Raw genomic sequence first — 105,489 nt, 5'->3', positions numbered from 1 at the left:
AAACCCTTTTGCAAAAGGGTTTCCTTCTTATTTAAAGGACCAGTAACATCATTTTTTGTACAAAAATAAAATTTGTTGGTACTTAACGGGAAAAAAAAACACCAAGACACTTTTAACTATAAATTCGCAGTCTTTAAGAAATAACTTACTGATTCTCCGCTTGCGCTCCTCTTCAGAAACGGCGACAATCTATCGTGAGGCGCTCGATTTCTCCTCCCTGCCTTCTGTAGCAGATAGCCAGGGAAGAGCAATCGAGCACCGCACGATGGATAGTCACCCTGTCGCCGTTTCTGAAGAGGAGCGCAAGCGGAGAATCGGTAAGTTATTTCTTAATAAAAACTATGCGAGATAAACTGTTCTAAAAAAAAAATTATGTTACTGGTCCTTTAAGACAAGTGAATGCTGCTTACTGATTGGTTGCTATGCGTTACTACGAATTAAGCAGACTTTCAGACTGATACTGTATTACTCTCTTCTTATTTGCTGTGGAAACACACACACCAAGTTGCTCCAGGCTGCACATAAATAGAGATTCTGTATCACACGAATAAATAATACCACAGCGGCCCAATTGTTATGATTCCCTGCTGCTACGCACAGACGCTGCTTCTTTAATTCTCCACCGACCGCATAACTCCGCGGCAGCGACCTGCCCAGAACCAGCAAATCATTATTAGCAGCAGCACACCTGCTCGCGCCCTTCCGCTCTCTCTCTCTCCGCCCAGAGGCGCACCTTGTCATTGGGCATCTCGACGGCTGACGCAGGGCGTGTGACGGCTGCGCGTTCGGAACTGGTTTGTCCTGTGGGGCTTGCTGTAGGGAAATGGTGCACGGGGCATAGAGAGGCTGGCAGCGCTTGGTCTCAGCAGGAAGAGAAGAAAAGGAGGGAGGGACGCGCAGCACTGGAGGTCAGTACCCGGCGGGGATTGTGGCAGGTGTCTGGGGAAGGTGGGCACAGAGCATGAGAAGGGGAGCCTGTAACAGCTGTGTGTCTGAGAAGCGTTTGACAGCCCTCGGCGCCACAGCTGTTCCATAAAGTTCAAAATCCCCCCAGCAACAGCGCCGCGCAGAGCATGCTGGGAGTTGGAGTCTAGTAAGAAGGCTGCAAATCTCTTCTTTATTTCTAGCGAGTCTGTGATGTGTGTCCAGCTGTCAGGCTTGAGCGTTACTACCTAATACCTCATGTGACGCCTCTGAGGCTGCTGATTGTTTATACACACGGCTTATTATTCCTCAAGCTTTGGGCTGACATTCATGTGAGGCCCAGTTGTGCCTGTGACTAATGACTATTTGGCTCTTTATTTGTGGCTGTCCCCAAGTTTAACTGAACTCAATCCATTTTCTATATCAAAACATCATTCCCAAAGGCATTGTGGCACCTGTACGGTCCTGTAGTATTGTTATAGGGCTGAACAGCTGCTTGTCATTGGAGGAAAACTGTAAATAAATATATAAGGGATGTCCCTCCTGCAGTGTGTGTGTGTGTGTGTTAGTGTTAGTCTGGTGTTAGAGCTTTGTACACATGGCTGGATTTAATGGATTTGTTTTGCATTCATGTGAATCTGTCCCAAAAGTGACTCTACAGCCCCATGTAAATCCTTGCTAAGGTGAAGAGGATTAAAGGAGAATTTAAACCTAAAATAAGATTATGGCTACAAATGCTCTATTTGATATAGCAAATTTACAGTACCAGCCCAACAATTCAGCAGCCCTATACATGTCATGATCCAGGGTTCATCTTTGTCCCTATTTTGGAACTTGTTAGGCCATGATTTGTGTGTCAGTGGCACTGCACATGCTCAGTGGGCTATGGATTGCTAAACTTGGGGGGGTCAGACGGAAAAGGGTGTGCTGAAAAGAAGCCGATGCTACCGGACGGATTGTTTAATTCTGAAGCACTGGTTTCTGTGCTGCCATGTAATGTGAATATGAATTGAAGGGGTTGTTCAACGCTGAGATAACTTTTAGTATGATGTACAGAGGGATATTCTGAGATAATTTGCAATGTATTTACATTTTTCATTATTGACGGTTTTTGAGTTATTTAGCCTTTTATTCAGCAGCTCTTCAATTTGCATATTGAGCAATCTGGTAACAAGGGCCCAAATTCCCCTAGCAGCCATGCATTGATCTGAATAAGAGACTGGAATATGAATAGGAGAGGCCTGAAAGATGAGTAATAAAAAGCAATAACACTACATTTGTAGCCTTACAGAGCATTTGATTTTTTTTAGAAGGGGACAGTGACGCCCATTTGAAAACTGCAAAGAATCAGAAGAAAAAGACCACTAACTATAACTAACTATAAAACTATAAAAAATAATGAAAACCAATTGACAAGTTGCTTAGAATTGGTCGTTCTGTAACATACTAAAAGTTACTTTAAAGGTGAACCACCTTTGTGTGTATGTATATGTGTGTGTGTATGTGTGTGTATATATGTATATATGTATATATATATATATATATATATATATATATATATATATATATATATATATATATATATATATAAAACAAACAAAAACAAGGGAAAGTTGTGCTCAGCACTATTTTTTAAAAAAACTTAGGCGGGGGTGCAATGAGGGTGTGACCACAAAATACATATAGTCAACTACAAGAGGTCCTCTGCACTCAACCCATTATCAATATATTTAAGACAGAGACATTTTGTGCATACTGCTACTAAAAAAGGCCTTACCCTTTAAACAACACAGGGATTGTTTGTCCATATATTGCAATATATTTAAGCTGCCAACTACGTCAAAGTCATCCCATATCTGGCCAGTCCTACGCTTAATTTTCATCTGATTCATTAAGAATTATACATTTTACAAAGGGACTAAGTTTTACCTGCAACTTACTAGCTGCTTTCAAAGTAAAAGTTGCAGGTAAAACTTAGTCCCTTTGTAAAATGTATAATTAAGCAATTGAATTCTTAATGAATCAGATGAAAATTAAGCGTAGGACTGGCCAGATATATTCCCATGTAGAAGACGTCTGCACTCACAGTTCTTATTACCGGTCAATATTTCTTTATTGTGGGGAGACTGACGTTTCCCCAGTCTCCCCACAATAAAGAAATATTGACTGGTAATAAGAACTGTGAGTGCAGACGTCTTTTACATGGGATTGAATGCGGATTGATTGTGGTTGGCCTGTTCTGCAGGATCATTTACACCACGTGAGTGCCGACTGTACATGGAGCAATATATATTTATCTATAAATACAGTATATATAAAACACAAGGCTATGAATATCCTGTAAATTGTATCCTTATAAATGGTGCTTAGTGATGTCATTTCTGTCACATGACTCACTGAAACTTGTGTATTATAATAAATAAAGTACCCCCTGCTGCAAAATATGAGGATATGAGAAGTCTCCTCGGAGTTCCATAACCCGTATAAAAACACTCGGCCTTGTGTTTTTTATATGGTCATGGAATGCCTCAGTAACTTATAATGTCCATATATTTTACAATAGGGGGTACTTTATTCACTATAATGTGTGTGTAAATATACTGTATATTGTGAGTGGCTGGCCTTGAGGGCAAGAGATAAGTGCTTTCTACACATTGATGTAACCTGCTACTGTTGGAGAACACAGTCCCACGTGATTGCTCAGTAATGTTTTTCTTCTGAAGGCAACACTCTCACAGTCCCAGGGGAATTAGCAGGATCAGCTGGGTGCTGGGTCATTATTCAATTACTGGGTACTGTATTTATGCCGAATCCTTCGTTTCATGGACTTTATTATACGTGGCTCATTGGTTAACACTGGCAGAACTGGCGTCCTTAGTTTGCATTTGAAAAAGGACATATGATGCCTGAAACGTTGTAAGAATTGCATTAAAATTGTACTTTAAGCAGTACATCTCTGTCTGTCCTCCAGTTCCTTATTGCTTGTTGCAAGAGTGGAACACCAATGGGACTGGACATACTATTCTCTGTGTTACTGTAGAAACTCTTTTAACTTGTGCTCCTGAGTTCAGTTTAGGGCACTGTAAGGAGTTTCTATGTTCTTTCTGTGTCTACGTGAGTTTCCCCTCAAGCCAGAAATATACATGAGCAGGTTAATTGGCTCCTGATGAAACTGCCCCTAGTGTGTGCAAATCTGACAGGGACCTTAAAGGAAAACTATACCCCCCAAACAATGTAGGTCTCTATTAAAAGATACTGAGTAAAACAGCTCATGTGTAAAACCCTGCTTCATGTAAATGAACCATTATCATCATAATATACTTTTCTAGTAGTATGTGCCATTGGGTAATCATAAATAGAAAATTGCCATTTTAAAAAATAAGGGCCGCCCCCTGAGATCGCAGGATTCACTGTGTACACATACAAACCACATGTAAGGTCACATGAGCCAATTAACAGACAGAGTTCTGCCTTTTGCTTCTTCCTGTTACAGTTAGTGTTGTAGTATTTCTGGTCAGGTGATCTCTGAGGCAGCACAGATAGAGTCACGAAATGGTGGTTCAAGGCAAGAGATGTAAAAGGGCAATATTTATGTAAATATATATTCCAGTTTGGTAAGATTCTTTAATATGTCATTCAATTTGATATAAACTATCTGTTGCTTAAGTATATATTTTGGGGGTATAGTTTTCCTTTAAACTATAAGCTCCACTGGGGCAGGGACCGATGGGAATAATATCTGTAAAGCGCTGCAGTATATGTTGGCACTTAAGTCTGACATTAATATTGTCCTTTAAAATAAATGTTATAATGTTATAATTTTGCCCAAGTTTGAATTGAAAACACAATTGTTATGTTATTCAGGCAGTTGCAGTTCACGAAATCTGGTTGGTTTAGTGTGTCTTGTCTTTAGCATGCAAACTGCAGTCTCGTGACTGGTTTTTAATGCTGTATGTGCAGTCAGTCTCAGGTGTGTGAATGCAGTTATTTGCTCCCTGTAGAGTTTCTACTTTAGTAAAACAACAGGGCAGTGATGTGTGCCTATAGATAGATGGATAAAGATATAGATAATGTGTCTAAACCTTATACACAATCTGACCTCTAAATAGAACTTATGTATTGTAAGTGATAATGTACCCCCTACTGTAAATTATAAGGATATTAGAAGTCACTGAGGGGTTGTTCTGTGACCATATAAAGGCACAAGGCTGCAGGCTGAGTTATACAGGGAACTCTGAGTATCACTCATGTATTATAAGGGATAATGTACCCCCTACTGTAAATGATAAGGATATTAGAAGTCAATGAGGGGTTCTGTGACCATATAAAGGCACAAGGCTGCAGGCTGAGTTATACAGGGATCTCTGAGTATCACTCATGTATTATAAGGGATAATGAACCCCCTACTGTAAATGATAAGGATATTAGAAGTCACTGAGGGGTTGTTCTGTGACCATATAAAGGCACAAGGCTGCAGGCTGAGTTATACAGGGATCTCTGAGTATCACTCATGTATTATAAGGGATAATGTACCCCCTACTGTAAATGATAAGGATATTAGAAGTCACTGAGGGGTTTTGTGACCATATAAAGGCACAAGGCTGCAGGCTGAGTTATACAGGGAACTCTGAGTATCACTCATGTATTATAAGGGATAATATACCCCCTACTGTAAATGATAAGGATATTAGAAGTCACTGAGGGGTTGTTCTGTGACCATATAAAGGCACAAGGCTGCAGGCTGAGTTATACAGGGAACTCTGAGTATCACTCATGTATTATAAGAGATAATGTACCCCCTACTGTAAATGATAAGGATATTAGAAGTCACTGAGGGGTTGTTCTGTGACCATATAAAGACACAAGGCTGCAGGCTGAGTTATACAGGGAACTCTGAGTATCACTCATGTATTATAAGGGATAATGTACCCCCTACTGTAAATGATAAGGATATTAGAAGTCACTGAGGGGTTCTGTGACCATATAAAGGCACAAGGCTGCAGGCTGAGTTATACAGGGAACTCTGAGTATCACTCATGTATTATAAGGGATAATGTACCCCCTACTGTAAATGATAAGGATATTAGAAGTCACTGAGGGGTTCTGTGACCATTTAGAGGAACAAGGATATTTGAAGTCACTGAGCAGATCATATAGTACCCTGTTCATTTAAATATATAATTACTGTTTATTATTATTTAAGGCTACAGTGCTATAGGTTCAGTATATTTCCTTGTGTACAGTTGAACATCCCAAAAGGCAGTGCTATTTCAATATAAAATATAAGCTCAGCTGCGTAGTGGATGGAGTATAGCGGAGGGACATGTGCTGATAATCCAGCTTTACTTGTTTCAAAGTAACACACAGATATCCAGGGGCCGGGGCAGAGTCATAACAGGAAGGGGAAGACATGTGTGTTTGGGCAATGCTGTAATGATTGTTCATACACATCACATCCACAGGGATGGGCCCTCTGTCATTAGTACAAGATCACCACTTTCTGCATGTTGGGTAAATAGTGATGAGTTTAAAGGGCAAGTCAACCACAGAAATAAGTGTTCCCACACAATTCTAAGCAACTTTGCAATATACATTCATTGCAATTTATCTATGGTTTTTATGTTATTAAACTAACACTTTTGCGACATAGTTTAAACCATAACAACCAGGAGTTAAGCAAATGCTGCTTTCAATATCAATTGTTTTTACATATAACTTTAAAAGCAGTGAACATTCTTAATAAATGTATGTTGGAGAGTTGCTTAGAATTATGTTTCAATTATTAGGCAAATTTTTATTTTGAGGTTGACTTTCCCTGAATAACCAATAGTTAGTATAGCTACATGCTATGGTTTGTATTAAAGTTTTGACCCAAGAGGGACCCAAAATCCTCTCCATCTCGTTGAAGGTAGAATGTAGGTTATATTCAGGCCACTGATTCTCAGAATGGACTCTCAGATGTAAGTGAAGGATGATGTATGAGGCAATATTAGGGTTACCACTTGGTGGGTGTTTTACTGTTCTGGCCTGTAAAAAATTATACAGGTATGGGACCTAATATACAGATTGACCAGGATCTGGGGTTTTCCAGATAATGGATTTTTCCGTAATTTTGGATCTCCATGCCCAAAGTCTTTCAAAGAATCATTTAAACCTTATTGTTTTGCCTCCAATAGTGATTAATTATATCTTTGTTGTGCTCAAGTACGTTATACTGTATTATTATTACAGAAAAAGAAAATAATTTTTAAAAATCCGTATTATTAGATTAATATGGAGTCGGTGGGATCCCATACCTGCACATGATTAAATGTATTCACATTTGGTAAATATTTGTATTCCATGTCAATTGGCAACTCCGTGGCTGCATGGTCCTCTTCTTGGCACTATAACACTGACAATGGGTGCTGTTGGATCATAACCGTCAATAGAATATAACAGATTAAATAATATGTAACTCTATGTGCAGCATAAATAGTTATACAGTCCGTATCAATACACATAATAGTGTTGGCAGATGATTAGACTTAAAAGGGAACTATTGCGAAAAATTTAATAAATGCTTCATCATACTGAAATAAGAAACTTTCTAAATATAATCAATTAAAAATTCAGCATTGTTTCTGAAATAAGAAAGTTTATATTCACTATTCCTCTCTCAGCATCTTTTTCTCTTCATTGCAGCAGTTGGCTGTCAGATGAATGATCCAATATAGGGGGGCTTCCTTTTCTAGCAGATGTATTAGATCTCATTCAAATAACTGATTCCAGTACAAACAAAATCTAACAAAATAACTGGCTTTTGCACAAATTCTGCATGTAGAGAGACATGTCTGGTGATTTTAATAGAGTGAGCTTGAATACATCTTCTAGGCAAAATGAGCCTCCCTGTATAGATAAGAAATAAGAAAGTTTCTTATTTCAGTATGATGCTTATATTAAATTTTAATTTTTAATATATTAATATTTAATTTTCACGATAATTCCCCTTTAAGGTAGAGATGATTCCCACAAATGGCAGAGACACACGCTCCGTTTCGGGGAGAACAAATCTCCTCTTCTTTGGGGCGACTAATCTCCCCGAACTAGAGTCCTGCGCGGGTCCATTTTTTGGAACCCGTACCTGCAACCTGCAACCCGCATTCTTACCCGCTTGGACCCGCCACCCGACCTGCAAGTACCTTAACCGCAACTCGGACCCGGGACCAGCTGATCATCAAGAATCAGGAAATGCTGCCATGGTTAACCAGAAGTGACATCATCAGAAGTAGGCGTCATCAGAAAAAAGGAGTAAAAATCCCTATTGAGAAGACCCGCGGCATGACCGGGAAATCTGCAGAACCGCCGACCCGCGTCTATACCTACACCCGGAACTTCTACCCGCAGGGTACCGCTGGTTTTTGCGGGTAACCCATGGGTACCCGACCCGCTGCAGGACTCTACCCCGAACTGCCTCCTGCTAGCTAGAATGTAAATTGCCGGGGGGATTGGCAATCGGTGTGCTTCTTTTTCGGAAGTTGCATCACAAGGGATCTTAGGACTTTTGAAAATGAAGCGCTCTGAGTGCCATCCTACCGGCAATTTAGATTCTAGCCGACGGGAGGCAGTTTGGTGAGATTAGTTGCCCCAAAATAGAGGCGACTAAATCTCCCTGAATCTGAGCGTGTGCCTTTACCCTAAAGCTTCCCAAGGGTTTCAACACTTTGCACGTGCCGTGTTGGTGCATCAGGCCCTTGCACTATATACAAGAGCCAGTTCTCCTCTAGTTCCCACATTGCCTTTGCATGCCCCTTCACAGTCCTTCCACTCTGCTGGATTCTAGTGCACAGTTTTCAAGAGTTAGGACCAGCAGTGCAGAGACCAGAATGGTACAAGGTGGAACCGCTTTCAATAGCAATTGCATTTACAGATTCAATTTAATGTAATAACTTCTTCTTTCATTATGCAAAACAAAATACTGGGTGGCTTTGGTTCAGCAGCTGACGATGACTCTCCATGACTCTCCCGATGCAAATAATGCAATATGCCGCAGGCACACAATATACCAGGAAGAGAAACTATTTGCTTTGGCATTGTTACGGAAGTCTACCCGTCACAGCATTGTTTGGCATCTCAGCTAATAGTGCTCCTGGCACTTTCATTCTAGATTGTAAGCAGAGCTTTCTTCAGCTCTTTCTTTATATCAATATTTGTACTGGTATGGGACCTGCTATCCAGAATGCTCAGGACCTGGGGTTTTACAGATAACGGATCTTTCCGTAATTTGGATCTTCATACTTTAATGGGGTTATTTATCATAATCCCAATTTTCTCTTATTTTTTTAAATTAAAAAAAGTCTGACCAAACTAGAATCTATGATTTACTTTTATTTATCAATAAAAAAAAAAACGCGAAAATCGGATCAACATGAAACGCAGCTTTTTTGTATTGTCTCACAAAAACCACAACTTTTTCAGATTGTCACGCAAAGAGTCCAGATATTTTCGGATTTGCCGCCTGAAAAGTCTGTGGAAAAGCCCAAAATGTTCGGATTATCGTATGAAACTTAGCTTCAAATTGCAAATAGGACCTCTGCCATTGACTTGTACATGTCCGCGACAGGTTGAAGATGGAGTATTTTTTGGTTCTGACTTTATGGAGCCTCGAGGTATAATAAATCTCTAAAAATGTGAGGCTTTTTTTCCACAAAAAATTCGGATTTTATAGTAAAAAAAAAAACCCCCCAGAATTTTTGGAGTTTTTTAGGATTTGGACTTTAATAAATAACCCCCTTAGTCTACTAGAAAATCATGTAAGCATTAAAAGAACCAATTAGGCTGCGTTTGCTTCCAATAAGGATTAATTGTTCGTTGCAATCAAGAACAAGGGACTGTTTTATTATTACATAGAAAAAGGAAACCATTTTTAAAAATTTGGATTATTTGGATAAAATAGAATCTATAGGAGATGGCTTTTCCGTATTTCAGAGCTTTCTGGATAACGGGTTTCTGGATAACGGATCCCATACCTGTGTGTGATGTATATGGTTCATGTATACACCTTTCTGTTGTGCAGTACTAGGGATGCACCGAATCCAGGATTCGATTCGGGATTCGGCCTGTATTCGGCCTTTTTCAGCAGGATTCGGATTCGGCCGAATCCTTCTGCCCACCTGAACCGAATCCTAATTTGAATATACAAATTAGGGGTGGGGAGAGAAATTGCGTGACTTTTTGCCAGAAAACAAGGGAGTAAAACATTTTTCCCCTTCCCATACTTAATTTTCATATTAGGCTTCGGTATTCGGCCGAACCTTTCGCGAAGGATTCGGGGGTCCGGCTGAATCCAAAATAGTGGATTCGGTGCATCCCTATGCCGTACTGCAGCAGGAACATGTTGGTGCTTTATAAATTCATCATCATAATAACAGGAGATCACGTGGTCTAGATTCTAAAATAAAAAAATCCTTTGGCATCAACACTAGGAAGTCTGGGATAAGTGGCAGAACCTTATACCTCGTGAATTCCACTTCCAGGGGACCCAAAGCAGTGCCTTGTGAGGGGCACGGAAGGGGTGCATCTAATTCATTTTAAAATGAATTTTAAATGAATTGTAGCAGTAGGGTTGCTTTAAATTAACTTTTAGTATGATGTAGTATGATGTAGAGAGTGATATTTTGAGACAATTTGCAATGGGTTTTAATATTTTATTATTTGTGGTTTTCAAGTAATTTGGCTTTTTATTCAGCAGCTCTCCAGTTTGCAGTTTCAGCCATCTGGTAACTAGGGTCCAAAGTACCCTAACAACCATGCATTGATTTGAATAAGCGACTGGAATATGAATAGGAGAGGATCTGAATAGAAAGATGAGTAATAAAAAGTAGCAATAACAATACATTTGTAGCCTTACAGAGCATTTGTTTTTATTTAGATGGAGTCGTTGACCCCCATATGAAAGCTAGAAGGATGCAAAAGAAAAAGGCACATCGTTTAAAAACTATACAAAATAAAGGCCACTTGAGAAGTTGCTTAGAATTAGCCATCCTATAGCATACTAAAAGTTTACTTTAGGCTGAACAACCCCTTTAATTTTTTATTTTTTATTGTTCTGTTTATTGCATTATTTGCATTCTTGTTCTGTAGCTCTCAGGTTTGGTATTTAATCTGGTTTTTAGGGCGTATTTACCCTTGCAGTCAAGCAGCAGTTTAAAGGTCAGAGTATTCAGTGAAAAGCAGAGGGCCTGAATAAAATAAGAAGCAATAAAAAAAGTAAGAATTGATAAAATGACCAATATCAATCATAGTAATGCCTTTTTGTATGCTGGGTCAATAAACCCAACATTTTTTATTATTGGTGGTTTTCGTGTTATTTAGCTTTTTATTCAGCAGCTCACAAGTTTGCAATTTCATTAATCTGGTTGCTAGGATCCAAATTACCCTAGCAACCAGGCATTGATTTGATTGATCACCCCTTTAAGTTAAGTGCAAACCAACCACCAGCAAGTAGAAATGGGGTCCACAGTCAGACGGCAGCCACAACATTTCACCCTCTTATTTTGAGATGCAGTCAATTGTTTTCTCGGTTCAGTTTTGTGGACATTTAAAAATGCTTTCTTAGTTTTCTGACTTTTGCTGCTGACAATTGGCCACACTGTGCACTGCTTGTACAGACTTTGACCTGAAGAGGCAAAGATACCCATACCCCACTTTCCCTTGGTATTTACTAAAAGTATTTTCCCTTGGTACTTACTTAAAGGAACAATAATCTCAAAAAATAAAAAGTGATTTAAAGTTGCTCCAGAGCTACAGGTTGGAGATCACTGAGCTTTAGATTGTTACCCTAAGGAGGAGACTGACCCTACACTTTATGATCTGATGGCACCCGAAGAGCAGATGACAATAATGGGGCTCTTTTATCAACACTGGGCAAATTTGCCCATGGGCAGTTACCCATAGCAACCAGTCAGTGATTAGCTTTTTAAAGCAAGCTGCAAGTAGAACAATTTGTTTTGTTGCCATGGGTTACTGCCCATGGGCAAATTTGCCCAGTGTTGATAAGTGACCCCCTCCTTGTGTCAATGTCTAAAAAGACATTTTAAGACGCTGGCCCTGAGAGGAATGGCAGTAGTCATAGCGATAAGCCCCCAAACTTCCTAGTAATAAGTCAACCATTCATATAGGCAGAATTGCTATAGCAAGGAGCCTATTCAGTTCAGTTTAGAGTGCCCGAACCTGATGGGACATGCCTAGCTGTTTTGTGTATAAAGGCAGTATGCAAATGTTGAAATGAAGATGAGGAACCTATGATGGGTCTTGTTGAAGCCTAGAAATTATTACCTACAGTCCATAAAAGTGACCGCTGTATATTCCCAGATATTCCTGAAAATGTGTGTAGAATAATATCACTACTTCATTCTCAGAATTCTCCCTTATGTAGATAACATATATTTTATTTTACACGCCAAAGAAGATGTGACATGTTGAGTTGGTTTCAACAGGAGTAAAAGCGGACTTCTGAGTAGTACTTGAAATAGACAATAAATTAAATACATTAGCTTTACTGTATAGATGCGTCAATACAGGCAGAACATCCAGTCACTTCATCTGGCTTTTACGTCTCCTTGGCTCCAAAAAGGTCAACCTAAAATACTTCAAAGAAATTCTTAAAAAACTACAAAGAAATGACTTAATTATAAGAGGAATGGGGCCATGGATATTCTTTGGTAAGGCACTGCAGTTTAAAGATAAAAAATGTGAAAACTTCTAAAGTGGAAAAGCAGTTAAAAGGACCAGTGTTTCCTCTTGTTTAGTACAAGTTCAGTGAGTGGACCTTTGCTCATTATACTATTTGCTTTTTTTAAATTAAGGAGACCACAGAATAAACAAACCCCATCCCTCCCCCAGCTGCAGCCTTTGTTAGGCTTTAAGATAAGGAACAGCTCATTAAACAGAGGGTTTTTCATTGGACTGGTAATCTATTTTAAGTAATTTCTACGAACCAGGAAGTGGGAATGATACTTAGTTTCAATTTAACTTTTTTATGTACTGTTTAATGCAAGAAATAACAAAATACTGGATATTTCTTGATAGATATTTCTTAATTTAATACGTGAGCTAATAATAAAAAGGTTTGTCACTAAACTGGGTAGTTTCAACTTTCCTGTGGTTCTTGTGAGCAATTTCTGGAAGAGGAGAAAGTAGTTTATCAACACAGACTGCAAAGAGAGGGGTTTGTTTATACAGAGCTTGTTATTTATTTACTATTTCCTGAGCCTTGGTTTCAGCCTAGACCATTCCATAGTGGGGGAGGCTTTAGGAAAGGGAAGACAGTCTAACCGTGGTTGGGGGTAAGGTTGTAATATATTAAAATAGTTGTTAAAATAAATCATTGTTGACTCTGATTCAGAAATCAGAACCAGCAGTTCCCCAATATAAAGAGTCAGACAGATGCTGCTTTCAGTAGAGGTTACATTTATAGATAGCTATCAATATACTGTATATCATGGCACTTTTAATGCTTCCCTTGTGTGAGTTCATGTAGTCTATAAACACGCCTGCTCCCTATTTTCTTTGTGTGCATTGAGAAGTAAGAACAGTTCTTTCCACTTAAACTTCTGCTTTATAAGAGGGTGCAGTACCAAAACTGGAACATGGATTGTTTGAGAGATCTGAAAGGTCTAACTACGTTTTGGTTATTAATGCTTGTAGAGGCTTATTTATTCCAAAGAGGGACGGCCTTGGATAGAGGGACGGCCTTGGATAGAGGGACGGCCTTGGATAGAGGGACGGCCTTGGATAGAGGGACGGCCTTGGATAGAGGGACGGCCTTGGATAGAGGGACGGCCTTAGAAAACAGAACAGTTTTAGGGCAGGTGCCCCTTCATTGTCCTAAGTGGTAATTGAGATTAATCACCTGGGCCCCAAGGTGCGACTGTAGAGTCAAGCTGATTACTATTTGTGTCAAACGAGATTTTTCTGAGTCCTTATTTGACATGTTGAGTATGGCATCCATTATACGGAAAACCGTTATACAGAAAGCTCTCATAGTCTCAGTTTTATTCAAATAATCCAGATTTCTAAAAACAATTTCCTTTTTCTGTTTTAATAAACAAGTACCATTTACTTGATCCCAACTAAGATATAATTAGTCCTTATTGGAAGTAGGGATGCACCGAATCCAGGATTCGGTTCGGGATTCGGCATGGGTTCGGCCTTTTTCAGCAGAATTCAAATCCTTCTGCCTGGCCGAACTGAATCCAAAGCCTAATTTTCATATGCAAAATAGGGGCGGCAAGGAAAATCGCATGACTTTTTGTCACAAAACATGGAAGTAAAAAATGTTTTTCCCTTCCCACCCCTAATTTGCATATGTAAATTAGGATTCCGTTCGGTATTCGGCCTAATCTTTCATGAAGGATTCGGGGGTTCGGCCGTATCCAAAATAGTGGATTTGGTGCATCCCTAATTGGAAGCAATGTTATTAATGTTTACGTGATTTTCTAGTAGACTTAAGGTAAGACTAAAAAATACCCTTGAAAACTTGAATTATTCAGGTTTAATACGACTCAAACTTTAATAAATCCACCCCTAAATGTAGATTTTTGTATCATAATTATGACTATAGAGAGGAGCTGAATCTGGGCATACAACCAGTATAACTTGTATTGTCCGTCAGTAGAGTTAATTAGGCTGCTGAATTAACTAGTTGCTTCCAAAATCACTTTCTGCCTCCCTGGGTGTGATGGCAATCATTGCTCAGGCTAACTTTGCTGGCAGAATTTAGCCATTTGTGTTGCATCCCACTAATGGTCTTTAGTGGTGGCAGTTGTAGTTTAATATTAACAGGCCCATGTTTGCCATAAAGGATAGATGGTTGGGTATTGATCCCCTGGGATCGTACGATTCACGGTGCACACAAACATACCAACAAACCATACATGTTAGGTCACATGAGCCAATTAACAGACAGAGTTGTGTATTTTGCTTCCATACTTCTTCCTGTTACAGTTAGAGCTGCAGTATTTCTGGTCAGGTGATCTCTGAGGCAGCACACAGACCATCACAAAATGGGGGTTCATGGCAAGAGATGTAAAAGGGCAATATTTACTTAAATATATATTCCAGTTTGGTAAGATTCTTTAGTATGCCACTTAATTTGATATAAACTGACTGTTGCTTAAATGTTCATTTTGGGGGTATAGTTTTCCTTTAAGGTGACCAGAAGCTGGAATTGTAATGTGCCGGGGGTATTTGCCTCATTGTGTGGCCACAGTATTCACTGGACTAACAAGAACTGGAAATGCTGAGCCACAACACAGGGCTATGAGGGAAGACCTACTGGCACAAGAGGAAATTCAGTGCAAGCTGTCTATCTAAACACCCAGTCTCATTGTAGCTCTTTTTGTGATTAGTCAGATCACTGGGGATACTTCTGCTTAAAGGAATAGTAACATCAAAAGAAGAGTGTTTTAAAGTAATAAAATATCAGGTTGTGTTGCTCTGCATTGGTAAAACTGATGTGTTTGCGTCAAAAACACTACTATAGTTTTTATAAACAAGCTGCTGTGTAGCCATGGGGGCAGCCATTCAAGCACAGGATACACATTAGATAACAGATAAGTACTACTATAGTTTATATAAACAAGCTACTGTGTAGCAATGGTGGAAATTCAAAAAAGTCTATATGGCACAGGATAAATAGTGGATAACCGATAACACCATTATGTTCTTATCTGCTGTGTAACCTGAGCCTTTCCTCATTTGAATGGCTGCCCCCATGGCTACACAGCAGCTTGTTTATATAAACAATAGTAGTGTTTCTGAAGCAAACACAGCAGTTTTACCAGTGCAGGGCAACACTACATTATATTTATTACTTAAAAACACTTTCATATTTTAAGTTTACTGTTCCTTTAATTTAGGAGTGTGTGTGTCTTGTTGCCCGGACTGAAATCTGCATAGGGACTAGTTACCTATACACACTGGGAGATTGTACTATCTAAATAACAAAAAGTCTAGTAACCCATAGCAACCAAATTGCAGATTTTAAACAGGTAGGCGTATTGCATGTCGGACCCAAGAAGGACCTGGCTTTAAAACTCACCACTAGGCATCTTAGCTTAGCAGTTGCTTCCCAATAATGACTGCTAAAAGGTGTGGGATCTGTTATCTGAAAACAGATTCTTTTGTTTGGCTGCTGGGGGGGGGGGAGGGAGTGGGGGTGATATCACTCCATCTTGCAGTAAAGCAGTAAAGAGTGATTGAAGTTTATCAGAGCACAAGTCACATGACTTGGGGCAGCTGGGAAATTGACAAAATGTCTAGCCCCATGTCAGATTTAAAAGTTGAAAATAAAAAAATCCGTTTGCTCTTTTGAGAAATGGATTTCAGTGCAGAATTCTGCTGGAGCAGCACTATTAACTGATTCATTTTGAAAAATTTTTTCCCATGACCGTATCCCTTTAAGGTATGAAGATCCAAATTCTGTAAAGATCCGCTGTCTGAAATCCCAGGTCCCGAGCATTCTGGATAACAGGTCCCATACCTGTACTGATACCTGATTGGATATACTGGGATGGGGGCAGAGGGGCCCGGCTCCCATCCCAGCCGGAATTCGATGGAATGCACTATTACTTTGATTCGTACGATTCGAATTCGATCGAATATGGACTATTCACCTGAAGAGAAAAACTTTGACTTTTTTAATAAATTTCGGTTGGTCTTTTTTTATTCGAATTTTCAAAGTTATGGGAGTTAAAAAAAAACAAAAACTCCCATTACGTCGAAATTCGACCCTTGATAAATCTGCCCCTAAGAGTTAGTTTTGCCCCATGTAACCCAGACATGTACAGTATTTGTTTCTTTTATTCCTGGAGTTGTTCTGTAGGATTAGTCTGTTACACACACAATTTAATGGGATCATTACACTCTCTCCAGTGTATATTTGTGGAACACAACTTTGATTTGTTTGTCGTTCTTAGTATTTATTTTCCATCGGGCAGTTTGTACTGACTGCTTTCGGCAGTTACCCACGGCAACGTGTTTCAGTAGCTGCTTGTTTTTTGTTTGTTTGCTGTCCTGTGATTGGTTGACTGACTCCGTCAAGTAGAAAGTGGGTCAAAGAGGAGCACTTGGCTGTTTAATGGAGTGTTACAGAGTCGTAAGGGCCCGTTGGAATTTATTATGCTCCCATGGCACAATTACAGGCAGCAGTCCTTTTGTGATCTCCACCCCCCACATACAGAAGTTAATGAGCATTTAATCTGATGACGATAACTGCAAACAAGGGTCCTGTCTGGTCTAAACAAGCTGCCATTGTTGGCACTTATCTAGTTAAAGGGGACCCGTCGCCCAAATAAAAAATTCCAAATCCTATTTGATCACATTATTCAAGCAAAAAGTAACTTTAATTACACTATATAAATTATTGGATTTTGTTTCCTTCAGTCTGGGAATCCATAATTATAACAAGCAGGCAGGAGCCATTTTGTGGACACTGTTATTAAGACAAGCCTTGTATCATCTCAGAATCTTGTTTGTGCACCAGAATGGGGGACCTGATGTCCATCCCCATGTCCTGGCTACACAATTAAATGGTGAAGAAAACGGGGGAATGTGGGGAGAGCAGTGACATGTAGGAAGTGCTGAATGGAAAGTGAAAGTAATTACCTAAGGCATAGAGGAGGGGCAGACAATATTTGATTGACAGCTGAGATTTTTAAATGAGTTTACAACAGCTATGAATGCTTAAATTAAAAAAAAAGAATTTGGAATTCATGATTAATTTGAAAAGGACTTTTATTGTACAGATTTTTATGTCTGGGTGACAGGTCAGTTACATTGAGTAGGAGAAACAACAGCCTGCCAGAAAGCAGTTCCATCCTAAAGTGCTGGCTCTTTCTGAAAGCACATGACCAGACAAAATGACCTGATATGCACCTACACACCAATATTATAACTAAAATAAATACACTTGCTGGTTCAGGAATGACATTTTTTATTGTAGTGAATTATTTGCAGTATAAACAGTGTAATTTAGAACTAAAAACAACATCATTAAAATCATGTAAAGTATGGCAGCACAAGAGTGCAGTTCCGTTTGTCTGTCTGTCTGCTGAGAGATCAGCGCGGCACGTGTCTGGGAGCTTGGAGACAAGCCTGGGACGCTCCATTGGAAATAATGATGGGATCTATCCAGCTGCCAGTACACGGGGCGTTGGCAAAGCTTGTTCTGACTCCTGCTTTCATTCTCTCACTTTGATCTTTCCGTACACGCAATAAACATTCCAGCCGCTTACTACGCACACTGCAACTGAATAGCAATGAGGTGCACATTAGAAAGTGGAGGTGGGATTCCAAGTAAATATTCTCTATACCGGTATGGGACCTGTTATCCAGAATGCTGGGGACCGGGGGTTTTCCAGATAATGGATCTTACTGTAATTTAGATCTTCATACCATAAGTCTACTAAGAAATCATTTAAACATTAAGGGGCAGATTTATCAAGGGTCGAATGAAAATTCGAAATTAGAATTTGGTCAAAACTGTCAAATTAGACTAGGGAGTTATTGAAATTCGATTCAAGTGTTTAAAAAAATTCAAATTAGATTTTCCAGATTTATCATACTCTGGCTTTTCAAGAACCCAAATTTAGGGATGCACCGAATCCACTATTTTGGATTCGGCCGAACCCCCGAATCCTTTGCGAATGATTCGGCCTAATCCGAACCGAATCCTAATTTGCATATGCAAATTAGGGGTGGGAAGGGGTAAACATTTTTTACTTCCTTGTTTTCTGTCAAAAAGTCACGCGATTTCCCTCCCTGTCCTTAATTTGTATATGTAAATTATGATTCGGAATGGCCAGGCAGAAGGATCCGGCCGAATCCCGAACCAAATCGGTGCATCCCTACCCAAATTCGACTATTGCCGAATTGCTGTTTAAGTCAATCAGAGAGGTCTAGGGATCAATTTGGAGTTTTCAGCCTTTTTTTCTCTGAAAAAACTGGAATCGAGTTTTTTAAATTTGAATCAAATTAGATTCAAATTCGATTCAGGTTTTCAGGTCAATATAATTCATCTGAGTTGTAAAAATTATTTTTTTTAAAATAAATTTCGATTGTTCGAATTTAGGGGAGTTTTTAAAAAATCACATGAATTCGAAATTCGACCTTTGATAAATGTGCCAACCCATAAACCCAATAGGCTGGTTTTGCTTCCAATAAGGATTAATTATATCTTAGTTGGGATCAAGTACAAACTACTGTTTTATTAATACAGAGAAAAAGGAAATCATTTTAAAAATTTTGGATTATTTGGATAAAATGTAGTCTATGGGAGACGGCCATTCCGTTATTCTGAGCTTTCTGGAGAACGGGTTTACGGTTAACGGATCCCATACCTGTATATGGAGTTATAACCGCATTATGGAATAAATAGCCAGATCAGTGTTTGGCTGGATTAAAGGGGAACTGCACTCAAGAACTGTTTTTTCCCAGACTGACATTTTAAGCAGCATTCCAACATGAATTTGTTAAAGGCAATGTCAACCCTAAAAACGATATTTTGCATAATAAAAAGAAACATAATTCTATGCAACATTGCAATATACATTCGTTACAATTTTCTATGGGTTTGAAGTTATTTGTATATTTGTACAGATTAAGTCGTCAGTTTATTGGGCAGTGTAGGGGGCCCTCTGAATTGCTTCCCTGAACAATATCTGGCCGAAAAGTCGATCGGGCAGGGTTAAAAATCCCATCTGATCGAGGGCCGCGACGGTTCATTGATACGGTCCTCAATTCGACTGCCCGTAATCTCCTCGCTGTGATAGGGCCCGCGATTGGATCAGCTCCATATCATCCACCTCAAAGTGGGCATATCAGGTTAGAGATCTGCTTGTTTGGATCTCTGTATGCATGGCCAGCTTTAACCTTTGATCTACTCAAATACTCTGCCCAGGTAATGACGGAAATATAAAGTATCTTTATCAGTGCAGATCACTCATTTGAATACAGGAAAGACTCCTTTCTTCTTCTTCTTCTTCTTCTTCTTCTTCTTCTTCAAGATTCTTAAAGGGGAACTCCAGCTTCCAAACCAAATGTTGCTAAAGAGACCCACATAAAACAGAAACCCCTAATATACCCATCACAGTTCAAAAAGTATGAATAAATGCCAATTATACAGGAACTACATAACCCACAATGGAATGATGTTCCTTTCCTTATTGAAATCATGTGTGCAGGGAATTGTGGGGTTTGGAGGATGCAGGCTGAGGACAGATGGTTGTTGATACAAAGTAACAGTAGTCAGTCAGCTCAGCAAAGTAGTCAGACAGATCAGCAGGAGAGCAGGGGGCTAGGCTTAGGGAACTGTCAGAAACCATTAAAAATCATGAAAAGTCTGCATACATTTGAATTGATGTATATTGCAAAGTTGCTTGAAATTATGTTTACTTTTCAAAAAAAAAAGTAAATTATGTTTTCTTTTATTAGGCACGTTTTTATTTTGGGGTAGACTTTACCTTTAACTCCTTTGTAAAATATTTAAAAATATATTTGCTATTGAAAGCAGCATTCATTTATCACTTCTCTGGTTCTGGCTTTGGCAACAGTGTAGCAGACGTCTGTTCTTTTCCAGGTCTGTTAACGGGCTTCTTGTGTTGCATTGCTTCAAGAGTCAGAACCAGCAGTGCAGAGGGCATAGGCAAATACAGCTTACATTTACAAAGAACTAAAACACAATCAAAAGTTGGAAAGTTGATTAGAATTAGAATTTTTTTATGGGGTGTTGGAATTCTCCCTTACAGGTGGCAGTTTCATTGAATAGGTGCTTTTCTAGTAGTGGTGTGTTAGTGGTGTGATCGTAGCATGTGCACAACTCCCATCATCCTCTGCTCACCTTGGAGGCATCGGACATAAAGTGGAAAACAAGTCACTTCTGTTTTAATTGTAACTGTTAAATGGGGTTGTGCAGCAGGGTAGCTGGAGGTCTGAGATTTTATTGAGGCAAATGATTTACCCAGGGTCACACGGAGCTGCCAGGTCATTGCACAGAGCTGTGTCCCTTCCATTGTGCAAGATAACAGTTACTTCATTGATAAGCTCTGCTTGTGTAAGCACCCAGGGTGTTAAACATTATCCAGCTATGTATGAGGTGGTTCAGTAAGTACAGTAAGTAGCTAATGAGAACTTACATTATAGTTGTGTTATCTGTCTGTACACAAATGAGAGCAGCACAGCCTATGGGGTATATTTATCAAACAGTGAAGTCAATAGTGAAGTTCCGCCACTAGAGTGAAATGCCGCCACTCTCCATTCATTTCTATGGGATTTTTAAAGGCGTATTCATCAAAGGGTGAACTTTCACTTTCACCAATTGATAAATACGCCTTTTCAAAATCCCATAGAAATGAACTGAGAGCTGCGGAATTTCACTCTAGTGGCGGAACTTCACTCTTTGATAAATTTACCCCCATGTGTCAGTACATTCTTATGTCTGTGTAGTGCTGGCAGCATGTTCAGCAGCAGCACGAGGTTTATGCTGGCCTATAACAGAGTTGAATATAAATGCATGGGCACAGGAGCTTACACTCTAGAGGCAAATGGCAGAATGGTGCCTCGTGCTGTAGTTATGGTAAATCCAGAAGTAGCTTCTAAACCTCTAGGGATGCACCGAATCCACTATTTGAGATTCAGCCGAATCCTTTGTGAAAGATCCAGCTGAATACTCAGTCCTAATTTGCATATGCAAATGCATATGCAAATCAGGGTCAGGAAAGTAAAAAGTGGAAAAAACTATTTTTATTTCCTTGTTTAGTGTGTTGAAAATTCGTGTGATTTCCCTTCCCGCCTATAACTTGCATATGCAATTTCAGAGTCAGTCCGGCCAGGCACAAGGATTCGGCCGAATCCTGGATTTGGTGCAACCCCAAAACCTACTGAACCCTAACTCCTGGCCTCCCTAGCCAGACAGTATGAGAGTACCAGGATTAAGTACTCATCTTGCCAGTGAGCTGCCGCTGTTACTTTCTGCTCTCCTAAACGTAAATGTCCATTATTGATCCACCCTGACCTCGTTCAACCCCTCCACAAAGGGAATTTGGGAGCACAGCAGAAGGGCCTGCATTGTGTTTCCTGCAGGAGGGACAGTGAGTCAATAGGAAGAAACATTCTCTGTCTTGAGCGGGGGGGGGGGCCATGCCTTGGGATGTGTCCGTGTTTTATTTACAGCAACCTGCTTCTCTCTTGCAGATGGGCCTGAGTTAATAAAACATGCTGCGGAACACGATTTTTCACTTTCCCACGGCCATGAATGGTAAGTACTGTTTGTATGCTTCCGACCCGAAGTACACTGTCTGCTATTTGTGTCTTCATTCAGAACGTTTGATTAAAGGAAAACAAACCCCCCAAAATGAATATTTAAGCAACAGATTTATATCATATTAAAGGGGACCCCAGAAAAATTATTCCAAATCCTATTTTAATATGTTAGTCAAGCAAAATAAACTTTAATTACAAGTTATAAATTATTTGAATCTTGTTTCCATCAGTCTTGGAATTCATAATTATAGCAAGCAGTCAGGAGCCATTTTCTGGACACTGTTATTAAGACAAGCCTTGTATCATCTCAGAATCTTGTTTGTGCACCAGAATGGGGGACCTGATGTCCACCTCGATGTCCTGGCTACACAATTACAGTGGTGTGAAAAACTATTTGCCCCCTTCCTGATTTCTTATTCTTTTGCATGTTTGTCACACAAAATGTTTCTGATCATCAAACACATTTAACTATTAGTCAAAGATAACACAAGTAAACACAAAATGCAGTTTTTAAATGAGGGTTTTTATTATTTAGGGAGAAAAGAAATCCAAACCTGTGTGAAAAAGTAATTGCCCCCTGAACCTAATAACTGGTTGGGCCACCCTTAGCAGCAATAACTGCAATCAAGCGTTTGCGATAACTTACAACGAGTCTTTTACAGCGCTCTGGAGGAATTTTGGCCCACTCATCTTTGCAGAATTGTTGTAATTCAGCTTTATTTGAGGGTTTTCTAGCATGAACAGCCTTTTTAAGGTCATGCCACAACATCTCAATAGGATTCAGGTCAGGACTTTGACTAGGCCACTCCAAAGTCTTCATTTTGTTTTTCTTCAGCCATTCAGAGGTGGATTTGCTGGTGTGTTTTGGGTCATTGTCCTGCTGCAGCACCCAAGATCGCTTCAGCTTGAGTTGACGAACAGATGGCCGGACATTCTCCTTCAGGATTTTTTGGTAGACAGTAGAATTCATGGTTCCATCTATCACAGCAAGTCTTCCAGGTCCTGAAGCAGCAAAACAACCCCAGACCATCACACTACCACCACCATATTTTACTGTTGGTATGATGTTCTTTTTCTGAAATGCTGTGTTACTTTTACGCCAGATGTAACGGGACGCGCACCTTCCAAAAAGTTCAACTTTTGTCTCGTCGGTCCACAAGGTATTTTCCCAAAAGTCTTGGCAATCATTGAGATGTTTTTTAGCAAAATTGAGACGAGCCTTAATGTTCTTTTTGCTTAAAAGTTGTTTGCGCCATGGAAATCTGCCATGCAGGCCGTTTTTGCCCAGTCTCTTTCTTATGGTGGAGTCGTGAACACTGACCTTAATTGAGGCAAGTGAGGCCTGCAGTTCTTTAGATGTTGTCCTGGGGTCTTTTGTGGCCTCTCGGATGAGTTGTCTCTGCGCTCTTGGGGTAATTTTGGTCGGTCGGCCACTCCTGGGAAGGTTCACCACTGTTCCATGTTTTTGCCATTTGTGGATAATGGCTCTCACTGTGGTTCGCTGGAGTCCCAAAGCTTTAGAAATGGCTTTATAACCTTTGAAATTGAACTCAGGTGTGATAAACCACAGTTAAGTTATTTTTTAACAAGGGGGGCAATCACTTTTTCACACAGGCCCATGTAGATTTGGAGTTTTTTTTCTCCCTTAATAACGTAAACCTTCATTTAAAAACTGCATTTTGTGTTCAATTATGTTATCTTTGACTAATAGTTAACGGTTTTTGATGAGCAGAAACATTTAAGTGTGACAAACATGCAAAAGAATAAGAAATCGGGAAGGGGGCAAATAGTTTTTCACACCACTGTATATGGTGAAGAGAATGGGGGAATGTGGGGAGAGCAGTGACATCCAGGAACTGCTGAATGGAAAGTGAAAGTAATTGCCTAAGGCATAGATTTGGGACAGACAATATTTGATTGACAGCTGAGATTTTTAAATGAGTTTACAACACTTTAAACTTTAATAAAAAAAAGAATTTGGATTTCATGTTTAATTTTAAAAACTTTTATTATACAGCTTTTTATGCGTGGTTGACAGGTCCACTTTAAGTGACATATAAAAGTATCTTACCAAACTGATATATATATTTAAGTGAATATTCCCCTTTTACATCTCTTGCCTTGAACCCCCATTTTGTGATGGTCTGTGTGCTGCCTCAGAGATCACCTGACCAGAAATACTGCAGCTCTAACTGTAACAGGAAGAAGTGTGGTAAGCAAAAGACACAACTCTGTCTGTTAGTTGTGACCTAACATGTTTGGTTTTTTTGTATGCACCGTGAATCATACGATCCCAGGGGCGGCCCTTATTTTTTTTTAAACCGCAATTTTCTATTTATGATTACCCAATGGCACAAACTACTAAAACGTATATTATTATGAAAATTGTTTATTTATAGGGATGCACCGAATCCACTATTTTGTATTCGGCCAAACCCCCCGAATCCTTCACGAAGGATTCGGCCGAATACCGAACCGAATCCTAATTTGCTTCCTTGTTTTGTGACAAAAAGTTACGCAATTTCCCTCTCCGCACCTAATTTGCATACGCAAATTAGGATTCTGATTCAGTTCGTGAAGGATTCTGGGGTTCGAAGGGTCCTGGATTCGGTGCATCCCTATTTATTAATATAAAGCAGGGTTTTACACATGAGCTGTTTTATGCAATATCTTTTTATAGAGACCTACTTTTGTGGGAGCAGTATAATTTTCCTTTAAAGCAATCTCCAGAGGTCTAGATTTCACTCCTTCTCAGTTCTTCACCTGTTGCAGGATGCTGTTGGCTGTAGTTTGGCATTAGCCGACAGAGCCCCATACTGGCCACTAGTGATGTCAAGTGGATTTTGTCATTTTCAGAGATATACAGTAAATAAAGTACATAGTAGAAACGCAATGACGTTCCTCCAGAACCCCCCGGTGTGGTAAATAGGAGATATATTTGATGACACATCTCTATGCAAACACCAAAGTAAATTATTATGTTGGGTTGAAATCAGGGTGGAGCCAATCAGATTTTATTCAGTGAGCTTACATGTTTTTTCAAGCCAACGTGGTTTGTTCTCAAACTTCAGTTTCTAGCTCCCATTTTGCGCTTTCCTAAGCAATTCCACCCTCCATCTTTTTGGGGGGGGCGGCACATCCAATCCGATTTCACCCATGAACATGCTGCCATTCTCACAGTATTAACGCCAGGTTCCCAAACTCTTCACTGGTGGACTGCAGGTCAAGGTTAGGAAAAGTGGGCGGAGCTACCAACAGCCAATCACATCTTTCATTGATTTTATTGGGGCTATTCTCACACATTAAAGTCAGGGTCCCCAAACTTTGCACAGTTTGTCACTGGGTGACTACGTTTCAAATTTAGAAAAGTGGGCGGAGCCAACAACAGCCAATCAAATTTCATCTATAGACTCATTGCAGAGTTAGTAACCGGTTTACTGCTGTTCAAGTTAGAAAAAGAGGTAGAGACCCAACAGCCAATCCAATTTAAACTATTGCCTTTCAATAATTCAAGGTTTGGGGAAAGTGGGCGGAGCCACTAACAGCCAATCCGATTTATTGCGTTTGTTTTAATGGGGAAATTTATACTGCTGCAACTTTACACAGTTGGTCTCCAGAGGAAAAAGGAAAAGTGGGCGGAGCCACCAACAGCCAATCACATTTTACCCATTGAATTTTATTGTTTTTAATTTAAAATGTTGCCATTCTCACATTACTTAGGCCAGGGGCCCCAAACTTTGCACATTTTGTCACTGTATGACTACAGATTCAAGGTCATAAAAATTGGGAGGAGCCACAAACAGCCAGACAATTTCAAACATTGATTTCAATGGGGAAATATAAACTGGTCTCATTTTCACACATGTAATGCCAGGGTCACCAAACGTTTTAGTTTGTCACCTGGTGACTATGGATTCGGGCAAGAATAACTGGGTGGAGTCTGCAATAGCCAATCAGTTCATTCAGTGAGTTTGCATGTTTTTCAAACCAACATGAAGTTTTTATTATTTTTAGCATAATACAGTTACTTGGTGCTAAATAATTGCATATGTTCTCAGTAAAGCTGTACCCATTTAGTTTAACTGAATCAGAAAGGCTACACCAAGGTATGTTGAAAATGCGACAGTATATAGAGAAGAGATGTATGTACGTGGGAGTTGGATTGCAAAGTTGAAACTATCATTACACACTTGTGGCTCTGCTGCATTTTGCAACCAGCGTTGTGCAAGAGCTTTGACGTGTTTGGGAATGCTGGGAGGTGTAGTTCACAGATAGATACCGTTACCCGCTGTATTTTACCAAGTTGGTTTATTCTACTCCCACGGTGTAAGTATTTCTGAATATGTATTTTTTTCTGTATTTCTGCAAGGCTGATATAGATATCATTTGTGTGAGTGTGTCTTGTGTAATATATGGGCTGGTTTCACTTCATTGTGGCTGTGCTAACATAGAGCAGGTGACCCATTTGCTGTATAACAGCCACGGCCTGTGCTTCCTGTTTGGGAGATAAAGTACAAGTAGGGACGGATGCACTTAGCAGCGCCGCACAGATCCTACGGTGACAGCTAAACTGTGTCTCAATTCTGTGTTTGCATTGCAGGCGGCCCAGGCATGTGGGCCATCACCACAGAGGAGAGGACCAAGCACGATAAGCAGTTTGCCGGTCTGAAGCCTATCAATGGACTAATTAGCGGTGAGTGTCTTTATTGCAATTTAGTTTTATTAACCCAATGTTGTCCTGATAGCACCACCGTGCTGGGTCTAGTGCAGACAGTTTCAAGCAGAGTGAATATGTGGTCAAGTGGATAAATTCGAGGGCATGGTAACTGAGCATACCCTGTGCCAGCTCCCCTGACCTGCAGGGCCGGCTCCCCCTGACCTGCCGGGCCGGCTCCCCCTGACCTGCCGGGCCGGCTCCCCCTGACCTGCCGGGCCGGCTCCCCCTGACCTGCCGGGCCGGCTCCCCCTGACCTGCCGGGCCGGCTCCCGCTGAACGGGGGGCCAACTCCCCCAGGCTCCCCCTGCACTGCCGGGCCAGCTCCCCCTGAAATGGCGGGCCAGCTCCCCCTGCACTGCGGGGCCAGCTCCCCCTGAAATGGCGGGCCAGCTCCCCCTGAAATGGCGGGCCAGCTCCCCCTGGCTCCCCCTGCACTGCCGGGCCAGCTCCCCCTGAAATGGCGGGCCAGCTCCCCCTGAAATGACGGGCCAGCTCCCCCTGAAATGGCTGGCCAGCTCCCCCTGAACTGCAGGACCTGCTGAGGATTATGGTAGTTTGATGTCCCTCTCTGGGTGTCTAGCTGTAACTATTTCTTTTAATTACCTATATAAATCCAGAATTGGTTATGCTGTGCCCTTTTTATTGTCAAACTATTTTAGAATGGTACAGCCCACTAGATCTGGGGGTTAGATGTAGTTCTGCCAGCATACTGAAATACACCTCCCATCATGCTTGGCCATATACCCCACACTTTTCTGAGTATTCGAAAATTAAATAGCAGTTAAGGACATCAGCTGTTTGCACTATTGTTTGCAACATATTCTCAGAATATCTAATCTTCAATTCCACTAGTAAAGGCAGTGGTCACAGGCTTCTGAGAGTTGTGGTTCAGCCTCATAACTTACCCATGAACACTGCTTTCCTTGGAACTTGTAATGTAAGCAGAATTCAGCATACAAACAGCTCCCTACAGTACAAATAGCTCTTGAGCAAAGGGGTTATTTTCACACAATCATTAAACGCCTTCTGCGTGGGGCATTCCCATTGTGTTCCAATGAGTCAGTCAGTGCAATTAAACAATGTATATAAATTTGGAAACCCAAATTATATGCTGCCTTTTTTAGTGACGTGATATGACTATTACTCTGTTTTCAGTCCCTCTCCTATTTATATTCCAGTCTCCCGTTTACACTGCTGCCTGGTTACTTGGGTAAATTGGACCCTAGCGACCAGATAGCTTTTTAGAATAATTTTAAAACCCTACAAATAAAAAATGAAGAGCAGTCAACAAGTGTCGCAGAATTTCACTGTGTGCATTGATTTGAAGGGGAACTACCCCTTTAAATTTCTTCATTGTTATTGGCAGGGCGGGGGGATTAGCTAAGGTATGTACTACAAAGCAAAGTCGCATGTTGAATTTTCCATTTCCATGTTTACTTTTGAAGGTTCACTGCGAGATTCTTATAACAAATTAGGAAGTACACTTGTCCACTTAGAAATATGTAGCGTTAGCATACAGCACCCATGCACCCATTGTGAGTGATACCGGTATTACAGGGTTTGCCGTGTTTGGGAAACAGAGTGCAAACAAGTCATTTTTTTTTTCTTTTTATTAAATTGTAAATAATGTATAATCATTTACCAGATGATATTATTGGTAAACGGAGAGAAAGGGTCTTTCACCTTTATAGAACTTACCATTTTCAAATATTAAAACTCAAATAATAGCATTTTTAAAGGAGAAGTAAACCCTAAAATGAATATGGCTAAAAATGCCATATTTTATATACTGAACTTATTGCACCAGCCTAATGTTTCAGCTTGTCAATAGCAGCAATGATCCAGGACTTCAAACTTGTCACAGGGGGTCACCATCTTGGAAAGTGTCTGTGACACTCACATGCTCAGTGGGCTCTGATTGGCTGTTGAGAAGCTAAGCTTAGGGCTCGTCACTAATTATCCAGCAGAAAATGAGGCGACGAGTGATCCAATATATCTTATAGGGGAGGCTCCTTTTGCCTAGAAGATGTATTAGAGCTCACTCTATTAAAATCACTAGACATCATGTCTCTCTACATGCAGGATTTGTGCAAAAGTCAGTTATTTTGTTTGATTATTTCAGAAACAATGTCGAATTTGTAATTGATTTTATTTATAAAGTTTCTTATTTCAGTTTGATGAAGCTTATATTAAATTGTCATTGTCTCGATAGTGCTCCTTTAAGAAGGGGTTTCACTATTGGGAATAGGAAATTAGAAAATATTATAAAAACACACACACACTATTAAAAGCTTTTAAATAACAGCAGTATAATAAGGTGAGATATCAATCCATGTCATTGATTGTGCATAATTTGGATCCATATGACCTCCCCATGTGTTAAAGTACCCGGGTACTAAAGTAGGAGTCAAAATGATTCCCACTTAAATGTTCAAACAGGAGCAGTGAATGTACTTTCATTTTTCTGTATGTAAAAACCACCTACAATACACCCCTTTACAGTGATATCGCAGTAAATCATGAACATGATCACTTCCTATTTCATTTTACAGGTGACCAAGCACGCAGCTTCTTCTTACAATCTGGTCTCCCATCCTCCATTTTAGCTGAAATATGGTAAGGTGTTTATTTTTATTTAAACTCTGTATTTTAATGTGGTTATGCAGCACTTAGGGATCAGTACAGCAGTGCTTTATTATTTGCTCTTTGTTGAATAGAAGTAATATGGCTGGCAGGTGATGTTCCTCTAGGATGGAAACAAGAAGAGGTCATAGCCTAGTGGAGCAGCCAAGGGGCCATACACTGAAATCACTGGAAATACAGCCATAAATGGAACTATATGAAACCATATTCCTATGCCAGAATAGATATTTCTCTGCCCTTGCAATTCAGGAGGAACAGCCTCCTAAATTTCCTTAAAGGGATTCTGTCATGATTTTTATGATGTAGTTTTTATTTCTAAATTACACTGTTTACACTGCAAATAGTTCACTCTATAATATAAAATTTCATTCCTGAACCAACAAGTGTATTTATTTAGTTGTAATATTGGTGTGTAGGTGCATTTCAGGTCATTTTGCCTGGTCATGTGATTTCAGGAAGCGCAAGCACTTTAGGATGTTTCTCCTATACCTAAGGATGGTTTGTTTGACCTGCACGGAGAGCTCCTTTGACCACATGTCTGTTCACAGCAAAATCTTCCACATACAAGCACCCCCCCCCCCTTCAAATCAACCCCAGGGCTTTTATTTGCTTCATTGATAATGATATAACAAAGGAATTGCCCACACCTGCCCATGAAATAGTCTTTGAGTCAATTGTCCAATTACTTTTGAGCCCCTGAAATGAAGTGATTGTGTTTAAAAAAAAAAAAAAAAAAGGCTTTAGTTCCTCCCATTTTTATGCAATCTTTTTGTTCAACCCATTGAATTAAAGCTGAAAGTCTGCAGTTCAACTGCATCTGAGTTGTTTTATTTAAAATTCATGTACAGAACCAAAATTAGAAAAAAGTTGTTTCTTTCCAAATATTTATAGACCTAACTGTACCTGAAAATTATCCTTCTGAAGAAAGCACCTGTTTAAGCACCAACAGTTGCTAGGTTTTGAAACTTTATGCATTTTTATTTGTAGGGCCCTGTCAGACCTCAACAAAGATGGCAAGATGGACCAGCTGGAGTTCTCCATTGCAATGAAACTCATCAAACTGAAACTGCAGGGACAATCTCTGCCCTTGGTCTTACCTCCTGTAATGAAACAGCCTCCAGTCTTCTCGCCATTATCCGCCTCCCGCTATGGTAGGTTTCTGTTGTTTATTTAGAGGGATATAATAAGGGATGTCCAAAATGAATCCCTCAAGATGTGATTAAACTGCAATTACCAGCATCCCACCAACAAACAAGTTGGATTAACAGTAGGAATTTGGCTGGAGGGATTTTTATGCTTCGGTCACATGTAGCTGTTTCTCACCCTGCTCAGAAACACAAGCCAATAAACAGCTGAACTGCTTTCCTCCTGTGTACGTTGGCCTGTGTGCAGACTCACTGAGCAGACTGAAAATGCATACTCACGCGTTTCCATGCTGAAATCCGCTACATGTGTCTGCACAGAGGCCAACTGTTAAAGGAACGGTTCAGTGTAAAAATGAAAACTGGGTAAAAAGATAAGCTGTGTAAAATAAAAAATGTTTCTAATATAGTTAGTTAGCCAAAAATGTAATGTATAAAGGCTGGAGTGACTGCATGTGTAACATAATAGCCAGAACACTACTTCCTGCTTTTCAGCTCTCTAACTCTGAGTTAGTCAGTGACTTTAAGGGGGGCCACATGGAACATAAATGTTCAGTGAATTTGCAATTGATCCTCAGCATTCAGCTCAGATTCAAAAGCAACAGTTATGACCCACATTGCTCCCCCTGAAGTCACTGATTGGTTACTGCCTGGTAGCCAATCAGTGGAAACCAAGAAAGCTGAAAAGCAGGAAGTAGTGTTCTGGCTATTATGTTGCACATCCAGTCACTCCAGCCTTTATACATTACATTTTTGACTAACTAACTATATTAGATATATTTTTTTATTTTGCACAGCCTATCCATTTACCAAGTTTTTATTTTCATACTGGACAATTATTTTAATGCAAACAGAGGAGCAAACATTTTGCCTGTTTCTGTGATGGAGTAATTTTAAATTTTTTAAGTGACTGTCCAGATTTCCAGCCCCACAGCAGCATTAAATAATATTGATTTGCATATAAGTTAACATTTGTTCTCTACTGTGTTTTTCAGGAATGGGGAGCATGCCAAACTTGTCCATGCCACCACCCATGCCTTCCCTCATACCCATAGCACCCACAACATCCTTAACCTCTATGAGCTCTTTGCCTCCCCTGCATATGTCAACTCCCCTGGTGCCTTCTCTTGGCTCATCATCAACGTTGCCAAATGGAACATCCACTGCTATGCTTTCGTCTTTCTGTGTGCCTTTGTCTTCTTCCAGTAAGTATCCTCCCAAAACAATGTTGGTGCTACAGCAAGGCACAGTATGTGGCGGGAAGTAAACTTAAAGGGGAGCTATCGTAAAAATGAAAATTTAATATAAGCTTCACCATACTCAAATAAAAAACTTCTAAATGCAATCAATTAAAAATTCGGTACCATTTCTGAAATAATCAAGTTTAATTGATTGTATATAGAAAGTTTCAGTATGAGGAAGCTTATATTAAATTTTCATTTTCGTGATAGTTCCCCTTTAACCTGTGTGTTATAGTGCATAGAATTGTGGTTTTTCAGCCTTTTTTTCTTCATATACTTCTTTCAGGTCCAAAATGTTGCCAGGGCCACTCTGCCCTTATATCAAGGTTATGGTTATGTAAAAAAAAAAAACACTGATCATTGCCCCTTATGTATTTTTCTGCTAGCACTGCCTCCTAACAGCTCAATAAATCTCATGGGTGGAGGATTCAGTGGCACCACTATGCAGAAGACTCAGTCTCTGATAGACTTGGCATCCAGCAGGTAAGGGGCACATTAAACAATTAAGAATTAATGGATGTGTTTATCATCTCATGCTTATTGACCTGCGAATATGATGCCAGGATTGTGCAGGATATCATTTCTTTCTGTGTATGTACAGGCATGGGGTTTAGCCTGTAGATGTAAATGATCAGCCTTGCAGGCCGGGATTTACAAACTGGGCCCCCCCCTAGGCCGTCTCTGTCATCTCCTCTTCTCGTCCGTTTCCCCCTCCCCTTCTGCGTCTCCCCTCCCCATCCGTCTCCCCTTCTGCTTCCCCATCAGCTTCTGCTTCCTCCTCAGCGTCTCTTTTCCCCTTCCCTGTCCGCCTCCCATTCTGCTTCCCCCTCCGTGTGTCTCTTCCCCTCTTCCCCATTAGCTTCTGCTTCCCCATCTGCGTCCCTCTCCCCTTCCTGTCCGTGTCTCCCTCCCTTTCCCCTTAAGCGTCTCTCTCCCCTCCCCGTCTGCCTCCTCTTCTGCTTCCCCCTCCGCGTCTCTCTCCCCTTCCCCTCCCTTTCCCCTCCGCCTCCCCTTCTGCTTCCGCATCCGAGTCTCTCTCCCCGTTCACGTCCCCCTGCCCTTGTGCATGCACTTATATACACATATCTTGAATATGCGAAATTGTGCATGCGCAACTAACTTTAATGTGGCTAGGCAGTATGCCGCCCCTGAATTTCTGCCGCCCTAGGCCCGGGCCTTTGTGGCCACAAATCCAGGCCTGCAGCCTTGCCTCATACAGTGCTTATGGTGACCAAGATACACACTTTGGTAACATGTTTAATGTGTTTGCTAAATTTTACAGGCAGCACTATAAGTTCCCTCTGTCTCCTGCCATACACCCCTGATACAAGCATTTTACTGCTTTATTTCTGCCCCACACCTCTGCCACAGTCTGGTGCTGTCTGACTCCAGCGTACGCTAATGGAAAACCCTAGATGCTGCCTTAATCTCACCATTACGCCTCTTGGCTGTCCAAAATGCTTCCTAACTTCCAGCATACACCTTTGTTATGTGTGTTGTGCTAACTCCAAGAGGCACATTTATCAAGGTTTTTTTTTAAACTCCCATAAATGCGAAATTCGACTAGTCGAAATTTATTGATAAAATGTAATTTTTTAAATGCAAACAAATTGAAATGGCCCAGAAAACTCGAATCCAATTTGATTTGAATTATAAAAAAACTGATTTTCTCCAAAAAAAACACGTCAGGAAGGCTACAAACATCACCAAATCGAACCCTGGACCTCTCCCATTGACTTATACAGTAATTCGGCAGGTATTAGGTGGAGAATAGTCAAATTCGAGTTCTTAAAGGGCCAGAGTATGATAAATCTCAAAATTCTAATTAAAACTCAAATCGAGTTTGGATAATTCACAATTAGGATTTGAGAGTTTTTACCAAATCGACCCTTAATAAATCTGTACAGGGAGTACTCGGGTTACATACATACAACTTACACTTACATACAGAGACTATTACAGTAACATACTGTGGTTTGCTTGACTTTTATTAGCATTTAGCTTCAATAAACCACCTGCCCAAATCCCTTCTGGTGGGCGGGTCCGGGTCGAGATCTTCTCCTGCTCTCCCAGCCTACAACCTAGCACTTCTGGCTCCTACATTTATTGACTCAAGCAGGTCGACCACGAGTCTATAAATAGGGGGACACTAGCGGGCCTGGCCGGATGCGGGTTGAGAGTTTCTCGACCCGCACATCACTACTTAACTAGCCGTGTCCAACACACAATAAAGTGTGGCTTACCCGTTGTGGAGAGGGCATCATAGCCCATATGCCAGGTAAACTGCCAGCTCCATAGACTGTATATCTGGCTGAAATAGTTTGAAATGAGCACCCACAAAACAGAAGAGTAATGACTTGCCACCTCATGCCTAATAACGGAACTTGCTAGATTTATTGACTATTCCTTTATGCATGTGTCTGCAGCTCAAATTCCTCATCTACCACCTCTCTCACTGGCAACTCCCCGAAAGCCAGTAACCAGGACTGGGCAGTGCCTCAGACATCCAGACTGAAATACAGGCAGAAGTTCAACAACCTCGATAAAGCCATGAGCGGATACCTTACCGGTAGGTCTCTGGTAAACAAACTGTGTTTAAATTAGCAGTTGTGCATTAAAGGTACAGTCACATCAAAAAATAAGTGTTTTAAAGTAATAAAAATGTAATGCAGTGTTGCCCTGCACTGGTTAAACTGGTGTGTTTGATTCAGAAACACTACTATTGTTTATATAAATAAACTGCTGTGTAGCCATGGGGGCCGCCATTCAAAGGAGAAAAGGCTCAGGTTACACAGCAGATAAGCTCTGTAGAACATAATGGTGTTATCTGTTATCCACTATTTAACCTGTGCCATATAGACTTTTTTCAATTTGTCATAGCTACACAGCAGCTTGTTTATATAAACTATAATAGTACTTACCTGTTATCTACTGTGTATCCTGTGCTTGAATGGCTGTCCCCATGACTACACAACAGCTTGTTTATATAAACTATAGTAGTCTTTCTGAAGCAAACACACCAGTTTTACCAGTGCAGGGCAACAGTATATGATATTTTCATTACTTTAAAACACTTTCATTTTTTGGTGTTACGTTACCTTAACGCCCTTAGAAACAGAAGCATCGGGCCTTCAACAGGTCTCCGTAGGCCTGTAGGGATTTTCAAAACTGCCTGATAAGCCCAATGTATGAGCCCTTCCTTGGCTTTTGTAACAGTGCTCGGATCAGATTTGGCTGAATACTGTTGTACACTTAGCAATGTCTTGTTTGCAGGTTCTCAAGTGAAGAATGCACTGGTGCAGTCAAGCCTTTCTCATACACAGCTTGCCACTATCTGGTAAGTACTGCCAATGTCTAACTTATGGAGCACAATCATTTAATGGCGTGGCTCATACTTTTAGTATGTTATAGAATGGCCAATTCTAAGCAACTTTTCAATTGGTCTTCATTATTTATTTTTTAACGTTTTTCAATGATTTGCCTTCTTCTTCTGACTCTTTCCACCTTTCAAATGGGAGTCACTGACCCCATCTAAAAACAAATACTCTGTAAGGCTACAAATGTATTTTTATTGCTACTTTTTATTAGTCATCTTTCTATTCAGGCCTCTCCTATTCATATTCCAGTCTGTTATTCAAATCAATGCATGATTGCTAGGGTAATTTGGACCCTAGCAACCAGATGGCTGAAATTGCAAACTGGAGAGGTGCTGAATAAAAAGCTAAATAACTCAAAAACTACAAATAATAAAAAAAATCTCAGAATATCACTCTACATTATACTAAAAATTAATTTAAAGGTAAACAACCTCTTTAAGGGCATTTTTGTTGCACTGTTACTTTCTATACCCCGGCCCAGTGATTGCTGCAGGAGCTGGAATCCAGTAAGAGGCTTTTGAAGCCTGTTTGTCCCAGACTAGATTAATTCAACAACAACAGCAAATTTCAGAATTGCTACAGGGAGCATTTTGTAATAATCTGCTTATAAACTTTGCCAGCTATAAGTTTCCCCTTACAGTTTGATTACACTTTGCTAGGCAAGCACAGGAGTTACAATGAGAGTGCTGAAAATACAGTCAGCAGACAGGATATGAGCAGGCAAAGTCATGTAGACTGCAGCCATTGATTAGAGACAAAGGAAGGAAAGCTAGAATGTTTAGGGAAATCCGTGACTGTTTATGCAGAAAATTCCATGTACAGTACCGTTAACTGTTTCTCTGCTGCATCTCGCGAGATTGTTTGTAGTTGTGGAAAAACCACTTTTGCACAGGGCCCTAAAAGGACCCACCTGCACTGCAGGGATCTATCAAAGAGGAACACAGACAAACGTTATAGTTTATAGCTGAACACTGTGATGTCAATTGTTAGCCCTGGGCAAATAGTAGTAGTTGCTGAAGAGATGCATTATTCTGCAGCAACTTCTGCTATTTGCCCAGGGCTAAGAGTTTTCTTTGAGATTTAGGGTCAGAGCACACGCTAAAATTCGGGGAGATTAGTTGCCGTTGACAAATCTCCTCTTCTTCGGGGCGACTAATCTCCCCGAACTGCCTCCCGCCAGCTAGAATGTAAATCGCCAGCAAAAAGCCACTCAGATCACTTTGTTTTCCGAAGTTGCCTCATGAGGAAACTTCGGACGACTTTGGAAAATGAAGAGCTCTGAGTGCCATCCGGCCATCGATTTACATTCTAGCCGACGGGAGGCAGTTCTGGGAGATTAGTCGCCTGAAGAAGAGTTTTGTTGCCGGGCGACTAAACTCCCCGAATCTTGCGTGTGCCCTGACCCTTATTATACCCCGAAGCTGGAATTAGCTCAAATCCCGAAATACACTAGCTAAAACCTGTAGCAGTCAATGGAAGAGGCCCCTTGAACCAATTTGAAGATGTTAGGAGCCTTCATGAGGGTTTTTTTTTTTTTTTTTTTTTTTTTTTTTTTGTTTCAAAGCTTCAAGTATTCGAGTTTTTCACCCCGACTACATAGATGCGAGTTTTTTTACATTCGATTTTCTTCTTAAATCAGAAACAATTCAAGTCGCGAGTTCATATGAGGTCTAAAAAAAACCTCACAAAGTTCTAAAATTCGACTTTCGAATAATAACCCCCTAAATGTGTAGCCTAACAGAGCATCTGTTTTGAGAGGAGGTCAGTGAACCCCATTTGAAAGCTGGAAAGACTAAGGCAAATAATTCAAAAACTATAAAAAAAGAAAAAATGAAGGTCATTTGAAAAGTTGCTTAGAATTAGCCATTCCATCCACCCCTTTAAAGTATATATTCCTGGTTGCAGACACCTTAGTAAATGTAATTTATTAGAGAGCCTGTGTCTCTTCTTCTGAGACTCTGGCTATGATCGGCATAGTACAGTGCAAAATGTACCTTCAAAGACTCATTTCTGTTTCACTTTTCCTTTGCTCTGCCTTCCCTGAATCATTTGATTATTGTCCTGATATACAGTACTTGACATACGGCAGTTCATCCAATCAGGGAGCTGTCAGCAACAGCATTACAGTATAATATATTGAGCACTTAAGATCAAGAGAACTGGGACATTTCCTGTTTTGTTGTAAAAAAATTATTTGTGTGAATATTTATATTATTTCGGTGCGTCCTAATTAGTGTTTTCTTGTACCTTTTTTATTTCTGTAGGAATTTGGCTGATATAGACAAAGATGGAAAGCTAAAACCTGATGAATTTGTCCTAGCCATGTACTTAACGGACATGGCTAAATCCGGGCAACCCCTCCCACTCACTCTTCCCCCAGAACTGGTTCCTCCTAGTTTTCGGTATGTAATGAAAAAAAAATAGCATTTAATTTATTATTACAGGTATGGGATCCCTTATCCGGATACCCAGTTATCCAGAAAGCTCCGAATTACAGAAAGGCCATCTCCCATAGACTCCATTTTATCCAAATAATTCTATTTTTAAAAAATTATTTCCTTTTTCTCTGTAATAATAAAACAGTAGGTTGTACTTGATCCCAACTAAGATATAATTAATCCTTATTGGAGGCAAAACCAACCTATTGGGTTTATTTAATGTTGACATGATTTTCTAGCAGACTTAAGGTATGAAGATCCAAATTATGGAAATATCCGTTACCCGGACAACCCCAGGTCCCCAGCATTCTGGAAAACAGGTCCTATACCTGTACAGAGAAAAAGGGAATTATTTTTAAAAATTTGGAGTATTTGGATAAAATGGAGTCTATGGGAGACAACAACGTAGCAGCTGATGCAGGTATATATGGCCCTGGCCTAGCCACTCGCCAGTAGTAAATCCCAGAAAAGAAAGTATTGCCAATACCTGTGTTTGCTTTCAACGGGGTGCTCCCACTTTTATTCAAGGTGCTTCCAGACACTTTACAATTGATCAAACGTTTCGGGACCGCATGGCCCTTCCTCAGTGATGAGGAAGGGCCATGCGGTCCCGAAACGTTTGATCAATTGTAAAGTGTCTGGAAGCACCTTGAATAAAAGTGGGAGCACCCCGTTGAAAGCAAACACAGGTATTGGCAATACTTTCTTTTCTGGGGTCTATGGGAGACAGCCATCCAGCATTTTGGAGCTTTCTGGATAATGAGGTTCCTGATAACAGATCCCATACCTGTAGTAACCATTTCCATCAGAAAATACATTCTCTATAGAAACCAGCAATGTTTTCCAATGGCAATAGATGGGTGAAGTGAACGGGGTTTTTATACAGTTTATTGTCTCTATTTAAACTAACACTAATTGCAGAAGATGTCGTTGCTGTTAAAGTAAAATAATGCTCCAATATTTCACATATTTAGTGTAAGGCCAGGTATGAACGTACTGTTTGCACACAACGTCCTTTAGTTGCACATGTGCTTATGATTGGGAGCTGCTATAAATCTCTGAATATTATTTGTCCATTCATTAATCTATGAAGATTTAATCAGCAAGTCCAGTTGCTCTAGATTTACTTCTACTAGATCTATTCATTGAGTAGTCTACGAAGATTTAATGAGCAAGTCCAGTTGCTTTAGATCAGGGGTCCCCAACCTTTTTCCACCCGTGAGCAACATTCAGAAGTAAAAAGAGTTGGGGAGCAACACAAGCATAAAAAATGTTGCTGGGTTGTGCCAAATAAGGGCTGTGATTGGCCATTTGGTAGTCCCTACGTGGACTGGCAGCCTACAGGAGCCTCTGTTTTGTAGGACACCTGCTTTTTATGCAACTAAAACTTGCCTCCAAGCCTGGAATTCAAAAATAAGCACCTGCTCTGAGGCCACTGAGAGCAACATCCAAGGGGTGGGGAGCAACATGTTGCTCACAAGCTACTGTTTGGGGATCACTGCTCTAGATCTACTTCTACTAGATCTATCCATTCATTAGTCTATGATGATTTAATGAGCAAGTCCAGTTGCTCTAGATTTACTACTACTAGATATATTCATTGAGTAGTCTATGAAGATATAATGAGCAAGTCCAGTTGCTCTAGATTTACTTCTACTAGATGTATTCATTGGGTAGTCTATGAAGATATAATGAGCAAGACCAGTTGCTCTAGGTTTACTTCTACTAGATCTATCCATTCAGTAGTGTATGAAGATTTAATGAGCAAGTCCAGTTGCTCTACATTTACTTCCACTAGATCTGTCCATTCATTGGTCTATGGATATTTATTCAGCAAGTTCAGTTGCTCTAGATTTACTTCTACTAGATCTATCCATTCAGTAGCCTATGAAGATTTAATGAGCAAGTCCAGTTGCTCTAGAACTAGCTCTACTAGCTCTATACATTAAGTAGTATATGAAGATTTGATGAGCAAGTCCAGTTGCTCTACATTTACTTCCACTAGATCTATCCATTCATTAGTCTATGAATATTTAATCAGCAAGTCCGGTTGCTCTAGAGTTACCGGGCACAGACTCAATTACCTTACACCCATCTACCCGTATGCACTCCCTACCACTCCACGCATCCCTCAACAACAACCCCTCCCACCACTCAATCCGCCCACGTACATACTCATCACATACGCAATTTCTTCCATACTCTGTCGCGTCCACCACTCCTCCACACCGCCTCTCAAGTGGGCTAGGTCAGCACACTACAATCACCGCTTCAAACCACCACCACCCTCCATAATACTAGAAGGTAATGGCCGGGTCGAAGGCACTAACCGGCGCTCTTCCACATAGACCAAAACCCGACCACCCACAACCTACGCAAGGGTGTTCAACAATCAAACCCGCTTACAATTTCACAGTACATACACTGACAATCCCGAACACTCCTCGACCAAGTTAAACGCCCCACCGCCCCAATAAAACTCCACGTCAACGATCAGCATCAGCGGTACACCGCAAACCCATCCCTAACACTTGGAGTGCACAAACTCATTCCACGTCATCACCCTGTCTCATGTCCTACCAAAAGAGTCGCGTCCCTCCCCTGTCCCTCCTGACCAAAATCGCATTAGACCTATCAATTAACTCACTTCCCACCAGCTAGCTCTGCTCTACAACATTCCACATCAGAATTACCGCCATATCTGCGTTCGAGTCATCTCGTCCCATTAGCCTTCTATCGTAGCACAAGCTAAACACCTCATGCGCCAAGCCGCTCACCCTATTTCACGCTAACACCCATTCATGTAACTTGAACCGATGTCTAAATCCGACTTATCCGTTGAAAGTCCACGATACCCCTATGAGCCCATTCTTCCTAGCAGCGTACACTGCACGGCGCAATACGGCCTCACACAGTCTTGTCCTCCCCCGACATACTATCGCCGCAAAGGATCAACATCAGAAGTCCCGAATCCCTAGCTAGTCCGTCCCATTATAACTGAAGTTCTCGCAGTAAATGCCCCATGGCGCCTAGCTATGACCCTCAGCCGCAATACGGCCCCAGCAATCCATCATCGTCTATGCGCATGGACATCTCTATATATTAACTATACTACTACAGCAATTTCAGAACCGATGACGCGCTCATCCCTGCGATGACTGCAGCACACCTCATTAACGACGGTCGTAGCACGACTCCTAGATCGAGCCCGCATAGAATCCCTCTCTGTGCACAAACTTTAACAAACCGTGGCCCAGACACATCGATGCGGACATCTTCTGCTTACTGAAGCGAAGTGTAGCATGCATGCTTCTTGGCGGCTAACTTCCGACACGACAGCAGCGAGACCCAGTTCGGTTATATCAGCTCTACAAGATGGAAGGTTAATCCTTCTTCCGCGCTTGACGCTGCGACACAGTAAATAGCAAGACGATGGAAGTACTCCTCTGCATCTACTAGGCACCTACCGGGCGTGATAAGACTACAGAATGATTATTTCCGGAGTGGCCATTTCGACCAGACCAAGCCGTTCTTACAGTTTCACCGTCTTTGAAAACACACACACTCTAGAAACAAAAGCGTCGGTAACCCCTATATGATTTAATTCAGGTCTACGCTGTACACGCGAAGGCCATACCACCTCGCGGAAAAAAACCTACCACCGCGAGTCCCTACACTATCGGCAACATCACACGCCACCACTTAGTCCTCAGGCCTTTCACAGTGCGACAAATCTCCCAACGTTAGCCATTTCCTCCCCCAACGACGTACACACGTCTATAGCGGTCCCGAGCCCAGGAAGTGCCCGCCAAGATCAACCCTTAAGTCAGATCCCCCACACATGGCGATATCGTCTTCGTTCCTACGTCTAGTCCCTCTAATAGTTCAATATCGCTTACAGAGTACAATCACCGACCAAGGCCGGTCTCTCGCTCATGCTCCGTAAGTTTGGCGCCAGCGGTCATTAGCTACACGTTACATCTAACCCGCGACCACACCTGCCACCACGCATCCTATGACTACACGATTAAATCAAAAACCTAATGTACCACGATACAACAGCGACTGACCGACGTGTCCGTGCCCTCAAGGAAACTTAATTACAATAATTAACGTGTCCTTAAGGGACCACGTAAACGCGAATATCAATCTCCGCGCAGACAAATCCTATCTCCAATATCTCCAACGCTGTCGGGATCTGTTAGAAGATCAATGCATCACGAAGCGTGCGTCCACATTTCAAACTTAAAAGATCCAAAAAACATAAAAAAATCAAGTTTTTTTTCACAACACTCATTCTAATTCAAGTCTTTTCATTCCCGAAACCATTTCATCAATTTTCAAGAATTAACATAAGCTGCCAAATCGTACACTGGCAATACTCTCAGTCTTTCGCGAACAAACACTCCACCTACTCTTACCTCTTCAAGAAACTATTCTTCGACCACAATTCGGACATTTTTGACTAAACAACTAACCCTAAATGGCTCTTACATAATCCAAAGTTTCTAATCAAAAACATCATCTTCCACATCCTCCCATACTTGGGGCCGATTACAACATCTAACCTTAAAGCATCCGACTTCTTCTCCCCAAATTCAAATATTTATTATTCACAAGCTCCCCGTCATAATAAGCCTCGATCTCTCTCATTACCGACAATAGTCACGGGTGCTGAACCACGACCTTAGAATGGTTACCAACTCTAAAACCAACATAGGGATAAAAGAAGGAGTTCGCCATATCACAACATGATATATCTCTGATTAATAGTCAAAAACAATTGGATCAATTGCTTTTGTGGTGTGAAAAAGAGCAACACCAACCAATCCTTGTTCAAATTACCACCAGCTAACTATTGGTACCCCTCACACTCGGCCTGTCATTAAAAATTACCGAACAGTATATCAAAGATATTGAACCAAATGCCGCCAAAATATGGCTTAAAGCAGAAAACATTTCACATTACTTTGCCCAGACACCTATGGTCACTAAGAGTTCCCAGAGAGAAAGCATGGGGGAAAACACATTGGAAAATTGTGTATTCATACAATGGTTGATGTCTGGGAAACAAGCTCGAAATGGTTTAGTTTTACGCATCCTCAGGCAGGCGTTTCCTCCCATAATAATCAGTTTGCAATAAAACAACATCCTATTCCCCAGTTATCCCAATCTAGTTCTTGAGGGATTATTGTAGGCTCCTCCAAGGCTAATAACAATTATGCAAGCTCTCATATAAAATATGAATAAAAACCATTGGAAGAGAAGTTGGAGGAGTTGCTTGGCTCTCCGTGTTTGGCCTCCCTTAATTAAGAGATAGATACTCCAAGTTACTTGTACACATTGAGACCATATTATGCCCCCGCTAAATTACATCACTTTTCAGCAATGCTCATCTGGAATTGGCTAGATGTCACTCTGATAATGCTACCTGCTTCATATGGTTTGGGATTGTTCTCTCTAAACTCAGAGTGGACAAAGCTTCTAGATAACTAGATTCAGTTCGGAAGTCGTGACCAATACCACACAACTTCTCAGCTTGCTTTAAATCTATGTTGGGCTAAAAGAAAGCTTACTGCAATACCAGTGTTACACCAGTTAGTGAGTGTCTATTCCTTTGGAAAAATGATATCCAGAATGGAAAAGACGCCGATCCCCACGTATGGCTCAACATTGCTTTCTGAAATTAATCATCTATGCATAATAGAGAACTAATATATAATCGAGATTCATTAAGAAATTAAAAAAAACATCTGGCGGTCAATGGCTCAGACTTGGCGGACAGGTTCAGATCTAACTCAACCCATCAAAAGAATTGGGAAAACATTGAATAACTTGCCACAAGGGTTTAAATTGTTAATGTATTGTTTAAGTTAAATAAACAATGTATGTTTACTCCCTATTTTATTTTTGTTTCTGAAAGAGATGCTTTTTTTAATTATGGTGAGTTGTATTTATCAGTAAAATAAGGCTTGTATGTACTTTAACCTGAATTTTAAAAAAAAAACAAAACATTTTGAATCATAAACTCCTTGCCAACTACAAAGAATTTGGAAACACTCGCTATTTTAAACTCAATACTATACCAAGCACAAAGAACCATAACTGCATTGAGTTCTACCCATCCTTTAGTTCAAAGTCAGTGAAAATAATACTTCTACACCCCTGATAACACTCAGGTGAGGTCAAACACTGAAAATCTGTTTATAGTGCAACTGGTGCAAGTGAGTAGACCTGACCCAAGCTTAAATAAAGGCTAAAAGTCTGCACACTGATTTGACATTTCGAAACCCATTAGTGATAGAAAGAACATTAAAACACCAGGGAGAGCTCAACTCAACCTGCTGTCTTTTTTGAGGTTTCTTTCTATGCATTCTGTTGTACAGAGTAATGTTTCCATTGGATAGGTCACTAGCATATATCTACACTTCCGCTACATGGAAAAACAGCAAAACACCATTATCCTCAACATAGCATTGCAACACAACGCTAGCTACGCTACTCTCACTTCCACTATTCCTAAGAATGGATAGAACTAGTAGATCTTTTCTAGCAATGGACTTGTCACTAAACATTCTCATACTACTGAACTGATAGACCTAAGTTATCTCCACACAGATATAACTAAATCTTGAACAAACAACTGCTGAATAAATATCCAATAGACCAATTAATGGATCAATCTAGCGGAGTAAATGATAGGGCACTGGATGTTCATTAAATCTTCATACCCTACTGAATGATAGATGTCTAGTTAGTCAGATCAGTAAATTTAGAAGTAGAAGTAACTCTAGTAGAGCAACCGACTTGCTGATTAATATTCCATAAGATAAGAAACTGTTTCTGTTGAAAGTAAATGTAGAGCTACTTTAGCTTCGACAGTTGTAACCTCAGATAGATTACTTCTACTAGATCTATCCATTCAGTAGTGTATGAAGATTTAATGAGCAAGTCCAGTTGCTCTACATTTACTTCCACTAGATCTATCCATTAATTGGTCTATGGATATTTATTCAGCAAGTTCAGTTGCTCTAGATTTACTTATACTAGATCTATCCATTCAGTAGTCTATGAAAATTTAATGAGCAAGTCCATTTGCTCTAGAACTAGATCTACTAGTTCTATCCATTCATTAGGAATAAGTGGAAGTGAGACGTAGCCGTAGCTAGCTGTGTTGCAATGCTATGTGTGTAGGACCTAATGAAGTGTTTTTGCCTGTTTTCCATGTAGCGGAAGTGTAAATATCACTGCTAGTGACCCTATCAATGGAACATTACCTCTGTACAACAGAATGCATGAGGAAGAACCACCTCAAAAAAAGACAGCAGGTGAGTTGAGCTCTCTGGTGTTTAATGTTCCTTTCTATCACTAATGGGTTTCAAAATGTCAAATCAGTGTGCAGACTTTTAGCCTTTTATTTAACTGTGGGTCAGTCTACTCACTTGCACCCAGTGCAACTACAACAGATTTTCAGTGTTGACCTCACCCCTGAGTGTATCAGGGGTGTAGAGATTTTATTTTCACATGACTTAGAACAAAGGCATGGGTAGAACTCATCAAGTTATGTTCTTTGTGCTGTATAGTCATGAGATTTAAAAATAGCGAGTGTTTCCAAATATCTCTTGTAGTTGGCAAGGAGTTTAGATTAAAATGTTTTTGTTTTTTTTTAAATTCAGGTAAGTACATACAAGCTTCATTTACTGATACAAATACAATCACCATATTAAAAAAGCATCTCATTTCTCAGAAAAACCAAAAATAAAATGGAGTAACCATACATTGTTTCAGTTTACTTAAACAATACATTTAACAACTTTAAACCCTTTGTGGCAAGTTATTCAATGTTTCCCATTCTTTGATGGGTTGAGTTAGATCATGACACCTGGTCCGCCAAGTCTGACCATTGACCCCAGATTTTTTTTAATTTCTTAATGGATCCTCTGGATTTATATATTAAGTTCTCTATTATGCATAGATGATAATTTCAGAAAGCAATTGAGCATACGTGGGCGGCAATGCGTCTTTCCACTTGCTGGTTATCAATTTTTTCCCAAAGGAATAGACACTCCCTAACTGGTGTACACTGGTATTGAGTAAAGCTTTCTTTTAGCCCAACATAGAGTAAGCAAGCTTGAGAAGTGTGTGGTATTTCACCTTCCAGAACTGAATCTAGTTCATCTAGAAGCTTTGTCCACTACTGAGTTAGAGCAGAACAATCCCAAACCATATGAAGCAGCGTAGCATTATCAGAGTGACATCTAGCACATTCAGATGAGCATTGCTGGAAAATGTGATGTAATTTAGCGGGGGCATAATATGCCATGTGTACAAAGTAAACTTGGAGTATCCTATCTCTGTAATTAAGGGAGGCCAAACACGGAGAGCCAAGCAACTCATCCCAACTTCTCCAATGGTTTATTACATATTTTATCATGAAGAGCTGCATAAATTTGTTATTAGGCCCTTGGAGGAGCCTAGCATAATCCCATCAAGAACTAGATTTTGGGATAACTGAATAGGATGTGTTTATATTGCAAACTGATTATTAGGGAGGAAAACGTCCTGCCTGAGACTGTCAAAACTAACCATTTCACCTTGTTTCCAGACATCACCAATTGTATGAATACCACAATTTTCCCAAATGTGTTTTCCCCCCATGCTTTCTACTCCTGGGAACCTCTTATTACACCATAGTGGGTCTGGGCAAAGTAAATTGAAAATGTTTTTCTGCTTTAAGCCATATTTGGCGAGCATGTTGGATTACAATATTTTGATATACTGTTTCGGTAGATTTTTTAATGAACAGCCATTGAGTGTGAGGGGTACCAATTATTAGCTGGTGTAATTGAAACAAGGATTGGTGGTGTGCCTCTTTCACCCACAAAAGGCAAAATGACTCAATTGTTTTGCTAAATAATACAAATATACATTTGGAATGGCAACTCCTCCTTTATCCCTATGTCTGGTTAGAGTTGGTAAACCAATTCTAGGTCTGGTTCCAGCCCAGATCTATTGTCTAATGAGAGAATCGAGCTTATTATGAGGGGAGCTTGGAATAATACATATATGAATTTGGGGAGAAGAATCATCTTTAATAATTGAATACGCCCCATTGGGAGATTAAAATGGTTTTTAATAGAAACTTTATGTAAGACATTTAGGGTATTGTTTATCAAAATCCGAATTTTTCAAAATATTTTAAGTAAAAGAGTTGTTCCAAACTAGAATCCACGATTTGACCTTATTTATCATTGGAAAAACTTGATGAAATCGGTTCGGAATAAAACTTGAAAAATGAGTGTTGTGAAAAAAAACTTTTTTTTTTTTTTTTGGATTTTTTCAAGTTTGAAATGGGACCCTTGCCATTGACTTCTACAGGACCCCGACAGCTTGGAGATATTGGAGTATTTTTCGGATTCGCGTTTCGTGTCCCTTAAGGACACTTAATTAGATTAAGTGTCCTTGAGGGACACGAAACGCGTCAGTCTTTATTTTACATTATGTATAAAACTAAAAGCCTTTTTTGTACTATTCGAAATACTTTGGCTCCTGGATTCCATTGATTGGTTGACTTGGTGTTCCGGAGTGGTGCCTGCCCGCTATTCAAGTTTTTGGTGTTTAATAAATAACCCCCTTAATCTGCCATGAACTATTTAGCAGCAAAATTTTTAATGGAGAACTAACCTCCATCTTGTAAGCATAAGGCTCCTTCCCCAAACAAACCAACCAACCAACCAGCTTTTTCTTGCAAAGAGATAAACAAAAAGAACACCAAGAGCCCCAATAGTGTAATATGTATTGGTAAGGGCTAATGAAATAAGAGTAGATAACATATACTCACAAACCAAGGTTAACAATAGGCAACCACTGTAAAGGCAGGTGGGGAGATTGTCCTGACCCCACTCAGGATTAAGAAGTCGCTCTCTGTATATAGAAAAAGGGTATCAACCCTCCACCCAGGGTGGACTTAGTATTGTATAAAAAGAACAGAGGCGCCAAAAGAATAAAAGGATATAAACGAGTTAAAAAACAAAAACTTGGTAATCAGAGGAGGCAGTAGTGGACTTACCTCCTCCAAGCAGACACAAAACGACTGTAATTAAGCAGTCAAAATTTATTAACGAACTCCAATCAGTACAACGTGTTTGACGGGCTCAGACCCGCTTCTTCAGGCAATAAACATAGGAGTTACAGCTGTGAATTTCAGAGACCAAAGTGACAAATAGTATGCTGTATGCTTATTCGTCAAAACAAAAGCTTTTTTAGTATTACAAAATATGTATGGTGGTCATTATTCTGGGATAAAGGTATGGTGCAGGGACTAGTTAGCTATTAATATGATATACCAAAGTAAAGGTTGATAGGTATTAGAGGATACAACAATTATACAGGTGAAGTAAAAAAGGGTAAGAAGGAAGTGCAGTGAGCAAAAACGTAGTGGGGCTCCAAAGTTAATATAAACATATAAGGCATAGAGTGGTGTGTGAAAATATATAACAAGACTCACCATCTGGCAGTAGTATACACACTTAGCGCCTCTGTGCCGGCGGAGGACGCCTGAGTGTCTTTTATAATGAGAGTTAGGAGGGGAACCAGCATCTTACAAACAGGAAGTGCATCATAGGGGGGCGGGGTTAAGGCAAAAGGTTCAATACTATAGTATAGGAAGTAAATAGTCGCCATGTTGGGAGGGGCAGTGTGGGGGTTACTTAGCCGCCATGTTGGATGGGACAGAGTAATGACGGCTAAGTAACCCCCACACTGCCCCTCCCAACATGGCGACTATTTACTTCCTATACTTCCAACCTTTACTTTGGTATATCCAAAAAAACAAAACTATTTTTATTAATAGCTAACTAGTCCCTGCACCATACCTTTATCCCAGAATAATGACCACCATACATATTTTGTAATACTAAAAAAGCTTTTGTTTTGACGAATAAGCATACAGCATACTATTTGTCACTTTGGTCTCTGAAATTCACAGCTGTAACTCCTATGTTTATTGCCTGAAGAAGCGGGTCTGAGCCTGTGAAACGCGTTGTACTGATTGGAGTTCATTAATAAATTTTGAATGCTTAATTACAGTCGTTTTGTGTCTGCTTGGAGGAGGTAAGTCAACTACTGCCTCCTCTGATTACCAAGTTTTTTAACTCGTTTATATCCTATTATTCTTTTGGCGCCTCTGTTCTTTTTATACAACCAGCTTTTTCTGGTCATGTACAGGGGTGCAAGTCCATTTTAGAGAGTCTGGTTGGGAAGGAGGCCCTTTGCTTACAAGATAGGTTCAGTTCCCCTTTAAATATGCAACTAAAGGTGCAATGTGCATCTAATCCAGGATTCAGATGGGGGAGCACCTTTTTTAAGATTTCGTTTAGCTGATGCAAATCCAAACCCTTAATCATGTGACTCTAAAGCACTGAACAAACCAAAGCCACATTTTTTTCTCATTTAATGTGAAAATTAGGTTTTGTATTCAGAAAAATGCATATAGATTTTTACAAATCTATTAATAAAGTAATCTGGATACAGAAAATGAATAGATTTTCTTCTCCTGGCTTTGCATATTGATTCTCACAATTTTATTGTGTCATAAGCGACATTTGAGGAGAGGCGAAAGGAGAACATGGAGAAGGGCAACATGGAGCTGGAGAAGAGGAGGCAGGTGCTTGTGGAGCAGCAGCAGAGGGAGGCCGAGCGGAAGGCACAGAAAGAGCGGGAAGAACTGGAGCGCAGAGAGAGGGAGCGCCAGGAGCAGGAGCGCAAGAAGCAGATGGAGCAAGAAAGGCGCATGGAGCGACAGCGTGAACTAGAGAGGCAGAGGGAGGAAGAGAAGAGGAAGGAAATTGAAAGAAGAGAGGTGAGAAGCTACAGATTGTGCACAATCCTAGGGAACATTTCCTGTGAATCTGGCAGTATTTTTAGAAAGAAAGGTGCAGATATTATACATAGTATTTATTTGTAATGCTTCTGCATGTTGCAGCAAAGATCTGCATATGATTTTGCATATGGAGAGCAGTGCTACAAAAGAAGTGCAGGAGCGACTACCTGAACAACAGAAGTTTAAGCCACATTAAAGTAATGGAAGTTTAGATTTAGTTTAGTGTCTCAGATATTCATCATTCACACCAATCCCTGCTCCAGTAGAGCTTACAATCTAAGTTCCCTATCGCATTCACACACACTATGGTCGATATTTCCAGGAGGCAATTAACCTGCCTGGTTGTTTTTAGCGTATGCAGTGGAAACTGGAGTATGCAGAGGAAACCCACATAGAACGTTGGAACCTTTCATAAACTCAAAAACTGAATTTATAATAGGATTTGACAAGTTCATGTAAAATATATATTTTAATAGAAATCCAGCATTTTACAACCGATTTGATGCAAAAATGCACTCATATCTTACTAGCTTCTGATTTGTCGTCATGCAGCTGAAACTTACAAGATTCAAAGATAACATTTTAACCCTGTTTTTAAAATATATATATATATATATATATATATATATATATATATATATATATATATATATATATATATATATATATATATATATATTAGTTGTTCTATTTCATTTTAAACCTGAGGCAGCCCACAACAATTATCTAGAGTGCTTGAAAATGTTCATGAACTAATCCATAGAAGATCCAGGTGTAAAAAGTGTAGATATGTGATCGCAAAAGGCAAGAAACTGAAGTGTATTTACCATTATTCTATATAAGTAAAAGTTTAATAATAAGACTATTGTCTGTTGTTCTCCAGGCAGCAAAGCAAGAGCTTGAGCGACAGAGGCAGCAGGAGCTGGATAGAATCCGTCGGCAAGAGCTGTTCAACCAAAGGAACAGAGAGCAGGAGGAGATTGTGAAGCTGAAGTCTAAGAAGAAGAGCTTACAGCTGGAACTAGAGGCACTTGTAAGAGAGTAGGGAGGGCAGTCTGGGGATTTAGTCGTCAGTCCAAAAAACAGTAGAAAATAACAGGAAAGAATGCGTAATTGTTACATGTCACAATAGAGCTCATACGCCACACACTATTATAACTTAAATGATATGGTATGAGTGATCATAAGTGATTGTTTTCACTGTCAATAAACTGGTATTACCCTTCCTTCCTTATTCTGGTATCAGGAACCCTTGCTTCCATCCAAAGCAATGTAATCAATCAATCCAATAGGTGGGTAATGATACCATTAGGTGCAGGGATTCTGCTGCAAGGTGCTTTTATTTAACAATACAACATGTTTCAAGCTTAACAGCTCGCTCGATAAAGAGCTGTTAAGCTTGAAACATGTTGTGTTGTTAATTAAAAGCACCTTGCAGCAGAATCCCTGCACCTAATGGTATCATTACCCACCTATTGGATTGATTATTTTCACTAACCCTGTGTATTGTAACCTGCTTTGTAGAGAACAGAGGGAGATACCGGGTACAACATCCCTGTGCATTAAATATCTCTTAAGACGGCACCAAGCAGATTTATTAGCCCAAGTTTCACTTTTAACAGCGGCAATGGCATGCAATCATTTACCTGTTTACCAGTGATCAAAAAGCCATGTATAGCTTCCCATTGACATTAATAAAAAGCCACCCACATTAGTTTTAATCCCTCATTGCAGGGATCAAATCACCTTATGGTTCATAACCTTAAATGGGTATGTTATATAATGGCCAATTCTAAGCAACTTTTCAATTGGATGTCATTATTTATTTTTTTTATAATTTTTTAAATTATTTGTCTTTTTCTTCTGACTCTCTCCAGCTTTCAAATGGGGGTCAGTGACCCCATCTAAAAACAAATGCTCCATAAGGCTACACATTTAGGGGCACATTTACTTAGGGTCGAATATCGAGGGTTAATTCGACCGTCAAAGTAAAATCCTTTGACTTCGAATATCGAAGTCGAAGGATTTACCGCATTTCCTTTGTTCGTACGATCAAAGGAAAAATCGTTCAATCGAACGATTAAATCCTTCAAATCGAACGATTCGAAGGATTTTAATCCATTGATCGAACGATTTTCCTTCGATCAAAAAAAGCTAGGAAAGCCTATGGGGACCTTGGGCCTATGGGCTCACATTGTTGCTCGGTAGGTTTTAGGTGGCGAAATAGGTGGTTGAAATTTTTTTTAAAGAGACAGTACTTTGACTATCGAATGGTCGAATACTCGAACGATTTTGAGTTCGAATTGTTAGATTCGTAGTCGAAGGTCGAATTAGCCAAAAAAATACTTTGAAATTCGAAGTATTTTTTATTCTATTTCTTTACTCAAGTTAAGTAAATGTGCCCCAATATGTTATTGCTAATTTTTATTACTCATATTTCTATTGTGGCCTCTCCTATTCATATTCCAGTCTCTTATGCATATCAGTGCATGGTTGCTAGGGGAATTTCACCGCTACATTGCTGAAATTGGAGATCTGCTGCATAAAAGCTAAAGTAACTCCTAAAACAAAATTGATAAAAAATTAAAACCAGTTGCAAATTGTCTGAGAATATCACTCTCTACAGCATTAATAAAGTTAATGTAAAAGTGAAAAACCCCTTTAAACCCCCAGGAATAAAATATATTTCCATGTAGAGCAGCTCTAGGGTTCCCTCTGTTTTTCACCATGGCCTGTTCACTGCACAGGGCCTTTATTATAGAATCAGGAAAGCCTGATGTGCTGAATATGGTAGGTTTCCACTTTGTCCATGTGCCTATACAGAGACATGAGTCAGTCACAGAGAGCAAATGAGTTGGTGATTTATAACTGTACCTGTTGTTGATGATCCCTCCGTATGGATTTGACTTTGTGCAGGAGGATAAACACCAGCAGATCACTTCAAGAGTCCAAGATATACGGGGGAAAAAACAGCTGAAGAGGACCGAGCTGGAGACCATAGACAGAAAGTGTGATGCAGGAATTATAGAGATCAAGCAACTGCAACAAGAACTGCAGGTGAGTCATATCATCTGTCTGGTCAAAGGATATGGCAGTCTGCAGACTGAGACGATTATTGCCAATAGATGAGTTTCTTGTTCTCTCTCTCTATATATTAGAGCAGGCATTTAAAGGCACACTTATGATTTGTATATACTTTTGCATTTTGAGGCCTAATATAAGTGTTTTTTTGCCCACATCTGTATAGACTTCTTGCATGTGTGCACAGTGCAACTTAAAGGGTAATTATTGCAAAAATGAAAATTGTATATAAACTTCATTTACACTGCAATAAAAAAGCTTTCTAAATACAATCAATTAAAAATTCTACATAGTTTCTGAAATAATCAAGTTTATCTTCACTATTCCTCTCTCAGCATCTGTTTCTCTTCATTCTGTCTTCATGCAGCAGTTGGGTGTCAGATATTCATTGACAGTTAGATCCAATGTATCTTATTGGGGCCTAGAACATATATTAGAGCTCACTCTATTAAAATCACCAGAAATGCAGGATTTGTGCAAATGGCAGTTATTTTGTGTGTACTGGAATCAGTCATTTGAGTGAGCTCTAATACATCTGCTAGGAGCCCCCCTATAAGATATATTGGATCTAACTGTCAATGAACATCTGACACCCAACTGCTGCATGAAGACAGAATGAAGAGGAAACAGATGCTGAGAGAGGGATAGTGAGGATAAACTTGATCATTTCAGAAACAATGCAGAATTTTCAATTGATTGTGTTTAGAAAGTTTCTTATGATGAAGCATATATTACATTTTCATTTCCGCGATAGTTCCCCTTTAAGTTGTACAGAGATATCAGCACTGAGGTTGTTTGCTGTAGACTACAGAGTGTGCCATAGAGATGTATAGGACTTGTGTACAGAGGATATGTTCTGTGCAAGCAGTAGGCCTTTCATGTATACAGAAGAGTAACTGGGAGGCAGTCCCTTTTTCCCAAGTTAATCGTGGTTTGTTTGTTCTAGGAATATCAAAGCAAGCTGAGCATTTTGCTTCCTGAAAAGCAGTTTTTGAATGAGAAGATTAATGAGATACAAGCTGTTAACTCTAATGGTAAGAGCAATGAGAAAGGCCTGTTAACATTCTAATGTTTGCTTCTGAAATTATATTGTAGTTTATATAAACAAGCTGCTGTGTAGCCATGATGGAAGCCATTCAAGCACAGGATATACAGTAGATAGCAGATAAGTACTACTATAGCTTATATAAACAAGTTGCCGTGTAGCCATGGGGGCAGTCATTCAAGCACAGGATACACAGTAGATAACAGATAAGTACTACTATAGTTTATATAAACAAGCTGCTGTGTAGCCATGGGGGCAGTCATTCAAGCACAGGATACACAGTAGATAACAGATAAATACTACTATAGTTTATATAAACAAGCTGCTGTGTAGCCATGGGGGCAGCCATTGAAGCACAGGATACACAGTAGATAACAGATAAGTACTACTATAGTTTATATAAACAAGCTGTTGTGTAGCCATGGGGGCAGCCATTCAAGCACATGATACACAGTAGATAACAGATAAGTACTACTATAGTTTATATAAACAAGCTGATGTGTAGTCATGGGGGCAGCCATTCAAGCACAGGATACACAGTAGATAGATAAGTACTACTATAGTTTATATAAACAAGCTGTTGTGTAGCCATGGGGGCAGCCATTCAAGCACAGGATACACAGTAGATAACAGATAAGTACTACTATAGTTTATATAAACAAGCTGTTGTGTAGCCATGGGGGGCAGCCATTCAAGCACAGGATACACAGTATCTCTCTGGTTATTGATACTTAAAAAACATTAAACCTCAATCTGATTATTTTAGACAAACCAAGCACAGGTTTTCATGGATTTCATAAGAAAGTCTCGGAGAAAGATGATCTCTGCCAAAGACTGCGGGAACAGCTGGAGGCCCTGGAGAAGGAAACCAGTTCAAAGCTGCAGGAAATGGACTTGTTTAATAACCAACTTAAGGTGAGGGAACCGATTCCTACTATCCCCCCCTCCCCCAAGTGAGCAAGCCTGCAAAAGTGCCTTCTTTATTGTGCACTAGATGCTCACTTTGATGTACAAGCTAGCTGAGCATGTGTTATTGCAAGTGCAGTTTTATATGTACACAAGTCATACTAATAAGTGATATACAGTGGTGTGAAAAACTATTTGCCCCCTTCCTGATTTCTTATTCTTTTGCATGTTTGTCACACTTAAATGTTTCTGCTCATCAAAAACCGTTAACTATTAGTCAAAGATAACATAATTGAACACAAAATGCAGTTTTTAAATGAAGGTTTACGTTATTAAGGGAGAAAAAAAACTCCTAATCTAGATGGGCCTGTGCGAAAAAGTGATTGCCCCCTTGTTAAAAAATAACTTAACTGTGGTTTATCACACCTGAGTTCAATTTCAAAGGTTATAAAGCCATTTCTAAAGCTTTGGGACTCCAGCGAACCACAGTGAGAGCCATTATCCACAAATGGCAAAAACATGGAACAGTGGTGAACCTTCCCAGGAGTGGCCGGCCGACCAAAATTACCCCAAGAGTGCAGAGACAACTCATCCGAGAGGCCACAAAAGACCCCAGGACAACATCTAAAGAACTGCAGGCCTCACTTGCCTCAATTAAGGTCAGTGTTCACGACTCCACCATAAGAAAGAGACTGGGCAAAAACGGCCTGCATGGCAGATTTCCAAGGAGCAAACCACTTTTAAGCAAAAAGAACATTAAGGCTCGTCTCAATTTTGCTAAAAACATCTCAATGATTGCCAAGACTTTTGGGAAAATACCTTGTGGACCGACGAGACAAAAGTTGAACTTTTTGGAAGGTGCGCGTCCCGTTACATCTGGCGTAAAAGTAACACAGCATTTCAGAAAAAGAACATCATACCAACAGTAAAATATGGTGGTGGTAGTGTGATGGTCTGGGGTTGTTTTGCTGCTTCAGGACCTGGAAGACTTGCTGTGATAGATGGAACCATGAATTCTACTGTCTACCAAAAAATCCTGAAGGAGAATGTCCGGCCATCTGTTCGTCAACTCAAGCTGAAGCGATCTTGGGTGCTGCAGCAGGACAATGACCCAAAACACACCAGCAAATCCACCTCTGAATGGCTGAAGAAAAACAAAATGAAGACTTTGGCGTGGCCTAGTCAAAGTCCTGACCTGAATCCTATTGAGATGTTGTGGCATGACCTTAAAAGGCGGTTCATGCTAGAAAACCCTCAAATAAAGCTGAATTACAACAAGTCTGCAAAGATGAGTGGGCCAAAATTCCTCCAGAGCGCTGTAAAAGACTCGTTGCAAGTTATCGCAAACGCTTGATTGCAGTTATTGCTGCTAAGGGTGGCCCAACCAGTTATTAGGTTCAGGGGGCAATTACTTTTTCACACAGGTTTGGATTTCTTTTCTCCCTAAATAATAAAAACCCTCATTTAAAAACTGCATTTTGTGTTTACTTGTGTTATCTTTGACTAATCGTTAAATGTGTTTGATGATCAGAAACATTTTGTGTGACAAACATGCAAAAAAATAAGAAATCAGGAAGGGGGCAAATAGTTTTTCACACCACTGTTGATGGTCAGTTTAGGAAAGCTCTGAAGGCACTGAAACTGTTGACCAGGTAGCGCAGCAAAGCCATTCATTCGAGAAAGAATTAATAATGTATGCCCTCTAACTGTCGTTCAATAACAGCAATAGCAACTACAATATTTAAATCATGCAATAGGTTTCTCCGCATTTCTTTTAGTGGGGGGGGTCAGTGCAACAGTTAATGTGGCTCCTTTATCTGCCTTATCTTACAGCATGAGAATATGGATGACTCTATTCTTCAGTGCCTATTGTCTCTTCTCGGCTGCCTCAGCAGTCTCTTCCTCTTGCTTAAGGTTAATTTCATCTCTACACCTCGTTTACCTGTAATCTCTTCCTCACTGCTCTTATTTTTTTCATCTCCTGCTTTCATATCCTCCATGTGCTTGTTTGGGTACGTGACTTTACCCCATTCCACATGCCTGGGCCGGCTCTGCAGGATTAATGCAGAAACAATGGATTTGTACTTTTCATATCCCTGTTTCTCTTGTAGTTTGTCAGTTTAGAACAGAGGTCCCCAACCTTTTTCATCCGTGAGCAACATTCAGATGTAAAAAGAGTTGGGGAGCAACACAAGCATGAAACAAGTTCCTGGGTGATGCCAAATAAGGGCTGTGATTGACTATTGATGGCCCCTATGTGGACTGGCAGCCTACAGGAGACTCTATTTGACAGTACATCTGGTTTTTATACAACCAAAACTTGCCTCCAAGCCTGGAATTTAAAAATAAGCACCTGATTTGAGGCCACTGGGAGCAACATCTAAGGGTTTGGGAAGCAACATGTTGTTCACAAGCTACTGGTTGGTGATCACGGGTTTAGAACATTAGTTCTCATATTGAGGGGCTGGCACCCCAGTAGGGCTCAAAGCAGTCAGAGGGGACCCCTTGATGGTCAAATAAGGTCTATGCCTATTTTGCTACCTTGGTTATCCATAGGAGATTGACTGTTAATTGCCATGTTTTAATATATGTGTAACCTTGTAATGCTTTACGTGGGCCAAATGTTGGACCATAAAAGAGGAGCCTGAAGCCAAAAAGTATGAAGATCTCTGGTTTAGAGGGTTTTTTGTTTTGTTTTTAAATTGGGATTCTTTACCAAGGGAGTCAGAGCAAAGAATATCTAGACCAGTGATATCCAACCAGTAGCTTGTAAGCAACATGTTGCTCTCCAACCCCCTGGATGTTGCTCCCAGTGGCCTCAAAGCAGGATCTTATTTTTGAATTCCAGGCTTGGAGGCAAGTTTTAGTTGTATAAAAACCAGATGTACTGCCAAACAGAGTCTCAATGTAGGTTGACAATCCACATAGGGGCTACCAAATGGCCAATCACAGCCCTTATTTGGCACCCCATGAATAATTTTCATGCCAGTGTTGCTCCCCAACTTCTTTTACTTCTGGATGTTGCTCACGGGTTCTAAAGGTTGGGGATCCCTGACCTAGAGCTTTCATTCAGCTGTGTTTGATCTTGTACAGCTAACTTTTGCAGCAATTTATAGGTGAACTTGCAGACAAGTATGAATGATTACTGGGGAGGTCCTCACATCCGTTGTGTTCTTACATTAGGAGATGATATTAGAACCCGTTGATGTCCAACCAACATTTCTCAGGCTTTAATAGGGCATGTTGGTTTGACATCTCTGATACAAGAGGTAAGGTTACTTTGGAAGAGGCCTGTGTGTCTGGTGTGTTTATATATAACTGGCTATGTTTTAGAAGAGAAAAGATGATGAAAGAATCCTTATGACTGTGTAAAATCTCTGTTACCTACAGTCATATGAAAAAGTTTGGGAAGCCCTCTCAGCCTGCATAATAATTTACTCAACAGTAACAGTGGTATGTCTTTCATTACCCAGGCTACTATACCCTAAAAAAATCGCAAACCCATCCGCTCTTATAGTGGCCATAGACGTAGAGATGCGCTCGTTTGGCGATATCGCCATTTGAGCATATCTCTCCCTGATATGCCCACATTAAAGCGGGCTGATCCGATCATGGGCCCTAGGGCCCAACGATTGGATCAGAATGGATCCAATACGGGCGGTCGGACAGGATTTTTTAACCAGCACGATAGAGATCGGGAAAGCCCGTTGGTTGGCCCCACACACGGGCCATCAAGCTGCTGACTCGGTCTGTCGCCAGCTTTTATCATCTGGTGTATGGGGGCCTTTAGAAATGAAAATAGAATTTAGATAAAAGGCAAGGAAAAAGTTTTGTGCGCTAAAAATGTTTTTGCACTCTCCACTCACTCTCCGGTGAATAAGTATTTAAAACAAAACCATGAGTCAAATCTTGCCCTTTGACTCAAGATTTGAATCATCATTTTTGTGAGATTGTGAACGCATTTTTAGCGCACAAACCTTTTCCTTGACTATTTTCCTTTCTAAGAGTGTTTTTTAGGGTATAGTAGCCACTTTCCAATTAAGGGCAGGGGCACACAAAGCTACTGGGGGAGATCAGTCACCCATCGACAATTCGCTTCTTCTTCGGGTGACTTTCCCCGAACTGCCTCCCCGTCAGCTAGAATCGAAATCGCAGGCGGGATGGCACTCTGAGCACTTTGTTTTCCAAAGTAGCACGTAGCTGTCTCATGAGGAAACTTTGGGCAACTTTGGAAAATGAAGCGCTTCCAGTGCCATCTCGCCGGCGATTTGGATTCTAGCCGGCGGGGCAGCAGTTTGGGGAGATTAGTCGCCCGAAGAAGCTATCTGTCGCTGGGCAACTAATCTCCCGAAATAGCAGCATGTGTCTCTGCCCTAAGGATAAGAAAGGATAAGAAGGTGCAGCCCTTCTGCCTTCTCCCACTTTGTTGTGCTCCCAGGGACAGAGATTTTACACAGTCATAAACAAGGTTTCTTTCCTTATCTTTTCTAATTGCTAATTTTCTAATCTTTTCCTTGGATGTTTGAAGAGTTTGGGAACTAATTTAAGTAAGGAGAATGTGTTTCCTTTTTAATTAGGGATGCACCGAATCCAGGATTCAGTTCGTGATTCGGTCACGATTTGGCCTTTTTCAGCAGCATTCGGATTAGCCCGAATCCTTCTGCCCGGCTGAACCGAATACTAATTTTCATATGCAAATTAGGGGGGAGGGAAATCGCGTGAATTTTTGTCACAATACATGGAAGTAAAAAATGTTTTCCCCTTCCCACCACTAATTTGCATATGCAAATTCGGATTCGGTTCTGTATTCAGTCTTATCTTTATCGAAGGATTCGGGGGTTTGGCCGAATCCAAAATAGTGGATTTGTTGCATCCCTATTTTTAATCAAATGTTTTAGAAGAGAATGCGAAAATTTCCATGTGGAGTAGGATAAAAACGAGCATATGATCAATGCAATTTGCTCTGGAAGACGACTAATGGCCGGCCATATATATTAGTGATGTGCAGGTCGAGAATTTCTCGACCTGCCCGCTCCCTACCCGCATCCGACCCGGGCCCGCTGCTCCCCTTTATTTATAGACAGACGGCACTTCTGGGATTAGGTTTATTGGAGTTACTGCTGTAGAAACCTAACGCGTTTCAGGAGTATATCCCTTAGTTATAGAACTTATGACTAAGGTGTATACTCCCGAAACGCGTTAGGTTTCTACAGCAGTAACTCCAATAAACCTAATCCCAGAAGTGCCGTCTGCCTGTTGAGTTTTGTAGCGTTCACAGTGGGGACACTGTTGACTGAGCACCTGGATTGAGGGAAGAGCGGTGAGCTATAGCGGTCTCTTTTTGTTCTTTATCTACCTTTATTTATAGACCCCCGCCTTGCAGTGATGTCCCAAAAGGGGCAGGGCAGGCGGAAGTCTATAAATTCCGGCGCCGGAATCCAGCAGTACTAGGGATTCCGCTCGAACCCGCGGGTACCGCGGGCCTCGGGTCGGCCCGCACATCACTAATATATATATATATATATATATATATATATATATATATATATATATATATATATATATATATATATATATATATATAAAATAAAAAAATATTTCTTTATGTGTAGGCTGGGTTGATGATCCTGACTGATATCTTCGTGTCATGGGTATAGTCAGTGTGCAGAGTCCATTGTATGACCATCTTTATCATGACTCCTCAGTGTCTGATTGGTTTCATTCATATTCTCACTTCAAAGCTGTGTTTGCTGAGTGTTCCATTTTTAAAGATGATGATACACAGTTTCCGCCGATTGTTACGGTTGAGGTCTGCTAAAAGTAGTCCTGCTGGGAAGGAAGGGGAACATTGGTCATCTTCTATCTACAGTACCTTTAATAGAGTTTTAATTTCAAAATACACATCTTGGGGTTGTGTTGTGTTTTTGCATATGGCTGCTATGTGTGTTCTCAGGTAGGTATATTTCCTAAAGGCTAAAGCAGCATTTTTCCATACCTTTGGCCCTGAAAGGCAGCCAGGGCATCATGCAGTGTATCTGGTACTACACAGGGCTGGTGTTTACATGTAAATGTAAATATATACAAATATACACACACAAATAATTAAGACAAAAACATTTTGCTTCCCCTTTAAACAATACTTGTGACTTAATCAGCAGATTTCAAAGCTTACATTAATACCACAGGTATGAAAAGAAAATCCCAGGATATTCAGCAGTGATTGGGGAATTTACACACAATGCAACACAATAGTCCAATCTGCATTGTCAGATTTTATAGCATTTTGTACTCTTGTCAAGCTTGTCAAACCCATTGTTTTTGTGCTGCATATTTTGTACAATATCAAGAATGCAAACAATTCCCTTATTTCTCCATATTGTGCCTCCATTGTTGGGTTGCAGATTTTCACATGTCCATGCATGAGCCAATGATATCATTGCTCCTCATTGTATTATAGTGTATTGAATCATACCTCCTGTCTCACTCTGTACTGACTTTGTGCTTTCTGCTGTCTCTTGCCCAGGATCTGAGAGAAAGCTACAGTAAGCAACAGGCTGCCTTGCATCAGCTGCAGAAGATCAAGCAGGAAAAACTGAGGGAAGCAGAGCAGAAACGAGCTGAGCAGGAGCAAAAGAAGCACGAGGAAGAAGAGGCTGCAAGGTAATAATTCAGCTTTGTTGCAAAACAGATCATTTATTTTATTAAATTGTTTGTATTAAAGGGCAGAAAAGGCAGAAAAATAAAATCCAATTTGTACTTTCTTTAATGAAAAAGAAACCGATCTCTAATATACTTTAATTAAAAAATGTGTAAAAAAGACACCTGACTGTATGCAGTGAAATTCTCCCTTCATTTACTGCTTTGGATAGGAATTGTCAGACGGTCCCTAAATGCTCTGCAGGGAAACAATCATACTTATGAACAGCAGAGGGAGCCCCCGCCTTCCCAGCCATGCAGAACTCAAGCAGCTTTGTTTGTTTCCCTGTACAGCAGTCAGCGACTGTGTAGAGATTTGTATTGGATTTTATTTTGGCTTTACAACCCCTTTAGGGCAGAGGCACACGTTGCTAATTCGAGAGTTTAGTCGCCCAGCAACAAATCGCTTCTTCTTTGGGCAACTAATCTCCCCAAACTGCCTTCCCGCTGGCTAGATGGCACTCTGAACGCTTCAACATAACAAAGTCACCCAAGTAACCTCGTGAGGCAACTTCGGAAAACAAAGCGTTCCGAGTGCCACCCGGGCAGCGATTTACATTTTAGCCAGCGGGAAGGCAGTGCGGGGAGATTAGTCGCCCGAAGAAGAAGCGATTTGTCGATAGGCGACTAATCTCCCGATACAGCAGCATAGGTGTATCTGCCCATACTGTTTTCATCTCCAGCTGCAGGGGCAGAGATCATGGAGCCAGGTTTAAACAGATAAACTGGGATTCTATTTGGAGGATTATTTTGCTGCAGCCACTGGTTTTGCAGAGTTGGAGAAAGTTTGTATTAAACAATACAAAAACTATAAAATCCACATTAGATTACAAGACAACACAGGACCCAGTGCAGTCTGTATATTCTGATTATTAATTAGTCTTGTTGTATCGGCTTCTGGCAGATATTATTTGACTTGTGCTGTTTTGATAATTTATGATGATCCCTAAGCAGCCCAGACCACACTGAGCATGTGCACAGTCTTAGTCTTGCAAAGATGTTTAACAAAGTTACAAGATGGTGACCCCCTGCAGCCAAATTTGAAAGCATAAATCATTTGTTTGATTAGGCTTGTGGTGCAGTAAGTTCATGTTTAGTACAAAATACAGCATTTCTAGCCTTATTCTATTTTAGACTTTACTTCCCCTTTAAGAGGAATTAGATCCACCGGCAATATAGCTTGATTTATCGAGTGGGGTTTTAACAGGGGTCTGAATTCGTCAGTATGTGTTTAGTATTTTATAAATAGAGCGTAAAGATACCACATATTTCCACAATATTTAAACAATTGATCAATGAATTATTATTTATAAATTAATCGCTGGATGTAGTTATGACTTGAAAAATGCATTTAGCACCCAATTCATAAGCTCCTATTGATTCATATTTATATATCCAAACAATAAAATAAATTAAAAGGTTGGATCAACAGTTAAAATGTAACTGTTGAGCCACTGTATATCCAAACCATTTGTGCACAATATTGCAATTCCGAAACCCTGAATGTCCATGTCTCCTCTTACTAAAAGTAAAACTATACCCCGAACAATATAGGTCTCTATAAAAAGATATTGCCTATAAAAGCTCATATGTAAAACCCTGCTTCATGTAAATAAACCATTTTCATAATAATATACTTTTTTAGGTGTATGTGCCATTGGATAATCATAAATACAAAATTGGCATTTAAAAAATGTTAGAGCTGCAGTATTTCTGGTCAGGTGATCTCTGAGGCAACACACAGACCATCACAAATGGTGGCTCAAGGCAAGAGATGTAAAACGGCAATGTTTACTTAAATATATATACCAGTTTTGTAAGATTCTTTAATATGCCACTTAATTTGATATCAACTTATTTGTTGCTCATGTATTCATTTTCGGGGTAAAGTTTTCCTTTAACCTTTTTCCTGTTGCTTCCCCCTTTATCTAACCCCTCAGGAGAGCCAAGCAAGAGAAAGAAAACCTCTGGCTGGAAAATCTTAAGAAAGAAGAAGAAGAGAAGCAGAAGCGCTTAGAAGATGAGAGAAGGAAAGAGCAGAAACTTCTGGAAAAGCAGAGAGCAGAGGAAGAAGTGAATGCACGGCAGAGGGAAGCCCAGCAAAGGCTGGCAGAGGAGAAGAGAAAGCAGGTCGAGAGTGAAGAGGAACAGAGGAAGAAGCAGCAGGAAGTGGAAAAGCACAGGCAGGCTCAGCTGAAGAAGGACCTGGAGGAGAAGAGCAAGGTGGAGGAAGAGGAGAAGAGACGTAAGGAAAGCGCTGGCCGCAAAGACTCTGAGAAGCGATTCTCCAAACTCAGCCTGGATGAGAAGTTCACTGACAAACTGAAGAATATTGGAGGCAGGAACGGCAGCTCTGAGCGAGGGAAAGAAGGTAAAATAATATGGTACTTGAATGGTTTCACCGTTGCACTATTCTATATAAAGGCATGGGACCTGTTTTCCAGAATTCTTGGGACCTGGGGTTTTCCGGATAACGGTTCTATCCATAATTTGGATCTTCATGGCTATGGCTTGTCTCTTTGCCATATTCGTTTATAGTTCAATGGTCCAAAACTGACACCTACCAGCCTTTTTGTATTGGCTTCTGTAGACTGTAATAGTGATTATTCTCCATTCTTCTCCATTCTTTCCAGCCAGCACCTCCAGTGTCTCCGATAACAGAAAATCCTCGACGTCTGCATTTGTCAACTACACGGCCTTGTACCCATTCGAGGCTCGAAATGGAGATGAGCTGAGCTTCAATGCTGGGGATACCCTCCAGGTATCTATGAGTACATTCTACAGGCTATATTGAGAGCTTAAAGCCTTTCTGTTGCTTAGGTTTATATTTTTCATTGCGCTTGCTGCAGGTTTGAGAATTGGGAACCATACTATATTGCAATATACCATTCTGTTTTAAAATGCCAATTATAGTATTGCAATTATTGTATTTGTCCAGCCATTTCCATATATGCATTTTTATTTTGGTAATGGAGCACTCAGTATTTTCTGTGGTTCACATGTACCATCATAGCATCATGTCCCTTTGTAGTACCACTTCTTCTGTAGCTTTTTAAAGGAACAGTTCAGTGTAAAAAAATAAAAACTGGGTAAATAGATAGGCTGTGCAAAATAAAAAATATTTCTAATATAGTTAGTTAGCCAAAAATGTAATGTATAAAGGCTGGAGTGACTGGATGTGTAACATAATAGCCAGAACACTACTTCCTGCTTTGCAGCTCTCTTTAAGGGGGGCAACATGGGACATAACTATTCAGTGAGTTTGAAATTGATCAGCTCAGATTCAAAAGCAACAGTTATGACCCATGTGCCCCCCCCCAGTCACTGTTTGGTTACTGCTTGGTAACGAATCAGTGGAAAGCAAGAGAGCTGAAAAGCAGGAAGTAGTGTTCTGGCTATTATGCTACACATCCAGTCACTCCAGCCTTTATACATTACTGTGGGGAATAGCTCAAAGCAGCTGGTAGGGCTCAGGTAAAACAGTTCTTAGGTTTGCAACAAAAGTGAAACAGGCTCCTGCCTGGGGTTTTATTGTTCAAACCGGACAACTTAAACAGGCACAAGTTCCGTACTATAACAGTTAAATAATAACGAAAACCTCACCGGTTTGCAGTGTTACAGTCCATAGGAAAGTTCCTTGCAGAGGTAACAAACATTTGCTCTTTTAAGTTGCAGTCAAACACACAGTTTGTTCACAAACACTTCACAGCGTGTGTTTAGAGGATCTCTCTGACTCCTAGTACAACACACCCCCACTCCCCGCCAGGCTCCCTTAAACAGCCCCACCTGCGGACTAATTGGGCAGCATACTGAACTATCCTTGCTCCTAACCTGTCTTACCCTGGAGATTTAAAGGAGCCAATACCTCAGGCTGGGTGATATATATCTCCCATCATATACAGGCAGCCTATTGGGACATAGCTCTTTGTCACAATTACATTTTTGGCTAACTAACTATATTAAAAACTTTTTTTTTTATTTTGCACAGCCTATCTATTTACCCAGTTTTTTTTTTACACTGAACTGTGCCTTTAAAGGGGTGGTTCACCTTTAAGGTAACTTTTATTATGTTATAGAATGGCCAATTTTAAGCAACTTTTTAATTGGTTTTCATTATTTATTTTTTATAGTTATTTGCCTTATTCTTCTGACTCTTTGGAGCTATCAAATGGGTGTCGCTGACCCCTGCTAAAAAACAAATGCTCTGTAAGACTACAAATGTATTGTTATTGCTACTTTTTATTACTTATCTTTCTATTCAGTCCCTCTCCTATTCATATTGCAGTATCGTATTTCAATCAATGCAAGGGGGATTTGCACTCTAGCAACCAGATTGCTTAAAATGCAAATTAAAGAGCTGCTGAATAAACAGCTAAATAATTCAAACACCTTAAATAATAAAAAAAACTATTCCAAAATTGTCTCAGAATATCACTCTCTACATCATACTAAAAGTTATCTCAAAGGTGAACAACCCCTTTAGGCTTTTTGAAGTATTCATGTAAAGTAATATTTGGGATGGTTTAGGTCCAGGGCTTTCCTGTATCTGACCTGTCTCTGTGTGTGCTTGTCATCATCAGGTGGACGAGAATAATGCAGGGGAACCTGGCTGGCTGTATGGCTGCTTGAGGGGAAATGTCGGCTGGTTCCCTTCCAACTACGCAGAGAAATCTGCTGAGACTGAGGCACCACTATCGCCGAAAAAGGCCTTACTGCCTCCTGCTATCTCCTTGTCTACCTCATCTCCTGCCAAGTAAGTAATGGCACTGCTGTGACACCCACTAAAGCCATTAGTATCCTATGCATGGGGAGGTCCTCTGCTACCAATGTTAAAGGCAAAAAAAAAAACGTATCTCCAATATACTTTGATTAAAAATGTGTACTGTTTTTATAGGAAACCTGACTGTATGCAGTGAAATTCTCCCTTTGTTTTACTTGCTCTGACTACTGCAGATAGGAAACTTTAGACGGTTCCTAACTGCACTGCAGGGAAATGATCATATTTTCAAATGGCAGGGGGCCCCCCCCACCATACTTCCCAGAACTCGAGCAGCTTTGTTTTTTTCCCTGTAGAGCAGTTGGTGACTGTGTAGAGATTTGTATTGGGTTTTATTTTTGCCTTTACATCCCCTTTACTGTTTCCATCTCCAGCTGCAGGGACAAAGATCATGGAGCCAGATTTAAACAAATAAACTGGGATTCTATTTGGAGGATTATTTTGCTGCAGCCACTGGTTCTGCAGAGTTGGAGAAAGTTTGTATTAAACAATACAAAAACTATAAAATCCACATTAGATTACATGTGTACAGACAGACATGAGGACAGTATATCCTGCAGTGTATGTACAGACAGACATGAAGACAGTATAATATCCTGCAATTAATTTTAAGCAAGATTATTAACAGTTGGATCATTTCTGATGAAGATGCCCATTTAGTACAGTGCAATGTTGCATTCTGGGACAAGATAATCACATTTACATTTCTGCTATTTCATTTTTAGGCCACTTTTGACGAGTAAATCCTCCTCGGAGCTAGATACAGAGTATCAGAACCTTCCTTTCTCCAGCCTTAACGTGAACAACACAACGTGGCAGAAAACATCTGCATTTACCCGTACTGTATCCCCGGGCACCATCTCTCCAATGCATGGGCAGGTTGGTTTTATTGTTAGTTATGCATCACTTCAAATGGGAAGCTTCAGCAGAACCCAGGGTAGACGGGACTCCCCCTAGCTTCGGCGAAGGGGAGTCCAAACGACCTCAAACCCCTTCGTAGCGTCGGGGATGGTGGGCTGTCCCTAGCTTCGGCGAAGGGGGACCCATCCGTTCAAGCTGTTTGCGGGCGGTAGCCTGGGACACTTGGCAACGGAGCGCATGCCTTTGGGTAGGACTCGGAAGGATGATTCAATATCATCACTTCAAATACGTGTACCCACAAAAGAAGGTAAATGGAGGGCTAAATACTTGATAGAGATACAATTGGCTGTATTGAAAACAGGTGCTTGAGGTCTAGTAACCCATAGCAACTAACATTGCTCTAATGGTTTTTAGAATAGATGATGTACAGATTACCCCCATTGCTCAAGTGGGGTGATTAGCAGAATAAGTGATGCCCAACTAGGGATGCACCGAATCGGTCGAATACCAAATAGTGGATTCGGTGCATCCCTATACCCAACACAGGTGTGGATTTTCTATGTGAATGTCTGTTCCTTCAGGCAATGTAACCAAGGAAGGATTGTGTGACCTCATTAAACTATAGCAGTGTATTAAAATGAGTTACATTTTAGTATGATATAGAGAGCGTTATTCTGAGACAATTTACATTTTTTTATTATTTGTGGTTTTTTGAGTTATTTAGCTTTATATTCAACAGTTTTCCAGTTTCAGCAATCTGGTTTCTATTGTCCAAATGACCCTAGCAACCATGCATTGATTTGAATAAGAGACTGGAATATGAATAGGAGAGGCCTGAATAGAAAGACGAGTAATAAAAAGTAGCAATAACAATACATTTGTAGCCTTACAGAGCATTTGTTTTTTTAGATGAGGTCATTGACCCTCCCATTTGAAAGCTGGAAAGAGTCAGAAGAAAATAGCAAATAATTCAGAAACTGTAAAGAAATACATAATGAAGACAATTGCTTACAATTGCCTAGTCTATAACATACTAAATAAAGGTGAACCACCATCTGCTTTCACAGATTTAATATGCTTTTGATTGTGCTCACCCCTGGCCAAACTGCACGGCTTATTTAGAGATCCAAATATTTGAATACAGGTAGCCTGATGAGAATGATGATCTGGTTACAGTTGAATCGGATTCTGATCATTAAGAAGGATAACTTTGTACTGTACACGGGAGGGTTATTTACTAAAATCCACTTTTATCTCAATTTTTAAATAAATAAAACATGACTCTAATACCTGATTTGACCTTATTTATTATTAAGAAAGCTCGATTTAATAAGTTTGTGTAAAAATGCAATAAAATGGAGCGCAAACCCGAATCCTAATTTTTTCTGCCTTTTTCCCAGTAAAAAGTGCAAATTTTTCGGATTTTTGTTAGTAGTTCGAAATGGTTGGATTTTCGGGCTAATTCCATTGCAGACCACAGAAACTTCCAAATAGGATAGGGTCCTCTCCCATTGACTTATACACAACCTCGGCAGGTCTGAGATGCCGGATTTTTGTTTTCGGGCTTTTTGCTGCATCGGACTTTAATAAACCAAAGTTTAGTAAATAACCTCCAGAGTGTTGGTTGGCGAAATGGATGCAGGCCTCCCATGGGCAACTCAAAGCATTGGGTAGGGGCCCTCTTACCCTCCTTACCCACCTGTTTTGCATTACAGGTATGGGACCTGTTATCCAGAATGCTTGGGACCAGGGGTTTTACAGAGAATAGATCTTTCTGTAATTTGGATCTTCATACCTTAAGTCTACTAGAAAATCATTTAAACATTAAATAAACCCAATAGGCTGGTTTTGCTTCCAATAAGGATTAATTATATCTTAGTTGGGATCAAGTACAAGCTACTGTTTTATTATTACATAGAAACAGGAAATTGTTTAAAATGTTGATTATTTGGATAAATTGCAGATAAATATGAGAGATGGCCTTTCCGTAATTTGGATCTTTATGGATAACAGGTTTCCAAATAATTGATCCCATACCCGTACTTTCCTTATTACCTTTCTTTACTAGTCCATATTTTTATATAATTCTTCCCTTGTAACCTTCCTGGTGTTCAGCTCCAGCCTTGTTGTAGTCTCTCCCAGGCAGCTCCCTCCCTCTATATAATAATCCCTATCATATATATCAGAGTCGTGTGTATGATGTTGGTGCATTATAACTAACTGTCGGGCTATTTGTGCGAATATTTAATGAAATTATATAAAATTATTTAAAAGAATTTAAGGCTCCTTATAAGTAATAAACAGGAGGAGTCTTAAATAATATATGCCCAACTCTGAATTCGATATCGAGCTTTCCCAATCAATTGGTACAAAGGGTGAAAAATCAGGACAACTATTTAACAAAATAATTTATTTATTTATATATAATAATATCAAATCAAATTATCACTTCTTTTAAAATCCACCAAATACTTCTTGATATAAACACAAGATACAATTTATCAACAGATATTAATTGATAAGACCAAAATCATTAATATGGCGAGCATCCACAAGACAATATACACTCTTATTAATAATAAGGTATTGGAATCAAAGGAGGAATATGTGACTGATTCTGATTTGCTAAGGAATTCTGTCCTTAAATTTTCCTATTTCCCCATGAAATCGTTAACTTGGATATCATATATATATTAATGAAAAATAAAATGGACCCAAATTAAACAGATTATTCCCAGTTTGCAATTCTGGGAAAGTCAATGTTTAGGGTATGACTATAATACACATAGGAATAATAAATATCCAAGCATACAACTTAATCGAGAAAAAGTATAACAAAAATTTATATTTACCAGATGTAGAGTTTTCACTGGCCTGTGATGTCACCCTGATCTCACTTTCTGGATCTTTAAACCCCACTGGTTCTTTTCTTTTTAGTTGAAGAATGAGTCTTCTTATAGTTGAGAGTCTCCAAGTAGTTTTAGATTTCTTTCCTTCTCTTTCTTTCAGATGTAGAGTTTTTCTTCTTCAGTCAGCCCTGCTTTTCTTATCCTCCTTCCTTTTTTAGTTTCTTCTTTTTTTAATTCTTTTTCCTCCTCTTCTTTTTTAGTACCCCAGTGTCTCCTAATTTATCCCTTCTTTCTGTCTAAAACTCAACCCCTGGGATTAATTAACTAACCAATTGGAATTGAAGGGTAGTCTCCAAAAGTTAAACTATCACCATCTAATCTAAATATTTTGTAAAATGTCAATCATTTACCCCTGGGCATGATGTCCTACACTACCTGTAGATGGCACTATTGCTTCAAACATCGTGACCTAAAAATATCTAAAAAATACATAATAGCCTTTGACCTCCTTAGTCTGGTGTTAAACATTACTGTTGACATTGTCTGAGACTGAAACAATACTTTATGATTCCTTAATACCTTCAGTACACATACAATATACTTGTGAATACACTAGCCATTCAAAATTGGTTTGTCTTTGATTAATTATTACCCTCTCAAACAGGTGTGCTCTATACTGTGGATAGTTTGTAAAATCCTTCAAGGTGTTCTCATCTTATTCACACAGACACCAGGGATTATACAACCTTTGAGATTTGCTTTAAACACAAAGGTTATACACCTGTGTTAGGAGACTGATAAAACATCCTTTTCAGAACAGAAGTTTCTTACCAACTAAACATTAATTTATATAAAACAAAATATAACATTCATTACTCAACACTATATGATTAATCAAATATGCATAATATCAATCATGAATATGTATTCTATTGAGTAAAATAATCATACGTTATCATTAATAAACCTGAATATTCTTATAGTTCATAATCATCTTATTTGAAAATCCGACATAACTGATAATGTTTGATTTATATTTAGGGGCAGCCGGGGGAGAGCGTCAAAGCGGAAGCACTGTGCTCCTGGACTGCAAAGAAGGATAACCACTTAAACTTTTCCAAAAATGACATCATCGTTGTACTGGAGCAGCAGGAAAACTGGTGGTTTGGGGAAGTCCGAGGACAGAAAGGCTGGTTCCCGAAATCTTACGTTAAAATTCTTCCTGGCGCTGATACAAAAGCTGCAGAGTGAGTATTCAGTGTGTTATACCAGCTCACTAGTATCTGCTGACACTTTTGTTTTCATTGGATTTTACTTCTTCCTGTTTCCCACTGTGTATCCTTGCATATGCTTTTATATAAAGGGAGGAAGAGGTTTTCTAAATATTCAACTTTATACATAGTCCCAGGCTGTTTTTGGTTCCTTGTTATCTTGGCCATCCATGTAGGGTCTCACCAAAGTAGATAGAACAATCGCATACCCTTCCACAGATCAGCCTGGTGCACAATCCTAGAGGATCCGGCAGCCTCACATATACTATGGAACAGAAGAGGGTCGGCACCCAAGTTGCAGGATTCCCTGCTTGTTTATTGTGCAGGGTTTCTGGGTTGACAAAGGGGCGTGACCCCGAATCTAATAACCAATGCTTTGTAAGGCTACACGTTTATTGTTATTGCTACTTTTTATTACTAATTCTTCTATTCAGTCCCTCTCCTATTCATATTTCAGTCTCTTATTCTTATTCAGTGCATGGTTGCTAGGGTAATTTGGACCCTAGCAACCAGATTGCTGAAATTGCAAACTGGAGAACTGCTGAATAAAAAGCTAAATAACTAAAAACCATGAATAATAGAAATTGAAAACCAATTGCAAATTGTCTCAGAATATCACTCTTTACATCATACTAACAGTTAAAGGGGTGGTTCACCTTTGAGGTGACTTTTAGTATGTTATACAACGGGCAATTCTAAAGGTGGCCATAGACGCAAAAATTTGCTCGTTTGGCGACATCGCCAAACGAGCCGATCTTTCGCCAATATGCCACTAACGGGCATGGCTATATCGTGGGTAATCTGAACGTTCGGCCCTACGGCGAACGATCGGATTGCGATGAGAGCGCAATGGGCTCCGGTAGGACGGTCGAGACAAAATCAAACCTGTCCGATCGACCAAACGACCGATCTGCGACCGGACGAAAAATGTCCGGACTCTCCACACACGGCCCAAAAATCGTACGAATCCTCGATTCCTACGATAGGATCTTTGCGTCTATGGCCAGCTTTAGCAACTTTTTAATTGGTTTCCATTATAGTATTTAGTATAGGATTAGTATGTTAAAAAATGGCTAATTCTAAGCAACTTTTAAATTGATCATCATAATTTTATTTTTTATAGTTTTATAATTATTTGCCTTTTCATTCTGACTCTTTCCAGCTTTCCAATGGGGGTCACTGACCCCATACAAAAATACAAATGGTCTGTAAGGCTACAAATGTATTGTTATTGTTACTTTTTATTACTCGTCTTTCTAGTCAGGTCTCTCCTATTCATATTCCAGTCTCTTATTCAAATCAATGCATGGTTGCTAGGGTCATTTAGACCCTATCTAACAGACTGCTTAAAATGCAAATTGAAGAGCTGCTGAATAAAAAGCTAAATAACTCAAAAACCTTAAACAATAAAAAATGAATACAATTACAAATACTTTTTATACTAAGTTAACTCAAAGGTGAACAACGTCTTTAATACACTGCTATAGTTTAATGAGGTCACACAATCCTTCCTTGGTTACCTTGCCAGAGGGAACAGACATTTGCACAGAAAATCCACCACTTATTCTGCTAAATCGGCAAAAGTGTTTATGTTGCAAGGTGCGAGCACATTGGTAGTACTTTGGCAATAGTGTTTAACTCATGTAGAGGGCTCAACCTTATCATTCATTAACCTGGTTGCATGTTTTTTCAGGCCAGAACCCATCTATGCGGCAGTGAAGAAGAAGCCGGCTAGTTCCCCCGTAACTGGAGAAGGTAAGTGCTTGCATTTCCCAAACGTGACCGGGAGTGCCGTGCTGCTGGTAAACTTGGCTTTGCTTGAAATCTCCCGTTTATGTGCAAAATGTCTTGTAATTAAAAGGCATCTGAGAGGTTCGATTCCAGACGGGCACCATCTGCAGGGAATGTTTATATGTACTCACTGTAGCTGCTTAGGTTACATTCAGTTATTCCAATCAGACAATAAACATAGAGGCAGATTAATTGGCTCCCTATATGTGTAATCAGGAAGAGCTCTCCAATAGAAGACGCAACATAGAATATTTTGGGTTAATCCTGGACTGTTTCAGCAGGATTGTGCCAATCTAGTACTTTGCCTGCTTGTACTTTGGAGGAGGCAAGGGAACGGGCATGGGTTTGTTTATACTGTACCTCCACCTGTATTTCATTGAGACCAATTCTCTGTCTCTTTAGAGTATGTGGCCCTGTATACCTACTCAAGCGCAGAGCCTGGAGATCTCTATTTCAATGAAGGAGACTTCATCCTAGTGACCCAGAAAGATGGCGAATGGTGGACGGGCAGAATAGAAGACAGGACAGGCATTTTCCCATCAAACTATGTGCGAGTCCGAGACCAGGAGGTAACGTGAGATTCATATTTTCTGTTAAAAAAAAGCGTTTTCAGAGTGTTGTGCCTTAACCAATATGTACAGTATATAAGACAAGAACTAGTTAAATAATATTATGGTAAAAAGGGGGGGGGGGTGTTTATATATATATATATATATATATATATATATATATATATATATATATATATATATATATATATATATATATATATATATATATATATATATATATATATATATAGTGAATAAAGTACCCCCTCTTGTAAATTATTAGGATATTATAAGTTCCCGAGGAGTTTCATGACGATATAAAAACACGAGGCTGACAGCCGAGTGTTTTTATACAGGTCATGGAACTCCGAGGTAACTTCTAATATCCTCATATTTTACAACTGGGGGTACTTTATTTATTATAATACACAAATTTCAGTGAGTCATGTGACAGAAATGACATCAGAACTCACCGTTTATAACTGATGACATCAGAACTCACCGTTTATAAGAATATAATTTACAGGATATTCATGGCTTTTGTGTATTATATAGATATATGTATATATGCGAAACACATTATGCCTTCTTGTTGTGTTTTGCATTTACCATTACTATGTGATGCATTTAATCATATAATGTACAGGTATGGGATCCGTTATCCAGAAACCCATTATCCAGGAAGCTCCAAATTACTGGATGGCCGTCTCCCATAAACTCCATTTTATCCAAATAATTCAAACTTTTAAAAATGATTTCCTTTTTCCCTCTGTAATAATAAAACAGCAGCTTGTACTTGATCCCAACTAAGATATAATTAAACCTTATCGGAAGCAAAACCAGCCTATTGGGTTTATTTAATGTTTATATGATTTTTAGTAGACTTAAGGTATGAAGATCCAAATTACAGAAAGATCCAGAAAACCCCAGGTCCCAAGCATCTGGGTCCCATACCTGTAATAAGGTTGTTACATCTGGACATATTTTGCCTTGACTTGTTTAGTTATAACCATGTCACACATTCAAACTGATGTTCTTCCATGCGGGTCTAGAGAAAGTTTAATGAGTACATATGGACAGCTGGGTGAAATGTAATGTTTTTTTGGCAATAATCACATCAACAAAATGTATGTAATGGAGTTTGTACCATTTGTAATAGAGTTAGTAGCATGTGGTGCCCTTACACCAAGTATCTTTCTTTCATTAAATATTCATTTTGACTATTTCCAGGTTTCCAGTGGCGCGGGCAAATCCGGAACATTAACCAAAAAGCCTGGTAGGTGTCATTTAGTTTTGGACCATTGAACTATAAACTGGTAAAGCAAATAGACGAGCAATAGCCGCAGTTTTCAGAGCATCCGTGATACATGGACTCTCTTTCCTTATTTCAGAGATAGCCCAGGTGACTACCACTTACACTGCCACCGGCACAGAGCAACTCAGCTTGGCACCAGGCCAACTTATCCTCATCCAAAAAAAGAATCCCTCGGGATGGTGGCAAGGAGAGCTGCAGGTAAACATGTGGCTTGGTCCCTCGAAAAAACCCTCATTCCCAGCATGCAACTGCGGGTTCCTTTAATCCACAGGTCATGTGATCCCAGCTAATGTTCTCTTCTCTTATACAGGCGAGAGGCAAGAAACGGCAAAAGGGCTGGTTCCCGGCGTCGCATGTTAAATTACTCGGACCAAATAATGAAAAAGCTGCTCCTGCCTTCAATCCAGGTATGTTGTGAATGAGAGATCACCAGCATGTGCTCTATGAGCTCAATAGCCATTATCAAAAGGCATCTAAACCCAAATAGAAAATGCATTTACATTTAGAGGCACATTTATCAAAGGTCGAATTTGAGAATTCTATGAACTCGAAATTCGACCAATCGAAATGTATCAAAAAAAAATTGAATTTGTAAACCTCGGGTGAATAGGATCAACCCGAAAACTTTTTCTCTGAAAAAAAAAGGTCTCCAAATTGATTCCAGGACCTTTCCCATTGAATAATACAGCGATTCGGCAGGTTTTAGGTGGCGAATAGTCGAATTCGAGTACTTAAAGGTGTGATAAATCTCAAAAATCGTAATCGAATTTTTAAAAAAAACTGGAATCTAATTAGAACAATTCCCTAGTCAAATTTGACAGTTTTGGTCATAAAAAAACTTGAAAATTCTAATTTGAAATTTCAATTTGACCCTAAGGGTCACATTTATCAAAGGTCGAGGTGAAGTTTTGAAGTGAAAAACTTTGAATTTCGAGCTATTTTTGTGTACTTCGACTAGGGAATAGTCATACTTTGATTCGAAGTTGAAGAAAACGTCGAAATTCGAAGGTCGAATTTTTTTGAAGTACTGTCTTCGACCATTCGCTTCCTAAAAGCTGCCGAAGTGCTGTTTTAGCCTATGGGGGACCTCCTACAACCTGTATGGAGGCAATTGCGGGAGTTTGGGAGATTGAATCGAAGTAAATCAGAATGAATTCAGCCCACTTCGACCCCAAAAAACTTCGACCACCATTTGGTTGGTCTTTTTGAATTCGAAGTTCGAAGTTTTTTTACCTTCGACCTTTGATAAATATGCCCCCACGTGTTATTAGCAGTTTTAGACTTAGGACTTCTGATCTCTTTCAGAGCACCTGTATCACTAACCCTCCCAAATCGTCCAATAAAAATATATAGTATCTCTGCTTAGACAGTTTACCACATTGTCAGTCACACAGTAGTTTAAAAAAAGCTGTTAAGCGCAATAAAACTGCTAATATCTTAGAAATCAATCATGATTTATAATAAAGAACTACCAGTATTGGCACATCTAGTCAAGTAACGTTTCATGTCCTATTTCTAGGGATGCAGTGAATCCAGGATTTGGTTCAGAATTCGACATTTTTCAGCAGGATTCTGATTCGGCCAAATCCTTCTGCCCAGCCGATCCGAATCCTAATTTGTATATGCAAATTAGGATGGGGAGGGAAATCGCTTGACTTTTTGTCACAAAACAAGGAAATAAAAAATGTTTTCCCCCTTCCCATCCCTAATTTGCATATGCAAATTCAGATTTGGTTCAGACGAATCTTTCACAAAATAAATCCAAAATAGTGGATTAGGTGCATCCCTACTTATTTCCTCTCTGTAAGGTGACTTTTCTCTCTTGCTCAGTGTGCCAGGTGATAGCCATGTATGACTACATCGGCAAAAATGAAGATGAGCTTCACTTCAACAAAGGGCAACTTATCAATGTGCTAAATAAAGATGACGTTGATTGGTGGCAAGGCGAAATCAATGGAGTGACTGGCCTCTTTCCTTGCAACTACGTCAAGATGACCACGGAGAGTGATCCCAGCCAGCAGTGTGAGTAATAATTCCAGCAGTGTGAGTAATAATTCCAGCAGTGTGAGTAATAATTCCAGCAGTGTGAGTAATAATTCCACTGTAATCATAGGCAACTTGGAGCTTCCAGCTGCTGTTAAACTTCAGCCAGTGGATGCTGAGAGCTGTAGTTTAAAGGAGAACTAAAGCTTAACTTAAGAAGTAGGTAGAAATGTTGTACATGATGTTTTGTGCTTCTGTACCAGCCCAAGGCAACCAAATCCCTTTAGCAGTAAAGGTCTGTGTCTCCAAAGATGCCCCAGTAGCTCCCCCATCTTCTTTTCTGCTGATTCACTGCACATGCTCTGTGCTGCTGTCACTTACTGAGCTTAGGGACCCACTCACAATATACAGTACACATAGAATAGAGATGTCACAATATAAGGCTGATTAGTAATTAATACAGATAATTACTACATGGCAGCACAGAAACCAGTGCAATTAGCATCAGAATTTAATAATCAGCAAACCTGTAGCATCAGCTTATATTACAGCCAGGGAAGCTCATTTTCTGCTGGATAATTAGTGACGAGCCCTAAGCTTAGCTTCTCAACAGCCAATCAGAGCCCACTGAGCATGTGAGTGTCACAGACACTTTCCAAGATGGTGACCCCCTGTGACAAGTTTGAAGTCCTGGATCATTGTTGCTATTGACCAGCTCAAACTTTAGCCTCGTGTGTGTGTACGTGAACAGTAGCATCAATAAATGAAAGTGTTTTAAAGTAATAAAATATAATGTACTGTTGCCCTGCACTGGTAAAACTGGTGTGTTTCCTTCAGAAACACTACTATAGTTTATATAAACAAGCTGGTGTGTAGCCATGGGGGCAGCCATTCAAGCACAGGATACACAGTAGATAACAGATAAGTACTACTATAGTTTATATAAACAAGTTGTTTTGTAGCCATGGGGGCAGCCATTCAAAGGAGAAAAGGCTCAGATTACACAGCAGATAAGCTCTGTAGAACATAATGGTGTTATCTGTTATCCACTATTTAACCTGTGCCATATAGAGTTTTTTTAAATTTTCGCCATGGCTACACAGCAGCTTATCTAGTAGTTGTAAGTGCTGCGCTCAGTCCAAATCACATATAGATTCTTGCTCTCTGCACCAAAGGATTTATGCGGGTCCACCTGGTCCGCAAATTTGTACTGAATAAGACGGCAAGGAGTTTGGTGCGCTAAGTCGATAATCTGTCCCCAATATCTAAATAAGGATAGAAAAAGTATATAGTGCAATACAGCCAATGTATCCTTGTTAAAAGATGTTGCTCGGAGCTACTCACAATTTTGAATTTCTTAACAGGCTTTCAATTGGCTCATTCACGCTGAGATCGATCTTTAGCGTAAACCTGCAATAGACAGCTACAATAGTGTAATACTATCAGGTTTTTCGGAAGTTTTTAGGGGTTAGTTGTACTCACCGAGTATCGGGTAAATATAGGCGTTCAAAGGTGTGTGCTTGTAGCACGGAATGCCGTCTCACACTGGATATCGGGCGTGCGGTAATGCAGTCTCCAGTTTCCGCGATGTTCCTCGGCGCACCAAAGTTCATTCAGAACAGTGCTCTGTATGTTACCGGCCACAACGCTTTGATGTAGGCGATGAGTACAGACCGGTGGACCCCTGATGAAGTATAAGAGATACGAAACGCGTTGGGCTTTTATTGTTGAATAAATATATATTTTTAATATATTTGCTAGCCAAGTCGATTTCTATTCCCTCGAAGACCTCAAAAACCCATGAATATCTTATCGGAGTCGTTGTAACACACCGCTGGTAAACCTGCACTAGCACGCTGGAAGACTCCCCGTTGCCAACGAACACGTGAGCGATATCCAGGAACGTACGATCACTGTGCCGACAGCCCCCGTGTTAAGTTTTAGCTTGGAGCCACCGGTCTGTACTCATCGCCTACATCAAAGCGTTGTGGCCGGTAACATACAGAGCACTGTTCTGAATGAACTTTGGTGCGCCGAGGAACATCGCGGAAACTGGAGACTGCATTACCGCACGCCCGATATCCAGTGTGAGACGGCATTCCGTGCTACAAGCACACACCTTTGAACGCCTATATTTACCCGACACTCGGTGAGTACAACTAACCCCTAAAAACTTCCGAAAAACCTGATAGTATTACACTATTGTAGCTGTCTATTGCAGGTTTACGCTAAAGATCGATCTCAGCGTGAATGAGCCAATTGAAAGCCTGTTAAGAAATTCAAAATTGTGAGTAGCTCCGAGCAACATCTTTTAACAAGGATACATTGGCTGTATTGCACTATATACTTTTTCTATCCTTATTTAGATATTGGGGACAGATTATCGACTTAGCGCACCAAACTCCTTGCCGTCTTACACAGCAGCTTGTTTATATGAACTATAGTAGAGTTTCTGAAGCAAATACATCAGTTTACCAATTCAGGGCAACAGTATATGATATTTTGAATACTTTAAAACACTTTAATTTTTTGGTGTTACTGTTCCTTTAAAGGAGAAGGAAAGCTACGGAGTCATTTTATTGCCAATAGATTAGCTGCAATAGTGCAAGCTAGAATGTTATATTTATTCTGTAGAATGTTTTACCATACCTGAGTAAAAAGCTCTAGAAGCTCTCTGTTTGTTTAGGATAGCAGCTGCCATATTAGCTTGGTGTGACATCACTTCCTGCCTGAGTCTCTCCCTGCTCACTCATAGCTCTGACAGGGAGGGGAGGAGGGAAAAGGGAGAGAGGAGCAAACTGAGCATGCTCAAGCCCTAGCCCTGGAGGTTTAAGCTGAAAACAGGAAGTCTGATACAGAAGCCCATGAGTACACAATAGAAGGAAAGAAATGTGGTGTTTCTTTTGACAGAGGACTCAGAGCAGAATTACTTTGAGGGTTTACTGGTATATTTATATAGACCTTTCTGATATTTAGGCTTTTACAGGGCAATTAGATGCATGTTCTTATCTACAGATGGAGCCAAAGAAAGTAGATTATTATCTCCTCATACACTAACACAGTATTCAAACCCCTCATGCACCTATGCCCAGTGTTTGCCATGGAGGAAAGCCCCTCACTATTACCTTCACATGTATTTCAGATACGTTGTGTTGTTTAGCTCAATGTATGTGTGTGTGTGGGGGGGGGAATTGTGTAGTTTCATACCTGTATGTGTATTAGTTGGCAACCGTCATATATAGAAGCACAGGGAAAGTTGGAATTGCTTATGGGAGAGTTTCCTCCTGGGCAATGCCTGTGGGCAGTTCTTAACTGTGACAGACAGGACGTGCTGTTGTCTTGTCAGAGCAGGCCGCCGCCCACAGGGTGTGCCCAGGAGGTTGCCACACCCCAAACAGCCAGATTCAGTGGAGGGCAGAGAGGAAGAGCAGTTGCAGGGAGAAAACTGGGTCTGCGGGGAGCTCAACAAGTGGTTTGTAACAAAATAAACAAGGTGACCTAGTGGTTATATATGGGGGGAACCCTGTGCCAATGTCGTGTTACTGGTGAGAGTATCCCTTTAAGGGAATAGTTCAGTGTAAAAATAAAAACTGGGTAAATAGACTGTGCAAAATAAAACATATTTCTAATTAGTTAGACAAAAATGTAGTGTATAAAGACTGGAGTGACTGGATGTGTAACATAATAGCCAGAACACTACTTCCTGCTTTTCAGCTCGCTAACTCTGAGTTAGTCAGCGACTATAAGGGGAGCCACATGGGTCATAACTGTTGATTTTGAATCTGAGCTGAATGATGAGGATCAATTGCAAACTCACTGAACAGTTATGTCCCATGTGGCCCCCCTTATAGTCACTGACTAACTCAGAGTTAGAGAGCTGAAAAGCAGGAAGTAGTGTTCTGGCTATTATGTTACACATCCAGTCACTCCAGCCTTTATACATTACATTTTGTCTAACTAATTAGAAACGTTTTTTATTTTGCACAGTCTATTTACCCAGTTTTTATTTTTATACTGAACAATTCCTTTAAGGCAAGATGAGTTTAGGAGTATATTTGCCATTAAATGTGGTGTTTTGTACAACACTTTATTTATAAGACATGCAAGTTATGTTCCAACACACACACACCAAATTCCCTTTGGTTACTGTGCACTACAGGTCCAAGTCTTATTAGACTGGCAGAGAATTCTGGGTGTTGTAGTTCATAACTTTTCGGGGCTACAAGCTGAATCTCCCAACTATGTTCTTATTTTGTTCAGTGTCCGGAATAGCAGGTCCCTGGCAGTTGCTGGATTGTATTCATACTTCAGTGCAAATACTTTAATGTCTCGCAAACACCCCCATGTACTTTTTTTCATGTGACCATGTACACAGACTACACAGTGGCACTCAGTGAGGAGGTGGTTGCCAGGGTCAGTGACCCCTATCACTAGAATAGTGATTTGTTAACTACAGCCTTTCTTTACTGCTACCCTGCAAAATGTTGTCAGTATCTGTAGTACCTCCTCCTTATTCTGTGCGTTTTGTAGGGTTCTATAGTAATCTGTTTGTCCTTGGTTTTTTTTTTTTTTTAAAAATCGTTAGTATACATAGAAAAAAAAACACCAAGACAAATTAACTTTAAAATCGCAAAGCCTTTATTAAGAAATAACTTACCAAAACTCCACTTCCGCTCCTCTTCAGAAAAGGCGATCTGGCGATCCATCGTGCGGTGGTCGATTTCTCCTCCTTGGCTATCTCCTATAAGGAAGGCAGGGAGGAGAAATCAAGCGCCGCACGATGGATCACCCGATCAATTTCTGAAGAGGAGGAGTTTTGGTAAGTTATTTCTTAATAAAGGCTTTGTGATTTTAAAGTTTAATTTGTCTTGGTGATTTTTTTCTTTTGTTTTTTGATGTATACTAATGAATTTTTTTTTAAAAAATTTTTTGAGTTGACTGGTTCTTTAAAGGGAATGTTAGTCTAAAATAATAAAAAAAAACTGCAGTATACAAAGGGGTGGTTTAACCTTTAAGTAACTTTTAGTATGTTGTAGAATGGTCAATTCTAAGAAACTTTTTAATCGGTCTTCATTATCTATTTTTTTTATAGTTTTTTTAAGGATTTGTCTTTTCGTTCTGCCTCTTTCCAGCTTTCAAATGGGGGTCAGTGACCCCATCTAAAAAACAAATGCCCTGTAAGGCTACAAATGTATTGTTACTGCTACTTTTTATTACTCGTCTTTTCCATTCAGGCCTCTCCTATTTATATTCCAGTCTTTTATTCAAATCAATGCACGGTTGCTAGGGGAATTTAGACCCTAGCAAATGGAATGCTGAAATTGCAAACTGGAGAGCCGTTGAATAAAAAGCTAAATAACTCAAAAACCACAAATAATAAAAAATGAAAACCAATTGCAAATTGTCTCAGAATATCCCTCTCTACATCACACTAAAAGTTAACACAGAGGTGAAGATCCCCTTTAAGGCAGCGTAGGTTTGGCTGTATGAAGTAAGTACATACTTTAGTTGCCCTTTTATTCTGAGCATGTATACAGTGTTGTTTGTAGAGTTCCGGGCTGAGCATTTCTGTTTTTCAACTGTTCCACCCCCCCCCCCAGAGCTGCCATATTGTTGGCGTGCAGTAAGCGTGTAGTAGACATGCTTTTCACGTGTACCATGATGCACTGTGTGCCGGGGAGGCGGTGCAATAGTTTCATCCCTGGTGTGTTTTCTCTTTTATTTTTAGGAGCCAGTGTATGAAAGCTCTACAGAGACCCACTATCCAAGCCTGACTAAATCAGCGACCCCATCTTTGGCTTCATGCATTGAATGATCAATCTGCCGCAGCTAAATCTCTGGCGGGACCACCTGTGGGATTAAATTCTCCTCTGCTTTCTCTTGCATTCTGTATGTGGAAGGATAGTGGGTCTTTGTGGGGCTTCCATTGCTTTCCGCTTGCTTCCTGATATGGGCCGTACCACTTACACTGTCTAACCAATCAGTCTGTGGGCAAAGCCAAATTGCAGCACGGGGGGCTCTCCATGCATTGCTGCACTCCTCATCCCCGTGGGTGGTCCTTTAAAGCTTTCATTACAGGGGTCTAGGCACACAAAGACCCACTATGCGCATCAGATGCACGTCTGTACACTTAAATCACTTTGTAACAGAAGAGAAGCCAATTGTGTGTTGTTTCAGTCTGTTCCAAGGGACGTGCCAAGGTACAGGGTATAAATGTGCAATAATGAATGTCTAATGGTGCCAGCCGGGAATGTTTTATAATAGCATTTTTATAGGAGCAAATGCAACATATACATGTCTGTATTGCTAGTTGCTTGTAACATCCACATGCTGCTCAGATAACGGCCGCAGGGCTGGCTTGCTACCCGTGCAGCATGGCTTCTGATTGGCCATTCAGAACGTGCGTTCCAGTTGTGCCTGGGACTAAGTGTCAGCCAACATAAGCAGCCGACAGCTGGACAGACATAGGATGATTATGATCGGTGTATGTGTTTTATGGTGTTCAATAGCAGCTCTCTCTTTGTAATTGTAATAATGTGCTTTATAAGCTTTACGTGGGTTCCTCATACTCCAAAAAGTCATTCCAAAATGCCACGCTTTTTGCCGTAACTACCTTCTTTGTATTTGAACAAACCGCATCTGTGCACTTTACCCAATGATATATAATAGTATAAGGTTTATCTGCTGAGTTACAGCATCCTACACCAGATAGTAGCTGCCAAGCATGCTGGGAGATGTAGTTCAGTAACCACTGGAGTACCACAATCTAGATTAGGGATGCACCAAATCCACTATTTTGGATTCAGCCGAATCCTTCATGAATGATTCGACCAAACTGAACCCGAAACCTAATTTACATATGCAAATTAGTCAGGAAAGGAAAAAGTGGGAATTTTTTTCCTTGTTTTGTGACAAATAGTTACGAGATTTCCCTTCCCTCCACTACGTATGCAAATTAGGATTCAGTTTGGTCAGGCACAATGATTCTCCTGAATCCTGCTGAAAAAGGCCAAATCATGGATTCAGTGCATCCCTAGAATGGAAAAACCCTGCTTTGCAACCTTGCCCTGGAGGATAAGCTTTGATCTGAATTGTAATTGATTTACTCATTGGTTAGGGTCAGGGCACACAGGTAGATTCAGGGAGATTAGTCACCTAGTGATTCGTTTTCCGAAGTCGCCCGAATTTTCCTCGTGAGGCAAAACGAAATCGCTCCGAGTGTCATCCCGCCGGCCATTTACATTTTAGCCAGAGGGGAGGCAGTTCGGGGAGATTAGTCGCCCAGCGATTTGTTTTCCAAAGTTGCCCGAATTTTCCTTGTGAGGCAACCTTTGGGTGGCTTAGGAAAACGAATCGCTCCGAGTGTCATCCCGCTGGCCATTTAAATTTTAGCCGACTGGGAGGCAGTTCGGGGAGAGTAGTCGCCCCAAAGAAGAGGAGATTTGTCGCCGGGCTACTAATCTCCCCGAATCTGTCCGTGTGCCCTGACCCTTAGGGCAGGACTACATGGGTGATTCCGCTGCGATCTGACGTGATGCGCAAAATCGCAGGCGTCACGTCGGATGCGACGGAAATAAGGTAAGTAATTTCAGTGTTGCATTGTTGATGCAACGCGACACGACTGTCGGATGCAGGTGCAGCGTCTGCATCCGACTGTCTTGTCGCATTAACGCTGCGACACGATCCGACAATTGAATTACTTATCTTATTTCCGTTGCATCCGACGTGACGCCTGCGATTTTGCGTAGCGCATCGGAGTCGCCCATTTATTCCTGCCCTAAGGGTGGAAACATTACTATCCGCCAGTCCTAGCAATCAATGACCTTATGCTTTACTTTTAATTCAAGGGGAAATAAAGCAAAGATAAGCACGTCTTGTAAATAGGGCCTATATAACCTTGATAGAGGTTAATCAGCTATTAGCCGGGTACTTGACAGTATTCATACAATATATATATATATATATCTGTATCTATAGGCAGCAGGGGGCTTATTTATCCTGAATGTAGAGACTGCTGCTGTAAGGTAAGATGACTGTTATAGTTCTGAACAGAACCCAAGTGGTCCAAAGTTCCCTGTGCACTTTCTATGGATAAAGGTATTTTATATCTGACTAGAGGTAATGCTACCTACTGAATTTTATAAATATATATAGTAAAGTAAATGACAAGCACTTTTTGCTAGGGGTTGTGTGTAGACGGGGAAATTGTTTTGTTGACCCCTATTTGAGAAGCATTATTTATGTGTCCCTTATATCCAGCCACCGGCTCTTCAGTTGCTGTAGAACTACAACTCCAGATATACCCGACAGCCACTAGCTGCCAATGGGTTGTTAAAGCTATTAGTATAGTATAGTAAAAGTATTTTAAAACTAGTTGTCTGGAGGTGTTACAGGGTGTGGCTGCTGAACAGGGAGGTGTGTACAACAGCGCTCCTGCCCATTTTCCCACTTAAAGGAGAACTAAAGCCTAACTAAAGAAGTAGCTAGAAATGTTGTACATGATGTTTTGTGCTTCTGTACCAGCCCAAGGCAACCACAGCCCTTTAGCAGTAAAGATCTGTGTCTCCAAAGATGCCCCTGTAGCTCCCCATCTTCTTTTCTGCTGATTCACTGCACATGCTCTGTGCTGCTGTCACTTACTGAGCTTAGGGACCCACTCACAATATACAGTACACATAGAATAGAAATGTCACAATATAAGGCTGATTAGTAATTAATACAGATAATTACTACATGGCAGCACAGAAACCAGTGCAATTAGCATAAGAATTTAATCAGCCTTGTAGCATCAGCTTATATTACAGGGAAGCTCATTTTCTGCTGGATAATTAGTGACGAGCCCTAAGCTTAGCTTCTCAACAGCTGCTCAGAGCCCACTGAGCATGTGAGTGTCACAGACACTTTCCAAGATGGTGACCCCCTGTGACAAGTTTGAAGTCCTGGATCATTGCTGCTATTGACAAGCTGAAACTTTAGGCTGGTGCAATAAGTTCAGTATATTAAATATGGCAGTTTTAGCCATTTTCATTTTTAGGGTTTAGTTCTCCTTTAAGTCATTAATGCACATTTATGTGGCGTTTCCCACATAGTGACACCATGTTCAGATGTCCTATACTAGATGGTAACAGTCCAGGAGCTAGGTCATGATCAGAGGACAAGAATTTGAGGTACATGGGACTTGCGCACCAAAATACCCCAACAGCAGCTCCATGTAGACTATATAGTGCCACTTTAAAGTGACAGGACTTGTTACCCAGGAAGTACCTTGATGGTAACCAAGCTGCATAAATCCATGTTGATGGCAACTCCATCCTACTGAGCATTATCCAATGTCTCCTTGTTCCTTAGCAGCCTTACGTCTTGGTTCTCCACGTTAAGGAAAGACCCATTATCCAGAAACGGCCAAGTATTTTAACCATTCTTTCTGAAGACAAGCATACAAGATGGAATATATGTCATTTAAACTGAAGTCAATTTCCCTATTTATCAGTCTCTATGTGGAACATTAATAAGAGAACGATAGTACTTGGCCTTTCCCATTCTTGGTCTTGACCTTGATTTCATTTGATGAACCAGTAGCACTTCATATATTTTATAATGAACTTTATTCTGAAGGCAATTGATAGAAGCTGTTATGTGCATGCTTCATTGTCTGAACTGCAATAGTTGGACTCGTGCAGTTTATTGGGAGGGAGTCTTCCCTACCTGGACTTGATGGTAAGTGGGCGCTGTATGCGATGCATTTACGGTCCGCTCATGATAGTGCCAGTTCATCTGCCACCATACAAATTTGATTTGTATATTGCGTATTGTATAGTGTGCGATCTGTGTGTAATTGTGTGGAGTTCACTTTGATGGCGTGGGTGCCATTTTGTTTACAATTACTTATGTACCACAATATAGCCTGTGTGCCACTTTTGAATTGGATGCACTGATCTCCCTCATTCTTCCTCATCGCAATCATATCCATGTGAGACCCCCCCCCCCGTGTGCCGCTTATAATGCCAGTGCCTCTGTATTCAGCTGACTGTGTGAGGGCCTCAATATAAGAGCTTTCACATGTGCCACGAATGGTGATAAAGCCTTCATACTTGGTTGGAGAAGCTTCTTGTGGTTTGAGAGCTTTCTTATTTTCTGCTTAATGTGTAAAGGTCTCCTTAAGTACCACGTACAGAATTACCGATTGTATTATAGCCTCCTTATGTTTGCCCGACAACCTACTTCTTCAAGTGCTACTGATTCTGTAAGGGGCTGCTTTTTACTACTGATGTTAGAAGAGGTTTTTATGGGCTGCTGATAGTGGGGGGACCTCCTTACATACTTCCGATGGTGGGAGAGCCCGCTTATCTGCTGTTGATGGCAAGAGAACCTCCTTATGCACTACTGAGGATTGAACTGTGTCCTATTGATGGTAGGAAAAATCTCAGACATGCTACTGATGGTGGGAGAGCCTTCTTACATGCTACCGATGGGTGGAACAGCCTTTTTATGCTCTACTAATGGTGGAAGAGCTTGCGTACATACCAGTGATGTTGGGAGAGAACTTTTATGTACTTCTGATGTTGGGAGAAAATTTTTATGTAGTACTGGTGGTGGGAGAGAATTTTTATGTACAACAGATGGTGGGAGAGACTTTTATGTACTACAGATGGTGGAAGGCCTTTCTTACATGCTACTGATGGTGGGAGAGCCTTCTTCTGTGGTACTGATGGCGGAAGAGCCTTTGTATGTACTACTGATGGTGGAAGGGCCTTCTTACATGCTACTGATGGTAGGAGAGCCTTCATCTGCTCTAAAGATTATAGAGAAGGCCCATAACGATTTGTTATTAAGGTGTGAAAATATATTATGTTCCAACATCCAGCACAAATGGCTTTTGAGATGTCAAGCTGAAAGGGATGATGATGATGACGAAATATTTGTTCATGATTTATTCCAACTGTGTAATGTGGAGCAGGTTACAGTTTTCATTTGTCATCATTATACATTTCCCAGCACAGACCTCTCCAAAATGCAGTGTTCCCACCTGCCACCTTGCGTATTTTAGTAGTACTTACTTGGCTTGGCAGTGGAAGTGAAGCACATGGGTTGGAGGTGGGTCCATTGTATATTCAGCATCACGGAGGCCATTGAGCACTTTAATGCGTTCTCCTTTTCTTATCCCCAATTCATTTGTGTGAACCATCTGAGGAGGTTGCCTCCACAGTTCAGTCCAACCACCATTTGGCTCTTCTGAGCAATGAGTCAGCGTAGCCTAAATTTGAGAACTATTTTGAGTACTATTTGAGCATTTTTGGGATTGTCCTCCTTATTTTACCATTTTTCAGTGCGTGGTGTGTAGGGCTCTCTTTCTAATAAATGGAAGCATGGATAGTTGGAAGTGAGTAATTATTTTGTGGTTCCAACGTAATAACATACCTACATTCCATTATGAGGCTGGTAGAGCTGCTTATGACATGATGGAGTCTGTAGATTTCAGAACTATAAGTGACCTGCCTCCTGTATAAGGGTTATGTTTCAAAATGTGAGCCTCGCAAGACTGGTGGAAATTCTACATCAGGGTTCACAGACATTTTGCTGCAGCCCACCAATTTCTATTATTACAACTGGATAGATGATGTTGCAGGGATAAATGCACTTCAGCAACCAGTTGTTTCAGAACTACAACTCCTTGTATTCTCCCACTAGTCTCTATATCAGGTTTTTGATGGGCCCCACTTTGGATCTGAGAATTATTCCCCGACAGTTCATGGTTCCACATATATTCCTGGGGCGAATGTGTAATCTTGTAAGTGTTTACAGAAAGGTTCTCAGATACAGAGCTTAGTAATGAGTAAGCGCACAATGCGTTCCCAAATCCATATACCCATAGATCTGATAGAGAGAACATGCCTACCTAGATCCCCTTTCCACAGCTTTACAAGACAAGCACTGTTATATAGTACGTGGGTTACATTATGTTATCAAACTTTCATATCATATGTCATATATTGTAAGGATTTGGGGTTCTCTGGCCTTGGGATTTTTGTAGCGGTGGAAGAGTATTGGAGTCGTTGTGTTCATTATCCCATGTTGTTTATGCCTCAGATGATCTGCCCTTTTAAGAGCGCCAGGTGTATATGACCTCAAGGTCTATGGCAATGGTCAAGTGGTGTCTCCTGCTGGGGTCCATGACTACATTGTGTTATTTGAGGGGCAGAGTTGAATGGGTGGAGTAAGGGCTTCTCAAGGGTTGAGTGAAGGCATTTCTCAGCAGAATTATGGTTAATGAGGGGCATATTGTGTTCAAGGAACTCTCTTCCTAGAGAACTAGTCCTCTCAGTCGTACATATGATGTGTCCAAAGCCGGCGTTTAACCCAGACCCAGTTCCAAAATATGGTCACGCCACAGACACCCTGAAGGCTCCCGGTAATGTAAGAATTCATTTCTGTACAGACACTATATCATTCCGCTGATTTCCAGTTCAGACCTTTACGCCACGAGAACCAAATATTTCACATGAATGTAAAAAGCTGAATTCAGAAGTGTGTTCCGCTGGTGCCGCTGCAGTATGTACTTTGCATTGTGTTCGGGTCTTTGTGATGCTTCCGTTGCCTTAAATAGAGTGTTGCAATATGGGTACAAATGTCTCGTTTTTTTTTTTTTTCTTGGAAATTCATGCACTTACACAAAGCGTTCTTGGCATGGGGGGGGATTTGCATTTTGCTCTATGGGAGAAATCCACATGTTGACATGTAACTATGCAAACATGTTTAATAAACGTTTGTGGATGATCACACTTGCTGTTTTTCTCTGTGTGTGTTGAATTATGTACGCAAGGGAAAGTTGCCTTCTGGTTTCCACATCTTAAATAAAAAAATGAGCCCCAGTTTGGTCAATGCTGGGCCACGATCAGATCATGATAGGGGGCCTGTGGAGATCCTTCAGCCAATATAGGATTTCTTGGGGGGGGGGGTCCAGAATTGTAGGTTTGCCCTGTACACAGACCAATAAGCTTCTAACTGTTGAGGCTGCCAATTTGGCAGCTGGTATCAAGAGTGAATGGTTTTAACTAGGCTAGATGTAGTAGTAGATTATGTTTTGTGCTTCTGTACCAGCCCAAGGCAACAACAGCCCTTTAGCAGTAAAGATCTGTGTCTCCAAAGATGCCCCAGTAGCTCCCCATCTTCTTTTCTGCTGATTCACTGCACATGCTCTGTGCTGCTGTCACTTACTGAGCTTAGGCACCCACTCACAATATACAGTACACATAGAATAGAAATGTCACAATATAAGGCTGATTAGTAATTAATACAGATAATTACTACATGGCAGCACAGAAACCAGTGCAATTAGCATCAGAATTTAATAATCAGCAAACCTGTAGCATCAGCTTATATTACAGGGGAAGCTCATTTTCTGCTGGATAATTAGTGACGAGCCCTAAGCTTAGCTTCTCAACAGCCAATCGGAGCCCACTGAGCATGTGAGTGTCACAGACACTTTCCAAGATGGTGACCCCCTGTGACAAGTTTGAAGTCCTGGATCATTGCTGCTATTGACAAGCTCAAACTTTAGCCTTGTGCAATAAGTCCCTCCATTTTATCTTCACAGATGTCTTAGATTCTTGCCCTTTAAGAAAGAAATAGAAGTTTCAAGACAAAGAACCAATAGTAACTGGGTCTACTGAAATAAAAACAGCACAGTCCCTTGCAAAAGTATTTTGACCGATTCTCTTATTTTTATCCAACAACATATCTTTCACTCAGATTTCATTATTGTTTTCATTCAAAGCATTAAAAACCAACATTTTTACTTGGACAACATTTTAAGTAGGAGAAAAATGTATTTATGAGCCTTGTGCACTGGGTGGGAGTCTTTTTGGCACAGGTGCTCGGGTTAGAGGGATGAAGCTTGGACACCTTGATTTTTAGATAGTTCCACAGATTTAAGATCATGGCATTCCTGGTCCCGTTCTGGACATTTTCCTCGTTGATCTTGAGTCATGTTAAGGTAGCCATACATGGACAGATAAAGCTGCCGACATCAATCTTTTAGACCAATTCAGCAGCTTATCTGCCCGTGTATGGGGGCTTCCGACTGGTCTTCCTGATAGATATCTGGCCACAATATCGATCAAGAAGGTTTAATTTTTCCCTACAGCCGAATGTTCGGATTACCCCGATATAGCCCTGCCATTGGTGGACATATCGGGTAAAGATCCGCTCATTTGTCGATGTCGCCAGACGAGCGGATCTCTTCATGTATGGTCAGCATTACTTTTGCCTTGTTGTTGGGACCAATTCCCTGCTGAAAGGTTATCTCTGGCTGTTTGGCTTGTTTAGTTGCGTTGGTGCTAAAGAAAATGATATCTGAGTACTCTACCCCCATGGCTGTTTAGAGGCATCCATAGACCTCTTGTATGTCAATTAATTCAATATAGGCCCGGATATTTGACCAGATACATGGAGAACATTTGCAGTGTAGTTTAGAGCCTCCAATAAAGTAATGAAGCTTCAGGAGAACAGTAGCCAACTTGTTACAAGAGAGAAGGGTTTGGGCTACTGATCTGGGTGTAGTGAATAGTGGAGCAGGAAGCAATTGAGGAACATTAATTGTTCAGGTAAATGAAGGAATAGCCAGTGATTAAGAGGCATGCCAATGTGTTTTTGTATTGCTCAAGAACTATCATGTCACCATTAGTTATGTAGGAAGCTGGCCTGGCTTCTGTGGGAGGTACAGTGGCACCCAGAACAGGATTTCCATGATGCCACCTTTCTTCATGACGCAACCTATCTGCCTAAGCTGTATTATGCTAAGCAGCATTCTTAAAATGCAAGAAAATCTCAGGCAATGACTGTTGAGAGTCACGTTGGAGCAAAGTCTTCCTGTAGCCTCGTCTCCAATCTGTAGAGCTGGTTTCCATTACACCTGCGTGTCTGAGAGGTGAAGCAGGATCATTCCTCATGTTCTGCTCATTGCATAATGTCGGCATACCTGCACTTGAGGAATATTTTGTTCCTCCGTTGGACCGGCTTCATGTTGGGGAGAGTTTATGGAATCTCCTTGCTGAGAAAACTGTCCAGTGAAGTGGGGTCCTTGCACAATGGATGAGGAAGAGTACATGAAATTATATTATAGGCGATTGAAGCCTTTACTGAACCCGAGAATACTAAAAGAGAGGGAAGCTCTTCGGCGGTTGAATGAGGAAGCTAGAGAGAAGATGCACAGGGCAGTTACTGGCTTGGATGAATGTAAGTAAGAAGCGCTGGTTTTTGCCGTGTGTTGTGCGTTGCTGACAAACCCCATGGACAATTGGCTGTTGGTCAGGGTTTTTGCCTCGCCAAAAAAGCTTTGATCAGAGAGCTGGTATAATTATCTTGTAGGGATAATATTTTCCTTAAAAACATGTTGCCTCTGTATGTAGAACTATCCAGAATGGTTATTTTATAATAATAGCAAGATTATTTGCCAAAATAATTTGTTAGGAAAGCTCATTAGGACTGAAACAGTGAACATAATAATATTTTGCCTCCAAAGATGCCCCAGTAGCTCCCCATCTTCTCTTTTGCTGATTCCAGCGATGCACAACATATTGTATATATAGAATATAAATGTTAACATTTTGGTACATGGTATTGGTACATGGAAGCTCAGAAACCAACACAATTAGCATTAGAATTTAATAATCAGCCATGTAGAATAAACTTGTATGGAAGGAAAATGACCCATAAGCTTAGCTTCTCAACAGCTGCTTAGAGCCCACTGGGGAGCTCGTGTGACTTCCTTGAAGACCTTGATCATAACTACTATAGAAATGCTGAACCTTTAGGCTGGTTCAATAATATTTGTTTATTTTTAGCCATATTCATTTTTAGGTTTCTCATTTAACAACCAATTATGGGCAATAAAGGGGCTAAATAATTGCACTCAGCACCGCTACCTGCAGTTGCACCTATTGACGTAGGGGAACCCTGGAGCCCCCGCAACCTCTGAACCAACTAATAGCTCCAGGCTTCCCACAGCGGCCTGCTCCAGTCACTGCAGCACAGTTTCAAAGGAAAAATATGGAGCATAAATCATTCTCATGCCAAACCCCAAATTAACACAAGAAATAGAAAAAAACATAGTGCAATTTCATCTGATTTGAGTTGAAGTGCAATTGCGTCAGCTGCATCTTCCCCTGGAGACCGCAGTTATGGGAAATCAGAGATGAATAATGTTAGAAAAGTAAAAAAGTCCCCCAGCTTAATCCAAATAACTCAAACAGGTCACAAAAATAGTTTACTGTAACCCCTTTATCAACCCACAATAAATTCAATTCAATAAATATCCGTGTAGTAAAAACTCAATCTAATTAAACCAATCAGTTGAAAATTTTAATTTGAAAGCGCAGTGAGTTTAAAATAAATTGATCCAATTACATTAATTGAAAAGTTAAATGAAAAATCACACAATTATTACCAATGCGTTAACAGGTTCCCTAATTGGCTTCTGTCCTCTTTATATTGATGGGCAAACAGATTTCTCAAATCAGTTGATAAAGGTCAACTAATTACAACATTGAGAAGGACTTTCAACCATTATTATAAATGAGAGATTAATTAATAGAACCGTCGTGATATAAAGTGCTGTGCTAAATAAATAGTAATAAATATCTTAGCATGAGTTGATTAGGCTAATGTAATTAATATAAAGTGCCCATTAATTAATAGGGATGCACCGAATCCACTATTTTGGATTCAGCCGATAATAAAAGATAATACCGAACCAAATCCGAATCCTAATTTGCATATGCAAATTAAGAGTGGGAAGGGTAAAACATTTTTTCCTTGTTTTGTGACAAAAAGTCACACGATTTCTCTCCCTGTCCCTAATTTGCATATGCAAATTCGGATTTGGTTCGGCTGGGCAGAAGGATTCGGCCAAATCCTGGATTCGGTGCATCCCTATTAATTAATAGGATAAAAATGTGAAATCAGTCTGCTCAAATTCATGAAAATAAGAGGAAAATGAAATGGTAGACGGTGGAGTTGTCCCAATTTCTACTGCCTGGTATATTCTATCCCTGGGACACCACAAAGGTGGAGAAGGCAGAGTAACCGGGACTGTGGTCTCAAATTTTCAACTAAGCCCTAAGCTGTAGAAGGCTATTGTAACCTAAAAAAACCCACAAATCCACGTGATTATAGCAAGGGAAAGAATAATAAATGAGTATGAGCGAGCAGCAGGCTTAATGATTCACCAACTCCCTATAGTTTTATTTCGGATCAGTATAAAAGTTGAATAATTGACATCTAGTAGATTTCAAATATTAAAAGAAGAATAACGCAGGTGCGCGTTTGGCAAAAAGAAGCTTTGTCAAGGGAAATCAGAGATAAAATGCTGCATTTTGTGTAAAAACATGGCAATTTCATGCATAAATACTCTTAGTACTGTCGAAACTGACATCTTAAATGTTTTCACCTCTCTTGCTCAGTAGAATTTAGATGCCCCATCTCTAAGATCTTCAGCCCAAAACAGTAGACCTGTAGAACCAATTAATTTTACATTTGTGAACTCTTACAACAATTCCATTCCCAAAATAACCTTCAGCCATAATTGTTCTTATTCTCTCCTTACGTCCTATGCTTGTGTATGGGCTGAAAGATTGCTACACCATTTACTCACCAGGCATATCCTAGATTACATTCTGAAGGCCACACCCTTTGGGAAAATACCAGTATCATGTAGGATTCAAGGTACAGCAAATCCTCGATACGTTGCAGCAGCCCATGGAAGGATTAGATACACACTCCGTTCCATGTTATGTAATGGGGTGTGATTTGGAGCAAAATTTTTGGAAGTCCAGGGGAAATTCTGGTGCTGCTGCCACTTCTCAGTGCTACACCCTCTGAATGTTCTTCTCTTGCATCTCTCTTCATGTTGCTGTGCTTAGGACTGACCAGAGAAACATCAGGTGACGCTTCTCTGCTCACTAACTTCATTCTCTGAGAAAAGCAACATCCCAAGACTGTGTGCAGTTGGCTGAAATGAACAGCAGTTGTCGACATTGTTTGAAAGTTGTTTTGAAAGTCCTCTTGAAATAGAAGAAAAAAAACTGTATTTTTCAAAAGTGCTCAGACGACCAATTGAGCAATTTGCTTTGAGGGTTTAAATTTCCTTGAAGAAAATGAAATTTGCCTCCATTTGCCACCCCTGGTAACTGTTGCTTGGTTCTGACCTTGCATCATGGCAAAAACAACCCTGTGTATTTCTCTGGGGACATTCCAGTACAGGTCTTCCTTCCACTGTAAATAACAACCCAATTATGGTGTCAATTCTAGATAGAGTATGAAAGAAGTGCTGAAGTCTCATGAGACTCATGGCAAGGTTGACTATCCTAAGGACTCAACATTTCCATTCTTTACATACCACTGATAAACAGGGAGAGTTTAGGCTCCGTATCACATTCCGAGCCTACTTTTATTCCATACTTTTATACTATGAGACATCATCTTTGAAAAATCTGATCTGCAGAACACTGCCTTTGGCCTGGTGTATTTATCAAGTTACAGAACTGATGATATACTGTCTGATATCCTGACAGTTTCTAGTTGGGGGAGCATCATCATCATCCCCCATGTTATCTGTATTCCTTGACCTTGTATCTAAAGCAATCATAGTACACAAGGTGAGTCCTTCAGCCCATACAAGAGCTTGGTATGAAGTTGTAGGGCATGGGAATAAAATGCTATAAGCTGTAATCCTTTCCTTCACAGGGTGTGCCGACCTACATACACTGGATACCATGTTGCCCATGGAGCGAAAGCGCCAGGGCTATATACACGAGCTGATCCAAACAGAAGAGAGGTACATGGATGACCTTCAACTTGTGGTAGAGGTGAGTATGGAGAAATAGCCAAACTGTGCCTGTGGCTGGAATATCATTCCCAGAATCCTGTGATATTCAGAACTGTAGGGCCACAAAGGAAGGAGAACCGCACATTTCAAGCTGAATTAAGACCTATGAAGAGGCAGTTTTAGTTAGATGAAGCCCACCTCCTACATTGTACCTTATGCTTCAGTAGAAATCTTACTCTATGCCATTTATCATGACTCCCCCTCATCAGCCTCAACCATTCCTTGACTGGTTAAAGAAGACGAACTATGCATGATAACTTTTGTCAAAGCCAACCAACATAGAAAAGTGGTCCCCTTGGGTGCCTGTAGTCATATGTCTGTTCCACATCTTATAACTGGTAGTGGTTGCCATTCCTTTTTCCAAACTGTGCAGCCAATGGCAGAGCATATTTTTAGGGGTTCTTTCCATAGAGAATTGTTGAGGTTCCTTATTCATGTAGTGAACCACGATTTACCAGTTTCCCTGCTGTACTCCCTCTTCTTGCTGCATTTGTAACACACAAAGTCATCACTGCTTCCCTTCATTTGGACTTTTTGCAGGTTTTTCAGAAACCGATGTCTGAGTCTGGCTCTTTAACCGAAGGAGAGATGGGCATGATATTTGTAAATTGGAAGGAACTGATCATGTCCAACACCAAGTTACTTAAGTAAGTATAATACCTACTGGAAACCCTACTGTACTTACAGGTGTCCAATTGCTTGTCCTGAAGGAGAAGCCCTTCTGTCCTTGAGTTCTACACTCTTCCACTGTGACTTGTCCATACTCCATTATATCTCACTCCCTCACCTCCATTGATCTGTGTATCCACAAAAACCATTTGTCCACTGTTACTGCTTTTCCTTTGTGGACGATGTTCCCTTTCCGATGCTACTGATCATGGAATAAACCCATTACTTTGACTTTAGAGCCCTGAGGGTCCGTAAGAAGACTGGGGGAGAGAAGATGCCAGTTCAGATGATAGGGGACATACTGGCTACAGAGCTGTCGCACATGCCGGCCTACATCCGATTCTGCAGCTGTCAGCTCAACGGCGCTGCTCTACTGCAGCACAAGACTGACGAGGATGCCGATTTTAAGGACTATCTAAAGGTTGGACCTAAAGCTTCCTCCTTCATTCAAGTCCCTTCAGTTTCTTGTGCCATTAGATATTCTATAATGTTTCCCTCTATCTGTTATACAGCGACTGGCCATGGACTCCCGCTGTAAGGGAATGCCCCTGTCCAGCTTCCTACTGAAACCAATGCAAAGGATAACCCGCTATCCTCTAATTATAAAAAATGTGAGTATCCCGATGAAGCAAATAAATGCCCATTGTGACGTCAGTGTTAAAGAAAAGGGATTTTTCTCCCAAGAATCGCTTCTAATTTAACTGCTTTTTTTATGTTAAAATAGAAATGAATGTGCCCTGGACATGTTTTATGGGTGAATGCATTATTTCCATTCCAAACAGATCCTTGAAAACACCCCTGAATCTCACCCTGACCACAGTAACCTGAAGTTTGCGCTGGATCGAGCAGAGGAGCTGTGCTCTCAGGTCAATGAAGGGGTGAGGGAAAAGGAGAACTCGGACAAGCTGGAATGGATTCAGAGTCATGTTCAGTGTGAAGGTCTCATTGAGGTATCTACCCAAGCTTGCATTGGGACATATTAACAGTAACGCAATTCCAAGTATTGTATGGCTGATGAGGGGCCCATATATTTCATATGAGACTTTGTAAAATGCTCTTCTTGTATCCCATTTGCAGCAGATCATATTTAACTCTCTTACAAACTGCCTGGGGCCCCGAAAATTGCTGCACAGCGGCAAAGTGTACAAGACAAAGAGCAACAAGGAGCTGTTCGGTTTCCTCTTTAATGACTTCCTTCTTCTCACCTACATGGTCAAGCAGTTTGTGTCTTCAGGGTCAGACAGGCTCTTCAGCCCTAAAACCACTGCCCAGTACAAGATGTACAAAACGGTAAGCATTGAGCTGCTGCTCTTGAAGAATTGTTAAGGTCAACATGTGCATGATAAAAGCTGCAAGTTTGGCATCTCCAGACCTAGAAACGTATTGGCCCGTGTATGGGGCCTTCCTAATAGTCTGCCCAAGTGATACTTGGCTAAAAAATTAGGCAAATATCTTTCAGGCATTTCAGAAAATCCTATAAAACAAAGACCTCATCTGCACATTGATGTGGTCCTCTCCTGAAGATTCTCCAGAGACCCACAGTATGATATAATGGTTGACCTTGGAGCAAAATAAACAGATCAGCCAAGCAAAATTGGGCAACACTCTGCTCATTTGGCGACCTCACCAGATCATTCCACACATGCCCAGCTTTACAGATGATCCTTCAACCATAGCAGAGACAGGGGACTAGGGAGAATAATGTGGTGCTTAATGGATTACGAAGCAACACTTTCTGGTTACACATTGGTTCCTCGGACAGGACTTTATCTCATGTTCTTTACAGGAGAAAGGAAAGGCTGGCATGTAGTTGGGCGATCAGGCACTGGAAACAAGGTGCTACCCAAAGTGAGCCTTACCAAGGCCTACTCCAAAGGCCAGACATCTGCCTTACTTGGAGTAGTAAAAGGATCATTGGAGGGGGTAAAGCCTAAGAGGGTGGAGTCTGCTTGATTTGCTAGTGTCTCCTGCAAGGTGGACCTTTACTTCTGTTCATCTTAGGTACTACAGAGATAAACATTTGACTTTCCGCAATGACATTAAAATTCCCTCTTCTATGTGCCCGACATCTCATTAACTGCAGGTGACATTATTTTGTTTCTGTGATATCTGTCTTATTCCCATGCTCAAACTTGCTCCTCTTCCACCACAGCCAATCTTCTTAAATGAAGTGCTAGTGAAATTGCCAAGTGACCCTTCTAGCGACGAACCTGTTTTTCATATCTCCCACATTGACAGAGTCTACACACTCAGGACTGACAACATCAATGAAAGGTAAATCCCTCGCTCTAGGCATGGTGTCCCGTGATACAGGCTTCTTCCTTGCAAGCAACTGGTGGTGGACATTAAATTGTATCCTTCACTTCACCAGCCAAGGGAATATGCTAATGGCAGGGACATGTTTCCTTTTTTAATAGAACGGCCTGGGTTCAGAAGATCAAAGCTGCCTCTGAGAATTTCATTGACACGGAGAAGAAGAAGAGGGAGAAAGCATATCAAGGTAATGGCCCTAAAGCTCCACCTATCATGGTCTGTATGGCACAGAGTCTGACTCCAGCCCTCTTGATAGAATTTGGTGTAAATACTGATCTCACATTCTCTTTGTCTCCCCACCAACAGCACGCTCTCAGAAGTCTTCAGGGATTGGCCGCCTGCTGGTGCATGTGATTGAGGCAACAGAATTAAAGGCCAGTAAACCTAATGGTAGGAAGTGCTTCCTTCATTATTAAGCGGGGTATCTGGGAAATTATGAGTTTGAGGTTATACCTTCCTCTGCTCGTTTCTTATTGGTCATTTAGGGGCAGATTTATTAAAGGTTGAGTGGTATTTAATATCATTAAAAATGGTTTATTTAAAGAGACTCACCACATATATGAAGAGGCCCAAGCTCCAAACCTTCAACTTGAGGGAGCAGATATCACCGTATTGTTTGTAGGGTAGGAACTCTTGAGCAATCCTCCAGGCAGTTGCAGTTAAAAAAAAAGTATTTATTGAAGTACAAGTATGGATGACAGGCTGTAATCCATACTTGTACTTCAATAAATACCTTTTTAACTACAATTGCCTGCAGGATTGCCTGCAGGCGACAGGGCAACCATCCATCCTGCATGCTCGATTTCTCCTCCCTGGCTATTCACAGGCCACGTGTGGCTTCTTCTCCTCCTTGTTGGATTCGGTGCCCAGCAGATTCTGGATGAAGGAAGAAGACACCCTAGCAGTGGTGGTATGCTAGGCTTCTGTGGGTTTGCTGTGTCGCCTGCGTTGCATGAACGGGTCGCTGTTGGGCAGGAACATGTTTGCTCAGGGGCGGCGATACGCGAATACACTGAAGGCACAAGGGAAATCACTTCTTTGAAAGAAATCAACGTGATCTTCCCTGAAATACACGGAGGTTCGTACATGTCCCGCAACCTAGAAGGCTTGTTGTGTTTTTGGCGCAAGAGGTGCAGCTCTGCCTCCAGGACCTTGTTGCGTTGCTCCAGTTCGTGCACTCGCTCGATAAAGTTGGAGTCTCCCCCGTGATCACTTGTTTCAGATACATGGAGCCGCCGCTGGTGAAGCTGCACACAATGCTGCCCGGAGTGGCAGATCCGCCAGGAGAGAGTCCAGTATGATCGCTGGGACTGGGGAGGGTAAAGCATGCGGTTCAGCTGGAAGTTCTTCGGAAGTCTCCTGTGTGTCACGGGCTGCTGCTCGTGCTCTATAGGCAGCTCGGGAATGTACAGCAGCCTCCCCCCAGGACCCCACACTCACTGACACCCCCGGATCTTCTTTCGTCATCCAGAATCTGCTGGGCACCGAATCCAACAAGGAGGAGAAGAAGCCGCACGCTGTCTGTGAATAGCCAGGGAGCAGAAATCAAGCGTTGAAGGATGGATGGTCGCCCTGTCGCCTTTTCTGAAGAGGACCGGAAGTGGAGTTTCTGGAAGTTATTTCTTAATAAAGGCTTTGCTATTTTAAAGTTTAATTTGTGTTGGTGTTTTTTTTTGTTGAATAGTAACAAATTTTTGAAATTTTTTTTGATGTTACTGGCCCTTTAAAAGACCAGTAACATCAAAAAAATGTGTTCGTATACTACGAAAAAAAACACCAACACATATTAAACTTTAAAATCGCAGTCTTTATTTAGGAATAACTTACCGAAACTCCACTTGCGCTCGTCTTCAGAAAAGGCAACAGGGCGACAATCCATCTTGCAGCAATCGATTTCTCCTCCCTCGCTAAAATCACAAAATAAAGACTTTCTGATTTTCAAGTTAAATATGTGTTGGTGGTTTTTTTCATAGTAAATTTTTAATTAATTAACAAAATTTTGATGTTACTGGTCCTTTAACCATTTGAAGATGTCTGTAGCCTTCATGATGTTCAGGTTTTTTTTCGGGGGGTTTTGCTCGAAAACTCAAATAATTCGATCGATTCAAAGTTTTTTTCAGCCAAAAACTTGATAAATTGGAGTTTTCGGGTTCATAGTCTTGAATTCACTGATTGAAGTTTTTTATATTCGAGTTTTTTCATAAATTAGAAAACATTTGCGTTGTGAGTGAATTCGATGGTATAAAAAAACCTCTAAAACTCAAGTCAATTTTTTCCATCAGCAAAAAGTGGTTTATTTAGCCCAAAAACTCAACCTTTGATAAATAACCCCCTTATTGTCACAGGAACTGAAAATGTACATAGGTATAGCTCAGCAGAAAAGTAAAATTCTCGTTGGAAAGAAGGCAGAATAGAATTGCAGAATTGTTATTGTCTGTCTACAGGTTACTGTAAGTCATTAGGCATATTTCCCCTTGAAGTGCTTTGTGTCCATGAGTAATGTTATGGTTTGAAGGGATGAATGAGAATCCCCCCTCCATTATGTGGTTTATGTCTTTGTGCAGGGAAGAGCAACCCGTACTGCGAGGTCAGCATGGGCTCCCAGAGCTACACCACCCGCACCCTGACTGACACCCTCAGCCCCAAGTGGAATTTCAACTGTCAGTTCTTCCTTAAGGATCTGTATCAGGATGTTCTGTGTATCACTGTGTTTGACCGTGATCAGTTTTCCCCTGATGGTAAGTAGCCCCGGTCTGTAACCGTATAAGGTAGGGAGACTTTCTTCTGTTTTCTACTGAATCCCAACACTTTGTGCAGGGTTTGGATCTTTTGTGTTCCAAAGCTACTTGGCCCGCTTTCCCTAAACTAAAGAAGTAGCTAGAAATGTTGTACATTATGTTTTGTGCTTCTGTACCAGCCCAAGGCAACCACAGCCCTTTAGCAGTAAAGATCTGTGTCTCCAAAGATGCCCCAGTAGCTCCCCATCTTCTTTTCTGCTGATTCACTGCACATGCTCTGTGCTGCTGTCACTTACTGAGCTTAGGGACCCACTCACAATATACAGTACACATAGAATAGAAATGTCACAATATAAGGCTGATTAGTAATTAATACACATAATTACTACATGGCAGCACAGAAACCAGTGCAATTAGCATCAGAATTTAATAATCAGCAAACCTGTAGCATCAGCTTATATTACAGCCAGGGAAGCTCATTTTCTGCTGGATAATTAGTGACGACCCCTAAGCTTAGCTTCTCAACAGCCAATCAGAGCCCACTGAGCATGTGAGTGTCACAGACACTTTCCAAGATGGTGACCCCCTGTGACAAGTTTGAAGTCCTGGATCATTGCTGCTATTGACAAGCTGAAACTTTAGCCTCGTGCAATAAGTTCACTATATAAAATATGGTATTTTTAGCCATATTCATTTTTAGGATTTAGTTCTCCTTTAAAGGGAAAATATATCCTAATACTGGTCACACAAGGGAAGTTCCACTCCTGTTTCTTACCCAATTAGACAATCCAAGGGATAAGATAAATTGGGCTGAACTCCAGGCAGTTGAGGGGTCTGCACAGGACTTCATCTATAGTCCATTGCCTTTATTTTTGTAAACCACATGTGAATAGGTTTGGATCAGATATTTATCACAGAGGCCTCATACATAAGCTAATCAGCTGCTAATACGGCCGAGAGTAGTACTGAAGCTGTATGGGCAGCTAAAGGTTTATATTGCCTTTATATAAGGAATATTGAGTTAATAAGTTCCTTTGCTCTGTATTATACTTTTTATTCTAAATGTCTCTTTCCCAATCTCCTCTATTCAGATTTTCTGGGTCGAACTGAAGTTCCTGTAGCCAAGATACGAACTGAGCAGGAGGGCAAAGTTCCGGCCACCAAGCGGCTACTGCTGCACGAGGTGTCGACAGGAGAAGTGTGGGTGCGCTTTGACCTGCAGCTCTTTTAGCAGAGATTTGGCTCCATTAATCTGCTGGACATTACTGAAACGGAAATCCACTCGAGAAAGAGCTGACACTCTGCTGTGATCCTCCCGCAACACCGACTGTCCCTGCTGATTAGTTCACTGTTGGCTCCACCTGTGCAACTCTAGTTCTGCAGGACCACCAGTAGCCATTGGATCACTGTGCCTTCACATAGCAATACTGCACCGCTTTGCGCCTTTCTTTTTTTTTTTTAAAAAAAACAAATGGCAACATTTTTTAGGGTAATTTTTATTGTTTCTGGTGCCAGAAAAAAATCAAGCTGACTGTAGTTTGTTTTTGTTGGGGGGGAGGGGGAGCGGTGCCACAACCCCTAGAGCTGCTGATATAGATGTAGGCATCGCTGGAAGGCGGGGGGAAGATGTCACTAACTATGGAATATGCCACCTGCAACTCTCAAGGTATAGAGATTAGACTGTTGTTAATATATATCTTTATTATTTCTCTGGAGAAATCCCTGGATTAATTCATTTTCTCTCTCTCTCTCAAAACTTGGCATCTGAAGACCTTACATTAGCCTACAAGCTTCCCCATGAGTCTCTGTCTCTCTGTCTCTGTCTCTGTCTCTGTCTCTGTCTCTCTCTCTCTCTCTCTCTCTCTCTCTCTCTCTCTCTCTCTCTCTCACACTCACACTCACACACACACACACACACACACAAAGACCTTACATTAGCCTACAAGCTTCCCCATGAGTCTCAGTCTCTCTCTCTCTCTCTCTCTCTCTCTCTCTCTCTCTCTCTCTCTCTCTCACACACACACAAAGACCTTACATTAGCCTACAAGCTTCACCATGGGACTCTCTTTTCTATCTCTGACACCTGAAGACCTTACATTAGCCTACAAGCTTCCCCATGAGTCTCTCTCCTCTCTCTCTCTCGACACCTGAAGACCTTACACTAGCCTACAAGCTTCCCCATGGGACTCTCTCTCTCTCTCTCTCTCTGCCACCCAAAGACCTTACAATAGCCTACAAGCTTCCATGGGAAGAGGATTTAGGAGGACCTGTTAAAAGTGCATTATTGGCAAAAGGTTTTGTATTATATGGAAAGCTATAGAGACATACAGATATATATATATAATGTGCACATTCTATTCCAAACACTGTAAGGGTTATAATAGAGTTATTTAAGGGATGTGATTTTGTGATGGACAAAACAAGTGATCTTGAGAAGGCTTCGGAGGCCGTGTTGGCACATGGGTTGTAAGAAATGTATAGAATGTTGGTGATTTCTCCAAATACATCAAGGCCTGGATTTTTCTGTGATTTTACTTAAAGGAGGCCTGGATTTTTCTGTGATTTTACTTAAAGGGGAACTATTGCAAAAATGAAAATTTAATACAAGCTTCAGTATTACTGAAATAAGAAACTTTCTAAATACAATCAATTAAAATTTCTGCATAGTTTCTGAAATAATCAAGTTTATCTTCACTATTCCTCTCTCAGCATCTGTTTCTCTTCATTCTCTCTTCATTCAGCAGTTGGGTGTCAGATATTCATTGACAGTTAGATCCAATATATCTTATAGGGGGGCTCCTTTTGCCTAGAAGATGTATTAGAGCTCACTCTATTAAACTCACCAGACATCATGTCGCTCTACATGCAGGATTTGTGCAAAAGGCAGTTATTTGAGTGAGCTCTAATACATCTGCTAGGAAAGGAGCCTCCCTATAAGATATATTGGATCATTCATCTGACACTGAAGACAGAATGAAGAGAAACAGATGAATATGAATAGTGAACATAAACTTGATTACTTGATTAATGATATAGAACTTTTAATTTATTATATTTAGAAGGTTTCTTCCAGTCTGGTTTATGCTGCATGCCCGCAGGCGCTCTATTGCTCTGCATCACATTTTGGTCACACTAAGCAGATAAACATGGCTGCCATCAGTAATAATGCTTTCAGTTGCTTTTCAAGCAGAATATCTAGGGCCCCTGTTGCTAGCTTAAAGGAGTGGTTGGCCTTTACATTATCTTTTAGTAAGTTATACTGGCTCTATGGAACACCTCCAACAGCAAATGTCCCAGGACTGCTGGGCCCTTCAATCTCTAATACCCTATACTTAATATCAAATAAAGGGTTGATCACTATTACTTTAAGTATGACGTAGAGAGAGATATTCTGAGACAATTTGCAATTGGTTTTCATTTTTTATTATTTAAGGTTTTTGAGTTATTTAGCTTTTTATTCAGCTGCTCTACAGTTTGCTATTTAAGCTAAGAAACAGGAATATAAATAGGAGAGGCCTGAATAGAAAGGAGTAATAAAAAGTAGCAATAACAATACATGTGTAGCCTTACAGAGCATCTGTTTTTTAGATCCGGTAAGTGACCCCCTAATTTGAAAGCTGGAAAGAATCAGAAGAAGAAGGCCAATAATTAAGAAAAGCTATAAAAAAGAATAAAGACCAATTGAAAAATTGCTAAGAATTGACCATTCTATAATGTACTAAAAGTTAATGTAAAGGTGAACCACCCCTTTAAGCTGTGTGCCCATTCCATGCTGTTGGTATTCGTTTGACTCCTCAGCCCGTCCGAGGGCCACAGGTTGGACACCCCTTCCTCAGGCTGAATAGATATAGTGACATATTTTGTTTAACAAAAATGCTATTTATATAGTTTATCAGCTTTGTCTTCTTATATAGGATTGACTATTTACTTCACTCTGTTGTGAGTGGGGTTGAATGTGCGACAATATAACTACCAGTCATGTAATGATGTCACAATGGGCATGTCCCTGCCTCTGTACCTCTCCGAGAACTACACGTGGGCTTTGCTCTGCCCCAATTCTTCACCAGGGCGGCTATGTGGCGCCCGACCTGCAGTGC

General features: G+C 40.5%; 1 protein-coding gene and 1 long non-coding RNA gene across 4 annotated transcripts; one reads left to right on the top strand and one right to left on the bottom strand.

The window, feature by feature from the left end:
• Positions 1-663: 663 nt before the first annotated feature.
• itsn2.L (intersectin 2 L homeolog) lies at positions 664-103,989 on the top strand. 2 transcript variants are annotated; one of them, XM_018264054.2, is made up of 39 exons: positions 664-908; positions 22,156-22,219; positions 26,825-26,917; positions 29,494-29,557; positions 30,572-30,735; positions 31,722-31,931; positions 32,354-32,450; positions 34,394-34,536; positions 35,241-35,304; positions 37,609-37,746; positions 45,013-45,110; positions 49,380-49,642; positions 50,547-50,696; positions 52,580-52,720; positions 53,691-53,778; positions 54,556-54,704; positions 61,219-61,355; positions 63,332-63,762; positions 64,025-64,152; positions 65,972-66,144; positions 66,894-67,047; positions 70,920-71,125; positions 72,843-72,904; positions 73,343-73,509; positions 74,722-74,767; positions 74,883-75,004; positions 75,117-75,213; positions 76,637-76,828; positions 95,531-95,652; positions 96,213-96,319; positions 96,579-96,762; positions 96,854-96,952; positions 97,124-97,291; positions 97,419-97,631; positions 98,494-98,615; positions 98,759-98,841; positions 98,961-99,044; positions 101,219-101,392; positions 102,484-103,989. In XM_018264054.2, the coding sequence occupies exons 2-39, from the start codon at positions 22,177-22,179 to the stop codon at positions 102,621-102,623; spliced, it is 5,316 nt and encodes a 1,771-aa protein (XP_018119543.1). In that variant the 5' UTR covers positions 664-908; positions 22,156-22,176; the 3' UTR covers positions 102,624-103,989. The 2 variants fall into 2 exon arrangements, with proteins under 2 accessions (XP_018119543.1, XP_041419514.1); XM_041563580.1 differs by lacking the exons at positions 95,531-95,652; positions 96,213-96,319; positions 96,579-96,762; ... (6 more) ...; positions 101,219-101,392; positions 102,484-103,989 and adding an exon at positions 82,518-82,822 and having other exon boundaries at positions 668-908.
• On the bottom strand, positions 56,680-70,315 carry LOC121393849. Of its 2 annotated transcripts, none has more exons than XR_005961412.1 (3): positions 69,882-70,315; positions 60,430-60,524; positions 56,680-56,746 (listed from the first exon to the last, which is right to left on the bottom strand). It is a non-coding gene; the product is annotated as an uncharacterized LOC121393849 (long non-coding RNA). The 2 variants fall into 2 exon arrangements; XR_005961413.1 differs by having other exon boundaries at positions 60,430-60,521.
• Positions 103,990-105,489: the final 1,500 nt, after the last annotated feature.

Source organism: Xenopus laevis, chromosome 5L, assembly GCF_017654675.1.
Source record: "Xenopus laevis strain J_2021 chromosome 5L, Xenopus_laevis_v10.1, whole genome shotgun sequence".
Taxonomy (NCBI): Eukaryota; Metazoa; Chordata; class Amphibia; order Anura; family Pipidae; genus Xenopus; species Xenopus laevis.
The sequence above is the reverse complement of the archived record's forward strand: the minus strand, read 5'-3'. Positions and strand labels throughout refer to the sequence as shown.

Excerpts from the sequence above, each read along its gene's own strand:
- itsn2.L (XM_018264054.2), top strand. The coding sequence starts at position 22,177 with ATGCTGCGGAACACGATTTTTCACTTTCCCACGGCCATGAATG. Across the intron at positions 26,918-29,493 it reads TATCAATGGACTAATTAGCG|GTGACCAAGCACGCAGCTTC; the intron begins GTGAGTGTCTTT and ends TTCATTTTACAG. Across the intron at positions 99,045-101,218 it reads AAAGGCCAGTAAACCTAATG|GGAAGAGCAACCCGTACTGC; the intron begins GTAGGAAGTGCT and ends GTCTTTGTGCAG.